The sequence below is a fragment of the Leptosomus discolor genome, chromosome 12, assembly GCF_034619465.1.
Source record: "Leptosomus discolor isolate bLepDis1 chromosome 12, bLepDis1.hap2, whole genome shotgun sequence".
Classification (NCBI taxonomy): Eukaryota; Metazoa; Chordata; class Aves; order Leptosomiformes; family Leptosomidae; genus Leptosomus; species Leptosomus discolor.
This window is the reverse complement of record NC_141402.1, coordinates 6,856,285-6,999,943: the sequence shown is the minus strand read 5'-3', so window position 1 is coordinate 6,999,943 and position 143,659 is coordinate 6,856,285. Positions and strand designations below refer to the sequence as shown.

The following is a 143,659-nucleotide window of genomic DNA, read 5'->3' as shown; positions in this document are numbered from 1 at the left end:
AGTGAGACTATACTTTTGTTTTTTTTGTATAGTGTTCAGTATGCTAAGTCCTTATCTGTGGTTAAGTTTCTGAGGTAGTGGGTGTAATAATAACGGGGTTAATAAAAATCAGGCCTGACAAGTATCACTGTTGAATTGAGTAGAATACTGCCTTTTTCTAGCTGTAGCTCTCTGAAAGATACACACATTTTGATTTTGAAGAACCATTAATTTATCTTTTGGTTAAAAGGAAAGGAGAATGAGTCAATGCATATCCACTTGCTCATTAGTTTCTCCCAATTCTGTCACAAACCTGTGGCTAAAAAAGCAGTGCTTAAAAAATCTCTCCATCCTGTGTCTCAATGGGAAATTTGTATTTCTGTTGTGTTTCTGTAGCCAGCACATTCCTGCAGGCAGGGAAGTGGAAAACCAGCTGCTTAGAATGGTGAAAAAGTGCTTCATCTCTTAGCTATCTGCATTCTAGTTTGGAATTTTTATTCTGCCTTGAAAATCTTCCCCCAGAAGGAGTTTGAAGCCCAGGCAGCATTCCCATGTAAGTGACTGAGTCATCTTCCTTGGGAATTGAGGGATCACTGTTGCCTGGAGATACGGTCTTAGGGACTAAGATGAATAGGTAGTTAGGAATTTGTTGTAAATTTATATTATACCATTCATTGTTTCTTTTGAATGTAGTCATACGGGGAGAAAACAGATGTCACTTTTCTGAGACAGGTTTTCTTTCTTATTGATGCGGCAGCAGCCACAATAAAAAATGGTGGGACTCACAAGGAGTAAGATGGAAAACTAATATTCAGGCTATCGTAATGCTAGACATCTTTGTCCCATATCCTACAGTAGCCAGAGAACAGCCTAAATGTGATGACCCAGTTTGGAGGCAAAATCATTCTTCAGATTCACAAGTGCCCTCTAAAGGCACACAGGATCAGTTTTCTGATGTGTTTGAGCGTTTGATTGCACAAAGAAATTTTAAAATTCTAAGAAGCAGTTTGAAATTCCATTGAAATAAAAATTAATTTGTTTTGAAGATGAATGTGGCAATTCCACTAAACAGTCAGATACCTGGAAATCTCCTCTAACTGTGCTTCTGAGGGGTTTGAGGGAAAATGTTCTCAAAAGCCCTGAGGTCCTACTGACTTCCGGAAATGTTGAAGTCCTGAGTGCTCTGAAAACAGAACTCTAAATCCTGTTAGCACCTTTGCAAGGTGTTCCTGTACGCACAGTCTGTGTTCCACGGTGGGCTAAAATACTGTATCTTCAAACTGTTCTAAAGTCGTTGGTCAAACAGAAATGATATTTACCTTTTCCAGACGGAAAGTTTATTTTCAGGTCAGCAGCTATGTCTCCATTTCACTGCACTGAGAAATGTAAACAGTTTGCATTTTGGATGGAAAGAGAAATCGAAACCAAGTTGTCCTGAGCTGTGCAGGAGCTGTCTCAGCAAAGGCAAAGTGGATCCATTTGGGAATTGTGGGGCTTTGGGCTACATACCTTCACGGTTGTGAAACTGAAAATCAGTGAGAAGGAAACAATAAGAGATGGCAGGGGGAAGAGTGAAGAAAACAAAAGGGTAAGGGGACAGCGTCTGCACCATGCAAACTGAGAGGGATGTTTGGTAGAATGACAGTTGAGAGAGATTTCCTTTCCCCATCATCAAAACCTCCCAATTATACACTTTTTGAAGCAGCTTGTGTTTTATAGTTAAAATTTAAGTTTCCCCTACTTAAACACTGCTAAGTGGATCATATATTTGCAGTTTCGTATCTGAGGCTATATTAATATTAATACTCCTAGATATTCAGGTAGAGGCAAATGTGACAGATATCTCTGTGAGAGAGTCAACTTACCCCTAGATTAGGGGCAATAGATCTGTGCTGTATGCAAAGCAGCGGATCAGGTCTCAGAAAACTTGTGTCTATGAGTGAGTGACTATACAGATTTTTCTTCTTCCTCTCTCCCTAGATAAAAAAGAGAATATCCAAAGGGGCTGTGCAGGATACTGTATTCAGTTCTGTTCTCAATCTGAAAGCTGTTAATGGGTGGGAAAGAAATCACCCACTCTTCCAGTTGTGGGAAAGATGTGAGGACAAATGCCTTGAAGGATAAGAGGTATGTAAGGCTGTGAAGAAATAAGGAAAGGCTTTGAAAATAATTGAATAATTACATCTCATTCAAGTGATGATTCATAGGACTTGGTCTTGGCTGTCTTTGGACAGAAATTTTGGAAGAAGCAGTAGCCAAGAGGTGAATGAAAATGCACCACAGTTCTTTTGGCATATTGCCTTCCAAAATAGATGGTGAAGCTTCTTCTGATGGAGCTATAGCTGCTATGCTGAAAATATTTCTTACCTTAGTAATAAACAAATCCACTCAGTTGAGTTTAAAAAAGGTATTCTACAGCAACCATAATCAAAACAGGGTGCATTTTTAAGCTGTCATCTGCCCTGTAAAACAAATGCCCAGTGTCAGTCAAAGAGACTTTGAAGACTTGAAGGGATCTAGACTGCTTCACTGTACATGTTATGAGGTGACCAAGTAGATAAAATGTAAGAATGCTATGCAAAGGAGACATGGTGGTAGTTTTACAGTGGGCAAAACACATGCCTTTAAGTTATCAAATGGAAAGCTTTTTAATGGCATGTTGAAGTTCGGTTAATAGTTAACAAATTAACAAATTTTACTGTAGAAGAATTCTGTACCTGATGGCTGTCATAATTTCCTTGGACATTATTTAAAGGTTTATGTTAATTTTCTGCTTCTCCATGTACTGTGGAAATCTGTTTTGTGGTGTGGTATGAGTATATCCTGATCAAGTTAGATTTCTAGTGCAATAAGCTTTGTGAGAAGAATGAATACCTAGAAATCACATATTAAATCACAGATTGGATTGCTGGATTTCATCCTTGGTCTGAAGGACCATGTTATCTATTTTAATGTGTTTGTGCCGTTGTTTTTATTTTATTTTATTTTCTTCCTTTTTCCTTCCCAGAGGTGGAAGTTGTACTAGCCCAGGAATTGATCAGGGTTTTGTTGCAGTTTTTGGATTGCTTTAGACTGTGGCAGCCTGGTATCAGATGCTTCTTTCATCTTGCTGTATGCAGAGAACTATTGATGAGAAATTTGTTGGTTCTGTTGCAATTTTTGGTGTGGTCTTTTTACTAGAGAAATGTTTTAAGACATTGTGGAAAACTGCAGACAAATGTTGCGAAAAGCAGTGAGCCTATAGATTGAAACCAGTCATACTGACCAGTGTTGTTGGATCCTAATTCCCTTTTAATTTGAACATCAGAGGGTAGTGACTCCCTAGAGCACCTAGTGAGGCTCCTGAGACAGCTCTGAAAATTTAGCTGGTGTAAATAACCCTGTACCTTTGTGGCACATCTCAGCTGCAGAATATGCAATGAATGGGAAGCACTGGTTATTTATTTGGGGGTTTGAAGTTGTCAGGGAGCATTACTGTGATATTACACAGGAGTAATAGGGCTAGCCTGCTGTATAGACAATCTAGTGGAGAGTTAGAGGCAGAGCTGAAGTAAGTACATTTGAGATCCCACTTATGCTGTTACTAACAAAACGACCTTTCTGATGCCTTTCCAGCTTAAACAGTTGAAGCTGTGTGTACACAGTAGGTTTCCTTTTCTTTTAGTCATGTGGTACATAACTGGACTTGCTTCTTTGTGTCTCCAGCCAGTGGGATTCTGCTGCATTTTCCCTTTATGGATGATCCTGGTTGAGAAGTCTGCTAATCTCCATTGGACTCGACAGGGAAAAATATTAGGGATACGGTTTTGAAACTGAAATGTGCAGCACTATAATAAATTGTGGCTCTCTGGTTGAACATGAGGATAAAATTCGTTCCAGACCCTGCGTTCAAATGGAACAGTTTATGAATGGAAGCACAGCCCCTGGATTGTATTTCAGCATTAGTCTCTGGTTTGGAATCGTGCTACTGCCAACATAGACAAGGATACACTTTTTATAAGCTTTCATTCTTCCACTGTTCATATTGTTCAAATATAAAATCTCTTGTCCTGGAGAAGGCTGTGGAGTATATGCCATAGGAAAAGCATTTTATTTTTAAAAAGAAACAGGTTAGTAACTGTTGTCTGCAGTTTACATATTGAAAATAGCTTTGTATTTGCCCGAAGGAGAACTGGCAAATGCTCAGAGGTATCACAATTATATTTCTGCTTTACCTCCATTTCTCACTGTCTGTGTCCTGTTTTATGGTCATCACCCCTGCCTCAGCTCTGTCATCTGTCAGACAGGGATGACTGCTAGACAGCATCACAGCCATGTGTGTTGCTTACTATCATCTGATACAATCAGATGTTTAGATGAAAGCCACTAGCAGTAGGAAATGTGAATTAGTATTGGTTATATTCAGATGGACAAGCTGGAAGACAATAATGTTGTAGTTGTCAAAGAAACAAACAAATTAAAAGAAAACATGCTTAAGCAGCATGTATTAGGAAATTAGGAGTCTTGGACTGAAGTCTATAAACTTTCCAGCCCCTGCTGCAGAGAAACAGCAGCTGAGAAATAGATGCTTAAAGATGAAGAAGGAGCCAAAACCTCCTGTCAGTTAACATACTGTGGTTTCACCCACTGCTTAAAACTGTTTAGTTTTAAGCCTCTCAGATGGATTATGTTATTATGTTGACAGAAACAAAAATGAGATGCAAAAAGAAAAACTTAGGCAAAAAGTTTGAGGTGTGATTTTTGCATCGGTTAACAGGAAACTTAAAATTTTTTACTTATTCTTTCTCACTATGCTATTTAAAGGTGCTGAGCTTCCATCGCTTTGGCTGAGAAAAGGTAATTTCTGTTTTAAGGATACATTTATGTCTTCATTCTTGCTGGTTTTGCTAGGTCATAGTTTTAAAGCATAGAAATGTCAGATTTCTTTCTTTGAGCTAATAAAAAACATTTTCTGAGTAACAGTGTGTGGAGCTTGGAATAAAAGCTGAGACATGGGCAAGATTTTTATAAGCAGATGCGTGGCATCTGAGAGAAACAGAACGATAGGGGCAATAGAAGAAGGTCATTTTGACCAGTTTGCTGTCAGTGTCTTTATGCATATTGGGCAAGCGGTGGTAAATGACTGCTTGTGTATTGGACTCCATTGAATTACGCTGGCCTGCATCTGCAGAGAACTTCCCGTTTCCCTGTTGTTCTGAAAGGGGTCTTGTTGCCCGTTCCAGCAAAAGTCTAGGAGTGAATTGTTTCATCCTGTCTCACCAACTGAATTCAGTCTACCTATACTGAAATCAGCTGAGCTAGTTGCATTTAGCCCAGACGGCTGGAAACAGAAATTGCCTCTTTGGTTTCCAGTTAATACTAAAATTATGAGCACAGATTATGATATTGTTGAGAAAGCATTTTCTGAAGAATCTAATTTATTGTGGTTTATGCATCATCTTTGCAGCAAAATAGGAGAAAAATACTGCTAATAATACATGTTTATTGATGTCTAGGAATTTCTTCATCACTTAACTAACAAGAGAGAGTTTTTGTTTTGCTTTGGTTTTACTAATAATGAGGTGTAGGAGCTTTGATCAAATAGAATGTCCAAGCAATCCTTTAAAACATCAATTACTCTTATTTTTAAAATAGATAGGGAAGAATTAAAAATGGCTCTGTAACAAGGTTTCTTAATTCAAAGAGCAAATTGTGATAGAGTTATAGCAACTAGTTAGTAGCGTGAGCTGGGCTGAATTGGACAGGTACATAAATATGGAGTAGGCCTAGAATTTCCTGAAGCTGGGGACTCTAGAGCCACCAAGAATCAGTACTGGTCTGATGAAGGGAGTTCCAGGCAATAGCCACAAAAATAAATATGAAAAGTCTGCAAAGAAAGGAGAGAAAAACTCATGGGCAAATAAAGGTGCATTTTTGAGGTCAAGAAGCATAAACAGAGAGTGAAGACTGCCAGAGGTGAAGTTGGATTAGACGCTGCTAAGGATACTAAACCAACACAAAGGTGTTTTTTGTTTTGTTTTGTTTCCTCTCAAAATTTATGAAAACAGAAGCAGGAAAGAGAGGGGATAGTTAGCTTGAGAAGAATGGTTTAGTGACTAGTGACTGTACAGAATATGCAGAAACTAAACTATGCTCTGCATTCATTCCCAAGGCAGTGAAAGGGGATGATGAATATTATTGTCCTGATGGATAAGATTGACCATGGAGGAAAAGAAGAAATACTAGGATAAAAGGCGCATGAAAACAGCTGGTCCAGCAGCAAACCTTTAAGGGCAGGACTTCTACCATGTGCTTGGCAATTGCAAATATAGTATCTGTGTTGCAGAAGAGGAAAAATGCAGGTGAGTGATTCTAATAATGATAAAACAACTTGGAAGGAAAGGATATGTGGAGTCTAGGAGTTTGAAAGTAAGATAGATTGGGCTGACTAATCCGATAGCTCTCTTCGATAGTTCTGTTGCAGAGGCAGAGAAGTGGCAGGTTTGTTCTCTTCAGGCTTCTGCTTGATAGCAGAACCACAGTGGAAACTACTAAGTCACAGAAATTTGGAATCAGTAGAACAACTAGGAAGTGACTTGGTAAGGATGATAAGACTAGTGTTGAGAGAACAATATCCTGTTGTAGGGAGGTTATTAATAAACTGCCACATAAGTGCCTTGAGACTGGTTTCGTCCACTATCTTCATGAAAATGTTCATTAAAAGGAACATAAGGAAGGCATAGAGGAGACTCCCTCTGGCGTGCTGTTGGTGGTTCTGGTCATCCACATTCAAATGGGTGATATCTAACCTGCAGCAAGCACAGAGACTAGTTGTCAGGATGCTCAACATCACAGAGGACCGAAGAATGGACAGAAGTTTGGAGCTTTGCAAAAACAAAGCAAAATGAAGGCTAGGAGGAGCTTTGATATCTCTATAAATGAACTGAGGAAATGAGGGGCAAGAATCGAAAGACAAGCAAACAGCAATTTAGACTGAAAACAATGTCATAAGAACTAGGGACTATCTGAAGTGTCAGAGAGAGCTAAGGTGACTGCACTGGCAGATCCTTTCAGTCCCTTATTTTCTATGTAGAAGGGTTACTTACAGCCTTCCCTTTTAACTGATGATTATGATTTTAAATTTAGCTTGTTTTCAGCTTTAGTTCAGCTTCTCTTAATAGCCTTCACTGGTAAGGAGGTGTGCAGGAAGCAAAGTGGGAGAAGATGTTGCAAGTCTTTTACTGAAGCTTTGAAAATTGTTACACATTTGAGATAAATTAGGAGAACAACAAGCTTGTGAATTGTTCTCAAGAATGTTCTCTTAAAACAGAGGGTAGGAATCTGGGTCAAACCCATTTGCTAGGTTGTGTTTCAAAATTCTTTTCTTGCCAAAGCATTAGTTAAAATAATTATTTGTCATACATTTCTATTTTTGGTTTCTTAATGGAAGTACCATAATTTTTTTTTTAATGCTTTTCTGTCCATAAATCATTAACTTGACTGTTTTCTCAACAGAATTTTTAATTATAGTTTCTTCTGAAACTAATTCTTGAGGGGTCCATTCACTGTCTGAGAGAGATGGTGTGGGGTTTTTTGCTGTTTATAGTGCACAAAGAGAACTTTAGTTTTCACACCCACCAAACCTTAGCAAACCCCAGACCCTGTGTTTTGCCTGTATTCTAAGGGATTACTGGGGACTTTGGTGAGAAAAACAATGAGGGAAGCAACTGAGACTAAAGGTGCTGATGAACTATCAAAGACATCTGTACAGTATGTAGAAGCTTGTTTTAGATTCAGTCAGTGTAAAATTGCCTCTGTCATATCCTTTGGACTATAAACCTGATGAACTGCCTGTCCGTCTGCTGTGTCCATCCAAAGCAGACACGCTGGTGTTTCTACAGCCATGCTATCTTCATTCAGAATGTATCCTTAGGAAGACCCTGCCTCACCTTCCCTGCCTCCTCATGTCTGTGTGGAAACTTTCATCTCCCCACAGCCCTGAACGAAGGCATATAATGAAATACAACTTGTCTACTAAGAAAAAGACTCAAATTACTTGGCCAGTCTGAACAGACCCTTTGGATCCCTTTGTTCAAAGTAAACATTTCTTTTCCCCTTCCCAGTTCCTGGGGTTGTTTATTTGAGCTTGCAAAACTCACTGGTGCTATTTAAAGGAGGCCTTCGAAAAAAGATTCAGACTAAAATACAGTGGCCCTCGGCCTTAAGTCCAGATGCCTGAACTCCCTTTGATGCCTAGTGGAAGCAACAGGGACCTTTAATCATTCAGGCAAAACTCTGTTGATTTCAGGAGTAAAAAGTACGTCAGGGTCCGTTGTGTTGGCACAAAGACTATATTTTGTGAGAACATTATTGTCAAATAGAGAGGTGTTGAAACAGTGCACCTTTCCTATTTGTGAACTACTATTGTTCACAGAAAAGACTAATAGAAATGCGGCTTCTAATTATGAGTTTACTAAGCAAGCAGACTAAAATGCTTGTTTTTTGAGTAAGCTGATTTCACTGAGCTTTTGGGTTGACAACTTTATCAGTAGCTACTAATCTGTGAATTAAAAATCAGGTAGTTCCCAACTCTCTGGACATGATGTTTCTCTATAATCCTGGTTATGTTGTTTCCCCATCTTCATGTCTCTGTGGCTGTTGATTTCTGAAATGTGAACCTGTAATCTTAAACTCAATAACTGATTAGAGAAACAAGGTGCTTTCTGTACAGCCTGTTTATAGACAAGAGTATTTCTTATTTAGTCTGTGTTTCTCCTTAAATATGGTTGAGTTTTAAGGTGACTGGACAAGTCAGACAGTAGTAATAACTGAAGATGGAGGTTTTGCAGTATGTAGTGCTAGATAAAATAAAGTAAAAATCAAAAGCTGATAAACTTGGGTTTATGTAAGACAGGTAAAGCTCTTGACTAAGTTAGAACTGGGTAAACACTTTTTACCTTGGTTTACCCTTGACCTTACCACTGAATTTTTCAGACAGATTACTGTGTTAAATCTTCTGTATGGTCCATTGACATCAAAGCAATCCTGTCTAACAGCACAATGAATAATGGGGCTTGGCTGAAGCAGGGTAGCTTTGAAAGAAAAGATTTAGCTGGCAAATAGCTTTTATTTCTTCCATAAGAAAAATGAAAGTTTTTATTGAAATAGGTGTGCTTCTCCTTAGCATGGGTAAAGTACCTTGCTGATAGTGTTTTGAAAAATTTCTGTAATACATTTAAAGAGATTACTGAGGTGTTTCCTCATGTGGAGTTTTGGCTCCATGCTTTCTGTCTGTTTCATTGGCCATTCACTTGTGTAGTTACGCTGAAAAGATGCTATATTGAAAAGGTGCTGTATTGAATGACTTACACTTGAGGTCTCCCTCTTGTTTTTTGTAAGAAGTGTGATTCCTTCTTGATACTTAAAAGCCTCATTCTGTGAGGCAGGAGTGAAAAATATCTTTTGTGAAATGTGAAGATCAACAGATGCTCCCTGGAAGGTGCCCATGCACCTACACCCTAGGCTGACTGCCTAGCTCAATACTTTTGTACTGAATGAACTGCCTGTTTAAAGCAGATAACATCCAGTTTATATCAGCTGTGTTGAGTGTGATTCACCTTTTCAAAAGCACCTAAATGATTCACACAGTTGTACGCTACTGACTGGCAATGATATGTCAGCTCCTGAGTGCACAAACCATTGCTGACCATGGGAATGAGACTTCTCTGAAGTGTTTCTGAGAATTGTATGAAGGTAGTGTTCAGTAGTTTCCTGGAGCAGGGGTGTCTGGTGGAAGTATGTTTACTTCCAGCAGGAGAACAGATGCTATGCACCAAATCAAACAAACAGGGAGGAGATAAAAGCAGGAGCAGTGAGGCTGGAACAAGTAGAAGCCTGCCTCTACTTCACCTATAGAGAGACACATGCCCATACGCGTTCCATTGATGCTGAGCTACTATACTTACCTCTGGGATGTTCAGCCGATGCTGTAGTTCCTGCACAGAAGGTCCATTGCTGTTTTGCAAAACTGCATTTGTATAATCCCATGTGGAGACTGTACTGTTTGTGTCAGCAAGTCAAAGCCTTCCAGGTAGTGTGTGCTTCCTTTCAGGGACCATCTCTTCCCTTTTGGGGAGCATCTCTACGTTAGCAGAGGTATACTGTACCTCTCACATAGCACTGAAAATGAATGCTTGTTCTAGCACTCGCGGAGCACCGTTAAGTACACAAAATGCAGAAGAAACTGTTTTCTTCCCTAAAAATTATGTGTAGGGAAAGGATGGACTGATTAATCTCAGCATAGTAAAATAGAACATGCTGGGTACATCATTGTGCATTAAATCTCTTTAGTTATAGATTTAAGTGTTGTACTGTCATGTAAGAGTGTAGCCATACTTAGCATCTGAAAGAACTCGCTGTCAACAGGCTGTTCGGTTTCAGCTACGTTATTCATAAGATTCATTTCTCCCTCCAGCTGTTTCCACAAATTGAAAGACTTCATTTCAGTTTATAAATGCTATTTCCCCATTGTTCATGCCCACAGTTATTTTCCATGCCCAAATATCCATCCCCGCAAGAAAAGAAATCCCAACCCTATAAAAGAAGCCATGTGGAGTGATCCTTTGAGGAGAAAGTCCAAAATGGCACAATATTGGAGTTGCCATCTGCAGAGCTTCAACAGCTGGTATTTCTCTGTTGTGTGTCTGTGGCTGGGTGGGGATATTGGGCACTGAGCAGAATGAGCGGGGTGTGGCTGCATTACCAAAGGCTTCTTATGTTTTATGTTGTGGCTTCAGTTTTCTCGTTAGAACTGGAAGGGCCAAAACTTGCTTCTGTGAGAACTGAATGGAGCAGTTGCTCGACAGTTTGGTGGTACAGCTACAGTTTGAGGCAAATTTGTCACTTACAGAAGCTCCAACTGTATTGGCTTTTTATTAGGAAGTCAAATGGTTAAGAAAATGCAGATGTCTGGAACAATGGAGATAATACCTTGAAACTGTGCCATAAAATTAAAACACAGTTTGAAAAAAAGCCCTCAAACTTCAAACTGTCTTCACACATGTATTTTCTTTAGAGCCTCACCTGGAGTATAGCTGCTGTGAAGATTCAGCTAAAATGAATTTAATGTTTTTCACACCCTTAGACTTCCCAGGATCACAAAAAGGATCCTTAGCATGACTCTTGCATCTAAAACGTAAGATAAAGAAAACCTGTTGTATACAATGTCCCATTGTGCCTTATTCCTTCAGGTTAAACAGCAGAAGATTTGTCTGGGGAAAATGAGGTAGGAGTTCATATTATCACAGATATTAGGCACACAGCAGAAGAGAGATGCAGTTATTCCATCAGGAAGCTGCAGGAATTTGTGCTCTGTAGGAACCTGTGAATCCTGGTGCATTTAAAACGCCTACAAATTTCAGGGCAGATTACCAGTTAAAATACCTCATCCCCAAATAGTCAGCTGAGCAGATAGTCACAAGAGATATTTGAAGTGTTTTCGTGATCTCATAAATCATTCCCTTTTGGAGTTACAAAAGGCATTTATTTTGTTCTAGCAGGATGAAATCTGCTGTTAGTCAGCTTTTGCCCACTGTGCGCTAGGCACGGGTATGATTCTGTCTGCCTCTGTAGTGCAAATCACTGTCCTGGCATCATAAAAAGTTTCACAGGTATTTACCTACCTTTTGGAGGACTAAGACTGAATTTTGAATGAACTGTGGCCAAATTTGTGGTATCAGCTGGAAACCATGTGGAGTTTGGTAATGCAGACTTCAGGCCAGACAACACGGATTCATTTCTGTCTTGAATGTTTCGATTTGTTCACTAATCAAATCCAGGAAAAAATATATTCACTTGAGCTGAAACTGAAGAGTTTCCGCCTAATAGATTTTGTAAGCCTCAAAGGCCGTATTTGTTTTATGATGATGGAATTTTTAGTAGGAAAACATTATTTATACTCTGTGTGTATACTTTATTCTAGCTAATTTACTTACTGGAAGACAAGTTTCGTTTGTCAGGTTTATTAACAAATTGTGTGTGCAATATTGTGCATAACTGCACCTATGTAATAATTTGTCTATTTGTAGATGCACATTTTCAGATCTCTGCTTACTGATATTGGAAAGATCAGTGTACATTCAAATGAACTGAAGGAGAAACAGTGGAGTAGTAGGAGACAGGAGAGAAGTCTGGGATATGATTTGATTTCTGGTATCATCCTCTATGAACACTAGCAAAGGAGTGACTGAAACTAGAGTTTAGCTGACAACTGCATAAACATAAACTCTATGAAAGCAGAGTAGAATTCAGGTTTGCCCTTTTGCTAGAAGAACTGTATGTTATTGTTGATCATAACAAAACCCATTTTGACATTTTTATTTATTGATGAGATGTGTTGGGAGCAATTCTGAAGGTCAGGTTGATGCAGAGTTACTTTTCTATAGTAAAGAGACAATAAAAATACTTTTGTATAAGGAGCAGATCCAAATTAGATCTATGTGGCATTCAGCTTAAATCCATAAGAAAGAAGAAAAGGAAGAAGAATGCCAGCTTCAGTGCTGGGGTGTATGATGCTACCATTCAAAGGTTTGCTTGAATATGGACCCTCGTGAGATGGGGAAAATTTGAGTCAAACTTTGCTGTAGGCTCATTCACTTTTGGAATGAAAGAGCACGTGTGTTCAGATAGTAGATTTTATACCTTGGCCTTGTCTTGAAGAAGATATTTTCTTATGGGTGCTATACTGAACTTACCCTACTGCGTGTGGAATGCTTTCTGCTTGGCAAGAGGCCAAAACATTCCCTGCAAGGGAGAAGGGGCTGAAATTGTATCTGATCTGAGTGTTAATCTGTGTCCCTCAGGTTTATCCTGTGGCTGTTTCTGTGTTGCAAGGGCAATGCTGGATATGCCTTTTCAATGAGATCATTGCAAAATCAAATTGCTATTAAATTATATTTTACTCACAGTTTTGAATTGAGTTAAAGTAGGAACACCAGTGCTAAAACTTTGGGTAGAAATGCTGGTGCCAGAGTGACACTTCAAATGCTGTCTGGATAAAATTAATCATTTCACACAAATATTCAAGTTCATGTTACATGTTTTAATATTGTTAAACATAAGCGATAGCACATTACGGCACTGCGGCCAATCTGAAAACAAGAAAGGGGACCCTATTGCTGAATGCACTGGCTACTTGTTCTCCCTGGACACATCCAGCTGAATGGAAAGGCATGGGATCACGCTTTCTTCTTGGCATGGTTTTGAGGCTGTGTACTCTCATGCCCTCCCCGGCGTTACAGCTGTTAAGACTTTCAATGTGAGCAGAGAAGTGGGATTTGGGAAGTCTGAATCGCCCATGGAGATGCAGTGTGGGAGCAGCGTGCACAAAGTTGTGTCACAGGGTCTCGGTTGCAGGGCTCATGGGTGGCAGTGCTTGCCCTACTGCTCCTGGGGGTCACAGTCCTCTCCAACAAAAGAATGAAATGGTTAAGTCTGTGACGCTGCTCTGCCTCAGGTTTACTCCTGCTCTGCAGACTGTGAAGAAAGGTTGTTCCCTCAGCAGAACTCACCAGTACAGTGGGCCTATTCAAGCCTGCATCTGGGAAGATAGTTAGTGCCTTCGTTTATGAAATTCCTATCATAGAAGTGTAACTTCTTTGGAACAGCAACTGGTCTCTTGAGAGGTCTCTAGCATGTCATGTACACAGCAGTATGTAGATCATTTTCATAAAAGGAAAGAGCAGAAGATCTTTCAAATCGTCAAATACCATCTCACAGCCTGAAAAGGTTTAAAAGGTATTTGATATCATTCACGTTTTTTTTTGTGGGTTTGTTGTTGTTTTGCCTCTGTCTAAAACACCATTGCTCCCTTCTGCCACTCTGACTGGAGCGTACACAGGAACAGCCTGTGTGTCTGTGCCTGCTGCCTGGCTTCCTTGCTCTGCTGGGAACAGCAGTTGCTCCAGGAAGCCTCAACAGAACCCCCCTGTTGGCAGGAGCTGCAGTCCGTAGCAGTTATGTGGCTGCAATCGGCTCTGGTGGGTGGGTGTTTCACTGCCTCCTAGTACAAGGAATGTTAAACCAGGTTTAAGTATTTCCAGTTGCTTCACTGTCTAGTGGTTGGAGGCCTGATGAAAAGAGATTTATAACACCCATGCTTGTGGTAGCTTGTCAAAACTTTCCTTTCATGCAGATGACAAAGGTCAGTGCTGTGGGAGCTGAACTCTTTTGAGAAAAGCATCCCTTCTTCTGATGGCTGCGTACACCTGTGACTGAGTGATAGCTGGGAAGATGCTCTACAGATTCACAAACCAACTTGCAATAGTGAAGGAAGAATGTTTATTTATACAGTAGTTATAAAGCCAGTGGATATAACTGAGGACCATGGTACTATTTCCTTTGCAATAGACACAGGTCTTCATCATTTTAGCTTACTAAAATATCCCTTCTAGGAAGGAACAGCTTCTTCTCTATTGGATCTTATTGGTGTTTTTTACATTTGTGAAGGGCAACTCTTGAAATTCATTATGTTCCTTCTAATGGCTTTTCAGTGTTGATTCACACTTTCCTTTTTTGTTTTAGTGTGGAAGAGTGAAATTCCAGCAAGGCTGACTTAGTGAAAACTGAATTAGTGTTGATGGCTGGAGAGAAATGTAACTTGATCTTCTGTTTCTAGCACTTGAATCAGGAACTGAAATAATTGTTCTAAGAGCCTGGTCGAGTTGCCAGAAAATAGAGTGGTGCTTCTGCCAGATAGTCACCGCAGAAGTGCCAGACATTCCTCCCCTCTTTGAGCTTGTGAGTGTGTGTATTTGAGAAGGAAAATACACACAGGCAGCAGGGGACCGAAATGCTTTTCTCTGTGAGAATGTCGAGTGTGCAGTGCAGGGCTGCTCCTCGGGCAGCGCCCGTAGGGATATCAGTGTGTGACAGCTGGCAAGGAGTATATGCACAAGGACTTGAGCACAGGAGTTTTTTCTCTGATTTTTCTCTGTTGAGCAGTGGCATTAGTCACTCTGTCACAGGGCTTGACAGAGGATATGAGGAAAAGCCACCAGAAATGGGACTGAAGGGCAAATCACGCAAGAGAAGCTAGTTTAGTCCCTGAAGTTGTGGCTCACTGGAAGAGATGATGTTGTCTGCCAACTACTAAGCCCAGCTGCACTGCTTAATGATTCGTGCTTTTAATTGAAACCATTGTGCACTGCTATAGCCCTGCCTTGTGGGAGCTGCTGGTGCAATAAATCTTGATTTTTCCATATTAGAAAGCTGTGTTCTTTGGGGATTTTAAAAAGTCTCCGGCTTTTTTGCCCCCCCTTTTCTGTTGCTATAGCTACTATAATTTTTGTTAACAAAGATAATAAGAAGTAGTTTGCTGCACTTAGTTTATGTTATTGTGATTCTGGTACAGCTGCCAATATTCTCTCCATCCTTTATCCTCTTTCCCCGCCCCCAAGAGTCAATTCTCTAAAGCAATGGCAGGAGTCTGTGAACTGCTAGTCTCCTGCAGTCATTACAGGGCCGTATGTGTGTGGGGGGATGAGGCTTCTACCCGTGAATTAGGGACTCAAAAAACTTGAGTTGGGATTTGAGTTTGGGCATATATATCGAATGAGCAGCTGCCCAGAGTTTGACACTTCCCACACTCCTTGAGTTGCATTCGCTTTGCAGGACAGCACAAGTTTCTGTCTCTTTCAGTGAAGTCTCATGTCAGGTTACCATAGTATCGCACATTGATTTTTCTTGAAGTATCTTTGGAAAATTCAAAGTTTATTCCATGAGGAAAATTTTAGCCATGGAATGAAAACATCCCTGAGTGTGAGGAAAGATGGGCTGCTATCTCTGGGGGACACAGAGTGCATTCCCAGCATGGAGGGGAAGAAGGGGAGCATATTTCTCTTCCCTCTTGGTGTTTCTTACTGCCTTTTTTTCCTTCTAAAAATCTCTTAACTTCCTTGTTTCCCACCTTGTGTTTCTCACCCTTGTTTTACCAGTCTTCAACTCTTCTGATGTTTGTCTGGTCCTCACCCCTCCTCCCTGTTTCTTCTTTAGCATGCTTTGTTTCAGCAGCATGGCTAGGAGGAAGGTTGAGGTTCGCTCATTTTGCTGGCACCACGCTTCTCTGCCATGTTTCCTTTCTGTCTGTTCAGTCGTCTGAGGTGGGAGATGGAGCTTAGGCAGGCCGGGCATGGACCCCAGTCAGCCTGTGCACACCCTGCTGTGGTTTATTGTTCTGGGAGCAGAGGGGGCTTGGTTTTATTTGTTTTGCCTTAGAATGTGTAAAGTTTGAAGGAGAGGGAGGCAGTAGCTAAGAGGTTCATAAACATGAAAAAAATCTGAATCGGAAACCCACTGTGCACAGAACAGGTGCTCGTGGCCCCGAGAGATGCCGGTTTGCAGAAAGACAGCCGTGGCAGAGAAAAGAGGGTGGGTTTGGTGACTGCAGAAGCTGGTGAAGAATGGCTTGTCTCTGTTACTGGTGCGTTTACCATTGGTGATAGCTGCATCACTGGGCCCCACCATGTTTTTGGAGAACTTGCACTTACAAAAGAGCATGTCCTCACTGCTTGTGCGTGAGCGAAGTCATAAAGTTATTCCTGGTTCATTGGTAGAGCAGTGATATTTGGAGAGAGCAAACCGTAGGTTTCTGAAGTAGAGTAGGAAAAATAGGAGAAGCTCTGGGAAAACGGGCCACTCAAACAGGTGCCAGAATGTGGGAGATAGGTTTTACTCTCTGGCACTGAATTTGAGGATCTCACCTCCAATCAGCTTTCCTAAGACTACAAAAGGAATCCATGTCAGAGATGAAACACAGCTCAGAGCTCCTGTGTCCTGCAGACATTGTTTAAGTGCAAGAACATAATTTCTAAATTTAAACAGGTACCTCTCCTGAACAGTTCTTTCACAAATCCCTAATACAAACAACGGACTTGTTTGCCATCCCATTTGCTGCTGCTAATGTCTGTGTCCAGCATCACTTCTGGATGTACTTTGGATACAGGGGAATTAAGACCTTCTCTGTGCCTTTCTACAGATTCCCTGGGTAACTGCCAAGAGCAAAAGAGACAGACTCAAGGTTGTTCTCATCTCTTTGTACAAGCCAAGACAGTTTTAGATAATATTTTCTACTTACATCTACGAAGTGTCAAGCCAGTTCCTCATCCTCCCAGGATGCTTTTATATCATCATATTGAGACGTATCATCCAAATTAATAGTTGCTTCACTAGAAGTGTTAGCCGTGGCAGATTAGGTTTCATGGACAGGACCTGGTTCTTGGAGATGCTGACTCAGAACAGTAACACAACTACTGGGACATAGTGATCTAAATAGAAGGAGATTCATAGTAACACCACATATCAGTTCTTGACCTTCCTGAGGCACCAGTGTCATAGATCTGCTGCTGCTGCTTGGAACGGTATCTGACAATGTTAGCTTGCCTTCTGCTTGTACCGATAAATTTAATTTTCTTTTACTACATGGGAGAAGTCAAAGGACTTTGCCCAGGACAGTATCAGTAGTTGCCATCCGTTACTTCTGCTGAAGACACCTATTTTTCAATCCTCCTCATGAGGTGTCCATTCCACATCCTTTTCCAGATGCTCCTTGCCATCTTCCTCTGAAGTTGGTTTTCCTGGTAATATCTGCATTGTCCAGGAGAGTTGGTTATCCTCAGACTGTCCTTTGCTAAATGCTACGTACAGCCTTCTCTGGGAGCACAACACTGGATCTCTGTACAAACTTGGTCCTTAAATGGTCTCAGATTTTCTTCTACTGCTCTTAGCCATCTTGTCTGTTCCCTTCTGCTTAGCACTGGGGAAAGGCAATTAAATACACTGGGTGCTGATCCAGGGCTTTTGCTTTATTGCTGTGAATCGAACAATGCAATACTTTGTTTCTCTCTCTATTTACAGCCGAACCAGCGTACTGAAGGTCACATCATCTTCTAGCAAAGCATGCCTGAACCTGAATACTCAGTGTGGCAAATGACCTAACCTGCCTCACTGGATTTGGGAGCAACATTTTCATCAATCCTTGTTTTACTTCTCATTTTGTTGCTTTCTTTGCTTTTCCACTACAACCACCTTTTTTTTTTTTTTTTTTTTTTTTTTTTTTTTTATTCTCCCCACCCCATCTTCCCTTTTTCCTTTCTTTTTTTCAGACAGTTTCCTTTTTATTGGTGCTTATGCTGTCAGGGGAGGAAAGCCAGGATGAAGTACAAACCTGTTTGTCCCTCTTATCTCCCTGCCATCACTGACCATTTGTCTGTGTGTGGGTTGGAAGCAAAGTGCCTCCCTGGCCATCCTGGCCTTCGCTCAGTGTCTTTCCTACTCCCTGCTCTCAGGAAGGGCTCTGCAGAAGGAGTCAGAGACAAACATGCTAAAAGAAGTCTTGTGGCAGCCTGAAAATAGGTGAAAATAGTGCCACCAGCTGCAGTGGCCAAGCTAGCCATTTAAACCCTTCGATCTCCGTGCTTTTCTCTTGGCACTGTTTCCCACATCCTCACAGTCAGCTCTAAAATGAAAGACCATTTCAAGGGTTTTCAAGCTTTATGAGTGTCAACTTCACTGCTATCTCTCAGGGTAAGGGAGAAACTCAAGGGTCTGTTTGTGCAGGCAGTGGGAAGCAAAGTTATTCACGTATAACTCACTGCCTCCTCAGAGGTAATTCACTGATTATATTCTTACTCCTAAGCATGCCTTTATACAAGGTAATTTGGAAAGTGTGTTACCCCCCCTAAACATGTAGGAAGAACATCTGCATGAGAGTTTGTGTGGGGTATACAGGACACTGTAAATTCTTCTCTGCATGCAGACAAGTTCTGACTTATTTCTGCTTTATGGAGTACGAATTGAGAAATTAAATTAAGGTAATTTGTCTGCTCTGGAAAGTTGATTCAGGTTTAAAGTACAATATAATAGACATCTTGTTAAACCACCCTCTATATGGCTGAGATGTTCCTGGGTAGCACAGCTTGCTTCTAGAAAAGATGTCCATACACAGAAGTAGTCAGGAAATAGCTCAGCTATCATAACTTAAGCCATTTATCCAGTGACTCGTGAGAAATGTGTGGCAAAATGAAGACTGAATCCCTCTCTCTCAGTCTTTGTGCAGCTGCATCAAGATTCTCCTTCTTCCCATCATGGATTATTAAAACCTTGTATGAGGCATATAACTGCTATTAATTTTGCACTTTACTGGTGTTCTGAGTGGGAGCCACATGTGTCTGGCAGGAAGGAAGGGAGGTGTGCTAACAACACTGGCACTGGGGAGAGCAGCTTGCTCTGTGTTATAGCTGTGACCCGTGTTTTGCCTCACGTGATGCTCCAATGAATCAAAACCTACAGTAGTTGCAAAGTCAGGGTGCTTCTCAGTTGTCTGGCAGACTGACAGCCAGCCTTGGGGTGAGGAAGGTTCAGTCATCAGTGTCAGCTCAACAGGGAAGGTCCTTTTAAAGACTTACTAAGACTTTCAGTTTGGTTTGTGTCTGCCCTGCAGCCTGTGCTCCCAGGCAGTCTGTACTAAGCCGTGAACTGTGCTTTGAACTGTGTTGTGATGTTTTAGGGACTAGTGACACCCTGTAGGAAATACCGAAGGACAGTCTATTTTCTCATTTCTCATATTCTTTGTGATGCAAAAAATATTAATGAAAGAGTTAGCTTTGTTCCTTAAAGCGAATCTACTCTCATTCCTTAGCAAAACATAATCTGGTTTTTGTGTCACAAGAAACAATTAATTATTGTGCAAATGATGTTGATGTTGCAATTAGAGGACTATGACTTCATTGAGGAAAAAGCACTAAGAAGGGGAGCTCCTGATACCTGAACTGATATTTTCATGCAAATATCCTGAGGATGAAGGGAAAGGACAAAGGAATAATAATACTGAGGTACTGTGATACGTGTTAGGCACAATTGTGAGCAGGCCATTTTTATAGCGATGTCTGGTCATGGTGGCAATGTTTGTGTTGCAGAGGCAAAAATATGTATGCCTCTGATTATTTTGTACTAAGCCTTTATTGCAAAATGCTATTACTGAGGGCTTTCAGCGAATCTGTGTTCATTAAGTTTGTTATAGGGCTTGTTGAGAAGACTTACCAGATTGTGACTGTCACTCAAGTACAGCAGATGGAAACCAGAAGTCAGTTTTCTGTAGTGAAGCCTGATCCAAATTTGAGCTGCACACATCTTTTGCTTGCCGAAGCCATGTGAGAGTAGTGTGGATGCTTTGCATGTAAACCCAAACTTTAGCATATGAAATCTAAGAGGTTTTTTTACATCAAATACGAGTTTCTGCTGCATTCATGTCAGAAAGATGTCTTGACGAATGTGTTTACCCTTTTTGTCTCTTTTTTTTTGTTCTCAAATAATTAAAAGCAAAAATAGCTTGCATGTTTGCAAGGCCAAAATTGTATTTTATACACTGTAGAGTGTTGTCCACCATCAAAAGATTTCTGTCTTAAAGAGAAAGCATGCAAATATAGTTTTAAGTAACACATATTTTGAAGGCATGTTTAAGGTATGTTTTCCTGAGAGTTCAGAAGAACCCCAATGAACAGCTGAAAATCAGCCTCACCAAAAGGAAAAAACCTCAAATGGTTGGTTTTCAGATGAATCAGTTCCCTGAACCACATAGCTGTATGAGTGATGGATGAGGATGTGTGGCTAGCATAGGCATGAGAAAATAAGACAACAGCATTTTAGATTGACATCAGTTTTAAGGGCCGTATAAGTGTGTGTTTCGTGACTGGCCAAAGCCACATGAGTTCACATTGCCACCAAAATGCATAGTTAAGTTTCCTCTGAGCTTATAATACTACCAGCTAATTGTACTGTTAAGTATTGTAACCTCTCTCTACCCTGGCATCTCAAATCAAGATAGTTAAGCTTGAACTAGTCAATGTATTTTTTAAAATACAAACCTTTTCTTCAACCTACACGAGGAAACACTAACTTCTGACTCAGTATCAGCCATATATTTTTTGTTAATGTCTCCTTCTCACTTCCCTGTGGAGCAGTCACTTTTAAAGGAGCCTTCAGTTTATTCCAGTTTGATTCATCAGTAAATGTGAACTTGTTATATTCAGTGAGAGCTCTTTAAGCACTCATTTAGCAGAAACAAGTTGGCAGAAGTCACAGTGAAGTTGCTTCTCTGCTGGTACAACAATAGCTGTAATTTATCTAAATTGTAAGGAATTGTATAGGCTCCTAGCTCGGTGAAAAGCAGCTATTGGTGACTGTACTAGATGTGGCACAAATCAACATGTCTTCCTCGTATGCAGAAAGGAAGAAAGATTCAGTCCAAAGGCTGGATTCAGTCCAGCGTCTTCAGTTGAAATACAATTCCAGTGATGTAAGAGAGCAAAGCACAAACAAAACTTTACTGGTCCGTTTTGATACTGAAGCAAGCAAGTTAAAGCAAACAGCTGAAGCACCAGACAGTTCCTGTAGTTGCTTGCATTCAGAAGCTTTTCAAATACAATGTGCCCTCCACAGTCCAAGAAGCACTGTCACCCGAGTAATAGTGAAAATTCCTTCATAAAACACAAGCGAATCTGCATGGTAGCACTGGTCTCTGATTTTCATGTTGTTTTCACTCCATTTTGAAGCTGTGATTGCCCTAGCAGTGCTGAAGGTAATGAAAGAGCTTGGTGCTGAATTCTTACGTTTGAACACAAGTTTGGACTGCAGTGTGTTTCAAGTGAGGTCTAGTCTCTCCCCACCAGGCATTGCCCATTTTCAATTCAAGTGAAAAAAGCAGCCTAAGGGAAGATAAATGAAGTAATAAGAAGGTAAAGAAGGATGAGGGAGACAGAATAAGGAAGGCATGTGCAAGAATATCAAACTGTTTGTGGAGGTTTTAGACAAAATGGATGTAATAACGAAGAAGGTCCAGATTCTACCATCTGGGCTCATTAAATTACCAATTTGAGAGTTGTCCTAGTGAAATTAGTGAGACCACGCCTGAAGTATAGCACAAATTGTGGCTTGGGAGTAAGTCTTTACATTTACAAATAAAACAGAACTCTGCATTTTTAGGCAAAAAAGAGGCAATACAGAATGTGTGTGACATGACCATTTTTGGACTTGTTTTTAACAGTATGTTGCAATACTTGAAAGATTTTGGTTTTCATTGCTTTGTGCAGAATAATTTGCAAATACTGTGATGGAGAATGCTCTCACAGAAGCCCAAGGGTTGTGATTCTTACCATACAATGATTCATATAAACTTACAGGGCTGTCAGGCTCTTTCAAAGGCTCTGAAATAACTTGCTACATGATCATAAAATTTAGTTTATTTTTTTTCTCTGTTTTTGTTTTGGGGTCTTTTATTTGGGTTTTCTCTGCGTATGCTTGGATGATACCAGTATTCTCTGCGGTAAAACATTCATGCAGAATCAGCATTAAAGAAAAATTGCGTAGGAAAGTCAGTTGATTTCACTATATATACCAGAGTCTTAACTGTGTGGGAAGAAACACACTTATGTCAGTAAATTAGTCATATCTTGTGAAATTGTCTTTTAAAACTCAGTTCCTTGTTTGCTGAAAATGAACCGGTTTGGCCTATTTGACATTTAAGGTAACTTTGAAATGTGAAGTTTAAATAATCACTTTTTTGAATATACACCACAATGGCTTCTATCAAGCTTTGATGTACAAGTATGAGTACTTTTTTTCCATCAGATTTTGGGTACGGGAAAAGTGGGCTTTTAGAATACAACAAGAGAAAAGCACACTACCTTTTTTTTTTTTTATGTGCCAGGTCAGTATCCCATCATTTTAAGGGTCTGCTGAGCTTATTTTGGTCTTCCACAGAAAAGCAAATATTGGAAAATGAATATAACGTATGCTAACAGTTGTTTTTCACCTTATGCCACATTTATATATCTTATTTTTCTCACCTTAATTGCTGATAAGTGATTTAGAGAGATTTAACATAGTAACAGTATTGAACTGGTGAGTGGAAAACATTAAAAAAGCTACTGTGGAATGTGTAGTCCTAGAAAGCTTGTCCTAAGCAAGTCTTTTTCCAATCGGAACAGGCAGTTCTTTAACTGTCCTGTTATCTTGATAATATAATGCTAACAATAACAACGAGACACCGGAGGAATCTGGGGAGATTCAGTGTAGAAAAAAACTACCATCTGGGAAAAAAATTTTCACCTAATCTGGGAAGATTGGTACACATGGACAAGTAGACCTGGAGTCTGTGGTCAGCATGATTGACTCTGCCGCTGGAGCTGCAATCTGCAGATTTTCTGACCCTATTTGTGGCAGAACTGTTTGTAATAAAGTGGTTTAGAGAATGTCCTCTTCACCACGATGGGTCTGTTAGTACAAGGATTTTGTGTGTTGTCAGTGCCCAGATTGATTTTCAGCATCATGTTCCAGTTGGCTTCTCAAGCAGTCTGGACTTACTGTGGGTTTGAGTAAACAAGAAGTTCTGTAATACTGCTCATTTTTGCATTAGCTATGTCATTAATGGTCATAAAAATTGGTAGTTCTGGTCAGACCCCAGGTGGCAATGCTGCAAGCCATGGTAGATATTTTAGCCTGTAAACTAAGGAACATCTCAGAAACCACCCAGAACACATGCCAGCAGAGCCATAGAATCCTTGATAAATAACTCCTGTAGCATCATGGGGAATAAGTACCGTTCCATTTCTTTCACAAGGGAAAGGGGTCTACAGGAAAGATGGGGAGGGACTCTTTATCAGGGATTGTAGTTATAGGGTGGGGGGGTAATGGTTTCAAACTGAAAGAGGGGATATTTAGATTAGTTATTAGGAAGAAATTCTTTACTGTGATGGCGGTGAGACACTGGCAGAGGTTTCCCAGAGAAGCTGTGGCTGCCCCCTCCCTGGCAGTGTTCAAGGCCAGGTTGGATGGGGCTGGGAGCAACCTGGTCTACTGGAAAGTGTCCCTGCCCATGGCAGGGGGTTGGAACTGGGTGGCCTTTAAGGTCCCTTCCAACCCAAACCATTCTATGATATGATTCTGTGACTCTGCTGGCATTTTAGAAATCTTATCATGACATGAAAATACACGTCTCCCTCATTTTGCAAACCCTTTTTCAAGTGATTACAATGACAGAGGAAATTGCCACTAAGAGCTGTGCTCTACACCAGAGAAACACGGGACATAGTCAACAGAGGGGCAAGATGTTAGAGGTTACCACTTTTGCATCCTTTGGATTGTGTCCAGGCCTACACCCATATCGTCTTATTCTCCCTTCAGTTGCAGCACGACATTCATACCAAGATAATAGGATGAAGGCAAAATAAATTGTGGTACTGGGCTGTTTCTTTGCTGGTATGCAGCATCATTACAGAAGTAAAGCCCATATTTTGGGTGCTTAACTGGATATACAGGGTTTTTGCCATGGCTGAAATTAAATTTACAGTTTTTGGGTTGTTACTGAATTACTAGGTAATAACTAGGAGTTAATAATGATTCTTTTGATAGAGCTAGGACAAAGGTTGGACTCGATGATCTTGAAGGTCTCCAGCTGAAACTCTTCTATGATTCTATGATTTTATATTACCTGAGGTCTTAAAAGGGTCCTAAGACAGCTTTACTTAAGAATCTTGGGGCCAATAGAGAAAACCATTTATAGATATTTTCATGTCACTAGCAGATTTGAAAATCATATTCAACACATTGTTATTAAATATATTTCACTATTAGAAAATAATTCTATAATAGAGCTGCACTTTAAAATTGTTTTTTTATTTCTTCATCTGTTGGAATAGCTTTTGTGTGGACAAAACGCCAGTCATAGCTGTGGTATTTGCAAGTATCACACAGTGCAGTTACTGAGTGCTCCATGTATACTGATGGATGGAAGAACCACACCAAACCTGTGATATTTTATGAATGCAATATCAAGCTCTGTTCATCAGACATGCCAGAACCTGAAGTATACACCTAATTCCCGTAAGATACCTCCCTTTATAGCACTGGGCTCTGATAAACTTGGCTGTGGATGTGAAAAAGCAGCAGTAGAGAGATAGGGTTTAGTTTTTCAGGATCATTTATACGTTATGATTACGTTTTATAGAATGAAAAGTAGCCCAGAGTTCTGCCTTTATACAGCATAGTACTTCTAGCAGTCCTGAAGGTTAATTATAATTTGGGCTTGTTGAAGCTTAGTTGACTTTTCTTCTTACAGATATCCGCATTTCTAGAAAGCAGAAATGACCATGACTGCCAACAAGAATGCCAGTGTCAACAGCAGATCTGGAGGGAGTAAAGTGCCTCAGGACACTCTGGATAGGTAAGTGGTGAACTGCAGGCTTTGTAGATTCTGAGAAAGGTTTGTCTGTGTTTGGAACAAAATCTCTGTTCAAAGGCCAGCGTCCTCTATTCTGACACAGAGAGAGCTTTGCTGGGCTGAGGCTTTTTGTAGGGATTGAAGGAACCGAGGTATGAGATAAGGTCTGCTTCTGGCATATTTCTGTCAAGCTATTGCTGCTTGCTGGTTGGTTATGATGAAAGTGATTGCAAGGAAGGACCTATGTGGAAGGCACTGTGTAGGCCTCAAAGAGGGTTGGGTGAAATTTCTTGGCCATATGACTGCATGTCAGCTTTTCACTATTGCCAATATCCAGTTTGTATTTTGTATTGATTTGTGTCACGTTTTCTCTGCTGTATCTGCCTTGACAGACAGTGGACATAGGCTGCCTCCTGTTGCAGGTCAGGCAGTGGATGTGAAAGGACTGAATGTGAAGTACAGGGCTCATCTCTGTTGCTTCGCTGCTTTGTCCTCCTTTCTGTAGCGTTAAGGTAATTTACAAAGCAGATCAACTTTATCATGCACAGCTAGGGGAAAACTGGAGCCAAGGACACCTTAAGTCCCCAAGCCTGGCAATCAATCTGTTTAGACTAGACTAGAAAACAAAGTGCGCCTGCAAATTTATGCATATTTACTTGTATCTAAGAAGCACTATCCTGATAAAGTTCCAGTCGGTTGAAGGCTGTGACATAGCTGCACGCAGTGGTGCAGACACCTGTAAATAATAGATACCTTTCACTCGTGAATTAGTACAATGAAATGCCAAGAAGGGTAGAGTCAGTTATTACTCCCTTGTCCTTCAGTTTACACTGATCAAAGGCAGCGTTTTGAGGATGAGAAGTTTTCTTTCGGCAACTCTGCTTTGGAATATTGCTTTGGTATGCAAGTAAACAACTCACCTGCAGCCAACAAGTTCACATATCCATGTCAGAAGGAGTCTTGTTCTCAGACACAGCCTTCACAAAGTAATGCTGACTGATTCAGCCTGTGGCCTTCACACGGGACAAGCCCACCAACTGCTCTCATTCTAGGACTGACAGTTGGAAACCCCTCACTTACATCTGCAGTCCCACTAGGACAGATTTGGTATGCTTTGACTGGGAAAGTTTAGACAACCATGGGATTAAAGAACCTTTGTGAATTAACTGTTTGAACACAGGAGCAAAACTCTAGGCTTTGAATGTCACTTAGTGAGGTGAGCAGAAAGCCACACAAACTGTGCAGGGTCTGTCTTCAAATGCATGAAATGTATGTTGACTTATCAATCTGTCCTTGCTGTAGCATTTTGTCCAGTTCTCCAGGGAAACCTTGCACAGATATATTGTCCTATTTTGTTTTGAGTGGCTGTTCTACACTACCTTACACAATAACATGCTAGTGTCTTAATTTTTATTGTGTTTTGGCTCAAAACAAGACTTTAACCCCATTGTAAGCAGCATAGAGGAGGAATGTGCAAGTAACTTGCACTGACCTTATATAGTCTCTGTACTGCAGTAATACCTTTATGCTAGGTATTGGACATAGAAACAAGGAAGACGCTCTTGGCCTTACAAAGTTCAACAAATATCTCTGCAAGGCATAAAGCAGGCCACGATAAAATGGGCCTGTGCCCAGAAATGAATGTTGTAGAGGAAAAAAATCAGTGGAGGTGCTATTTATTTGTTGGACACTTTGGGACAGGAGCACGGGTTGTACCAATGCCAATGAAATGCTGCGATCACTTTGGCCAGGCCAGGTGGCATTGTAGCCGTACCTGACAGAGGGTACCACACCTGGTAGGCTGTGTCAGGGTCACTCCTAGCTGATAGCAGGACAGTATGTGCAGAGGAGGGTTATGTTGGGAGAACTTTGCTGTTTCAAATACATTAGTAAAGACTGTGATTCAGGTGAGTAGATCATAGAATTACTGTTTGATTTGATCCACTTGAAAATGAAATGTCAGAGGAAAAGAGTCCTGTATTGACAGCTGCCAGGTAGAATAGCTGGCGTAGATGGAGATGTTCAGACAGAGAAGTTGAGGAGAGTTGGTTTTGATCCTAGCAGAGGGCTGTAGGTCAGCTTGAAAGTGTTGTTGAATACTGGCTTTGTTTGGCGTACCTGCCATTGTATTCTGAACTTTTCCAAGCACAAACAATGGAAAAGGGAAAATATAAATTAAATTCTAAGATATTCAGGATGGAAGCAATGGAAGATATATTTTTTAACAGCTTATTTCTTTTCTGTTTTTATTTAAATGAAAACCTCTTTTTAATGACACATCTCTGTTTTGTGTTTAAACACTGGGTTTGTTCTCAGTTTTGGTTGTCTTTCTATATTTTGTGCCCATATGGCTGCATCTGCATTCCCTTCTGTATCTAATAACTTGTTTCTCTCTTTCAGCTCTCTGCCACACCTTCCCACTTATCTACACATATTATTGAATCACAATAATCTCAGGCAATTTTCCTGAGTTGGATGAAACGGCTTTACCCTAATTACCAAGGGACAGGTTGGCCTACAAAGTAGTGGCGAATTAATAATCAACATCCTTAGGTAGAACCCTGACCCTAGTCCTGTCTCTGCTAGTCACCTGCTTTGTGGCATTGTCACACTCTTCCCATGTATAAATCTTTCATTAGGTTGATTTGCCTTTCTTCTTCCTGGTGCTGTCCTCCTTTTGCTTTTTAAATTATGCAGTTAACTAAAGATATAGATAACCAGCATCCATTCTAGTGTCTTTTATTAGGCCTATCATGCTGTGTTAAAACTCAGCAGAAAGGGACTTGATGTCCTTGTACGCTTCCCAGTTTGTTAGTTTGTGCATTTGGCATCTCTTAGTACAATACAGTAAAAACATAAAATAAAGGGGGAGGAGGGCAGCTAGAGGAATTTCTAGAGAGGTATTCATATGTGGATATTAAAAACAGATCCCTAATGATATCTGGCATTCTCAAGTTGTTTATCATCCTTCCATCAGTGCAGACAGATTGGTGCTGGGAACTTGGGTCTAGACTTTAGCAAAGCTTGGACCTACTCTTTTGTTTTAAAATCCTTTCCATTCTGAATAGCTTAGAAAGTACTGTGGGGTACTGAGTTATTGGATAATAACTGTCAAATAAACTGTCTTTCCTTATCATCACCATCTGTTTTGATTAGAATTTGTCAGGAAAAGTTTTTGTAAGTACAAGTATGGACCTGAAGCTCAGGAAAATCTTTGAGTTGCATTTACGTGACAAGTGAGGAGATGAATAAATTGTCATGCACCAGTTCTCCATCCATTATTTTGCCTTATGTAAACTTCTTCACCTGTCTTTGTGAAACCCTGTAAGAGGGTGTTATCTGAATCAACCATGAGGATTCTTCATTTTAGTCAGACTGTAAATCAGAGGAATAAGTGCTGGCGTAATGAAATTTTAAGGCTTGCAGGATTTATTGCAAACATGCTTGCAGATTCACTTAAACTGAACAGTCATAGTCTGTTTAGTATGGGATTTGACTGGGGACTTGGAAATCTGCAAATGTGCTTTCTTTATAATTTGATGGTGTAGAGTTTCAGTAAGTGCTGGCATAACATGGGTGTATTAGTCTCCTGGTGGCTAAGACATCTTTTTAGTGTTATTTTCTTGTCAGTCCTAGTTTTCTTGGGGTTTGTTGTTGCAAGACTGTTCAGTTGGACTTGGCGGTCTCGAAGGTCTTTTCCAGCCTAAATGATTCTGTGATTCTAAGACACGAGGTGTGTTTCAGTCCAATAGTGTCACCAACTGATTTCACTTTTTGTGATTTCCTTATGGGTCAGAAGCAAAGGTCAGGGAAGTCTATAGAAGTCTTACTTTGACTGCGAATCAGACCCTCATAGATCATGGATATAAATTTTAATAATAAAAATCTTCACTGGAAAAGAGGTGCCTGCAGGTAAACATCTATACAGCTGCATGCTTTGCAAACATCAAGATGCTTGTAGTAATTAAGATTCCTGTGGTCCTCACTGGTGTGAGGCACCACAGCCATTTTTCCCCCAGAGGTGTGCTAATGGCAGCTTAGGAAATGAGGGAGAGACAGAGAGCAGAGTGAGGACATTATTCTTACCTGAGAAACTGGTTGTGGGATTCACAGGTTTCTGCTCTGAGCACCGAAGGAGAAACTGTTTGGATCTGAAGAAAGTGAAGTGATTTAAATAAACTTCCACACTAATACCTTTTTTCTGAAGTTCATTCACCACTTGTTACAAATGGAGATTTTTGTGTGTCTTGGACGAGACAAACTTGTCTGTGCTCCGAATAGGAAAATTGTAGAAAGATGACAAGGGTAGTCGAAGGTATGAAACATTTTCACTACAAGGCAAGAACAGATTGACTGGGACTCTTTGTCCTGGAAAGGAAAGGATTGGAGGGGAAGAAGGGGTAATAGTGGTTTCTGAAATGATATATGGAACAGAGATGGTAAATAGGGGAAAAAACCCCTCTTTTCATTTAAGAACTAATATGAATCAAATGAAACTAGATGACAACAGGTTCCAAATCTGTTGAAAAGAAGGTACTTCTCTGCAGCATGTTTTTAAACTATGGAACTTACTGCTGCGGAATGTTGCAATCAGACAAATTTGTGGAAGAAAAATCTACCAAGGGCTTTTAGCCACAGAAGCAAAATCTATTATAGGAAGCGAATATTAGAGAGTTTGCAAAAGGATTGTCATCCTTATGAAACGAGACTTTCTGGCTTCTGGTGAACTTCAAGGACACAGCTTTAATCCTTTCTTGTGAGTCACTGAGGTAAACACTGAGGAACAGGAGGTTAGGAAAGCACCTTATGTGTAGCTGAAAGTGACTTCTTAGCAACTCTGGCAGGAAGCAGCTCTGTGAAATCTTATTAACTCTTCAACAGGAGACAAAGGAGCCCATAGCATGCTTGCAGCTCGTGCGTGACCCTTTTGCATCAAACGACTACTTGATTTGATTGCACAATACTTAAGAGGATCAGTATAACTCTGAGGAAACCTTAAGAGAACAGAAGTCAAAGAAAAGGCATAGGGCTGTTTGTAGCTCTCTCACCACACTGTGGCTTGCTTTCCCTTAGCAAGTGATTTCACATTTATCTTGAGTCTTTGTGTTTTATGCAGAAACTCTATTTGAATTAATGAATTAATTTATAAAGTATTTGTCCTAATCTTGTGTTTGCTTCAGTGCAAAGGTAAATGTAGAAATGGCACTACCAACTCTGACTTAAAAGTCACCTCAACACTATACTGTATTAAGACAGGCCTGTAGTTCTGTCTGTGAGGTCATGGTCTACTTAACAAAATACAGGCTTCAAACTTGTAGTCTGTTGAGTCTAACAGAGAAAAGGACAAAAAAAATCCAAACAAAATAATTATATATTAATATATCATTATATCTTCAAACGGCAATTTAGTTTGAGATGCTAGATGTGACAAGCATCAGTCCAGAGCTGAAAAATGTTTAAAGTGTGGCTCCATAACTTCTGTAAATCATTCCTAATGTCTTCACCTCTGGCTAATATGCCATCTCTTAACTTGGGATCTCAAGGCATTTTGTATGCTTAACTTGAGCTTTCTCACCTGCCTGCAGTACACTACTGGGAGTGTACAAGAAGTACAAACAGGAAGTGTTTGCTTTTAGAGGAGCCCATCGATTTATAGTTTTTTATCTCAGGGTATTGCATGATGCACAAGTCATTTCAGAATTTGGAGACGTAGACTTCTTCCAATGTAATTGTGAGTAAGTGATAGCATTTTCCTTTACCTCCAACATCTTCTGTGGTGCAGGCTGTGCCTGACGTACGAGTCCCACCTTGCAAGCTGGATGCAGAGCTGGAAATGGCAGAACTGTGCTCCTGCCAGGTGATGTTGCCCTCATACAGGCAGTGTTGGAATGAGAAACAGACTAAATAATATAAGACACATTTTTACTATGGGATGGGATTTTAAAGTAAATTATCTAATCAAAAATATTTAAAAATATGAGCAGTATCCTTCTGCTGTAAGCACAGAATATATCGCTGCAGGCAGGGTTAATTAGACATTGATTTGACATGTTTTCTCAACTAACAGCTTTTGGCTAAATTTCTGTTAATCTGGAAAAATATTATACATGTTAATATCTTTTTTTGTAAACTACATTAATACTTAATGTAGACAAAACTAGGATGGTATTTTGATTTATTAAGCAATATATGAACTTTACAAGGTATCTCAGAATAATGTCATTACAGTTATTCTCAATTTCTTGAAAAGCAAGTAAAGGCAATTGTCCTCTAATTTCTTACAGAACAGTACAAAGTCTATACCATGTAAAGCCCATTTAAAATGTGTGCACACGAGTTTGACAAATCAAGACTTAGGAGTGAGCTTTAGAAAGCTTCAGCACATTTGTATACCATTTATAGTGAACAAAAATCGAGTTCACTGAAAACATTTTGCTAGTGTGATGACTTTAGTGCTTTATATAGAGGGATTGCCATGATGAGCTAGAACAAACATCTTTTTAGTTTAATGTCTCTGGGCTTGATTTGGGAAGACAGCCAAAGCAGAAATCAATCCTGGTTCCAGTTGTGCAAAAGGACCAAGTATCTGAGGAAGACTACATCGCCGGAACTATGTGAGTTTCAGTGTGGATTGGATTTTGTGATGTGGGCTGTCTTTCCACCCAATCTGCACAGGAAAAGTGTCATTCTCACTGAGTTGGAGAATGTTCTTCAGCTGAGAAATCTTGGTTCAATGACATGATAAACTGAGCGCGCTGATGTCAATGGGTCATAGAGCAAGGCATCAAATTTGTGCTAGCAAAAGATTACATCTGCAAATTGCTGTGAGCAAAAAGTTGCAAGTTAAGTTCCTAGTCTAATAACGTTCATAAGAATTCTCCTTTCTAAATACTTCTAGTTGAATCGTTGAATCAAATATACTCTTGCTCAATTAAAACCTGAAATATGATCTCAGAGTTGCATCTTTCTCCTTGCCTGGGAAGAACTGAGCTGAGTACCCACAAATCTCTAAATATAGGCTTTGTTTTTTATCTCCCAGCAGTGTGTGGGGCCATTCCTCCTGTCACTGACAATTTGTCAGCCCCATTAGTCTAAGATGCACTGAGATATGTTTAGACTAGCTTTGTGGCTCAGACCTTCTTTGGAATTTAAGTTAACGGGACAGAATTCTGGTTGGCTGGAGCTAGTTTAGCTCCAGTGAAGGCAATACAGATACACCACATAAACCAAATGACTACCTGGACTAGTATAACTCTGGAGGTACCTGAGAAGTGTTTCAGATGAATTGTTTATAATTCTTTAAATATCGAGTGAAATAGTGACTTATATTTCCTAATCAAGCAAGCCCATTGGGTAGTGTTATGTCCAGCTTTATCACGAGTCCGGGATTATTTGCTGTTGTAATTCGTAGGTAAAATCACTGTGGGAAATTCAGAGGGAAGGCCCCTCAGGCTTGTGCATCCACTTGGTGCTAGCTAAACCAGAGGCCAGATCTGGACCTGCTTCTGCAGGCCTCAGCTTCTGCATGGCCAGCATCAGTCATGTAAAGGGGAGGCCAGATGCTCCCCTTTTGGAACAACGGGTCTTTGTATTTGCTTCTTGCTTTTTGGGGTTACAGATGACTGCATGAGGTGCAAGGCTGTGGAGGGCTGATTTGCAGTGTTAGCAGAGTCCTGGAGCAGTATTCTTGTATTCTGCTTCCAGTATCCACCCCAATTCTTTTGTTTGGGAACCTGGTAAATAATCACTGCATTTGCGTAAGCAAACAAAACCTCTCTTGTTTGTTTTAACAACAGCCTTGATGTTTGAGCATGACAGAACACAGCAAAGCTAGGCTGTGTAGGAGAAGTACGGCTTGAGTTGGTTACTGGGAGAAGCATTGTTTTGGCTTGGTTACCTGTCCGCATTGTGCACGTGTGTCCATGCTCAGCTACTTCATGTACACATCAGGGTCTTGTGTTTTATTATTGCATTTCTCTGGTAAAGGCAGAAACAGCAAGAGCCTTAAGAAAAATCTTAGTTAAAGGAAGACTTCATGTCTGTGTTTCAGCCTTAAAAAACTGAGAAGGACATTCACTTCCAAAATCAGTCCTAGTCAAGCCAAATTAATTCAGTTTTACAGCAAATTTATTTATTTGAGTGAAATTAATTCTTGGTCTACATTAATAAACCCAACTGAAATACTTTGTTTACTTTGAAGAAAGCATTATGTGGTTGTGGCCTGGGCAGAGGACTAGAAATATTTTGCCTTAGGAGTTGAGACCTCCAGAATTCTTAAATAAAAGAATGTACAGATCTGTCTGGCATTGGGGTTAAACAGTGCTCTGCTGCTCTCAGTGCTGGAGCGTGGGTGGCAGTGGCAGTTGTTTGCTCTGCTGGCTTGTCCTGGGAGTGCTCTATTCACTTCCCTTTCCGCAGTAAATTTTTCATTTCAAAGGTAATCTCATGTCAAGAGAAAAACCCGTCTCTATAGGGAGAAGTGATGTGTTCAGAGAGGCAATATCTGTCCAGTACTTTCCTCTCATTTAGAGAGATCAGTTCATGGATGCACCTGCAGTGGCTTTTGCTTGCTATTAACTGATGCGAATTTTAATTTAATTTGTATAATTTCAATCCTTCTGCTATTGTAACTCTCCACGTCTACTAAAAGAAAAAACCCAAACCACACCAGTGCCCTTCAGCTCTGAGTTAAACTGTAGACACTGTCCAAGTTTGGTGTCAGGTCATTCATCCGGATGCAGTCCAGTCTGCCTGCACTGACAGGTGAAGGTAACGTGACTATTGCAAAAGGCCTGTGTTCACGTTTGGGGCTGGATGCCTCGGGGGGCAGAGAAGGCAGCCCGACGTAGAACAGCTCCCTTGCCATTGCCACCACGGAGCGTGATGAGGGACATAACTCTGCATCCACCACAATGAAGTCCTGATCCTACTGTAAGAAAAGTACTAATAGTAAGATAAACAAAATGCAATTTTTTGTATTTATGTATTTCATGTTAATATGAATTTAAAGACTATAACATATATTACACATCATGGGTGTTTTGAATGGAGAGAATTGTGAAGAAAGCAATAATTCGGAAATCAAAGGATGCATCTTCAGCTCCCTGTGTTGCCTTAAACCAATAAGGTTTTGGTCTTATTTGAATCTCTAATGCATACAATTTTCCCACTAATTATGTGTGACTGCCATTGTCTTACCACAATTATGATAAAGTATTCTCTCATCTCTTACTCTTTCTTTGCTAAATATGTGGACAGTGTTGCTGTGAGTGACAGAAAAGCTGCTTCTCTTGCCCTTTTATGGATGGCTGCATTTCAGTTACAGGTGAAAGGGGCGCTCCGCCTGGGCTCTACAGTTAGTTGCATGGTTTAAAGGAGTCTCCATGAAACATTGGTTATAGATAGATATAGATAGCTATACTATTCTTCACACTTACTTAAAATTTTCAGTGTGGCTGATGTTCCCATCCATGCTTAATAGAAAGTTTAGTGGGTTATTTGGATGCCAGTTCAATTTGTGTTACAATGATATGCCATGGGGAAAAAATGCTGGTGTGCTCCCTGCTGCCTCAGATGTGTGCTGAAATGGTTACCAAAACACTCAGCCAAGAGCAGTGTGTCTCAGTGAAAACCTTTCTCTGGAGGAGACACGCAGGTGTAGATGCAGAAAACGGGGAAAGAGAAGGCATCAGGTCTAGAAGAGGTGATGGTTTTGCACAATTTTAGGGAGATCTGTGCATGGTTTTGTAGGTTAGCATTTGCCTTTTCGTGTGTATTCGGGTGTACAAGTTCTTGTTTTCAAGGGACTTTGGTGGGAAAGGAGTGAGACCAGCTTGGAAAGGAGAGTGAGCTACATATGCCTAAAGCAGGGAGCCAAGTCTTCATTTTGTACATTTTAAAATAAAAGCTGCTTTGTCTCCATCAGTTGTGGGGTAGCCTGGGCTAAACAGCTCCCAGTTTTCACCGTCAGAGCAGCCCTCGAGGACTTTGTTAGAGCACCAGGAGGCCAGTGGTGTGAGTTCAGCTGATGTGCTCTCGACGTGTCCCTGCCTCTCCCTGTGCTGTGCCAGGCAGCAGTGAGGCTGGGCTGGGACCACTCGCCGCGCTGCAGGAGAGCTCCTGTCAGCTGAGTGTGGCTTAAGGCAAGGAGGCACTCTGCACTGAGCTGCTGGGATGGGTTTTCCTGCCAAAAGTATTTGTCTGCTGCTCAGAAATACTGGTGAGAATCTTTTAAGCTCTTTATGAATTTGTGAAACAAACCCTGTAGAAAACGTTTGTTACTTTAAAAAAGAACTGAGTTTTAATATTTTGACAGTGAGCTTGAGAATAGGAAGAATAGGGGTTCAATAAAATTCTGATAAGAGTAATCAATATGCTAAGTTACTGGAGACATGATGAGACACAGCTTTCTTTTTTTTTAACCATTGAGGTTTAGAAAACAATACAAATAAACTTCAGCCAAACAACTGTGAAAACAGAATAACTGATGTGAAATCTATCAGCAAGTATTGTACTCGTTTAAAAGCAGAAACAGTTTGAACTGTGCAGCTGACAGATTTTCAGCAGGTCAGTTCCCAGCAGCGCAAAGTTACATTTGGTTCAGAAAGGAGTAAAAGCTGTTATTTACCCTGTCAAGTTGGAGGTGTGTTTGGGACACAGAGCTCTGGCAGCTCAACTCTGAACTGGGAGATGGGAGGGCGCCTACTGTCATGAGGAACAGAAACATTAGCAGTGGGAACAAGTCAACGCACTGATTCAAATGACCCTGAAACTGGGAAGAGCTTGAATACAGGCGTTGACTTTATTGTTGTCCTTTATCTGAGTGAGTGGCATCGGTGGGGTCCTGATTTCCTGTGGTCTGAGGCATAAAGTTCCCCTCCCTCACCCTGCTCAGCAGTGACCGCAGGGCAGAGGGCATACTGAAATCTCTTGAAATCTCTTCAGTAGGATTGCAGAAATATTCTTGTAAGCACAGTGGTCTAGAGACATAAGAGAAGAATGGTCTGTAAGGTGAGGTAACAGCTTCCGATTAGATCAAGAAATGAAATTGATGAAATGGACCTACTTTCAGGTACATCCTTTGGGCTTCCTCAAACAGCTGATGGTGAGAGGTGGGGAATTTGGCTATTCCATTTCTTTTGTTGGCTGTTTTGTTTCACTTTGATTTTAAATGTTGGTTCAGAAAGAAGAATTACTTACTTACACGCACTCGTTGGTCAAGCAATTAAATTTTTCTTAGATGGAAGTTGTGTTACTATATGCCCCCCATTTGCACAAGTTCTTAAGAAAAAACCCCTAAACCCTAAAATTTTGATTGCATTTTGCTTCACGTAGCTTCTGATCAAGTTCACTTTGTTATTACTTGGAGGCTGCAGGAATGTACCCAGGCAAATCGCTTACCGTTGTAATTTAATTCTCATGGCACTTTGAATGCTTTATGCTTTTTTATGCAGCAAGTCATAAATTGTCATTAAAATTAACTTTTCCCTTCTATTAAGGCTTATATTTGCTAAAACCACTGGAAACTAGCTAAAAAATGAAAAGTAACAAGTGTCTTAAAAAGCAGAATGTTGTAGTTGACAGGTTAGACTGAAAGTGGCATTTTTAATGCAACTGTGTTCTGTTCCAGTACAAAGATGACTTAGACTAATGCTGCAATCTTTATTTGTTTAATCACTGTATTTGCATTAGTGTACTCAGTAGTACTAAGACCTGAACTAAACTATTGTGTATTTTTGCAGAAAACTATTACAACAGCATGGTTTTGGAAATGTTTCTGATGTCTTTCTAGTGCTTTTACTGCACTGAAATGTAGTGAATAAAAGCAATGAGCAAGATACTTGTTAAAACACTTATGGGAGTCTCCATCAATGCAGTATCAGAAAATAAACGCAGGAGTCTTATGTGAACTTGTGATGGTAAGAAGTGAGACAGAATTCCACAGGGGATATAGCATAGTAGTCATGTGCAGAGCATTTTTACGTCATGGTGCCAATATTTCAATTTTTCTACAGGAAGTCGTTCTTAGGAATGAAATTTTATTGCCCTCTGGATCAGGAAGACACTGGCAATCTCACTGAAAAGACCAATAAAGATACAAGTCATGAACATTACTAATGATGTTTCATGTTCTGTGAGGATCTGTCCATTAGGAGCTGGTCTAAGACCCTCATCTCTTTACACTTGAGCTGTTGAAAAGCCATCAGCATGGGAGAACAATTTCCGTTCTATGCCCTAATCAGTCTGGATTTGAATCAGTGATCTAGAAATGAAAGAGTCTGTATTCTCTTACCAGTTTCCTGCATTGTTTAGTTATCTTAAAAAAATATTTTCCACTTGAGCAGAACAGAAAATTAAGAGAAGACATAGCAGAATTTGTAAAGAGTAAGATTGAAAGGAAGAACTGAACATAATAAAGTAAAGGTAAGTGAAAGCATTACTGTGAGATTCTTCCCTGATTGGAAAAAAACAGTTTGTTCAGAAAGCCAAGGCAAGAAGTGTATTGACATAGCATCCTCACAGTCTTTTCACAGACTTTATGCTCTAAATTGCATAACTATTCACCAGGTAATATTGTGTACAGAAACTGGGAATTAGCTAAGTGCTTGATTCAGTCTCCACACTAAGCATCACCCTTATATTCTCACTTGAGGATCATTAATAACAAATGGCCTTTAAAAGCAAATGAAACTGTAAGCATTTTCCTGCAAGCAGGAAAACAGGAGCTAATGGAATATACAGGTGCCATCCATATTATTACAATACATACATGCAAAAATGCCATAGTGCCTAGGAGACTTTGAGCAAGAGATGTGTCAGTGAGAGCCCTCTGTAGGAGAGCAGCAGGTCTTGATTATCCTAGTGTTGTTGCCAGCACAGGGCCAAGGACTTGCAAACATGTACCTGTAGACTTGACCTATGCGTAGGACTTTTGGGTCATCCATCTTTATCTTTTGCCTTACATGTAGCTTTTTCAAAACTTTTTTTTTCAGGATTCACATCATGTACTCTGAGATTATTTCCATTTTGACCAGTGCCTGTATTTAGAACTGGCCCTAAGGTGAGGTCTTAAAACAGGGGTGTGCCATAAGGGAATGTGATAAACATCCACCCACTGGAGCTACTGAACAGCAGGCAGCAAGGTGCAGGCATCTTGTAGGACGAATTTCAGCGTTGAAAGCACAACCAAATAAAGCAATTGTAAAAGATATGATGTTCCTAACAGTCAAATATAACTATATTTTTTTAAAATGCATTGTTTATTTATTTATTGAGCCATAAAATTCTATTGTGGTCAATGGGAATGTCAGTTCCTGTGACCACCTGGCTGCTTTTTTTGGGAGCCTAAATATCTTGCAAGTTTGTAATTATCCAGATATAGGAATTTTTATCTGGAGTGCCCAAACATTGCTCTTGAAGCACTTTGTTAAAGCGATGTAGAAAAGAGTTAAGGAGGGAGGGGAAAAAAGGAAATATTTTATGAACATCATATTAATGATGAGCCTTAATGTGTATATGTGCTAATATTTTACTATGAGGGAGCTGTAGAAAAACCCTGGAGTATATCAATCAAAATTAATTTGTTTTCCTCTCTCCTTAGCTATAGAAAGAAAGTGTTAGGATTGCGAAGCAAGGTAACTTCTTCAGCGTAGGCTCCACAATGCTGTGGCTGTATAGCGAGTACACCTTTTACAATTAACAGCAGCTAATAGATGGAAATGGTATTTTGCATTTTGGATTCATAGATTTAATCCTATTTTACATCAGGATTTCTCAAAGTAATCTTTTTTTCCAGGTAACAACATAACTATTTGAACTGTGAAAAAGGAATCCGTTGCACTGACAGTCTAGAAATGCTTTGTGTTTCAAACTCTGCTAGCAAAACCTCAGAAGGTGGTTTTCCAGCTAATGCTGGCAGGCAGGTGGACTGCTGGTACAGGGGAGATCTGTGGATTGTGATGGGGTAGTATTGACGATGTTCAGGTATGGGTAGTGTTGGTTAATCCTCCTGTCACCGCAGCATAGGCAACTCCAGCTGACTCGCCATTTTTTCTATGTGGTGGGACACTTTCCCAGGGAAGGGGCCGTGTGGCTGTGCAGCAGCTGAGGCCGTAAAAGGACTTGTCAGTACAGACAATGGAACAAATCAGACTGCTCTCACATGAAACCTTTACCCCCTTGATTTGCTGCTGATTTGGAAAACCACGTTATGTCAACATAGGCAAACAGGGGAGGTGGTAGACAGCCTGTGTCTCTTTGAAACTGTTGGCAGAGACCTGAAAGCATTTTAATGTGGATTTTAACCTCTCCCTTTCCTCTCAAACACTACTGTCACCCATGTGGGCTTCAAGATATGTGTTGAGTCTGGCAGGTGCATTTGCTGTGTCTGTGTGCGTGTGGTGTGGTACCTGATACAGCTTTATGATCTCTTTAGCAACATGCAGCTGGATTGCCTCAGTTCAGAGGTTCAGAATTGTAAACTCTTGATCCCTGCAACTTTAAAATAAAAACCCAAACAAAACAAGGGTTTTTTTTTCCCAAGCCACGGGCAACCAGGAGGAAACTTCTGGCTTGCCAGATTTCTCACACAGCTGTCCCTTCAAAGTCAGCATCTCAGATTGCAGAGAAAGTCTTTGCTACTGTTAGTTCTGTTAAACATTAATGCCAGTTTCCTCCCTTTAAGCATACAAAGGGACAGAGGTTTGACAAACGCAATCACACCGTGTGTCATTTGTTGCTTGACAAGTGAAGCAGGCAGTGTTCAGGAAGCACGGAGGCTACGGCAGGGCACAAGGGACTGAGAGCAGAATTCCTCTGTCTCCATTCTGCATCTTTCCAGGAGGGAAGAGCTTCTGAGTAAGTCTGGGATTGGTAGGCTGAAGTGATCGCAGCAATGGATAGTTGTGTGCTTGTCAGAAGCGTGAGAGGAAGAAACTAAATAAAGGCGAAGTGAAGAGCATGAAGTGCCATAGCACTGAACTCTTTAATGTGAGAAATTTCCTATAACCGGTTCTGCAGTAGATGGGCTTTCTACTCATAGGCAGGAGCTCAACACCATCCATCTGCTTACTGAAGACAGTGACACAAGTAGCTTTAATTTCCAGTTTGCAGCTCTGGTATAGAACATGGGACTTTGGGACTAAAAGTTGTTTTCACAGCCTCTCTCTTCCTCTCCTCCCCCTACCTCTATTGCTTTTGAACAGAACATACTTGGGGTGCATACTTTGGACATATTAAGCTAAATTTGGTTTTAATAAAACAGAAAGAAAGTGTTAGTCCATTAGAGAGAGGCCACGCTTATTTATACCTAGGCTGAATATGGTTTACAATGACTGTGCTTTTCTAAATGCTGGCCGACTGCTGAGATGTAAACCTGGTGTTAAATGCAGTGCTGCTGGCACGCTTTTATGTGTTGTGTTGGTTTTGATACTTGGTTTCAGTTGTTTTTTTTTTTTAATATGTTCTTTAAGAAACTTACTTTCTGTGGTATGAGGCAGCTTGAGGTTTTTTTCCACTGAATAAATAGTAGAACTCTTATGGGTTTGTGCTTTTCAAGAAAAAAATCACTATTGTGAGCCAAACTCTGAGGCTCTAAGGGATGTAACTTAGGGTCAGAATCTGGACTTCAATTTGTTGCTTCAAATATTCATTAGCTGAGAGCCCATGGGTTACTGCAAGGAGTTTGGAAGATTTTGTAGTCTTTAGAGAGCAAATATTTTCACAGCTGATGAGTTTATAAATGTTGCTAGTTAGTTTTTCTTGCAGCCTTATACACAGATGTTGGTATTGTCTCATTTACTTATAATATTTTCGTTTTCTTGATGCTTTGCCTGATGCTATCTATGTATCTTCCCTGTAAGCACATGAGGTTTATTTTTGCCTCTGTCCTGAAAGTAAAGGATGGGTGATACAAGAAATGTCTACTTGCTTTTAGTTGCTCTAAGTTAAAGTTTAGTTGCCCTAAATTAAGTAAAACTTGCAGTTCCTTATTATTGTGTAGCATTCCTGTTGCATGTTAGTGGTAGAAAAACATTTTCATCCTCAGGGTTATACTACATGCAAATTCTCTCGTAAGATACGAAAAGTAAAAATGTATTTGGCCAGCTCCTTATAAAACCTAATAGGCCAACAAAAGAGTGTAAAACTTAATTCACAGTTTTATAAGAAACCAAGGACTTGTGAGAGTGCAATGTTTATAAAGGATATATAAATCCCACAGCTATTATCCTGATTCCAAATTTAGGCTTGAGATCCCACAGCTCTTGGAGGTGTGGTGATGAAATGTGGTCTGGGAGGCTCATTTCAGCTGGGTGAGTAATGTACATGTTTATGTTACCCTTGATCATGGTGAAGAAAGTGATGGGGAGTATCTTTCCCTGACCTGACTCTGCTCCTGTTGACAGTTATGGTCAGTAGAAAGCAGAGAGAAACCAATGTCTGAATCTTTTGGAAAGTTTCCTTTAGATCATGTTTTTGAATACTGGTGTGCGCAGTGCTCAAGCACTGGCTGATCGCTCTGCTGTTAATATTCAGTGAAACTGAATCAGGGCCAAATGTAGCCTTTGGTCAAGTTTAATTTGGACTTATCTGGACTCTTAGGAAAGTAAGTATGATAGCAACAAGCATTGCAAGTCGTAGCTTGGCTTTTTTTCCTCTTTTTCATTTTGTGCATGTCTACCAACAGATTGAGGAATAAATAGATCAAAGATTTTTCCAAAGCTGTGTTCAAATAAAAAAAAACCCAACAACTCTTGGCTGGCAAAGTCTTTCATATAACACTCAGTCGTAGGTATGCCCAACACATTTCCTTATTTTCCTGGCTTGTTTAGCTAAACAAAGTAGGCTGAAGCATACAGTAACCAGTCAGATATAGTAACCTAATTTAATTTTCAGTGCAAATGTTTAGACTGAAACTGTTTTTCATAAGTTTTTCACTTGCATCAAGGTCAAGGTCAATGCCTTAAAACTTTGTATAACAAGTTTTGCATCATTTTGCATCTTTAGCAAATTCTCTTTAGTAACACTTGATTTGTGCTGATAGAAGCCAGAAGAAAATCAAACCCTGATTCATAGATATTTAAAGAAAGGAAGTGAAAAAGGACCATCAGTGAAACTGAAACTCCCTCTTAAATTCAAGAAAAGTATTCAATTTCTTCTTAACCTGTACAAACCTATGCACTCTGTAATGTGTACCAAGGGTCATGTTTGTCTGTCATAGCTGAAATTTGTGTTGTATTCCATAAGGTCAGAGCCACTGAAGAAAATTATAAGAGAGACCAGGGTTGTACACCTTCAAATATTTCCTCCTTCAGAGGCAGGATGCAGATAACAAAGTTGAGACACGTTGTATACTCAGTTAACATGTACAGACTCTTAATGTGTATTTTATGCTATTTCACCGATAGTTATGTTCCTTTGCTTCTCTCACCATAGTGTCTGTAAAACGTAGTGTGTGTCAGACAGTACAGCTGTGGTCTGTCGTACAGGTTTGGATGGGTATATGATGGGCTGTTTCGTCTGAACATATCACTTGAGCATGTATTTCTGGTATTTGAGAAAGCAGAAAGTGTCCATGTATTTCCTTCCCTCTCCTTTGCTTTGGCACTTCCGAGAGTCATATTTCACTTATCAACTGGTTCTTTTCTTTTTTGCGTTCTCAGGTGCTGAAAAATTATCCTGCATGTAATTTTGTTCTTGCAGTTGCTCACATAGAAGTCATGTGTTGTGAGAGATATTACTAGTGCTCCCCTGTAGAAAGACTGTTCTGAATGTTGGACTTGTCTTAAACAAAAAAGAAGTGTAACTTTTGTTAGGAAAACTGTTTTAGCCATCTTCGAGGGCTGCAATAAACAACAACATATGGATGAGACAGACAACTGTCGGGGTGCAATCATGTAACTGAGTGACTGGGAAGTTCACAATTATTATTATCACAATTATTTTGTTGGAAAAATAGTCCAAGTTTTAGGCACAGAGATCTTTGGAGATATAGGCAGGTTGAAATCCACTCTTAAGGGATGAGGGAGAGAGGCTAAACCTTATGACATGAAGTTAAGATGAACAAAGACATGTTTCTCTACTCTTATCACTGTAAGAGTAATACAGTAACAAACAAAAAGCTGTCAGACTGCTTCATCCACATTATAGAAACATGTATAGAAAGTGTCTTCAGAGGACAAATAAGCTTTCTTAGCATCATGTAACCTGGCGTGTGCTGATTGTATGCCGTTGCCTCAGCTTTTTCCTTACAGAGGAGAAGTTTGCAGAAAGTTGAACAGAGTTGCTGCAGTTGTCTTGACGACGGGATGACACCCAGATTTCGGTCAGAGTTGAGACCCCCTCAGAGGCCTGAATACTCTTTAGACAAATTTTAAAATTGGAATTACTCCTTTTCCCCTGCCTCAGTCCATATTACTTGTGAACTACAACCACAATACATGAGCTTCAAGTGCATGGCAGTCAGACAGTGCTGGGTTGAGTAGGCTCTATTCAGACAGGGCTGATATTGAGGTTGTTCTGTATTTACAGAGATAATGCAGAAACTTCTGGTCTGCTGGCATTTTAAAATTTATTTTATTTATTTTTATTTTATTGTGTTTAATTTTTATTTTATTTAAATTTTGTTTTAATTTTAATGTTTATTTGATTTTGTTTCCTATGCAGTGCAGTAACTCCAGAAGTAGCAAAGATATTTTCAGATCTTTTCAGTCACTCTGGTGTTACCTTGTTGTGACTTTTCACCGTGAGGGTGACAGAGCACTGGAACAGGCTGCCCAGAGAAGTTGTGGAGTCTCCTTCTCCAGAGACATTCAAAACCCGCCTGGACACGTTCCTGTGTGACCTGCTCTAGGTGGTCCTGCTCTGGCAGGGGGTTGGACTAGATGATCTTTCGAGGTCCCTTCCAACCCCTAACATTCTGTGATTCTTTGACATACTGTATTTTTTCCAGATGTCTCAGGCCTCAGACTTGCTGGATTGTGATACTAGTAGTTGAAATGATGACAGAAATTAAGAATGCCTGTTTCATAGCAGATAGATGGAATGACTGAGACGGCTTTCAGTTTTATAAGCTGCTCTTCTAGGATGCTTTCTCACTGTGTCAAATAAACTACTTTACAAAATGAGAAAATGGAAAAAAGTAAATCTGTACAGAAGGACCTCACTGGACATTGGCAGTGCCTTGGGGACCAGAGCTAAGCTGGTGGGTCTGGAAGGAAAATGTGCATACTGGTAGGAGAGGCAAAGAATAGATTTTCTATTTATTCTGAAAGCAGCTTCTCTGAGTGGATAAGATTGAGAACGGTTGTTAAAGATGTGATGGAGTCCTTTTTCTGTCCCTATTAGATATTTATTCTTAGATATATTTGATGAGGTTTTGTGTGACCTAAAAGTAGATTTATATGTAAAGCAGCGAAAGCAGGCTTGGCTGTATTCTGGATTAGTGTGCAGCCAGGACTCATGACTTTTTGGCTTCCAGTTCAGTTCTTTTCCCTTTGGGTATAGAGTATTTCAGCAAAGCATACAGTGACCTTGTAAAGTTTTCTGACTTGTCAGACCAGAAAAGGGATGAACCTATTTTACTACAGATATCCTAAACCAGAATTCCAGACTGGGGGGTCTCCAAACCCAGAGCAGCCTCAGATGTGTTGAAGACTAAGCATCACAATTTATAAAAATAATTTTTAACCCTTTTCAAATTGTGTGCATGTAAGTGTAGAAAACTTGCATGCAAAGCTCTGGCAAAATTACTTCTACAGAGTTTATTGCTTTGAGATTCCAAGGCAGATAAGCAAGAATGTTGAAAAATCTCCTGTGCTTTGTAAAAGCAAAGCTGAGAGCTTCCATGTGCACTGGGATTTTGAACAGTCATGTTTAGGCTTGCTGCTAAAGAACATGTTTCAAGGACTGGCAGGCCTCAGATAGACAAATAAGTGTTTGCGCATTCTGCCTGATTTAAGAAAATGCTATCATTTGCTATGTTGCCACTCTCCCTCCAACAGAAATCCCAAGATCTTAGGAAAGCAGGTGAGACTTAAACATGCTGAACCATTTCCAGAACATAATGAAAATAAGTAACAGTGGAGATATAACAGTGGAAATACCTATTGTATAAATTATTATTCAGAACATGTTATGGGAAAAGAATAACTGTGAGGGAGACTTCCATTTTTCAACATTTTTAGGAGAAAATGAGAGATGGTCCTATGAAATCAGTGCACTGTACTTCAGTGGAAAAGACAGAATGGCACTCTCTGATATTTCAGTTCTTGCTCTTGATTTTTTTTTTCCACGTGCAATCAGCTTCTGATCATTGTGACGGAAGGTACAATGTGGGCCAGTCAATCTTCTGTGCTTTGGGTAGTCATTTGTATCTGAATAGAGGGGGTGAAAAAGGCTTAAACATGGCATTGTTTAAAAACCATCCTGCACTTCCCTTGTAACAGAACAGAAGACTGTCATAAATCTAGAGCAGCAGGGAATCTAACCCTCTCAGTCTAGATAATTTCACAATTTCCTGTTATCTTCTTCACCCTTAGAAATTTCTTGGCAAAAGCACGTACCTAGTGCACGTTGATTGATCACATTTTATTTTAGCTATTTGTCATTGTCAGATTTTCTTGCTGTCTTTGCTTTACAGTTCCAGTCTAATTCAAGTATTTAGGATCTGACTCATCAGCTTTGATTTATTTGCCCTTTTTTTGTACAGTTGTAGAGCATAGTTGCCACTTCATGTAATTTACTTTGGCAGAACGACTCCCAAATTTCACTGATGTAAATCAGACGTTTTGCTTCTAAGCCTGTTTAAAAACACAGTTCAACTGCAGTCAGCTGCGTTTCTGTGTACTTCTCTTCATGAACTGAAGACAAAGATGCAGAGCTCTGGAGGCGTTTTATACGCAGGAATTCACCACAGCACTCGCGAATGCATCCCACAATTGGTACCATTAACTCAGTGCTTCTTGGGAGCACAGAAACTACAGCTTTTAAAACTGGCACACAGAGCTTGATCTATTTTTTATGTTTCACAGTCCTAGTGGCCTATCATTTTGAAACTAGTTCTGATATGGTCTCAATTTTTAGTTAAATGGAAAATATCAAAATTCCTTGGGAGGGGAAAAATTCAGAAGTACAAACAGAAAAATAATCAGTGTTTCTATTTTTCTTCTATCTTTAAACTTTTCTGGTATTCATCCACTTTGATTTTATTGTGTTCTCCTTAAACACTTTCCCATCACTAGCACATCTTCATGAGAGTGAGCCTATTTCAAACAGTCTTATAATGCAGATTCACTTTTTGGTTTGGAAAGTATTTTCTGTCTTGTTTTTCTCACAATCACAAAGTCAACAATAAAGTGAGGGGGTTATATGGAATGCAGATTTTCAGGAGTTTTGACCCATACTCCTGGTAAGAGCTCAAAAATCATAGAGGGTCTGATGGAAGAGGGGTTGTTCTGTTGCCACTTACATCACTTTCCTTTCCAAGCGAGAGGCAAGATATGACAAGTTGTACTACTTCCTTCATTACCAAGTTGAATCAGCTCAAAAACCACCTTGCTACTGTGCGCCCAGCACTGAGTGCGAAAAGTTCACCTCCTTTTCTCATCATGAGCTCTTATTTAGATTTAAGATAGTTAAATATTGTCTGTAGTTATCTGCTTGAATTACGTAGAAAATTACAATATTGTATGCTATGCCAGAGTGCAGAATGTGTTGTAATAGAAAGGTTTGCAGCCAAACAAAATTGGATATAAATTCAGTAGCGCTGGAGATCCCTTTTGTCTGGTCATAATGTTCCCATAATCCCTAGTCACAAGGAGTAACAATAACATTGATTTTTAAAGTCCTTTTCTACTCCTAGTACAATTAATAGGATGAAAGATTCAATTCGTCTTCTTTGATGTAGTATACACCGCAGTTGTCCAAGCCTGAATGCTCATTTGTATTTGAAAAGAAAATGTCAAAACTCAAAGTATCATCGATACATGGGATCCTCTTGGGTGATCTCAGCTAAACAACAAAGCCATTTCAGACCACGTATTTTGGTGATGGTTGGTTGTTTCACCCTCATGCTAACCACCTAGTTAACCCACTTAAACCAGTCTAACTACCTGCATTTGTCCCCTGAGCTTTTGTTGTTGCTGCCTTACAGTAATGCCTCGCTGATTGCTTTTCAGCAATCACTGTTACTGCCTTTCTGTCCCCACTGGTGAGGACGTAGCTAGGGGCGAGGAAATGAAAGGAAATAGCACAGCATCCCAAGCAACTGATACTGAATCTTTGCTTCTCTGACCAATCGTTTGTTTCATAACTCATTCCAAAATGCAACCAAACCACTAACTGGTAGTGTTTGATACTTTGTTTGATAGAAGTGGACTTCTCATAGCTCTTTGGAGGAAAACGTACAGGAAATTATTCCTAGATCTTGTCTAGAGAGAGAGGAAGAGGGAATTTTTTGGGAAGCGTCCCTCAACATTGCTTCAAAGTTGTTAAGGTTTTTTGGCCTTCTTTGAATGGCTCTGCTTTTTTGCACCTGAAGAGGCACAGCTGGAAGATTGCTGTACTGCAGTTGTGTATTCAGCTTTTGTTTGTGCAAAAGTATGGATTCATAGCAGGAGCTTTCACAAGTGTGCATCTGACACAGGCAGATGAGCGCTTTTCTGTTTGTTTGCTGGCTGATTTCCTGGCAGCAGTGTCCTTAGGGTAGTGTGAAACTGTACTAGTTATAAGGAGCAGTTGGTACTGAACCTTTTCAACAGTGCTTGTTTTGTCCAGGTCACAGAAGCAGTGGCACAGAAACATTGCTGCTAATCTGAGCTACTGTTGGTCTCTACATATTTTCCCTACTATGTCAGATCAAGTGGAAGTTCAATGGAAACAAATAGCATAGCAAGCCATTACGTCTGTTCTCAGTAGCAGTGCATGAAAACGTGCACAGTGCGTATGGTTCCAGTTAACAGGTGAGGAGGCTGTGCTTCCCTCTCACTTTGCCTTGCTCTGGGAAGGATGGATTCCAGTACTTGTACTCATGGTGGCTGGCATGAAGTCAGAGCTGCTCCTTACTCAAGGGACCTTTCTGCGCTGCTGAACCACTCTGTTACAGTCTGACCGTGCAAGGCTCTGCTTTTGGGTGGATGTTGTCCTGACTCCTGCTCGGTTCAAAAAATGTGCATCCTCAGTTTTGTTTCTGCATCCTGAATTATAGGTAGAAGTCAGGTCTGAACCCATAATATGGTCCATTTTTAGTCTGAATACAAAAATGCAAGTACAGCTTTTTATGTGGCGAGAAGTTACACTTGCATGGGTGAAAATACCCTTCTGAAAATCCAAGAATCCAATAAGTTATATCTTGTTGTCAGAGTTTCTTATTTCACTGGCCTTTCAACTATTTGGAGGCTTATACTGATTAGAAGATCTGGATAGATAAGATCATCTGGGCACATGATAAAATCCCCAGGATTTAGGGGGTTTTCAATATTCATTTGTAAAGATAATTTCAGTTTTTCATCCTGAAGTCTGAAGACATTCATTTTGTTGCTCGGTAGCCAAAAAGACTAGCAAGATGCTGGAAAGGTGTGGGCTTTACCATTCTTTCCAATGGAATGTTAGCACTGCATTAGTGCTTCAAATGTCATTTTTTTGTGCAATCTTTCGTTTGAGAGAGGTTCTCTATTTAAAGAAATTAAGATCAGCACTAATCATAAAATATTATTAATTTGTAGTGTTGTATGAAATAATTTGAAATCTGGTAGCTGAGCATTTCCTAGCATTCTCTCTTACGAATTTCCAGAGAATTTTGAATTACATCCTCAGTGATCTGAAATCAGGGCAGCTTTAGTGTCTATATCAAAAATTAGTTTTGCCAGTCTTGCAAGGAGAAATTTCTGTTGCTTTTGTTTCCGATCTCTTTAAATATTGGCTAGAGCAACAAATCTCTATTCTTGTGTGACAGGCCAAATCTGCTCAATGCACAAACTAACATGCTTACAGTCACAGCTGATTCTGACGTTATTACCATTACTGTGAAACAGGTTAGATTTTCCTGATGAAATGTCACAACACCCTGAGAAAAATCAGGGATAAACAGAAAACCCAAAGAAAGTGCAAAGAAAGCAATGTTTTCCTAGCAAAAGTGTGGACAACGTCCCAAGGACTAAAACCACACTGTGTGACTTTGCGTGAGCTCACTAAACACCAGTGTTACTGTGAAATGATGTGATCTCATCAACATGAACCTGGAAAGACCCAGTACAGTACCTCTTTGTCAACATATTTCTTGCTCTTTTTTTCAGTAAATGGCCTCCTGAGCATGAGCATGTTGAAGTGGGAAATTCCCTGGATCAGAGAGCCAAAAACTGTCTTATTATTCTGTAAGTGTTGGTTTAGGCAGGGCAGACAGGATTTGCGAAACTGAAAGATTGCTGAGCAGCTTCTGCCAACTTGTCTTTCCTCAGCATAGATGATCTGTGGAGTCACTCCTGATGCTTCAGGGGAGCTAAATCCGTGCTGTGGAGTCTGAGCTGCTTATCTCAGAGGTCAGAGCAGGGCAGCGGGAGTTAGGAGTCCTGTAACTCTTTCAAGGCAAGTCACTTAACCAACTTCCATTCTCCTTTAATCCCTGATCTGAAATGCAATTTAATATTGTTATTAATGTTTATAAAAAGTGTGTGAATCATGGATGCAAACTCCTCAATGAATGCATGTTCTTATTATCTATCATACTCTGATTTCTAAAAGACCTGTAAAGCCAACTCTTTGGCCACCATTCTGGCTGCCTCCTGTTGTTGAAAGCTACCTCATGAAGTTGTGGGGGTTGTCTGCAGTCATTTCTTCTCTTTTCTGGAGTTGATGATTGGCAATGAAAGCAGGCAGGAGCTGTGCTTCTGCTCAACTGGATCAAAAGGCCAGGGTCACTGCTTTTGGTACTGATTTTTGTATTTCCCACTTTCAGAGTGGTCTCCAGGAATTAGTCTCCCTCTTCTACACACAGCCAAGTGTTAGCACCCACACTTTACAGGCAGGAGAAGATTGGTGTCTTATCCAAAATCAGAGATTTTCTGACTTTTGTGTCAGATACAGGGTGAGGGCTCAGACATTTATGGCACCAACAACCACCCCTTCTCCATCACCATAGATTTTTAGTACAAGTCAGCCTTGCTAGAGGCCTCACAAAGAGGGCAGGAATTCAGGTTTTTCATCTTTTGCTTTGTGATGAGTAGGGTGCAAACTACCTCAAAGAAATGTGGCAAGTGATTCTGTTCTCTTCTTGGTAGAGATGAGATACAGCTCTGCTGTAATCCACAGGTGTTCATTGGAACGGGTGAAAGGAGATGCCTGTTGATAGTAGATTTTATTATAGAAAACAGTATGAATACATCCATTGGTCCATGGAAATCATATCTTTATTTGAGAGCAAGCCTGGAGAATTACGGATTTTGTAAATTAAAATTTTTTTCTGTGTTTTGGTGAGAAAAAGAGAAACCAGAGAGAAGAGACTGAATCAGAATTTAAAGATCAATTGTATCTAGAGTTCAAAATCCTACAGAACGTGACTGATAAGTTTTCTCCTACTGCGGGTAATTCTGCTGGTTTCTCAGGGAACAACTCACAGCAGCGAAGCTAAGCATGGTGTAGAGGGCTGGAAACCACCTCTCAGGTTCTGTCTGCTCCCCTCACTCTGCAGCAACTAGTCCCACCAGGAAGGTAGTCTCAGGGTCTGTGACCTGTTTACAGGACGTCATGGGCTGCCTTGGCAGGTGATTGCCTTTGAGACTGCAATCACTGCTGACTTGCCAGTGACTTGAGAGCTGCGCACCTAAGGGGATGTGTTGGAAGAGTACCCTTGTCAGATAGGGAATTGGAGCAACTTATTCCAATGTGTTTTGTGAAATGCTGATATTATCAAAGAGTTGTCATTGCCCAAAAAGAAGGTGCTGTTCAAGTGAACTTGTTAAGAAACCTAAACTTGATTCCATATTCTTTATTGATGCTGTTTAGACATATTTTGAAAGTATATGTAATGATATGCTTTGTAAGGTGCTGCATGTATCATTGTGTATGTAGAAAACTTAAATAAAAACATTTTGCTTTATAATCTTTGTATGGAAGATTGCAAGTTATTTAATTATTCGTCTCTGTCTAACAATAGTTTTAAAGTCTGTGGAACCCTTGTGCCTTCAAAAGAATATTCTTCTAATGGTAGGTTGGGTAGGTTTCTTGGGGAAGGACTATTTTATTATCCACTGATCAGCTTTTGGACTTTTTTTTCCCCCCATTCTGTTACTTGCCACTGTCCTTTAGAGAAGCCTGAAGCCATATGGACGAAGCTCTGTTTTGCTTCCTTTTGAATTAGTCCTATAGCTTCTATCTGGTTTACTTAAATTTACAGTATAATGCAACGTAAAACAGAATCTTTTTGTTATCTGTGGTGTCCCAAGTACTTAACAGCATACACCTCCACAGGGCCTGTTACTCTGCAGCCCTAATCTTGCGCAGTGGAAGTGAGTGGGAGTTTTGTAACTGAATTCCCCAGTGGTTTCGAGATCAGGCCTTAAGGGTAGTTACCTTACCGGGGACCTGGGATTTAAAAGGATGGCTCATATCTCTAAGAAGAAATGTTTTGCATCTTCTGCAGGTTGTGCAAATCATGCTTTCCCCCTTTTTCTCCTCTCTTTGGTGAGTCAATAAACCTTTTCCTGACAGCGGAAACAACTGAAAAGATGTTTCTTAGAGTGTAAGGAGATGAGGGACTATGCCTACAGTATTTTCTATGTAGTGAGTCAAAGGCAGCGAGAAGATTGTTGGCATGTCCTTCACCTCTGCTGTCCCATTACTGACTTTACCCCAGCCATTTTGTATTTTATTCTTGCTGTTCATTACCATTATAATTTAGAATCTAATGAGTAAGTTGTAACATGTTAAAACATTCCCCATGACCTCTTTGCAGGGTCTGTCTCTATTCCCTAGCTGCATCCTGACAGTGGATTGAGCCAACATATGGCTTTAAAGGCTGCAGTGGAGGCTGTAGTCTTAAGTAAACTACACTTCCACCAGTTGATACCTGTTTCATTGGGAGAAATGTCAGTGCAGCTCTGGAGCAGGCATACACAACATACAGGAATTAGGAGAATGTAATCTCAAGTCTAAGATAAAGGAGTGTAAGAATAATACACAATTTTGACTTTGTGGTATTCAACTGAAGAGATCAAGATGAGACAGACAGAAATAATGAAGAATCAGGGCACCCCACCAAGTCACAGGAGGCTGATTTAGGTTGCATCTTCAGGCACAGTAAAGGTACGTAGGTCAAGGTAATTCTAGGTAATTCACTACAAACTCTATGCTGTGACAACCAGCCAAAACCACTCATCATCTGTCACCTGCTTTTGATCTTCTGAGATCTCTTATGATACCTATCTGAAGCTGTATAGAAGAGCAGGAAACTTAACTTCTAGGATGAGAAGAGTGTATTCTGACAGCAGCCTTTCTGTCCTGAAATGAGGAAGTTTTAAGGAGTTGTTGTTGGAGTATTTGCCATTGGCTTTGGCAGATCTCTCTTTTTCTATGGGCACACTCATTTTTTCAAAACAATGAAGAAACAGAAGTCACCAAGCAGTGCAACTTGTGTGCCAAAAAGTCTTGATTTTCACTGGGCTGCAAAAGAGATAAATTGTGATAATTTGATCATTGTCCTTTTCTGACCAGAACTTTTCTCTTTTGTGATACTTCTGAGTTTCGCTTGCAAAGTATCCACTGTAGGAAACTTGGAATGAAATATAAGAATTTGGTTTGGAGATGTGTTTGAAGGAGAAGAAAATATCTCCTATGTCAAAATAAATTTTTCAGAAATTGCTCCAGTGCTCTGGATTTTTTTGATTAACGTGCAGAGCTTGGTACCTGTGCCTGTAGGTATTGGCTGGCTGTTGGGTAGAAAACCATATAGCAGCAGGGATCTTCTGAATCTTTTCTCACATTGCTATAGCAGAGACATTTGCTTGCATGATTTCTTTTGCTCAAACGGTTCTTTCATTGTGTTTTGTGTGTACAGGACAGCTTATAAAAAGCCAACTTGTTGCCCACAATCTTCACAGAATAGGAACCTAACTGCACATGCAAGGCATTACTTTTGGGTCTTTCCTGTTCTTTCCACACTGGTTGGAACAGAAAGATTGTTAGTGCAAAATGTTAAAGAGGCCATGATTATTTCTGCTACGGTTTGTATGTACGTATTGTGGCAGTGCAGCAAACCCCCCTTTTTTGACATGGTTTTGGCTTAATTTTCTTATTGCTGGCTCATCAGTGATGAGCCAGCTGATTAATGTGTTGTTTAATTTCCTTTTGTCTTTTTGCTCTTAAAAGTATTTGCAACAACGTACAAAAGCCCAGTAACAATAGCTGATTTTGCAAACCACGGCAGAAATTTGTTCTGAGGGTTTTTTCCAGGGTAATGCTGAGACCTTTCTGTGTAGTTTATATTCTTCAACATATGCTGTGAGCAGATTAATATGTTTTTTTCAGTCTGTAGCATTCTTTTGATAAGAAATTACTTCTGTTTGATAAGGAGAATTTAATCTGTTGGCCACAACATGAGACCAAAGACAAAACAGGTCTTCCTCTTGCTGTTTTATTTATTTTACTGCATACATAGGGGATTTGAAATGCTGTGGCTAAAATACTGCAACGGCTGACCACGGTGGTACTTTGCTTCAGATGTTATGAATTAAAAACTGACATCTTTTTAAATTGGTTTGCTCACTGCAAGCAGTGAGTAAACTGTGCCCTTGTTGGTCAGTCTTTCCCATTTTTGTTGCAGCAGGAATTTTCTCCCTGACAGTCCCCTTTTCCTGCACAGGGACTCCTTAATCTGGGAGGCCAGGGAGCTATTCTGCTGGAGGTGGTAGATGCATTCAAGGCAATGGTTTGTTACGAGAATCTTGGGTGTCTTTAAACTCAGGAAACTTGATAAACCTGGGGGTCAAACAGAGGTGAGAAAACTGGGTTTGGATGTGCTGAATGCCCTGCTCATCAGCTCATCACTGACATCAGTTAACTGCTGCCGCTGCACCCCCCCCCGTCACCCCTGACTCTGTGCTGAATGGTATTTGGTGTCTTACTGATGTTTTGGTGTAGTTTTGCAGTGTGCAGACATCCTCTGCTTTACCTGCAGCCAGAAGAAATTTGGCAAATAACTCTAGTTTCCCCAAGGACTTGATTTTTTATTTCTTTCTGCTTCTAGGTGTCAGTCAGCCTCTCCACCGCCTCTTTTGTCCCCGCGAAGAAGCCCAGCCTATCCCCTCAGTGACAGTGAGGACTCTTGCCGCTCTACTCGGCTCACTAAAGTCTCCAACTCCAGACTGCGCCTCAAGGACTGGAGCAGCCGTGCGTCCACGCTGCGAAGCACCTCCACGAGCCCATCGGACACTGACTCCCCGAGCCACCCTCTCAAAGCCATCAGTGTGGGTGCTTTGGATAAAAGGCTGTCCGTGTTCAAGGCTGAGGACCAAAAGGAGAGTCCAAAGGAGGCTCAAGATGGGGAAGCAGTAGGGAGCCATCCACTTGCCCGGAGCACTCTGTCCTTGGGGACTGCCACAAACTTGAGGAACCTCTCCCTTAGCCGGGCGAGCGTCCGCTCCCAGGCACTGGACATCAGGCAGAAGATCACAGAATGGGAGTGCCGCCGGGAGCCATCCCCCAGGATGAGCGTCTGTGTGGACAAGAGGGATGCTGGGGAGAGGTCGGGCAGTGAGAGCTGCCCCAGCGTGCTGACCTCTCCCTGCAGTGAGAAGACGTTTGATTTCAAAGGGCTCAGAAGAATGAGCCGAACATTTTCTGAGTGCTCTTACCCAGAAACAGAGGAGGAGGAACTGCTGGACAGGGATTCCTGCCATCGGTTTGACAAGAGACCAGGCAGGAGTGAGCCTCCTTCTGCCGCTTTCCTCAAGGGCCACGTGAGGAAAGAGTCCTCTGCCGTGCTCAACAGAATACAGAAGATCGAGCAGGCACTGAAAGAGCAGCCTGGCAGAGGCCTCCCCCAGTTACCCAGTAGCTGTTACAGTGTTGACAAAGGGAGGAAAAAGTCTGTGACCCTGAGTACTGTGGAGGGACTGAGTGAAACCCTAGGTGATAGCAAGGGAGGGAGTGTTATTTTGGGGAGTGAACCAGAAACACCTACTGAGGCTGAGAAAAGCAGTAAGACAAAACAGGGGGTTACTGTAAACTCGACTGGCCCTAAACTGCTCCTCGAAAGCCCAGGTAACAGCGCGGTGAATCCTGTCCCCAAGCCCAAACGCACCTTTGAATATGAAGCAGACAAAAACCACAAAAGTAAACCAAGCAATGGCCTACCTCCATCTCCTACGCCTGCTGCTCCTCCTCCCCTCCCATCCACACCTGCACCCCCTGTGACCAGAAGGCAGAAGAAAGAGTCGCGTTTTCACAGAAAATCCCAGAATAGGTAAAATTCAAGGAAATGTCTTATGCTCAGTCTTCAAATAAATAAATGTGCTGTATTTTTATAGTAACAGTATTTTAAATTCTACCTCTAATGCAATGCTTTTGACCTGAGAAATGCTAGGAATTGCGTGCAAGACAAGTATTTTTCTGCTGGACGGCACTGATGTGATGCACTAATACAACACCTTGACATGGCTACAGTTTTGGAGTTCTCCAAACTCCTCCTCAATCTCTGGAAAAGCTTCTAGATCATGTGCGCTAAAGGTTCTCTAGTTCATTTTGGCACGAATGCCCTAGAGGTGCTTAGAAATGTTGTCCTAAGTTACTGTCAATAGCTGTAGAGGATTAGTGCTGAGCAAATTGTTTTAGCACAGAAGGGCCTTCAGGTCTTTCCTGAGTTAATGATGAGCAGAGTATTTGGTTACGTTTCCCCAGCAGTGTCTGGAGCTTGGCTTGTTTTAATGACTTGATTCCTCTTGAGTTTTAGAAATGGTAAAACTCGTTCTGCTTACCGCTTAGAAAATTGTAGGCGTAGTTGTTGATAAGCATTCAAAGTATGGCATTTTAAACAAGTTCACCTATCTGTGCATGTGTACGATAAATATACTCTTGATATTTAGCGATGAACTTTGCAAGCAACTGCTAAACAGCATCTCAGATGCACACTATCAATTCAGTATCTGGTGCTTGATGTTGGCTCAATTAATTAAAAGTTTATGTCAGCACAACCTGACCTGAAGTATGCCGGGGCAGGAAGAGGAGAAGAGGAGCCTTCAGATTCTGTTCTTTCCTTTCAAGAGACACCTGCTTCTGAGATGGATCAAACAGCTCTGCTGATGTGCGTTGTTTCTCTGAGACAGACTGTGGCGGGGGCGTGGGGGGAATGTGGAAAGCCAAGCTCTGATTAGCAGTGCTTATCTTTGAGTTCTGGCAATAATCTCAGAGCAAGTAAATCTAGTTTTTTAACAAGAATTTGTGAAATAAATCTGACCTCATTTTATTTAGCACAGTGTTTCCAATGTACAGAAGACAAACAATAATTTTTAAATGTTCTGCTATAAAATGATAGCCTTTATTGGAAAATGAAGGGGCAAGTGGTAAAATGGTCTGTGTGGTGGGTGTCAGAGAGGAATGAACAACAGGAGATAATTCTTGCATAGAATCACTGTGTGACCTACGGCTAAGTGATCCAAGGCAGTCTCCAAGTACACGCTCACACTGAGCTTAAGACCATACAAGTCATCCGAGAACCGCAGTATTTTGTTACAATGAGTTTGTGAGATGAAGTTTTGAAACCTCTCTCAAGAAGAGGTGCAATTCATGCTTGCGCCTGCTGTTCTGCAGGTTCAGTCTCCTGTCATAGCTGAGTTAGACAATAGCACAGTTCAGCAATGGAGTCTCAGTCCTGGGTGGGGCTAGTAGGTACAAGCCCAATAGAAAAGTAATATTTGTTAATTTAACTTGTGATTAGTGGAGTATGAATTGTAGGATTCACCATCTTATGTGTACCCCACGATTCTTGCAAATCAGTTTGACATTGCACAGGGTAGGTTTCTGTTTGTCATATCTTTACCGTACTGTAATTTAGTGATTTCTCTGGACTTACCTTTGATTAATGATGATCTAAGTAAGTTTAAATCAGCCTCCCAAAATCACAGGTTTTCAGGCTGCCTTCAAGGCTGGGTGGAAATCCTTTATAAAACCTCAACTTTATTGTCTTTCCTACTGTCTTTCCTTTAGATACAACAAAGAGAATTCCAGCATTTACAAAGAAAACGATACCATACAAGTAACTAAGAATGATAGTATTTTGTTAATATTAGTTATTGAAATCTCAGTCTCGATAATGTTTTCTTTTTGAGAACAGACATAATTCATTATGTCTGCAGCTTGTGGCTGTGTGTTTCAGAATGAACATACGTGTCGTTTGCACTCACTGGAATGTCATGAGAACAGACTGTGGATATTTATTCTGCTAATATTTTGGTTGAAAACACTGGTTTTCTTTGTGGTGGCTAATTCAACATTTTAGTAAAATGGAGGAAGTCTCTCATATTTGCCTACTAGCATAGAGCCAGTCTGTATTCAGAGGACTCGGTGCTCACAGTAGCTTTTACATTTCAGACTGGTGTGAGCTGGATATTTCCTAGTGGTTGGAGATCCTCTGTCACAGACACAGCGCAGGAGAGGGATCTCACAGATGGGCTTAGGACACATGGACCACAGCTGAGTGCTGGTCCACAAAACTATTCCTGTGCTCCTATGTGGTGTCACTGCATCGTAGCATTGCCTTGAAATCTATGAGAGCTGGATATTTAACTACTTTAGAAAGTGTGATTTCATACACAGGTATGTCTTTAGTGCCTAAGCATCTTTTATAACTGTGAGTAGGTGTGGAGGAGTGGATGTCTGGATCTGAGATGCACAGCTTGTTTCTGCCATGATCGTGATGTGCATAACATGGACCTGGATATTCTTAAGATTAGGGAAAGGAGAGAGAGGGGGCTCCTAAGCCTGCCCCAGACCCGTAAGTCTGCTCCAGCAAACAAACAGGAAATGCTCTTGTCAAATGCAGCGCCTGTATGACAGTCACTGTACCGCCTGTAGGGATGCTCGAGCCAATTCACAGGCTGAAGTGTGTCTCATGGGAGTCTGCCACTGCCATGGGGATATGCTGTCAACATATGTTTCACTCTGGCTGGGGAGAAGAGGAAAGGGGATTGATGGCAGGATGATTTACTGTTAATCTAGTTTGGGTATCAATGAGTGAAGTATGGGCAACATAGTCTCTGCAAGCCTTAGAGCACCCTGGGATTTACACTCTGACCTAAGCCCATTTTTCATACCACTTCATCCTCAGCACTAAATCAAATGAATGCTAGCCCCTGCACGGTTGGCAGTGCAAACTGTGCACCTCCTAACTTCAGTGTAGCTATTTCCTTGGAGAACAAGCACTGGGCAAACTGGAGAATGGGGAAGGCTTGGGCTCCTCTTCCCCCACAGCAGCTCAGCAACACCAGGGCAGGTGTGGGGGGCAGGCAGTGAATCACCCCTCCTTTGATGCCTGGGTGGGAGACAAGTTGTATGGCTTCAGAAAGCCCAAGGCTTCAGGCCCTCAGCCATCAGCCCAGAGAGCCTTAACTTCCTTGATGCGTCGCTGCCAGTGCTTGACACAGGGTGTGCAAGGGAAATGGGTGACTTTCACATGAGTCTGCCCTTGGCATTTGTACCCTGACCTTTATGTGGGGACATGTCTGAAGATTCAAGACGTGAGTGTTTTCAAACTAAGGGCTACATCTCCCAGAGCAACCAGTGGAGGAACACTTCCCAGAGAAATGCCTTTCTTGAGAAGAGAGGGCCAAATGATTCTATGAAATGTTTCTGGGCCCCCTGGCAAAAGCAAAGCAATTTCTAATCTGAGTACTGTGCTGCTAATTTACTCTGTAACCTTTGAAAAATATCACATACTTTCTTGATATTTTCTTTCTGTCTGCATGATGAGGATAGCAATACTTCCAACCTCATAAAAGTGTCACAGACTGCTATACTAAAGACTGCTGTGTGCACAGGACTTAAGGTCCTGTGAAAGTTAGTCCTTAAAGCATGATGTGTGATTTTTTTTGTTGTTGGCGTTGCTTGTTTTATATATATTTCTTAGCAAACAAATGCTCAGCTAAATGTTTGAGTCGTTTTGCACTCCAGTTACTGATTGCTTATTGTTTATACTTTAGAAAATCCTTTGAGTTTGAGGATGCGTCAAGTCTACAATCCCTGTACCCTCCCTCCCCAACTGAAAATGGTACTGAGAGCCAGCATAAATTTGGATCCAAGAGCACTTTAGAAGAAAATGCGTATGAAGACATTGTAGGTAAGAACCTGTTGCAGTACATGGGCTCACAGTGGGATGTTGAGCAGTTGTGGTCAGATTGTGTATTGTTGAATACATGCCCTGTGCAAGAATGTTCAGTGCTGGCAGTAAAGAGTGATTAAATGGAGGGTAGATATGTTTGATGCAGCAGTGAAAACATAACTCTGTCTGCATGCAGGAGGTCTTGATTCCTTTGGGCTTCATCAGGTGGCATTGGAAACAGACTGTTTGGTGAGATTTTCACCATGGTTTTCAAGAACCAAATTGTTCTTTTTATCAAGGCCTTGGCTTGAAGCCTTGAGGGGTATAAAGATGTAAAGAACTGAACTTGAGATAGTGCTTACAGAACTTCCCAATAGCAAGATTAACCTCACAGGCCTTGTGTGGTCAGCATGAGCTTTTCAGGACTCCTGTGTGGACTGCCCCAAAGCAGTTGTTTGTAGCACTGTTCCTGGTCTCCCCTAAGTCCCAGTTGCTGGTTAAAGAAAAATTAATTTCCTTTAGCTATACAGCCATCAGGAATGTGCAACAACAACACTGTTTTGATTAAGCTTCACAAGAAAAACATGTTTCTTTTGGTCTTAGAAGGGAATGTATGGCCTATGTGTACATTCTTTTAACATCAAAACGGTTCTTATAATTACCAAAAATTGGGCAGCCCTTCAGAGCACAAATTTTTCTATACAAGTGGTGAATATCTGCATTGTTTTTAACTCTTTCAGTGTTGTATTATTACAACAGATACAAAGGGTACTTCATTTTACTTTGGACAATGAATCTTTATCTACTGAAAACTGGAGGGCTACCAAGATAGTCAGGGGCCCTAGACTACATGTCTTCTGAAGAGACACTGACAAGCTGGACTTGTTTAGTCTGGTAAAAAGGAGGACCAGAGGCATTCTAATACTGCTTACAAATGTTTGAAGGGCAAACAAAGATGATAGAACAGAACTATTCTAGGTCATATCAGTTGATATAGCAAGGAACAGCAGCCACAAATTGAAGCCTGGGGCTCTTTGTCCTTATACCCAAATTCTGTCTCTGGCTTGTTAGCCTCAGTGAAAACAGGAATTTACTCTTCCAATTTTCAGCTCTACTCTTCCTCTATTATACAAAAAAATTCTACTGTTCAGTGCCTGTTAATAAAAATGAGAGCTTATGTAGATATTAAAAGTTTTTTTTTCTGTAGAGAGCGTCCTTATATGATCATCAGCTTTCTCCATGTACTGTCAGACCACTGTGCAATTCACACTTGAAAATATATTGAGCATAAATTACAGTGCTCATCTTTACTCAGGACCTGTCAACGTGCTGACAGATGTTAGGTGGTAACACTTCTTTTCCTTGCTTTGGTTTGCTAAATATCAAAATAAAACATTCAGGACTCGTAACAAGCTTTCTCAAATGAGAAGAAATCTTGGGTTCAGTAAAACAAAATCATAACGAGCTCTTCTTTGCTCATGGGAACTATAAGCCAGCTCCCTGCAGATTATAATTTGGGCATTTTGGCAGGGCAATGGGAAGAGAATCAAAACTTCAGATCTGTGGACAAACACAAAACTTCATTGTTTTTTACTGTTTTTAACAACCCCTTTCCAAAGCACTTCATTCAATACAGGCAGTATGGGGGGAATACCAAATCAGTATAATTCTTATAAATTGTCAAGCATGATTAAAGACAAGCCAAAGTAGTTTGATCTCTGGCTTTAAAGAAACTACCATAGTTTTGTGTATCATATCTGCATAATTTATACTAGTAGTGCTAGACGGTAGTCTCTTAAGTAGCACTTTTGTACTCATGCAAACTAGGTGTCTGTAAGAGTGACTTTATTTTATAGATTTACAACTTCTTCAAAACTATAAAGGACTCTTGTCACTGCTGCTTTGGATTTTCTTTGCAAACAGTTTCCCTAGAGGTGGTGGTAGGGTTTTTTTTGTCTATATCTGGTTGAATCTCCTGCCTCCCTAAAAGCTTGTAAGTAGTTAAAACATTGTCACTGTAGTAATAAACTTAATAAAGTGTGTCATTGTTGTTGTCCCGCCGCCAACATAGAATTAAAACTTTTAATGCAAATAAGTGTTGAAAACAAAAAAAAATAGCTGTGAATCTTGAGCAATGCTCTAAGCACTCTACTGTGAGAAAAAATCATAAACCAGTTCAGGTTGGAAGGGACTTTGCCATCAGCTTGTCCAACCTCTGCTCAAGGCAGGGCTGGTTTCAGTTAGATCAGGTTGCTTGGGGCTACATCTTGTTGAGTTTTCAAAATATCTTAGGAGGTTGGTTCCACTGCTTAATGTCCACAGTGAAGAATTTTTTCTTGATATCACTGTGAAGCAATTTTTCAGTCAGAATTCTTCTTGTTGCTATTTGTGACTGTTGTGTTGCATCCTTTAACCTCCAAGAAGCATCTGGCTCCACCTCTTCTAGGTAGTGGAAGACAGCAGTGGGGTTCCCTCCCAGACTTCTCTAGGCTAAAGAGTCCCAGTTCTCTCAGCCTTTTCTCATTTATATCATGTGCTCCAGCCCCCAGCCATCTTAGTACCCTTGCTCTAGACTATCTCTAGTCTGTTGATGTCTCTCTGCTACTGTGAATACTCCAGATATAGCCTTGCAAAGGCAAAATAGAGGGAAATTACTGCTTCCCATTACTTGCTGACCACACTCTTGCTAATCCAGGCCAAGGTGTGGTTGGTCTTCCTTGCCCCAGCATGTACTGTCGCAGAGTTATTCTGACCCACATGTGGGACAGTATTTGTCTTTTCTAAACTTCCCAAAGTTCCTGTTGAGCCGTTCCTTCAGTTTGCTGAGGTTCCCGGGGACAGAAGCCCAGCTCTCCTGACAAAGCGTCCCCCAGCCTGGTGCCCCTCAGCAGGATGTCTCTTCCCTCATTGGAATGCATAGGAGAGCTGTGGATAAGTTGTGAATTATCTATCAGAAGGTACCTTCTAAAAAGCAAATTTAATACTAGATATCTACAAGATACTGTGTGGGGTACTGAATGCTCTCACTCAGACTAGTGCAATAATCAAAATACAGCTTCTGAGCACCTAAGTGCTAGTATTAGTCATTGTTTTTTTGGTTACTATATGACCTCTTCATGTGATGCATATGCACACTAAACTGTCTTTCTCCTGCTGCACTTACACTGTTTCCTTCTTTAACGACCAGGACAGTGATGAACTTGTATTGCTAGTTTATGTTATTCTGAGAGTTGAGTTAAAAAAAAAAAAGTTTTAAGGTACATTAAAACAAAAATGATTGTGCTTTGAAATCCAGTGACATCATGAACCAGACGCTTTGTTTAATTTTGTAACATTTTTTTACACTTTAATAGATAAAATATCTGCGTGTTAAGTTCAAGACAGGTATTTGATTGGAACATAACGATCCATTCTGCATTAATCAAGAAGCAGTTGTATAAAGGGATGCACGTTCCTAATATTAATCAGAGCTGTATTCCATGTGCAAGGAACCATGTGGACTTCATTCATCTTCTGTACAAGCACTCAGAGGAATGTGGCAGTCATAGTAAACTTAACATTGTTTTGCTTCTTGTGGTTTTGAATGAGTCTTTAATCAGACCAAAATTGATGTGGCTTTATGAATCCAGTTGGGGAAACCGTGCTTGGCTTTGTGCAAATTCAAGAAACTATCATAGTATTAAGAGATGTCTGAGATGGTTGCTTCTGCTGTGTTTGTGGACAACAGTATTTCCTGGCATATGTACCATATGGCTTCAGTTTTCCAGTCTGTTCCCCTAAATGCAGTTGAGATATTTGAATATCGTTATTTAAGGTCTGATGTCTCTGCATTTTTCACCTGACCTTTCACCTTTCACCTTCATCTAGAAGAAAGCACTTGTTATCATCACCAGTAAAAGTTGAATGAGTAAAGTGAAGGCAAGGTTAAGGGCATAATATTAAGTTTAATTTGAGAAAATCTAGTAAAACCGTGTAAATTATAGTTTGTATTTGTAAGAGAAGATGCACAATTCAGAAATTAAATATATAAATCTTTGACAAGGCCTTCTTGCTCTGTAACTTTTCTGAATGCTGGACACGGCAGAACAGGTGGAGACTTCCCCTAAGAGGACATTTAGATGTGTAGAAGACTCATTGCTCAGCTGGGCTGTGCATGTGGCATTATAGATTGAGAATGTTTACTTTTGCTTTTTAACTCCATTTGCCCTGTTCAAGCAAGAGCCATGTGCTCTTGTAGCTGCCTGGCCTTCATTTAAAACTTTTTTTTTTTTTTTCCCCCAAGAAGAATTAAAGTGATTAAAATGCATTTCCTCCTTAAAGACCTGTGACTAACAGGGTTTCTTGCTTCTCTGCTGTTTCTGAAGTCATGGATGGACTATTCAGCACACGGCCCAGGTGTACGAGTATTGGATTATTCATCTTCTAATGGTGTAGTCTCTTACTGGGGCAACAAGAAGAGCAGTTGGTACAAGAATGGGTTTATTTCAGCCACATATATTACTGCGGAGAGATCTTGCCCCCCAGTAAGGTTCCCATTCTGGCTGGCTGGCTCACATGCAAGACTGGTGCCTGCCCGCTAAATTGCAATGGTCCAAAGCACTCTTAGAACTCTGTTGCCTAACACAAAAGACAATGCTAACGAATTAACATCTTTTACATTACATTAATTAACATCATTACATTTTTATCCCCAGCTGGGATTAGGCTGTACTTTTCTTTGGGACAAGAGTGGCTTGACTTCGTGGCTGGAGCTCTTTTGAGTGCTCACCATGCTGGGTGGACAAACCCGTGCTCTGTCTGGCTTGGCCATGTGCATTGGTGTGTGCCCGGCAGTTTGGGGTGACATTAGCCCTTCTTCTGTGTTGGTTGACAGGCTGTCTGTTAGGCCTTTTCCCAGTGCGTAGATCTGCTGGAATCACTCTATGGCTGAAATAGGTGTTTTAGTTTATTCCTCTCCATAGAATTCCTGTGAGGAGGAACATAAAGTGTCTGCTGCTGCCCTGGGGAAGTTTTGGTGTTTCTCTGGCAGCAGAGACCCTAGCAACACAAAGTCTGGGGACACCAGCATATGCCAATTACGTATAGCCGTGCCTGGTCTATGCCAGAAGTTAGGTGACGTGCCAAAGGCATGATAAGTATGAGTTCCAAAACTTGTTAGTGCTGCTTGGTGGCAGGTCCCAGTGCTGTGTGTAGATCACTAGGCCATGTGTCTCTCCTTTAACCTTACTGTTGATATAGTCAGCAGCATGGGGACCCCTTGATCATTAAATGGATGTATTTTTTCAACTGGCCTTTTAGGATATACTGTGGAAGATGGAGTCTGTCAAATACCACCTGGCTGAGGAAATGCTCTTCTCAAGGAGACTCCAGCAGCTGGAATGTGAACCTAGGTAGATCTTTTATCCAAGCAATGCCACAGTTATTATACAAAGTTAGAAGTTGAAATGTTTTTATTTTAAAGCTGGGATTCAGCAGCTGAGTTCTGGTTCTAAAAAAGCACAGGCCTTTGGCTCTGGGGTTTTGATATTGTCTGTGGTGATAGAGGACAGCTTGAAAACTTGCCCTGGAACTCAATTTTGTATTCTCTTCATTTCTCCCTATCTCCACATCACAGTTTCTCTGTGGTCCATTGAGGAGACTAGAGTCAGTCACCCATTCTTTTCAGGGATACAGACTTTTTCAAGCATGGGTTCAGGCCCATCTGTGGTTGTATTTATGTTTGTTGAGAAAGAATTGATGAAGCCAGTCAGAATGCTCTTCTGGAGTCTGTGAAGACCTCAGTCAGCAGCGTCAGATTGTTTCAGATCACCTTTAAATAAAAGGTGATAGTTAAATGGTGTGGGAATTCTGTCTGGAGGGGGAAAGCAAGAAAAGGAGGCAAACAGCAGAACTGAAACAGTTGAAGAAGTAGCTTCTGACAGTGACTGTGTCTGTTTTGACAGCTAGAGCTGAAGCAGTCTAGAAAGTAAAGCAATGCCCCAGAAGCAATGCTGCGGGATATCTAAAACCAGATGAATTTCTGAATGGGATCTTACTGGTGGGCTCCCACTGGAAGCGTCCTGCAATCCATGGTCCCGGGGCAGCTGGCCCTCCTAGGGAGGGTTTCTTATGCGCCCTTCTGCTCTCTGGACCTGTTCAGTGTCATGTTTAGGAGATTTTGAGCCCTTTCAGTAGCTGGATACTTCTCTTGACAGATAATTTTCGCACCTTAAGAGGAGTTAGACTGATGATAGGAACTCACTGTACTTCTGGAGGGGTATGTAATTGAACTTCTTTACAGTTGACACTCAAGGTGACTGAAAAGTGAAACAGTGTAGTTATGCACAATTGTTTAGCTGTTTTCCCCTGTCAGTTTAAATATCTCACTTCAGTTTGGGGAGAATCAGTTTCTTGTTTACTTCTGCACTGTAACAGGACAACTAGTTCTGGGTTTGCATGGGCCTTCTTCACAGTCAGAGTTGAGTGAAAAATAAATCATTATAAAGCTCCAAACCTGTCAGGTTGGTACCAAGCCTAGAAAAGTTCTCTTTCTTTTGTTGGGTGTGGGGTTTTTGGTTTGGGTTTTTTTTTGTGTGTGTGTGGAGTAAAATCATAAATCTTGTATACAGGTTTCAGATAATCACTCAGGAAGCAAAATATCCTTCTTACTCTCAATAGGACGAGACAAAATGGCCTCAAGTTGCTCCAGAGGAGGTTTAGATTGGATGTTAGGAAAAATTTCTTTACTGAAAGGAGTGGTCAAACATTGGAACAGGATGCCCAGGGAAGTGGTGGAGTCACCGTCCCTGGAGGTGTTCAAAAAACCTGTAGGTGTGGCACTTCGGGACATGGTTTTGTGGGCATATGGTAGTATTAGGTCAGCGGCTGGACTTGATGATCTTAGAGGTCTTTTCCAGCCTTAATGATTCTATGATTCTTTTGGTGCAGCCATCTCTCCTTGAAATTAGTGAGAGCCAGGTTGTTGCTGTACTTGGGTAAGTACAGTCTTTTCCACAGAGATGAGAACACATGAATCTAGGCCTCCGAGCTATTTCATGATATGTCCAAACTTGAAGAGAGGAGATGAAGCAATATGTCTCAAATCAGCATTATCAAGTGGAGTGTCAGGGCAGCCTAACCCAGGTGGGTGCCTGAGCAGTTACAACAGACAGGTATGGACCTACAAGCAAGATCCTGAGCGTGGAGGGACTGTCAGTGGCTTAACCTTCCCTCTGGAGTCCAGGACAGCTTGTCACTCCCTTTATCCCTCCTGGTAAGGAACCTCGTCTCTCATAAACCACTTAGTTGTTTTGAATTCTGATGTAAATAGGACATAGTGCTTGTTCTGTAACAAATGGGATGATTTAGCTGTTTTACTGAATCCTCCACTGTGTGTGCCAAAAGCTGCAAAAATGACGACTGAGGTCCAGTTGGAAGATGTTCCAGCTTGACATTGCTTTCAAATTAGAACATTTGCAAAGTTCTTCCAGTAAATGTAGAAAAAGGTTAGAAAGACAGTGAGCTGATCTTTCCAGTAAAATCCCATCATCACATGCTACATTATTGCCTGTCATGCTTTCGTATTGCATTATCGTCCGTCACATTATCATCTCACTTCAAAACGGTTGCACAAATCTGGGAGAAACTGGAATTGCTGGGTTGCTGTGAGGCTGAAGCAAATGTGATGAAACTGTACCTCTGCCAGCAGTGCTGTGCTAGTTGCTTCTCTGAAAACAGTTTGGATTTTTAGTCAGACCCTTACCAGGAGGTCTGTGGATAGTTGTTTGTCAAAGACAGAGCTAGGATTGATACAAAACGATGGTGCAGGCAGTGATCAGGGAAACGTATGTTCCTGTCTTCTTCCACACCCCCAGTCTGCTTCTCACAGTCTAAAAAGCATGTGAGTTTTTGGAAAGTGTAATACTGGCAAATTTAATAATAGACACTGTAGGGTAATGGCAGCCAGAGCACATTAAATGAAACAGTATCCATATGGGCCTGTCAAAGAAAGGCCAAATACTCTAGCTGTCTGATCCTATTGACAATCAGCCTGCTGCTTTGTTGCTGCATTGGGATACATGGATTTCAGTTATTTTTAGTAATCATCTCATGCTTTATTTAAATCTCCATTTTCCTCTGTGGAGTCTGTCTCACCGCTATACCATCCACTACAGCTTCTTTTGACAGTCTGTCAGCTTTATTGCCCAGTTTTCTAGTCAATGCTGTAGGTTACTAGAATGGAGTGGAATGACCATGAGGCTGCTCTCTCAAATTCTAGTTTAAATTCAGCTGAAATCAAGCAGCGTTAAATCTCTGGGAACTGCTAGCAGTTTACACATGCTGATGCTCTACTCTGCTAACAGTTGCTCGTCATATGTTTTGATGCACGTGGTTTTGGACTGAGTGTTAAATGGATGATTTTGAGTGGTGAAATTTCTTATTCATTTATCAGCCATGCTAATTCTCCATCTAATGCTTTGTTATGATCACAACTCCAAGCTCTTGCAGTCCCTGCAGAGACAGCAGGGAGCTGAAAGTATCTTCAGTGTTTCTTCTGCTTATTGCAAGGCAGAGTGAAACTGGAAATGTTCAGAAAGGACAGGCTGTTGCCTGCAAACTCCATGGACCAGAGCTCAAAAAGCTGATTGCATTTTAGACTTGTCAATCTGCATGTTGCAGATGCTTTACTACTTTTCTGAGAACATAGTACTGAGCTGATAGGATTATAAGTAACAGTCTGTAATTTAGCACTCTTCAGCCATAGCTTTTCAAAGCAGCTATAATGTGTTTTAGCTGTAATTTGATATTGAAATAGTTCCTCCTTCTACAGATTCCTGGGGTAAATTCCTCAGCTGAGATGCACAGTTGCAGCTTTTCTGATGTTGAAAGTGCTCATCTATGCACTAAAGATCTAAGCTCAAATACTTTATGAGAGTGTAGAGACTTTGTGGGTTTCATCCATTTGATCTGAACATGCTCATAAACATCCCAGTGGCTGAGTTTTCTTCCAGCACTGGCGGTGTGAATCTGCGTTTGTGTAATTTTATGAATAAAATGAATGAGTAATGCATACGCATTGCAATGAATGCACCTGGATTCTCACCATTGAGCAGTTCTTTGGACTTAAGCGCCCAGAGATGCTGGGAAGCTGTAAGTCTGCACAGCACAAGAATCCCATGCTGTTCCCTCATGCAGTGCTTGCACTCAGAGGTTCAGTCCCATTGCTTCCTCTTCAATGGCAGCAAAAGCAGAATTCCCGTACTGCCATTCTCTGCTTGCTTCTTCCTTGCCCAGTGGTATTTTGTCTTAATCTTCTGCAAGGGCTTGTGTGCACCAAATGTGCGAGCTGGATGAATTGAGCTGGATCTACAACTGAACAGAGGTCATAGGAAGAGGGCAAAAAAGGTAGTTCAAGGATTTGTAGGTGCCATCAGAGGGATTATGTGTGGAAAGGAGCTGATGTTGTGCCTTGTGTCTGTTGTTACAGAAACACTGCAGAAGGTTGAGGCAGTAGGTGCCACAAGCATCAGAGGTTCTTACAGACTTCTGACTTGTGCCTTTCTACTTGTCTGTTATTCAGTCCCGATTCTGCCTATCTGGGCCCCCTTCCCTGCCCATTTGTTGCCACTATTTCCAGCTTCTTGCCTCTGGAGATGTGTGCTGCTGATGTTTTCATGAGTCTCTCCTGGGATGGCAGCTGAAGCTTTCATCTCCCAGTTCATTGTAATGTAAAATACATTAATTGCCCTATATTTTGTGCACATGCTCTAGTATGCAGGAAATACGCACTTTGTCATTTGTGGGGTGCTAACGCGGCCTAACTTGGCCACACAGCTCAGGGGCCTGGGCTTTCTATGTAGCCAGCAGGGAAGGTGGTAGGCTCCTAGCTTGGGCGCTCAGCATCATCCTCTAGAGACAGTATCTCCTCTGTGAGCATTGGCTCCTAATTTATGCGCCCATGTTAACACAAATCGATGAGCCCTTTCCCTCGCTCTATACCTGCTGTTCAATTCTTCTTGCTTCCTGGCAGTGCAAAAGGCAGGAGTTATAATCACACTCAGGGAATCGCTTCATTCTGCTGATGATTGTTTCTCCTATCTAGAAAGAAATGATGCATTTTCCTGCTCTCTGCCATTTATAGAGAAGTGTTTGTCTGCATATTTTTTTTCTTCCCCTCAGCCTTACTTTTCACTCCTTTCTCAGCGTGAGACAGCTTGCTGAGTCTGCCTCTGCTTTGCATTTGCCACGTGTGAGGGGCTGAGCAGAGGAACATTGTGTGCTGCCTCAGGACTCGGTGGGGCTGACTTGCAGAGCATCACGGAGTGAGGAATTACAACCGCTGGAGGAAATTCATCAATGCTTAAGCTCAAGGCACTGCATTCATCAGGACTTTTCTAAAGATCACTGGTTATTTTATCTTATCTTTTTTTTTTTCTTTCCCTTATGGACCAATCATTAAATTGCCTGTGAGATCTTCTGAAGATAAATGTTATGTAGATAAATGTCCTGTGTTAACTCAGCAGTTCGGTACGTAGAATTCAAAAGAACGGGAAACTTGAAAAAAATGCATATAAAGGGAACTGATCTGGTAGCAGGGACGGTGATTAGAGACAGTATTTGCCAAAGACTTGCTATTTCTTGCGACCGTATGCGTTCTGGGGGTCTGATCCAGCTTCCTTTGAAGTCAGTGATAGTCTGCTGTTGTCTTCTGTGGCAGTTGGATCAGCCTTATTAAGACAAGCCTGGCCTCTGTACTGCGTAATCTTTCTCCTTTTGGCTTCTAATAGAGACATACATATGGAAGGAACAAGGATGTTTCCTTCTCTTTCATTGTAAAAGTGTTTCTCTTTTGCAGCAAATCCAAATTAATGCAAATGCTTTCAGATTGCAGATTGTGAACATTCCTTGCCTGGGTCTTTGGCCTAGAGAATGATGGTGTTGAGGAGAAATGCAGAGATCAAAGCTGCAAACCTCTGAGCCAGTCCAGCTATATGGAAACTTTCCTCATTTTTGTGCTGCAGCAGTAGCAGCTGCCACTGTGGCTCTTCCCCAGAGGCTCCCTCTGGTGTGGGACCCACACCTGCTGGTGGCCACCAGTTCACAGGTCTTTCCGCCATGGAAGGGAGCGACTGTGCAGTCAGATGGGGTTAAATGCTGCTCTAAGGCAGTTCAGGGTATCTTCACATGTCTTTTTAGCTTACCTGACATCTTGGGATCTTTGTCACTTGTACAGAAACCAGTCTGTCTGGGCTGCCTAATGCTATTTTTGCATACCTGGTCTTTTGTGTCTCATCTACCAGGGAGAGCATACATACTAAAAAATGTGGTTGTCTGAGGTTTGAAAATTGCTGAAGGCCTAGAAAAATAAATTATCTCCTCTAGTTCCCTGGCTGAACCAAATACTTGATTCAAATTCCAAGTCAGCAAAACCAGGTTGTTTTGGATTTATTTATTTCAAAAAAGAGAATAGGTGAGGCACATTTGGTCTCAAGGCATCATTTCAAAATGGAAAAAATAAAGAACCCACCCTGAAATAATTTGATTTTTTAAGCAAATGAGAAAAAATAAAAGAAACAAGTGTTCTCGAACAGCAAACCAGTCGTCTGAAGAAGCTCTCACAGCTCTAGGGAAAGAGATACCCTGTGGTGTCTCCACTGACCTCCACATTACACTGAGGAGGAATTTGGCCCAAGCTTTCTTTTGGTAGAGAATCTGAGTCAGAAAAGCAGCCTCTGCGCATGATTCCTTGCTCCTCCCTCTTCTCTCATCCAAGACTTGTCTGGGTCTGTTTCTATACTTAATATTTTAGGTCAACATTAGTAATGTTGAGTTTAACTGGGTTCAAGCAATTCTGTTTTACATTGTGTCTTGGAAAGAGAATCACCCTGAAACTTTTAAATGTTTTACATTTTAAAAAAGGCTTCTTTTCATCTGATGGGCTTGTTTCTTCTCAGGAGTTTGGATACTATGCAGACTAATGTAATAACATTTGTTTTCAAAGTAAGCATATGTTTAAGCACTGTCTCATGTAGCTGGGTATTTTGAAATCTGTTGATCCATTCTAAAATGCTTGCTTGACCTACACTTGACTTGGGCTTACAAGAAATTTTATGATGCTAGTACAGTCCGACTATCTGTGAATAAGTAACAGCATTTTGCAAAGCTGACTATTCATTGTTGTTATGATTATCATAGCTAGAGCTCTAGAGTTTACAAGTAACAGAATTAGTGTGCAATATCTATTTATTTTTCTTCCTACAGACAGAATCAATCAATTCCATAGTGTTCCCAGGACATTCTAGCTTTCATTTTTTTTTTAGGAATATTTGTTGCTTAAGATTTATCCCATTCATTGCATTCATAAAAAGGTCTTTCTTCTAAGTACCCCATGCACCTGAAGGTGTTCCTTCCATGTGGTGTTGGGATTGACTATGATGACAGTGCAGCCTCTAGAATCAGATTCCCTCAGGATAAAATAATAAGCTGTGATTGCCAATTTAAACATTCTTCAAAAGCAGCAGTTATTCAGGCTTCTAGTTAAAAACCAAGCTCAAACATTCATTCTTGTCTTATATTTGACTAGAAACCTTAGTATGATGCACTACCAAAGCAAAAGTGTATTTTCACTTGTACTGTGAATATGTGAACTTGCTAAGCAAAAGCTCTATGGCTATAATTGATAATTCAAGGAGTCTCACGCTTCTGGGCTTAACAATAGAGTAAAAAGCACAAACTGCTTCACCTGTGCTTCAATTGTCATCTCTGTAAAAGCAGTGAATATTTTCTGTAACAGTGTGAATAATTAACCATGCTATAGCTTTCTGTCCTCAATACATTACCTAGTAAAATCTGAATTTCTTATATTTAATAGCGTGTATTGCGATATATATAGTACTAAAACCATGAGTTCTAGAGTAATCTTTAGATATAAAACCAAAAGCAAGTTGGTTCAAAAGCTCTGAACTTTCTGCATGTTTCAAGTTTCTGCAAATTCAAGTCTTGAATTCAAGTAGTTCACTTTCTGGGGGATGATTTTCTGTGTAAGATGGTTGGAAAACTGGAAGAACTCTGTATTTGGAAAACCTGAAGTTCTAAACCAGTTGCTGATTGTGCACTGTCTGAAGAAATGGATACAGAATGTTCATTTTATTGATGGCACTCATTCATCTTCATGCTTTTTAGTTCAGTCAAAGACTTAGTGAGTTCAGGAGTTTTGAGAAGATGGTGGGTCATTACACTGGTCCTTAGGCTGCCAAAGGGTATTGGCTCTCACTTAAATCTGGACTATAAATTTTGGTTCTGGTTTTCAAATACTAAAAATTCAAAGATTGGAGTCTGCTTTCTGATGTATTTTTCATTTATGTCATAATTAGTGATTAACTGTTCAAGCCTCTATGTATTACTGGCAAGTAATATCTCCTTCTGGGAGATATTAATTTTACATAAATTGAGATGAATAGCTGCTTAATTAGAAAGCATGATGTGTTTCAAAGAACACTTTGAGGATGCAGTATGGTCGGAGCAGAAATTCTTCCCTCATCTTTTACATTTTCAGTCTCCTCTGTTGGCATTGCTGAGCTGAAGTGTTTATTCTTTCTTTGCCTTCTCTCAGGGGAAGAGAATAATGAAGATAGCATCAAATAAAAGTTGCCTTATTGTGTGTAAGGGTGGTATGTTGAGAACAGTTATTTATTGCTATTCATTTCACCCTGTGAGTGGCTGCTATAGATTTATAAAATCTACTGATACACTTTAAAGTAGTTATGTGCCTTAGCTTTTATATATCAATAAATTTTCCACAGCTGTGGATGCTCAGAAGCACGTCTTGTGAAATCTTTGCATTTTATTTAAAAAAAATAAAAGCAGTAAAAAAACCCCAAAGAAACTTGTCGTCCTCATAGCCAAGTTCTCCTCCAAATACTTCCAGCTGCAGCTAGAGGGATGAGTCATGCTGAAAGCTGAGGAGCTTTTCTAAAAGCCTTTCACTTGGTTCACATGATTTTAATTTTTTTTTAACTTCACATTCCTGTCTGTTTTTTTCTTAAAAAAAAAAAAAATCAAACCAAAAAACGTGAAGGCGAATCACCCAAGGAAAACCCGTACGAGGATGTGGAGCTGAAAGGCCGTCACGCGGGCCGAAAATCCCACCAACTCTCCGAGAATTCCCTAGATTCTTTGCACAGGATGTGGACGCCGCAGGACAGGAAATACACATCACCTCCCCAGGTAACAGCATGACGGCGGCCGTCCTTCTGTGCATGAGGCTTGTTTAAAATCTTGCAAGAGAATCAGTCGTGGCATAGGAGGAAGAGCAGCTGTGCCGTTGCTGGGAATGCTCTTGGCAGCTGTAGCTCAGCTTCTCCGCGCTGCGCTGCAGAAGCTGATGGCTCTTTGTGCTGGCTACGGCCTGATGACTTTCAGCAGAATCCTTCCACCGGCTGTTTGTGAGCTGAATCTGGCCCTAAGTTTATTTGTATGGCTGCTCTTTGTGAATGGCCTCTGGGTTTGCTGCTGGGCTCTTCGTAGGGACAGGAGGGAAAAAGTCAGCTGCTTCACCATGTCCATGGATTGTTACGTGAGGCCTCTTGTGACTTTGCTGAAGCCAAGTATGTAGCCTGGCATGTTTTATTGTAAAATGGAGGAGGACAAGTGTGCCCCCCAATAAATAAATTAATGATAAGATAATCAGAAAAAACTGAGTGTCTGCATTTAACAAGGCTGTATATGTTGTGTTTACAGCATGAAGTAAAAGACGAGGAACTCTGCAGACTTTCCATTTTGTGGTGAATTTTCTAAAGCAGACTGTTTTTTGTGAATGGTATGAAGTGCCAGGTTGCTTTGCTGTTTATGGGATCGTTGTGCTCATAAGGAAAAATATAAATTTCATCACATACTTAATTTTGAGATTCAAAATGCTTTTTAAAGGAACCATGTGTTTTGCTCTGAATCAACAGAAAATTTGCAGTTGAGTGAGATATTTTGTCTTGTAAAGAGACCTAGAACAAAACCGAGTATGTTTTCTTTCACATATTTTGTGTGCATGTGAGCATCACAGTCCAAGAGACAAAAGAAGTATCACCAGGATTCTTAGTATGCACCTAGCACGTCATTTGTAAAACAGCACTGTTTTCAGCAAAGCTCCTGAAAAGGGAACAAGTGGAAAGCAGTAATCAGGCAGAGTAAGGAGAAAAAGAAACTGCAGCCACTAAGGTAACCTCAGTGAGAGACATACTACGCATAACAGTTATTTTTGACTGTGTGTGTAACAGGAATTGTGTAATATCTAGAGGATCCAACAGGGTGTACCATTAAGGTAGGAACCATATAGGTCCATAGTAAGATAGTGTCCCCTGTTCTCTTTGCACAGGGTGACCAACATTGTACAGATTAAAACAGCTTCTGTAAAGTTGCTCAGTAAAAAAGTACTCTCTGGTATCTTTGCAACAGGGATATCTTTATTTTGGTATCTTCTTTCTGAAATGCTGCCAGGAGTTTCCTGCCAGGAGTCAGTTCTGCCATAATTGTGCTGTCATTGTGCTGATATTTAAAGCGAAGAAACACTAAGAGCAGGTCAACTATGGGCCTGGGTAATTCTCCAATGACCAGAAATAGAAAAGTCTCAATTTCCTGAAGAATGGCAGCTTTGGCAATGATTTATCAACCCGATTTTTCCATCATAGCAACATAGCTGGGTTAGCAACATGACTTTTCAGTCATGGATGATGATAAACAAGATGGAAGAGATCAGAAGGTCAGCAGGCTTTCAACAATCATCTCCAAAAAAGAATGCCTTTCATTAAAGTATAGACTGCTGCAGATTTTCCTGGCATGCTAACCTGTGGTAAGCAGAGGCCTCAGAAACACTGGCTTGTGGTCATTTTGAATCCCATTGTGTCTTCTCCTTTCCCATTTGTTATTTTCAGTTTTTGAAGTCATCAGATATAAAAAAGAATGTTTTGTTGATGACATTGTGTATGTGATGCAAAACCCACACATACAGAAACACCTGTGCTTAATCCCAGGTAGTATGGTGCTGTAATAGGTAAGCCCTCCAAGTAGAACAAATGGGACATTTATTACTGCAGGTTTATAGCTTAATTTATATTAGTAAATGCCAATTGACAGCTGTTTGACATAATAGTACTTTTTTCTAGACATGGTGGTTAAGCTTCTTACAGCATTTGTGTTTGGGAGGAGAAGGCAGGGACTTGGCCTTGCCAACCTGGCACCTGATCTTCCTGAGAGCTGGGCAGAGCTGCTTGAAGGACTGCTCCAAACGAACCCCAGTTTTTTAAAGACAGCTGTTACTTGGTGTTTAATCTTTTCAACAAGATTGTCCCTTTCCCCTGCAATGGTAACAATTATGTGTTTTAAGGGGAATTTTTGGGGGGTGCAGGACAAAGCTGTAACTGCACCTCTGCACATTGGCAGATCTTAAAACACCTTAACAGCATGGAAACGCAGCAAGCTTGATTTTTTACTTTCTTTCTCTAGGATTAAATAGCAACTTCCATGTAATTGCTCTTGATTTTCAGTACTGCAAGGGAAAGAGATGGATCAGGACCATTGGGTCAATGTTCTGATGTCAGACAAGCCCTTAAGTTAGGTTTGAAAGCTCATAGAGTTGATGTGATGTGGACGCATGGACATGCACCAATGCCAAAAGTACTATTGCTTTCTTTGAACTTTAAAGTGTTAGGTATTGACCCCATCCCTTCGTTTTGACCTGAAACCCTCTCTTCACATGGAGCAGTGGCTCGCCTGGCGTGGTGGCCTCCTGTAGCCACCACTTGCCCACAAAGAGCTGTTTCTGCACTAAGTGTTGCTGAGGAGGGGAGGAGCTCAAGCTGTTTTTGTTCCTGCAGCTACCTTCGAAGCCCAGCAGCCAGTCTCTGCGCATCGGGAACTGGTCAGAAAGGAAGAGCCACCGCTTACCACGGCTGCCCAAGCGGCACAGCCATGATGACATGCTGCTGCTGGCTCAGCTTGGCATTCCCTCCTCCCCTTCCAGCCTCAATGAGGACAGCCTGAGTACCACAAGCGAGCTGCTGTCTACACGGCGGGCCAGGAGGATCCCAAAGGTACTGGCAGGGTGATCAGGCTTATGCTGAGGATAAGTCAGCTCTTTGCAAGAGCCTGCAAATTTCTGTCTAGCCTTTAGCCATCACTGAAAGCTCTTTTTGTATCCTAAAGGAAAATTGAGATAAAACCAGAAATGGTAACTCTCAGGAGCCAAGATATATGCCTTTTTTACACACAGCTGTACTGCGAAAATTCCTTCCCTAGAAGGGGTCCAAAAGCAGAAACATCTGATTGTCATCTTTGCACGGAGTTGATTTTAAGTGAATTCTGTTTTCCACACTTCTCTTTAAGCTCTGTAGGCCCGAGCATTGTCATGTTCCTAACTTTATGATTTTGAATGGGTGATGGCCAAGCAATTAATATTTATAACATGCAGCAGCATATGAAGTGAGATTTTTCCCTGTAATTTTTTTACCAGTCTCAGGAAAATAACTATTATTTGCCTAATACATTTCACTTCATTTACTCACAACCTACTCCGTCCTGATAACACTGTTGTCTTGATGGATTGGAAATAAAAACATTTTCCAGTTTTCAAGGAGTTTTCCAATTCAAAATGGGATGGGGAAAACCCCCAAGCCCCCAAACAAAAAAACCCAACAAACCTTTTCTAGTACAATAGCAACAGAGGGGGAGAATGCCAGCATATTTATTTTTGGCTCATGAACAAAGTTGATTTTGAGTGTATATTTAGCTCTTTCCTGTTCTTATTAGAGAGCATATTTTAAAGTACGTGGCTGTGAATACTGTGAGTAGAGGGAGATTTTTATATTCCTGCCAATTAGTCTGAAATTCTGTCTAAGCAGGAAACTAACAAAAAGGAGGAAATTAATCCTGTGTCCTTAATATTTACTATATTTTTACTCTCTTGGAATACACTATTTTACTGCACAAATAAGCATACACCTGTGAAGGAAGTTACAGTGTAACTTAGAGTAGCTTACCACTTGGTTTTGAGTAAAACTGGGAAAGTTTGGCTGTTAGTTTTGTACCAAACTTTTTTTTAAAATATTATTTTTTGATTTAAGGGACAGAAATTCTCCTTATATGAAATTATGTTTTCAGCATATGAATGTTCATAGTTTTATCATAAATCTCATGATAAATTCTCTTTCGATCACTGTAGCTCCTAGAATCACATATTACTGGAGAATCTCAGGATTTTATTGAGAAAATATTAGCTATTAGAGAGAAAAACTTGAAGCTCAAACTCCTGTTCTGTACCACCCCCAGTGGTGCTTCGTGAAGCAATATCCAAATGCCTTAAACGTTGGGGCTTTCCTCACCGCAGGGCAGGTATTTCACCCCTGGTGAAGTAGCTCAAGCAGACAAAGTGCCAAGCAGCAAGGTGAGGGGAGTGAAAAGTCCCAGCAAGGCCCCTCACTCCTGGGTCCTGATGCCTTGGTTAGTGCTTACGTGCAGGAACGTCTGGGCTGACGCACGCGCAGGATTCTATCCTGCTGGCTCTGCCGTGGTGCTGTGCAGGTTCCCAGCAGGCAGGGCCAGGCACACGGCTGCAAGCAGAGAAGTTCCAGCTGAGCCTTGCTGGTGGGTTGCACATAGCTCAGTCAGCAGGTAGGGGCAAAATTCCTAATACTGCTTCAACTGTGAGAGCAAGTGAGGTTTTAACTCTTCAAACTGTCTGTTCTGGGCCAGACCTTCCTCCTCTGTTGGAGAGGTGGCATGAGTTTTTGTTCCAGTCTGTGCTCTGTTATTGACTTTCTACTGTGTGAATTAGTTTCTCTCACTGAGTTTATTTATCTCTGCAAGCTGAGGTGAAACAGCTTTTGCAAAAAGTGTTATAGTTCTATGAATAAAGCTGCTATGGGATGAAATATACTATTCCTGACTCATAAAAACATTATGAAGATTAATTGCTCCATATTTATGACTCTCCAGAAGTTATAATGTTCTGTTTAAGTACAAATTCTTAGTAATCCCAACCTCTTGTTGAAGGCACTAAACACAAGTTATCTCGTTAATATATTCCATCATCTCAGATTTTTTTGGATAGACAGTTGTAATCTGCGTTAGCCCTACCGAAGGAAGCCAAAAAGATGATTACCAGGAGTTACAATTCTGGCTAGTGCTGGTTAAAGCCAGCTAAAGCTGGCACTAGTAACTAACTTCAGAATACTTTTGTAGATAAGGATAAGATTGGAGAAAGTAGACACAGCACCTCTGAAGTATGGTAAGTACAGCATGAGTTGGAAGGGAGAGGAAGGAGAAGTCCGTATGGGCCAGATCCTCAGGTGCTGTGATACACCCTCAAAGCAGCTGGTTCACTCTGTACTTGGAAAGGCTTTAAAAAGTTAGGGCTGTCTCCTTCTGTGCTTATTTGAACACACTAAAATCTCAGTTCAGAGAGGTGCTAACATACATGTGACTCATATTCAAAACAAGAATATGATCTTAAGGTCCATGAGAGTTTGATGAAGTTGGATATGGCTAACGGATCACTGTTACTTAGATAACACAAGTGTAGAGAGAAACAACAGCATAGAGAGAGAGGAAGGAGGTGGTAGCCTTCAGCTATCTTTGAATCCTCAGGCTCATTGTGCTTTTATTGCAAATATCTATGAGATTTTTGAAAATGGGATTTAGGTTTCTGAGTTATTTAATTGTTATTTCTTTGATTGGATAGATTAATTAAAAGTCTCCTGGCAGAAAAGTGTTCGGTCTTAATGATTCCTCATTTTCTTATTATGCAGCTTGTCCAAAGAATCAATTCCATTTACAGTGCAAAAAGAGGAAAAAAACGACTGAAGAAACTCTCTATGTCCAATATTGAGACAGCATCCCTACGAGGTATGACCCAAGCATTACGATTCAGTGAATCTGTTCGAGTGTTACAGGACTAACAGATTCCCTTCTTTCCTCCACATCTACCCTGAACTCTACTTTGTTTAGAACTTTCTTCTATGAACTATGATAACTTTCCGTCTGCAAGAGGGGAAAATTGGGATGAGCTAAAAATAAAGGAGATTCTTAGCATTATCTGTCCTATTAATCCCATGATCAGCTGCTTCTTTAGTTCACTTTCTGAGTAATTTGCATCTGTAAGTTTTGCCCAAAATTCACAGTTTTGACCTTGCAATTCATTCATGCTTTTTCCTGGCATGTGAATGTAACTCACACTGTGCTTCAGACTACTTCTGGAAAAGCAGGGGCCAAAAAGAAATTCAGGTCATGTTTGTAGTAGGATTATAATAGAGCTTTAATGTGAGTACACCTCAGAAATACATCTTGTCATAAGGTTACTTTTGCATGTCACTCTCAATCAGTTTGGTGAGATTTGGTGATTGAAAATGGTGCCCAGACAGACAAAGCTCATAAGGCTTATTTTGACTTCTCAAGTGCTGCATAACTTTTTTCAAAAAAATTAAAGTCTGAAAAAGAAGTGGAAGAGTTAAAATCCGTTTTCCAAATGGCACGTTCACCTCTAGCTTAGCATAGAGGGGGGTTCAATGCAACCAGTTGCTGTAATGGAGAATGAATTTTGCACTTTCATCAAAATGAAGCTCTTGTTCTCAAGCAAAATTGAAACTTCATCCAAGGAAAACACATTCTAAGGAGTCATTCAAACTTTATTTCAGATATTTTAAAACTGAGGAGAGAGCATGCGTGGATCACAAGGCTCAGTGTGAGATCTGATTTTTCCCACTTTCACCGCAGTAAACCAAGTTTATGTTTGCTTTGGTTTTGCATTAACTGATCCCTCTGTCTCCTCTGCAGATGAGAACAGTGAGAGTGAGAGTGACTCAGATGACAGGTTTAAAGGTAAGGGATCAGCCTTCAATAACTTCTAGTCAGCCACTGTCAGAGACCTTATCCATGTATGTTCTCCTGCTACTGTGCATTGCTGCTGTCCATTTTCTTGTATTTTCCTTCCTGAACTATGCTAACTCCATTATTGCAGGGCTCACAGGACCATGAATGTAGAAAGCAAGGACAAAATGAGCTGTGAGGATCTAAAAAGGGTTTGGCAACAGTGTCATATAATGAAGAACAGGACCTTTGATAGATTTGCTTTGTCAGCCACTTCACAGATGCTGATGTTTTCCAGACTAACTACTGGGTGCAAACTTAGAGGGATGAGATGGATAAATAGGCTTTCTTCTTATTCATACACTGCTTTCCATGTTTACTGCTAACTGCCATTGGAGGCGAGATTCTGGGTCTGATCCAGCATAGCGGTTTTTATATTCTTTTATAGGTCTGCAGTCTCCAAATTCCTCTATCAGTGCACAGCACCTGCACAAACTGTGCTTGAGCCAGGCCAGTAAATTAGTCCCTCATTTTCTAGAGTCCTGATACACAGAGAGAACTATAAAAAAAGTTGAAGTCAGCAACAATAGATTTTATTACTAAAAACCTATCATGTTGTTAGTAAGTAAGGGGGGAAAAAAAACCAGGGTGGGGAGCTGTGGTTATAAGGTAAGGGGCAAACATTTGTGTCTGTCTCCTGCGGATGTCACCTGCTTACTGTTCATGCAGGAGAACTTGCTGGAAAAAAAATGTCTTAGGGAAAAAGATTTGTTCCAGATAGGTAAGAGCGCCCAAAACAGGCTGTATGCAACTTTGTACAGCAATGTGTGGAAAAAGACTCGTTGCTCCTTTGTAGACAGATGCCAGCCCAAAAGCACTTTCAGTTCTATTTCTCTTTGTGTCAAAAAATACAGGGATTGCTTTTGCTCATAGACAATGAAAGAAGAGAGACAGGGCCTGGCTTCTCTCTTGTTATTGGGAGGATATTCTTATTTCACTGGAAAAAGTGACCGGCAGTGTGGAGCTATCTCAAGGTAGGACGAGGCAGGTTATTACTTGGGATTTAGCTTTCCTAGTTGTACAGTCACACCAAGACCCAAGTGCTTTATCAAAATAATTTTTAATTTTTGTGTAGTTGAACCAGTTGTATCATGGGTGGTCATCAAGGGATTTCCCTTTCTTTCTGTCAATTAATTACTGCTGTGATTAAGTGCTTGTGACCTCTAATTTCCCTACCACAAGGGACAGTCTGCCTTTTGCAAACTGTAGGCAGTGTCAGTGAACATACACTTAAGGGACTGACACGTTTGGCTAATAATTCATTTGCCTTTGCACAGAGATCCTGGTGTGAAGAGGTGGGGAAGAGCACGCAGGAAGCTGGTTTTACTTAGCTGTTTTCACTTACTGGTCTACCAGAACTGGTAGTGATGCTACTGACTAGTCCGCCATAGATGTCTAGTGACAAGTCACTGGATGAACGGATACCTTTGAATCAGGGCTGGATGTGACCATGAATCTAAGACTGCCCCTCAATCGAATTGGCACAAGCAAATCAATCCTACAGGAGACAATTCACACCTCTTTCCTTTCCTTCCCCCTTCCCTGGAGATCATTCCATGGCTTGTACGGACTATGCCTGTGCTGTAGAGAAGGAGCAAATACGCCTTCAGTGGTTCTTAGCATAAAGCTGTGCTTATGTAGGGACAGGTCACAGAACTGTTTTTCACCAATGTAAACCAGGTCCAAGTCAGGCCTGAGAGGCCCTGGTGCATCTGCACACCCACACAAGGGCTTGTAATCTAGTCTTATGCGTGAAGAAAAAGCAGACCTTTGGCAGGGTAACAGTTATGAACTGCAAATTATTTCTGTGACTTAGTATTGCATCATTTCAGTACTTGGAGAGAGTTTTGATTTATGGGTGCAATTAGTGAGGGAGACTACAGTATGAAGGTTTGCTTTTGAAAGGAGAACGTGCTTGGAATAATACGCTGGCCAATTGAAAGTCCTTTGTGAATGGCTGTGGCTTACACATACACATTACAGTCCCAGGTAATGATCTGTCTTTTTTCTTTTTTTTCTTCTCTTCTTTTTTTTTTATTTTTAAATGCCAGCTCATACCCAGCGTCTAGTACACATCCAGTCAATGCTGAAGAGGGCTCCAAGTTATCGAACCCTGGAACTAGAGCTGATTGAATGGCAGGAACGGGAGTTATTTGAGTATTTTGTGGTAGTGTCACTGAAAAAGAAGCCCTCTAAAAACACCTACCTCCCAGAAGTGACATATCAGTTTCCCAAGGTAAAAGAAAAATTCTTACATACAGTTTCATTCTGAGATCAATAAAGTAAGTGGGAAAATTAATAGAAATCTATTTTTTAAATGGAGTTAATCATTCAGCTTTTGTAATTGTTCCAAAGCAATCTGTTACAAAGCAAAGGGCATAGAGAAAGTGACTTAAAGCTTTCCCTGTCTACACATTTATCTTGTCCTGTGCTGGAGAGTTTGGCCTGATGGTAAGTCCTTTAAAGACAGTGTTTAAATTCTGTTTCTAAATATTTCACTTTGAAAGTGAGTTCATTTTGGCTATATTAGGATTTGTTCCAAAACTCACTGAAGTCAGTGGAAAGACTTCTGCTGATCTACGGCATTTCTCTTGCACTCTTGCAGCAGAAAGGAATTTGAGTTAGGACTGTGTTTTTAAGTGGCCATTGTGCAACAGGGAGTTTTGGGCAATTAAAAAAAAATTTTAAAACCCCAGCAGTGATTATTCCTATTGTACTAGCATCTATAAGGCTGTCCTGGGGTCATGCCTCACTCTGCCAAGCACAAACAAAGGACAAGCTGATGGGCCTTTGCTCTTCAGAGCTCCTTAGTAACCCCCGCCTCCCGAAAGGTGCTGTGGAGCTGGCACTAGCAGTAACTGACTGAACCTCCATTTTCTCCCCCGCAGCTAGAAAGACCAACCAAGCAAATGCGTGAAGCGGAGGAGCGTCTCAAGGCTATCCCTCAGTTCTGCTTTCCTGATGCCAAGGACTGGCTCCCTGTCTCTGAATACAACAGGTAAACCCTCCGGTGCTCCTCTGCTGCGCAGTGCTGGTGGAGTGCGTCTGGAGCAACCACAGGCTCGCAGATTCCCTATTAAGGAAGTAGCAATTTGAGTCTTGGCCACTTCAGGCTCAAGCAGCTGTATTTGATTTTTTTTTTTTTTTTTTTTAAGTTCTCTATTATTTTTCTTCCCTATTCTGCCTGCCTTGGGCCTGTGTGTCTGAAGGGAAGAGGTTTGAAGGTTCTTCTCGGTGCTAAACCCAAAAGTATATATGGAAGTATTTAAAATAAATCTTTAAGAGGACAGGGCCCTGCCCACCACCTGCACTAGTAATTTTCCCAGAATGCTTGTCTGACATTCCAGGACACCTCTTCATTTGGCTCAAAGCAATGCTGTTCTGAGAACGTCCTTGGGGCCAATCTCTATGCCAGGAGAGGAGCCCTATCTTCTTTCAGAGGTGAATGAAAACAGGAGAAGGGCAAGAGAAGGGAGATCCAGGCTTGTGTTTTCTTTTTCATTCAAAAGAAACTTCAAAAAATGTGTCTTTTTTTTTGTTTCTCTGCATGAAAGTGTCAGAACCTGTTGATATAAAGGTGTAGAAGTAGAAATAATATTATAGGCAGAAGTGATAGAATCACAGAATGATCTGGGTTGGAAGGCACTTCTAAAGTTCATCTAGTCCAACCCATCTGCCATGAGTGGGGACATCTTCAACTAGATCAGGTTGATCAGAGCCCTGTCCAACCTGACCTTGAATGTTTCCAGGGCTGGGACATCTACCACCCGTCTGGAGAACCTGTTCCAGGGTTTCACCACCCTCATTGTAAAACATTTCTTCCTTATATCTAGTCTGAATCTACTCTCTTCTGGTTGAAACCATTACGCCTTGTCCTGGTGCAACAGGCCTCACTAAAAAGACTGTCCCCATCTTTCTTAGAAGCCCCCTTTATGTATTGAAAAGCTGCAATAAGCCTTTTCTCATCCAGGCTGAACAACCCCAACTCTCTCAGCCTGTCCTCATAGATGTTCCATCCCTCTGATCATTTTTGTGGCCTCCTCTGGGCCCGCTCCAACAGGTCCATGTCGTTTTTGTACTGAGGACTCCAGAGCTGGATGCAGTACTCCAGGTGGGGATCTCCCCATATTCCCCTAGAATATGAGGTGGCTTTTTAAGATGTGTATTCTGACAGGTGTGTAAATGAAGTAAGAAAGACCTGTTCAGGGTGTGTCTAGAGGGACTTAACTATGACAAGGAACTAGCATTCACCTGCAGGAATTACTATAGCCAAGAATATGTATGGAACTTTTTACTGACTTTTGTATGGCACATGCAACTTAACCATGTTATATGCTGTGTTGCTTGGCTGTATTATTCCATGCATGGAGGAACCTGAATAGTGAGTTATTGAAAACACTGAAGGAGAAACGACAACTGAGTGGGCAACACTGGCATGAGAAGCACATAGTCCTGCCTACGCAGCATTTCACCTCTTCTGCTGCTGCTCTCCTAGACAGACCTTTCATGAGCCCATGTTTGTGAAACAAGATATCCCTCCCATATACAGCTATAATTATATAAGCCCTGGCATTCCAGCACAAAGAAAAAGTGTTTTATATATTGCCATTTAAAACTTCCAAAGCACTCAGGAATGTTTCTCAGTCCAAGCACAAGTTCACAGACCCATCCCTTTACCTGTCCTCTAATTATAGCCTTAAACTGTTGTTTTACTTCTCTGTCACAAATGGTACTTATCCTAGAGAGGGGTATAAAATGAACTGGGTTTTTGAAATTTGTGTTATTTCTAGATTAGAAAATGGTTTCTCTACTCTTAGAGAATATCTAAAGTTCTTCCTCTAAGAACAAAGCACAGTCCAAGGACAGGATCTAACTGAAAGGTAAGGGAGATACAGCATTTGAATACTGCCCTCAAAATGTGATTCTTGTGTTCCTTCTGCAGTACAAAGGGACTGACAAGTCACTGAAATTCAGCACCCATCTCTTCTTATAGTAAGACAGCTAGGTTGTCCACAACCATGCAGGTATTTTTGCTTTACAGCTGATGGAATTTGTCCACAGAGTATGTCCAGATGACAGGCAGAGGAAGAGAAGACCCTCCAATGGGTAGAATCTCTCACTGGATAAGGCAGTATCCCTTTCTAAATGAATTACCGCGTAGCTATGCTGTAGTTCTAATAGTAAGATCTGGACAATTTATTTTCTTCTAGTGAGACCTTCTCTTTCATGCTGACTGGGGAAGATGGAAGCCGGCGGTTTGGTTATTGCAGGAGGCTGTTGGTAAGTACATCACCTTCACCTCAAAATGCAGAATTCTGTTAAACAATATCTCAAAACTATAGTCTGAACTTTGAAGGTGTCTCTCATGGTTTTGAAAGAAAATGGAGTTACTTATTCTGAATTTGGAAATAGAAGGAGCTCAAGTAAAATAAGAATTTGTAATGGCTGTCTCAGTCAAATAGATCCCAAGTCTTATAGGAAATTCATAAGAATGTGGAAAGCTTCTTGTGTGAGCATTTACTTTTAAAATTCTTTATATCACATGCTTTCAAGCAGAATCAGAAATACTACAACACTGCAAACAAAGGCAAATGTGGTATTTCTAAACATTTGTGAGTAGTGTTTATCTCTTGGACAGCTGCTTACATCTCCAAAGTACTCTGCCAGCACTGCCTAATCAGTCTGCAGCAGGTTCGTGATGTAGGCAAATAAGCCACCCTGTCGAGTAGGAGGACGACAATGGTGGAGAGCATGCCACCATCGCCATTTGCTCAGGACCCTGCAGTAAGCTGATACCAGTGCCAGGAAGTCTAGGCTCTCGGGCTCCTTTTCAGTCCTTGTGAGCAGGGGTGGTCAGCTGGTGGTGCAGGGACTTGACTTAGCCTACCAAACGGTTTTATCTCATCATCTGATAAATCAGTGGTCACCTGATAAATGGAGATCATTGCAACGTGTGTGTGTGAGGGTGGGAGGGAGGAAACTGCACAAAAACTTGCAAAGTGTATTAAGGCAGGTGAAGCACAGGGCAAACAGGGGTTTTGCTCTCCATCCTGCAGACCTGACTGGATGGCAGCAAAGCATAAAGCAGTTGGTTGTTCCGGCACTGGCCTGTGCTCATCAACTCCCAGACAGGTTTGGAGCTGGTTGCGAGTGACTAGGTGGGGAGCTGTGGCTCCTGTACAGTTCACATGACAGTTAACTACACTTGGTTGGAGAGCTTATATGGATATTGAATACTGCGGAAGCCTTTTGTGTACTCTGTGGGAAATGAATGTCTGCAGGAGCTTTGCAAATTTGTAAGTAGGTACCTCCTATCTAAAAGAAAAGGACACTGGCACATTCCCCTTCCTTTCCTCTCTTGAGGATGATTTCTCATCTTTGCAAGCAGGGAGCACTTGCCTTCAGTAGCTTTCAGTGGCTTCCAGCAGGCAGAGCAACTCGCTGTCATTAGAACAGCACCCTCCATCCTGCCTGTACCTGACCCTGCTCTTACCCTGCTCTTTGACTGTGGCAAAGCTCCTTGTCGTGCAGACAGCAGATGCTCTGTCTGGGAGGTATTGCTGTGTGTGGTTCCTCTATTTGTACGAAGTTTCGTTTAAACTAACATAACGGAAAACTTGTTTATCAATTCTGTGGGCGGTGTTTGCCATAGGTAGTAGCAGGAACTCACTCGCTCTGTATAACACAGGGTGTAAGAGTGGGCCACAACAAGGTTTATATGTGGAAAGCAAATGTCAGTGAAGGCTTGTGTTGCAATAAATCTAGGGGTGGTCAGGGGGTGATTCAGAGATAAACAAGTGGAGCACCTAGGAGGTATCCTTACTGGTGTAAATAAGCATAACAACATGTAGGAAAGCAGTACAATTCAATTACTTTATGTGATGTCATTTAAAAGGATAATAAGGTATATTTTGAAAAAAATAACAAAACCTCAAAAAATGTTGAATTAAACATTTTCACTCTACCAGGTGAGGGTTGTTTAAGACACATATTTCTGGGAATGTTAGCAAGTTTGGAATCGTGCGCGGAGCTCACATTTGTGAAATGCAAAACAGTTGATCCTGGACTAGGCTGAGATTGAAATAATCAGCCACAATAAAAAAGATATAAAGGCAGGAGTGTTGAATTAGTTTGTCAATGAAGGATTGACATAGGATTAACATAGATTCACTCAAGGCTCAGTGAAATCCACCCTACCTTAAAGGCAACATAAAACCAGAACACTGACTTTCAGCTGGTGCAGAAGATAATTAGCATAGTAGGAAATACTGGGAACAGAATTAAATCAATACTCTGCACTTTTATATAAATGATGTTTTGAGACAGAATTGGAGATTATTTTTGTCCTCCATTGGCTGTGGCAAAAATCAATCAACCAGATAGCAAAAAATAATTTTAAAAATGAAAAAATAAATACTGTCTTGCTAAATCTATGTAATAATTATTAAGCCAGTAATAAAACTGCTCTGCTGCTGCCCTGGGAGATCACTTAATTCACAGAGTCACAGAATGGTAGGGGTTGGAAGCGACTTCTGGAGATCATCTGGTCCAATCCCCTTGTTAAAACAGGTTCACCTAGAACAGGTTGCCCAGGATCACGTCCAGGTGGGTTTTGAATATCTCCAGAGAAGGAGACTCCACAGCCTCCCTGAACAGCCTGTTCCAGTGCTCTGCCACCCTCAGAGTAAAGAAGCTTTTCCTCGTGTCGAGGCAGAACTTCACGTGCTCCAGTTTGTTCCTGTTGCCCCTTGTCCTGTCACTGGGCACCACTGAGAAGAGCCTGGCCCCATCCTCTTGACACCCACCCTTTAGATATTTATAAGTGTTGATAAGGTCCCCTCTCAGCCTTCTCTTCTCCAGGCTAAAGAGCCCCAGGTCTCTCAGCCTTTCCTCAGAAGGAGAGACGGTCCAGTCCCCTGACCATCTTTATAGCCCTCCACTTGGCTCTGTCCCGTAGTTCCCTGTCCCTCTTGGACTGGGGAGCCCAAGAACACAGTACCCCAGATGTGGCCTCACCAGGGCAGAGTAGAGGAGGAGAATAACCTCCCTTGACCTGCTGGCCACACTCTTCTTAATGCACCCCAGGACTCCATTGGCCTTCTTGGCCACAAGGGCACATTGCTGGCTCATGATCCACTTGTCCACCAGAACTCCCAGGCCCTCCTCTGCAGAGCTGCTCTCCAGCAGGTCGACCCCCAGCCTGTACTGGTGCATGACATTATTCCTCCTCAAATGCAGGACCTTACACTTGCCCTTGTTGAACTTCATCAGGCTCCTCTCTGCCCAGCTCTCCAGCCTGTCCAGACCTCACTGGATAGCAGCACAGCCTTCCAGTGTATGAGCCACTCCTCCCAGTTTTGTAATGTCAGCAAACTTGCTGAGGGTGCACTCTGTCCCTTCATCCAGGTCATTGATGAATATTTTGAATAAGACCAGACCCAGTACTGACCCCTGGGGAACACCGCTAGCTACAGGCCTCCAGCTGGACTCTGCGCCGCTGATCACAACCCTCTGAGCTCTATCCTTCAGCCAGTTCTCAGTCCACTTCACTGTCCACTCATCTAACGCACACTTTCTAAGCTTACCTGTGAAGATATGATGGGTATCAGTGTCAAAATCCTTGCTGAAGTTGAGGTAGACAACATCCACTGCACACACCTCCTCTACCCAGCCAGTCATGCCATCATAGAAGGCTATCAGATGTTTCAGGATGTTTCATCTGGTTCTGAAACCTGACATGCAGAAGCTGACATGTCTTCCTTTCACTGTCTACGCAGCAGAGGAAAGTGGAGGGATATCAATGTACTTTACCAGCTTGTCCCTTTCTGGGGCAAATCCTGCCATGCCTTCTTAGAGCAGAACTGGCACAGTCTGGGGTTTAGAAAGAAAGAGGATTTTGGAAGATGTAGAGAAACATCTTGGAATTTCTCTATCTGGGGAAACGGCAAAAATAGCAAAGTAGATCTTTATTCTACTGTTATTTGGATCCTGTAATCTCTTTATGTCCTGCTGGGAGAAATGGTGGAATTGGAGTTGTTACCTGAAGTGTCTTCTCCATATGGTTCAGCTGTGCTCACAAAGCGTAACAATTTCCTGTCCCCTGCAAATGTCAGTGCATGGCTGGAACAGCCTCACTGATGTGTACCTCGGCGTGATATTTCTATTGACAATCATGTGCATGCTTTCTTATTTTATGTATGCAAATACAGAGTTTGTACAGGCAATAAGGAGCAGGTAAATTCTGCAGGCACTGTTTATATGCCAGAGGCTTGGGCTCTAAAGCAGATTTTTGTATTTGGGTGTCCAATTTCCTGAGCAGTTTCTGAAAGTTTCAGTCAGGGTGGCTCTGATGTCCAGGAGTGCACAGCATCTCCTCCGATTAGTCCCATTCCCAACCGCAAATTCTGTCAGATGCAATAACTGTAATGCAGGAACTACACGCAGTTTTTGGCAAACATTACATAAGAGAAAGGTGGGGCCATACTGTGTAATATAGAACCATAAGAAAACCCTAAAATCATTATAAACTGCTCAGCTTCAAGACAAGCCAACTGCTGTGAGGTCAATTCCTTAGAAAATATTCCCCAGATGTCCTGGCAAGGGACGCTTTTGTAATACCCAGCGAGAAGTGTCTCTCACCTTCTAGAGCATTTGGCAGTCCTCAGCAGCAGGCTCCATGGCTGGATGGGCCAACCAGCGTGATCCTGTGAGGATGGCTATCTGTCTTCTGCAGAGGCTGGTGTTCAGATTTCTTTGTTTATGAAACAATTACTTTTTGTCAGCCTTGTTCTCCTTTGGCATGCTGTGATATGAATAAACTGCTCCATTTTTTCTTTTCTGCCTTCAGATTTCAGATTCTTCCAGACACTTTTTTGGGGTGTGTGTGCTAAAACCCTGCCAAAAGTACCTCAAGGGATACAGTGACAATTATGTTCTGTTTGTACTACAAATCCTGTACAGTATCTCCTTTAAATGTATTTCTATTGTTTGTTTCATTTTGGAACAGGATTAGAATGGAACGTAACCTATTGTACCGCAGCAAACAATCTGCGCTTCCATAGATAGCATGAAGTTTTCCAGTTACATCTTGATACCTCCAAGTCAATCGTGTAACTGCTTTCCTAGTGATTTGATGTGAGAAGTATGCATCTTCATATAAAAGGAAATGGGCCAATATATAGTAGAGATATTAACTCTCACTATTATGCCATTTTACTGCAAATAAGACATTTTTCCTTAATAACTCAATTAAGTTAACTTTCTTTTCCACGCCAATTCATCCATCAACTTGCTAGGTTCTTTTCTAGAGCTGTTCTCGGGCTGTGGCTCTGCAATACACACGTCAGCAGCAAAGATGATTTGAGCCGTCCCTGCTGAAGGCTTAGCCTCACCCAGCCGGGCACGGCCCTCTCCAGGGGACATTACGTTGTGCCCGGTGCTATGGGGCATCAACCTGGGTAGGGGCAGAAGGAACAAGAGCACAGGAACAGCAGGAGCACATGTTGGGGAGGGAATAGGGGTGAAGCTGCTATAACATGAATCTGAGTGTAGCTTGTAAAATACAGATTTTTAATTTGGTTTAGTGTGTAATTTTGTTTTACTAATTGCCTTGATTTAATATGTTAAAAATTGCTTTCTAAAGAGTGTGACTGAAGTCTTAGGTCTTCCACATCTGTGCAACCCCATAAGCTTGTGCTCAATAAGAGCACAATGGATATACAAGGATCACAGTGGTGAAAGCAGGGACCTTCTCAGCGAGCTTTTGCTGACAGAGCCTCAGCTGCAAGACCCACCAGTACTGGAAAATCTGCAAAACTTTCCTTACTGGGAGGCCATGAATGGTCTCTGCAGCCCAGAAAAAGGGTGTAGACAGCCAGAGAGACACCAGGCCTGCATCCTTTGGGAGATGCTTGGATCCATTGCAGCTCCTCAGAAGCCTGGGCTGTCAGTGAGTGGCCTTATGGCTGGGATCGACAGCTGTGCCAGCCCCTGTCCCCAGGGGCAGTCATGGCACGTAAGCTGCTGTTTTACAGGATCTTCGTGAGCATCTTGGGCTTTACTGCCATGGGAGTTGCTGCAGATGCTGAAGAGCCTTTGACAGCATTGTGCACATGGGTGCTCTGGCCCTAAAAGTTCATGTTTCACATGTAACAGGAAGACTTTAAGACAAGCTTTTGGATTGAAAACACCCACTGTTTTCTCATGGTCTGAATTTGGATGGGCCCTAACAAGAAATCAAAAGCTGCCACAGAAGCTAGCTTGTGACTGACATACTCATTTTGGACTCCCAACGTTTGAAATGTTCTGATTCCTTACACCATTAAGGAACATCTCTCTCTCTGGATATGTTGGCTTGCTAGTGAGGCTAGGGCTTGTGCAGCCATGAGGACATGATTGCATTAGGTTTTAACAGAGTGGTGATCTGATCCAACACAATACCCTGATTTCTGCAAACCTACTCTTCAGTCTCTGTTTTTGTAGATCTGCCACTGTTTAAATTAAGCCAGGAACAAACAGCAGACTTCCCAAGAAGGAGCCTTGCTGGGTTTTCACTATGTCGCTCTCACCCTGAAGCTGACAAACCTTCTCTACTATATACAGAAAAATGTTCATGGGAGGCATCTCCTCTATCATCTTGATGTCCTCCATTCAAGCTACACACCCCATCAGCTTGTGTGTGGCTCTAATATAAGCTGAAGAGGAGAAATGTGCTGGGAGGTTATTCAGGAATACAGTATTTTCCTGTTTAAGCTTTGGATTGAATCTGCGTCTCTCATTGGTCTGAGATCAAGACAGACTTAGAGACAGGCAGGATTAAAATAGAGTCCTTTTCACTCTCCTACAGATGGCAATATACATTACCCAATGTGTGTGTGAAAATGGCATTTGCACTGTCATTTGGAGTGAAATACTTCTATGTACTATCTCTACTGCATGATCATTGCTTTAATTACAGCTAGTTGCGATTGAAGCATCTACAGTTCTGGTCTCAAAGGGAGCCCAGGGTGTCAGAGGCTTACGCAGAGCTGGTGCATGTGCTTTGCAAAGGCCGCTTCCTTCAGACAACTCAGCTGCTGCTGTGCATTTGTGCTGGTGCTTTTTCACCTGGACTTGGTGTAGCCCTTCCTCCATTTTTCCTAATAATGCTCTCTGGGGAGTTATTTAGAAGATCTCAGGTGAGATGTCCTGTCCCATTTTGGGGAGGAGGGAGCACAGCCTTTTTGGAGTCTTCAGGTGTTTCTTGCTGCAGTCCTGCTTCTTTGAGATGGCGGGCAGGACTATAGTGCACACTTCTTTCTTGCTGTTTGGTAGGTCTGTTTTTGCTGCCTTTCCTCTCCACACAGCATCTTCAGGGAGGAGCTGGGAGGAGAATGTTGTGTATGGTCCCCACTGCTTTGATTCCTCTGACATCAACATGCTGGAACTAGCATTCTCCAGTTATTTCTGGGGCTGTGAAACCAGGAGCTTTCCTGACACCCCACAGCCTCCCCAGTAACTTAAAAAACCCCAAACCACTGAATTATGTGTCTGAATGCCTGACAAGTATGCACACTGCAGGGACAGCCTGCCTTGCTTTGAAAGCAGACGTATGCAGTGTGTGAGAGACTGTCAGCGCTATGCCAGACTGGGAGGAGATCTCTGAAGGCTCCCCTAGACTTCAAGCACATGGGCAGGGAGGTGTGATTTGAAAGAGAAAAATGGCAGGCTTATTTTTTGGAGCAAAAGCCTCCTGTTTCTCCTGCCAAGGCAGGTTTTGGAGTCAGCTTTAGTCAGTAAACTTCAGATTAAACTCACTATAAGAAAGGCAGTCCTGAGCCACTTGCGGACCAGCCCTGATGCAGATCTCAGCTTCTCCATCTCAGAGCCAAGTTCTTGTCAGTTTATGTTCATCCTCTTGGGAAACTGTCTCGTTATCAACAAAACTCATTAGCATTTTCATTCGTGATACTAGGCTAAGGCTGAAAATATCCTGGGCTCCATGAAAACAAATTGAAAACAAATCAAAAGCAAAACATCATCCCCTCTATCCCTCTTCTTCCAGGAGGAGTGCAGTGCATCACAGCAGAGTTGCTCAGACTCCTCTCAGCTGTGTGACTTTATGATACACCTTCCCTGAACTGGACTCATTCATCCTGTGGAAGAATGAGCCTTGGAGGACATGACTCCAAGGCTTTGTAACTATCCTGTGGACCACAGCCTGCAACTTGGAAGTGCTCTTTTCTGGAAAGAGAGGAGGTTAAACCAGTGCTGTTGGCCAGACCCAGTGCCCAAGTCTCCCCTAGTGAAGAGAGATGAGTCCAGGCAGAGAAGGGAGGAGTTTCATGTCCCATACGTTGTTTTACTGGGAAAGAAGCAAATGAAAGCACAACAAGCAGGTGTTCTAAATTCAGCTTTGAGGTGCAAACTAATAGCTGAGAGGGGAGGTTATGTGAGGAGTTGCCAGTGTTAGAAATTTGAGAAGTCCTGCTGCTCAGGATGGCTGTGCCTGAGGCTTTTGCTTGCTGCCCCTTACAGATGATTTGTATGCATCTGGAAGGCTGTGCTGTTTGTCTCTGAAATAACAGAAAAGGATGTCCTATATGATTAGTGCAAGAAGGGAAGAATCCCAGCTCTCGGAGACATGTAGCCTTTAAGACGTTTGAAAGCAATGATATTTCATAAAGGAGAATCTTTGAGTAAGCGCTAAGCAGTAATTGTTTCTGGTCTTATAGATGACCCAGGAATGTGATGTTTTTACTGGCACTCAGTGAGACAGCTCTTGGTTGGGAGCTATCCAAGGCTCCTGGCATGGCTTTGACATTCCTGCAGATTTGACACAATGATTTTAACCAAAATCCCACATGCTTGATATAATCACTCAGTGCCTTTAGAAAGGGTTTTATACCTAATATGGACAAAAAAGGGCTCTGCTTTCTCAGAGATGTGACGTGTAGTGAGCAGGTTTGGATCCAGAAATAGACTCATCTGTATTCACTTAGCTTTGGTATTTTTTTGTGGTCTTTATTATAACAGGCAGGCACCTGCTGACTGTCCAAGTCTAGATTGCAATATTTAGATTTAAAAAGCACAGCTACCCCACAGTTTCTCTTGATTGACATCCGTGTGGCATGTAAATGTCAAACACACCGTAGGGAAGTTAATCACTATATCAGCAGCTTCTAATGATGGGACAAAGATAAAAACATACTGGCCTTCTATGTGGATACAGAGAAGATGATCACTTTGGCTGAACGTACAAGTGGGCAGAAGCTGATGGAAACAGTGACTAAGCTCCTTTATCACAGAGTCATTATTAATGAAAATGAGTCTGTCACTGCTGCATGTCAATAATGTACAGCTGTGCAAAGAGGCTAAGTGATGCCAAATGGTTCTTTTACAGCCGCTTTTCACTCCATGTGGCACAAGCACGGCTGACTCCATGAGATGCAAGGAAGGAGGCAGCGTCGCCTCTTGTCTCAGACCTGCTTTCAGCATTTTTCTGCTGGGGTACTGGGGTTTGCTCATGTACCTGCAGCCCTCCTGTGCTGTGGTGGACATAGCTCCTGGATGAGGCAGCGCCAGGAGGGCGCCATTCCTTGCATTGTATCTTGGGAATACATGTAACTGCATCTGAAGTCAACAAGGTGCCTTGTTAAAATAACAGCCCCTAGGAAGTGTATGCATGCTGATCTGGCGAAAACCAGTTACAACTAGACAAAATTGGGATGCTGCATCGCAGCTTATTAAAAATACAGCGGGAAGCTGCTACGCAGGGATGTTGCTGCCATCCACGTGCATTGCACACATGCAGGACACAGGCAGACCAGCTCTCTGCTCTGAGGACCTTGCCAGTGAGAATGGTTTTTCTAAAGTGATCAGTATGGGCCTAATTCTACTTCTTTTCCAGTAAATGTGGTTGTACCCTTCTTTTACACACAGTGCTGACATGCCTTTCTCTGCAGTGGTATAGACAGGGTTGCAGAGGGAATACATGTCAGACATGCCAATTTAAACCATTTGTTCCTCTAGGAAATATCTTCAATAGGATGGTTATAGAGGATGGTCTTTATAGTTTGCCTTTTTTTAAGGGGTGTGGGGGTGTGGAGGGATGTGCTGTTTAAGTTGTTTAAGAGTTTCATGTTTATCATGCATTAATGTGTGTAAGTTAATGATTTAGCTCATGCAGCTTGCCTTTGTTTAGGTCTATGAACTTGCTTTCTGCAAGTTCAACTCTCCTTGAACATCATGGAGCAAGTGGGAAAGTAAAGCCATCATAGCCGCTCTTAACATTGTAGTTCTCATCTTCTAGAACATGGCCCCAGGGTGGCCCCATTCCTCGTGTTGCAGCAGGAGCAGAGGACAACGATAGCACAGGCATGAGCTACAGTTGTAGTTAAATGTGCTTTTATGGCTGCAAGCTGGAGCAATATTGGAATACAGCTCCAATGCGCTGTGATTTCCAAAGTGGATAAGCACTATTTACTCTTTGTAGTTTCCTGTCTTATAGAAGAAATATGATGCTTTTCCAAGAGTAGCTATTTTGATGGAGAAACGGATAGTGAAAGATGTCACATGATGGCCAACTGTGTGATCAGAGAGTGAAGTGTATTTCCTTATGACTCCAAATTAATATGTAATTTTATTCTCCTTTTTACTGGTATCAGCCAAGTGGAAAAGGTCCACGCCTACCTGAAGTTTATTGTGTCATCAGCCGGCTGGGGTGCTTTGACTTATTTTCCAAGGTAAGAAGACTTTTTTTTTCAATATTGCTTTTTAATTGGATTGTTTACTGAGACATATCCGCAGTGATGAAGCAGACTAAAAGAATTTCTTCCTCTGATGGGAGATAACTATTTTACAGTTGCTGTTTTGGATATTCTATCCCTATTATTGGGTTCATCAAAGAATGTCTTATTACTTCTGTGACTGAGGCAGAACTTGATTCAAAAAACATCTGGGTGTCTGTATGATCTGGCTGACTGAAGTTTTTTCCATTGTTTCCTAAAGCTGTTCTGTGCTGAGCTGTAATTCTTGGCATCCACACTTTGAATGATGCGCCAGTACCACTTTTACTCCAATACCCCTCCGAATGATGAGGTTAAGAAAAAAGATTTTTTGATAAGTAAATTCTATATTCTTAACTCTATTGATGTGGTTTTTTTGTCCTAGGAGGCTAGGAAAGCATGGATAATCTTTTCATTTGCCTTCACATTAAAGAATCCAAAGCTGCATTTTATGCTGGTGTGATTTACCTAGGAAATACATTTCTTGACACAAGAGTTTCGAGACAAAAAGCATGGCATTGCAGCTAAACTGAGGGATTGAATAGCCATAGAAAGAGTTAACTGCCAGTCAGCTCCAGAGCCACAAGCATTCTTCTTTTGTAAGACAAAAGGTTATTAAAATTAACTATTAATAACATTTACGATTGATTAATATTTGAAATATCTAGATGCCAGTTTAGGGACTCCTAGTCCTCTGAGAGCATGTCCTGCAAAATCCAGTGAGCGCCTCAGAGCGTTGTATACGATTTGCTGGTGATCTGTGGAGAATAATGATATGTCTAATGTCAAATGGCTGCCTTCCCCTTTTCCAATTTCGATACAGTGTTCATAGAAATGTTGTTTTAATTTGCCAGAGATTTTCGCTTCAGATATGGGAAATCTCACAGAACTTACGCATATTTTTCTTGTTCATTTGTATAGGAATAAAGTGGAACATGTACATCAGTGAAGTTAATAAAAATTATAGCATTTATATTGTTCATATGATTGAATAATCACATAGAATGTAATCTTCAAAGTAGGTTTCAAGCTTTTCTAGATAAAACTGTTTAGCACAAATCTTGTGTGAAGAAAAACAACTGAGTTGCAATAGTTAACTGCAATTCTGCTGCTGCTGTCTTTCATAAAGCTCTGAAATCAAGGGTTTATAACAGTGTCTCTTAGACATAATATGTATCTAAACACAGATATCTGAGCAAAACAGAATGCATTGTTCTGGGAGGATAACACAGCTCGCCAAACTCATGGTATGGAGAGATGTCCTGAGGCTCTTTGCTTTTATGTTTTTATCTAATTTTGATAGTGTGCTAACTTTCAAAGGAGTGAAAAAAATTTTCCCAAGTGAAAAAAAGCAACACCTCCCCCCCCCCCCCCCCCCCCCCAAAAAAAAAAACCAACCAAAACCGAGAAAATTTAAGTATCCTCCTTACAACAAAGTATCACTGCAGCTGAGGTATCAAGTCAGACAAGGAAGGTCATTGCACCAAAATTGCAAATAATCTGCTTTCCCAGTTCAATCTGTACCTTGGGAAAAAAAGCGTCTGATCGTCCAGCCGAAGTGAGCCCCAGGTTGACAGGTCAGTGTAATTTCACTGGCTTCAGCAGGGGCCGTTCCCAGGCATTGCGGCAGGCCGGCCCTGGCCTCAGGTTCTTGGTCTGTGCAGGAAGGACAGCTCGCCTCCAGTTGCATATTGGGCCCTGAACGGGGCTGTAACACCCCTGTGCTCTTTTAGAACCCCTGGGCCACAACAGGACCGCGTCCGCACTGGAGTCTGGCCCCCGCAGCAGCACTGTCCTACAGAGGGCTGGTCACCTCCTGACGGTACCGGTGCCAGGGTGGGAGCAGGGCATTTGGCAGCACACGGGGCTGACTCCAGCCCTGGGCTGGATTTAGCACAGCTCTTCAGCCCACACTCCAACCACTGCATTTGGAAAGGGTTTGGATGAAACAGCTGTTAAATGAAACAAGGAAGAGTTTGAGCCTTAGCACCCCTGTTGGTTTTGAAGACAGATATGTTGTGGATAGAGACAGAAGTTCTTGGAAAGTGAGACAGTCTCTTTTTCCAGCCTAGTAAAAGGAACCTGGGCTGTCCCAATTGATAAATCCAGTGAAAGAGAGGAAAACCATCATGATGGTGCGCATTGCCAAATTAGTCAAAACAAGGAACAGTTGTCTTTACAGAAAAATGTGGGTGATGAAAGACTGCAAGATATTAAACCTTGGATATTATTTACCAGAAAAGCAAAAGCAGTACTCTGTTTTAAAATGTTTGTCACCCTATTCCTGATAGCCTGCATTATTTTCATCTTCCTCAAAGCCTTTGATGCTCACTTTTGCAATACCTACTGCTAAGACAGAGTTGAGAACCACAGATACCTTTACTTCTAGGCAGTTCATGGTTTCAACAGATGATTTTGACCATTTTGTCTCCTGAGATCTCTGTTCAACATTTATTCAGTTTAAATGCTCCTTCTTATTTGTGTTGTGAAGGTTGTTGGGACAGGGATATGACACACCCATGTCCCCCACCTCCATCAGCGTAAAGCATCAAATAGTGACTGCAGAAAGGGAAATATATGTTGGGCACGTTACAACTGCGTGCTGGCAGAGTGTGGGAGCGTGAAGGTAGCCAGGGCATACATAGCCTTGGTTTGTTGCTACTTCCCATTTGGGCAGCTGGCTTTTTTTGGTGAGGATAGTTGTGCTGCAAATTACATCAAGAATGAAATTCATATCTTCATTTATGGTTACCTGCCACTTCCATGGACTGGAATGCAAGCTGTGTATATAGGCTCAGCCTTGCTTTAGCTAGGTCTTTACTATGGTGCAAGGAGGAAGGTGAAACTATACACCAGTGAATGCCTCTGTTAGCATTTGGTGTCACCAGCTATTGCTGTAAGTCACCAGCTTGTGCTTAAGCATCTTTTAATGTTCTCTTTCAGTGAAAACCGTTTCCAAGAGAAACAAGGGAAAATGCCTGGCTCAGACCCACTAACTCTTGTATGGCCTTTTGCTCTTGAGTGGTGGTTAAAAGATCACCATTTCAGGTCAAACCACTAACTGCTTTGAAGCTTGCTTTCTCGTCTTCTTTAAGTTTATCATCTATATGGTCTGTCTAATGTGGGAAAACTTAGCTGTGATCTAATTTATGTTGGGCCATGTGACCAAAAAGAGAAGAAAATAATAGTCTTCTCTATCTGTAAGAAGTTCCATCTGCTTATTTCAAAACTGGATTGCCTGCTCTGCGTCATGTCAAACAGAAAATGACCTTAATGCAGGCATCCAGTGTAAACAGCTGGGCATGCTTCATGAGGCTGCTCGTGGCTGGCTCCAGCTCAGCACAGACTGCGATGTGACTGCTGCCGCCACGGCCGGGACTCTTCCAGGAGCTCTTTCCTGGTGGACCTCTGCTGGTGTCATAGTGTTGCAGTGTTGCTTTTCTTGCTGGTCTGGCTTTTTCCTGCCCTATCGGTTGAAATGGAAGAGTTGTCTACAAATTTCACGATGTATCACTGAGACGTGATGCTGACGTGGTCTGTGATCATGGGATTTGTCTTGATATTTCTCTCCTTCAGCTTACCACGTTGTTCAGGCAAAATCCCAACAATACAGATCCCTTTTGCCATGCTGAGTCTTATTTCACCTTTCCAGATTTATTATTTCTTCCTTGTCTCTGTGTTAACTGAATTCACAAACAGAGTCCATTTAGTAACTGGAAAATGTGTCATTTTTAGAGTACGATTGCATCCCGTGGCTTTAATGGTAGTGAAGAAATGCATGGCAGAGGAGAATTAAACTTAGATCTGCCATGTGTTTAGGCACACGTGGGTCAAAAGATGCTTCAAAACTGTATGTGCTGCTGACATGTTCTGTCTCTCTCTTATGTCTTACTAATGGATCAGATCCTGGATGAGGTTGAAAGGAGAAGAGGAATATCTGCTGCCTTGGTTTATCCATTTATGAGGAGTCTGATGGAATCTCCTTTTCCTGCACCTGGAAAGACCATCAAAGTCAAAACCTTTCTGCCTGGAGCTGGAAACGAGGTAAAAAGTAACAGCAAATATTGAAAGTCAAAGCCTCCCCCTCACCATGCCAATATCAAACAGCAAAAGAAAAACAGGAGGAGACCTATGGATACTGCAAGGCATGAGAGGTGGCACACGCTCAAAGTGAGCAGTGCAGGAGCTGCACCAGTGTTGATGTGCTAATGCTAGTTCCCATTGATGATTATAAGCCAATTTATTGTTACGTATTTGCTATTTTACATTTATCAATAAGTTGTGTGTAAGAAAAAAACCCAACATAAATGTCCTAGTATGCCTGACCCAGTGTAGTTAACAGACTGTCATGTTGCTGGACTTTATCACAGTGATAACAAGCAAGTGTAAGTTTCCCATGCTGACTACTTGAACAGTTCAGCCACTGGTTGTTATTGCAAACCTCATTACTGCTGGTCCTGGCCTTGGTAGGAGGAGTGACCAGCAGCATTTAAATGGCTCTTTTTGGCAATGAATACCCTTTAACTCAAAGAAATAGTCTATATTTGGAAAAGCATGTCATATAAAAGCTTCTGTGCATGTGTGCGCACGCATATAGTAGATTTCATTTCCTTTTATTACTGACTCAAGTCGCTGGAAACCTAGCATCGTACAACATACGCCTTACTGGAAAATGGCAATATTGATGCCTTGCTTAAAAAGTTTTTTGTAACTTGAAGCTTTCTAGCCCTTTGCCATGTCAAATTCTGCTCTCTGCATGTCTTTATGTAAGTATACAGTAGCTCCACTCAGATGTCCAAGCATATAGAGGAAATACAGTACTGCAGAGAGGAATAGAATTTGGCCCAGTTAGTGAAAGCAGGAAAAAAGTTCCCTTCTAGGATTATTTTATACTCCTTAGGGTTAGTTTTACAGTGCTATTACTGCTTTTACATTGAATCATATTTTCTCCAAGTGTAATGCCACTGACTTCAACAGAGTGGGCCTGTAATGTCACTTGGTGTGAAATGTAAAGGGTTCATTGTATTAAGTGACTTGCAAAGTGTGTTTAAGTCACAAGCATTTTCTTCTGGAGAAGCAAAGGAAAACTGAAAGGCTGATTGGCGTAACAGTGGTAAGATCTGATAATGCTTTTTTGAGGTGAATATATCTGGGAACCATGGATCTGCAACTTCTCTGTCCTCTGCTCAAGCTTCTGAACTCTCCCAGAGAAAAACATTGAAATAATTCCAAACAAACAAACAACTCTCTTCTGGCTGAGCTTTGCTCTCTGTTATGCTAGTACAAACTCGTTATTTAAATGGAATGCACTGGCTTAATTAGGAACAGAGTCTTGTCCTTCCATTGTGGCTTCTCTGGCCTAAACAAAGATGATGATTAATTGGGAAGTAGACAGTGTATTTCTTTGTAATGAGCAGACTGAAGCACAAGGCTTTGCCAGGCAACAGAAAACATCCATGGCATTTGTAAAAGCTGCTGTAACTTGCATCGCATCCTACCCCGCAGCAAGATTTTAGCGTTGGAAGTTTTGCAGTAAAGCCAGTTCCTCATGATTTGGCACATAAATATGATTTGAGCTTGCAGTCCCAATGCTAAGAAATCGAGGTGGGCACCTTTACTGAACATGAGAAGGAGGTAGGCAGGCAGCGCTTCCCAAGGAGGTATTCATGGTATGCCATCGCTCCTCAATTTGATTCTTACTGCTGTTTGGGGCAACAGCTGAGTGATGGGTATCTAATAGTCAGGCACCATAATATTTCTGTGTTTCAGGCTTAAAAAAAATAAAATCTGTACACAAATACTGTTTTAACAGTAGCGTTCTTTTTACAGTCCTGTGCTACTGATCACAAACAATATTACAACTAAACTAGTATGAACTGATTTTCTTTCCAGTATCTTGTGGTCTTGATCATATCCTTAAAACAGTGTATTTGTGAGGAATTTTGTAAGGGCTGCTCCAGTTTAAACCAGTATGCTCGTGGAATGTGGTGTCATGTGCATGAAAACATAAAAGTGGTCTAAAGCAATAAAGTGGCAGTGATTTTTGGACATATGAAAGGAGATGTATATATGTTCCTGTTAATATGTCTGCAGAGATTTCAACACAGCTTCAAGTTGGCCAGCTTTTCTCCTTTCCCTTCTGTTTCTTCGAATTCCTCAGTAGTTCATCATTTGCTGTCTTGCACTTCATATTTTTCTCCCTCTGTTACTCTCTTCATGTCATTTTTCCCCTCTTCTTTTTTCTGTCCTCTGCCTTCAAGTTCCACATCTGAGCATGTCAATTGCAGAGTAAAAGGAAGATATAATAAAGGAATCAAGCAAAATGCATTTGAGAAAAGGAAGGAGAGGGCCTGAGGTCATGGATGAAGTATGAAAATTAGACTTTAAAGGGATGTCACAAGTCACCATCTAAGACCTTGTCCTGACTCCCCAGTTAAGTATATATATATACACACATATCTTTATGACAAAAAAAAAAAAAAAGGTTTTAGACATTATCTCGTGAATTATGCATCATAAAAGAGTGAAAATTAAGTAAATTTGGCTTAAATTTTGCCTGGCCTTTAAGTTCAGTTCTTGGTTCCTATCTAGATGTGAATTTGACTTGCTAGCCAAGTTTATAACCAAATTTACCTTGTCTTTATGGCTGTTTTAACCCTGCAAGCTTCCGGCTCCAGTGTTTCCGGTTTGTTACTTGCTTCATACTGTTGACTTAGCCAAGCTTTACATCTCTGACAAGGGTGTTTAGAAGGCAGAATTATGCTTCCCTCGGAAATGGCAGCAGATTTAATGTGCACAACTTGACAGTGAGTTGTGTAGCATGCCATTTCTCTGGAGTGCTGTGCCTCCAGCCCCGGTTTAAAGAAGAGGATGGGGGTTGTTCTCTGTGACCTCTCAACAGGAAAGTGTGGGGCGGTGCTGGAGGGCTGGGATGGGGTGCTGGGCACCCCTGGTGCTGTCAGCCCTGACCAGTGATGCTGACTGATGTTTGTTGGATGTGCTCAGGTCATTGAGCTGCGGCGGCCCATGGACTCGCGCCTGGAACATGTGGACTTTGAATGCCTTTTCAAGTGCCTCAGTGTTCGTCAGATCATCAGGATCTTTGCGTCTCTCCTGTTGGAGCGGCGTGTGATTTTTGTAGCAGATAAGCTCAGGTAAGTGGCAAAAGGACCTGAACCACATGTTCAGGACAGTACTATCTCTGGATACAAAAACCTTTATGAAATGTCCAGAATGGTTGTCAGATGTGAGGATACTCTCACTGTAGCACTCAAATAATTTTTACATCAGTGGAAGTTATTTGCATCAGGTGGGATACACCTTCACTAGTAGTCACTAGCTACAAGCCACTTGTTATGTCTTACTTTCCCGTCTGTAAAATAGCAGTACCAATACTTGCCTGCTTCATACTCAGGAAATGTTTGCACAACATTTTGAAGCAATATAGTCCTAGCAACATTTCATTTCAGGTTTTGGAACAGAGTACTGAAACAGTAGCAGAGGTCGTCACTGAGGTGCTTCATCTTGTGGCCATGCAGTGCAGCCAGGCAGGGAAGTGGGGTGCTGAGAGTTCACCTGGTTTGCTCCATGCAGTACAGAAAGTTTATGATGGGGCTAGGCTTCAAACACTGCACTACCTGACCCATCAAGTGGGAGTGTTGAGAATGCTATTACAGTCCAGCCCAACTAGTTAGGATATCTTTTCTGCTGCTCACATGACCTGAAAACGTTTCCTTTATTAAGTTTCCATCTTGGGCTCCTTGCTACATCCTTTCAGCATACCTCTTTCTTCCCTGCTCTTTGATTGCGGTCTCCCCTCCTTGGCTCCTCTGAGGCATGAACTCACCCCCAGTTGTATGGAGTGAAAGCGACAGGTCACAACACCACTGACTGGCCTTTACCACGGAAATGGGAGCTCTGTGTAGGCTGCACCCCTGCCCCGCAGCAAAGAATTATCCCTTTTTTTAGAGGCTTGGGTAATCCATATAGAAAAGTGTGGACATTGTAAAGAAGACCTTCTTTGCTGTGGTATGATAATAAAAGATGGCAAATGAAAATAAAGACCGTAATTTATTAGACTTGGGAACATTCAGCGTCTTTTAAAAGGACACAAAAGACTGTATGGGTGGTTAAAAACACAGATGGATCTACCCAAACAAACTCTGTTAAACACTTTATCAGCCCCGACCTTCTCTGAATGACCGCCAGAAATAATAGCTGCACTTAGTGGCCGCCAGTGTATATAATAGCAAAAATACTTTGCATAGTAAAAGCTTTACAACCTTTAAGGGAGAATTTCTTAAAGCTGCAGACCCTTCTCAGGTTATAAAGTTACTTCCTTAGCAGTCTTTTTTGTTGTCTAGAACAACAGGAACATTTTATTTCATCCCTTCCCTTGTCAGTAACCCTTAGTTTGAATGACCATTTGGGATGACTTAATTTCACATAAACTCCTGGTGAGAATTGTGTAGCTAGTCCAGGGTTTCTGCGGTACTTTAGTAGATATGTGAGTCACACCATGAATATTGGGGCAAGTGGCTTTTGAAAATACTGTTGGCGTGTTCCTTCTGACTCTTTTCCTACAGCATGCTTCGTTACATCGTTCTGTCTGTTTCTATTTTACCATTCATTTAACAGAACTAGTGGCACCCACAAGTCTGACTGTAACTCAGAATGACACAGGCCTGCGTTCCTTCAAATGGCACAATGATTTGAGTGGAAAATCATGGAAATGGTACAGAGAAAATGAGGGCTGTGCTGTGGCCAACCGTTGCTCTTCTTCACTGTTCCCAGTTACTCCTTTGTAAAGTTGTCCTAGTTTGGCAAAGCACCCCAAGCCTTGATCCTTGGACCTCGGGCACAGTACTGTGGAATGGCTTGCTGCAGGAGGCATCCTCAGCCATGAAGGCTGGGACAGAAAGCAGCCATTCCCAGGAGTGTTTCTCTGGGGCAGCTGGCCTAGCCAATGCCACGTAATGCTTCTGGGCATTGTTCAGAGAAAAGAAGTGACAATTAAACCTACATTGACAGGCTTAAGGCAGCCTGGCTTGGAAAACAGTCATGTTGCTGATGCTGAGGGCTCCTGGTAACCGAGGACTTCGTCAGGCAACCAGGGGTTTATACACGTTGCAAGCCTGACTGGAAGCTAACAGCTCAGGCTGGCCTGTGCAGTTACCTTTCTCCTGATAGTTGCCTGGTCCTACAGGCCTCACAGCAGAGGACAAGAGTCCTGCTTATGGGCAAAGCATTGCTGCTCTCCCTTTTGGCACACAGAAATAGGGCACCAGGACCAACAATAATCAGAAATGATAAAGATCCCTTTCAGTAAACACCTACCCAAACACCTCCTCTCCTGCAAAAAACTATTTTCCAGCGAACTGTTTCTGTTGTGAGAGCGAGTCATCAGCTGAGGGGCCATTAGCATGTTATTTTGAGAAAGTAGAGGCTTAGGAGGTTTTGTGGTTGCTCCTGTAAGAAGGGACAGAACTTTTCTTACAAAAAAGGTTTATATTCGTATACTTCATTATATCTGCACGTACCCTTTACTACACATATATACTTTGTTTTGTTTAAAAAGAGTTTGACAAAATCTGACGTGGTAGATGAGGCCCTGAATTAAGACCTGTGAATCCTGAGCTCTTGTTCTGAACTCTCTGACCTGCTGTGTGACACATGCTGGAAACATAGGCCCTCTTTCTTATATTTTGTCTGGTCTGTCTGGGATCCTAAATGCTCCAGGGTGGAGACTGCTTCTTGCTCTGTGTATGCACGCAGCTCTACTTTGTATAGCGTGGCCCCTTTCAGCATGGGGAGCTAGGAGGTACTGTAAAATAGAAACTAATAATGAGTCCTTTGACAAAGGGCTGGAGAAAGTGACAGTGGATTTAAATTCAATACTTACTGAGGTTTTCATGGTTTAAATGGGGATGAAGTCTAAAATGAAACACTCTGGCTTTGAGCTAATAACTGTCTGTCTTGGAACATTTGCCTTGTCTGACATGAATTTTGTTTATGGGCATCACAGCTGAAACTGAAGGAGTTTACCAGTAATGTGGAAAAAAAAAAGAAGTGAAATGTCTTACAGGGCCAGTCTGTGGGCCCAAAGAAAGAGAGCAGGAAATTAAAAAGATTTTACAAGGGTTTGATTTCTGCATGCGCCCAAAAACTAGCTTAGAAATAAATGATGTTGCGATTTAAACATCAAACAATGAGATGCAATGGGCTTTTTGTAGCTGCCTGTTTAACAGGTTTCCAAGCAATAAATGATTTCACACATTATACAAGTTTGGGAAAGTCATGCCTAGTAAAGTGAGATTCATTCAATGAATTTTTATTTATGGTCCTTATAGTGCCCAGAAGGTGAAAATTTATAGTCCTTGATCTTTGTGCAGAAGAGGTTGCCATTTTTCAACACAGAAAGTGATGCTACCAGCAGTGGGAAAACAATAGTAAAGTTTGAATGACAGGACTGTGAGGTTGCCTTGGTTAGATACGTGCAGTTATGTTTGGGTCTTTTTTTCCCCGATAAGTTGCTTATATATTTTTTTCTGCTTGAAATTGAATGAATAAATCCCTACAGCTATTTTCTCACCTTCAAAAATGAATTTGAATCTGCCAGTGACCTTTCAGTATTTCGCTTTCCATGAAGGCAAGAAGGCAACAGAGAAATAAAGATAACAATAGAGAAACTTGGAATAATAATAACAACTCATGAAGAGGTAACTTAAAGCTCCAATTCCTTAAACATCTGCTGAAAGCACAACCAAGATGGTATGTCCCATCCCAGTTTCAATCCCTGTCCCAGCTGGGAGCCCCTATTTATATTCCCAGCATTCTGCCTGTTCACCCCAGCTCTGAAGCTATCCCATGACTGCCAGCTGCAAAGGGAGAGCTGCTCTAGTGCAGTTCTCTGGGGTTTAGGTTAGGCAGCTGATGCAAAATCGGTGGGTTCTGGGGTTTGTGGACTATTGCCGTTGCTGCAGGCACAAAGGTAGCAACAGAAAATAAAGAGAAAGCAAACATTAGAAGAAAAATATTTCTCTGTTTGTTTTACTTTTATGCTGTGGAAACAAATTTGTGGACATGTTTGTTGAGGAGGTGATGTATCCATGCATGTGAGAACAGTCTCTTTGCCTTTTCCCCTGAATGTTTGGAGAGGGGGAAAGGAAGGCCTTGGGCATCTTGACGTCCCTTTGTTATAACCCCATGTTATACAAATAAAAAACACTCTTGCTGTAATCTACTATATTGTGAAGGCCTCTGAGCCTATTTTGCTTACATTTCACATGTGGGTCCAGTCCAACGCCAGCCGGAGTCAGTGAGAGTGTTTGGATGAGGCTTGTCTTTTGCTGTGGATCTAAATCCTGGAGTATTTCTTTCAGTGGCCTTTTTGAAGCTTTAGGGGCTGTGAAAGGCTTCTGTAGAGTCCCTGCTCTTGTAAAAGACAAAATAACTTTTAATTGTTATGAATTTTGGTTTTATATGAGATATTTCAGCTACTTCTCAGCAAAGCAGGAGTGTGGTCCTCAAGGAAAGACATCTCTGTAGACAGCAATGGGTTTTATGCTCCTAAACCATATAGGTGAACTTGGAAACGTACCCCAAGGTGAAGGTGGGCCAGGCGTTTCTCTAAGTGGCAGTGCCAGCTCAGGAAGTACCCCCTCCTGCTCCCCTTGTTTGCTCCTGCCCTGCACTGTGCTCTCCCTCACCCAGGAGGCTGTGCCAGCCCAGCCGCAGTAGGAATTACTAATTTTTCAGAGTTTCTCCAAACCAGATGGGGCCATTGGCCAGGTCACACCAGGAGCTCCTGTGCTGGGAGAGGGGCAGAGCAGCGTGCTGGGTGTGGGCAGGAGCATTGGGGTGGACACGCTTCAGGGTGGTGTTGCCACTGGAGAGTCTCTATCATGCACCATCCTTAGGCGTGAGCCAGCTGAATTTACAATATCTCACGACCTATTGTAAATTTGTGAATAAATCCACAAGTTTTTACCTGTGTGCAAGCGAGATCTGAGGGAAGGAGGCTGAGGCAATGCTGGATGACAGCAAACTTCAGCGAAGCTAGAGCTCCTGCACATCAGTGTCTTCCTCCCTTAGGGGTGGCCACAGATGACTTTGTCTTCCCAAGGAGAGTTTTTCCCCTCCATGTTTCTCTGCCCCTCTGCCAGCACATGCCCTGGCCCAACATGGACCAGCAGCCTGTCACCTGGTGTGCCGCAGCCCGCTGAAACCTCCTCTGCAGTGCTCACCCCATGAAGCCAAGAGGTGCTGTTGCAAGCAGAAGGTAGGCATCTGTGAGGTGGGAAGATTTAATCCTGTTAAGGGTAAAAAACTTTTATCTCATTAAGGGCAAAAGCCTCCGTAGCCCTTCCCAAAGCACTTTGAACAGCCAAGGGGAATCTGTCTTCCAGCACAACTGTAGAAAGTCCAGGCGGATCCCAGACCTGACCAAATGTTATGGGCTCCAGACAGAAACACTGACTAATACAGGGCAGAAGCATAAATATGTAAATACTGGGGGAAGTCATCCCGCAGGCATGTATCTGCTAACTTTGTGGAGCAAAAGGGGAGCGGAGTGTACTTGTATTCAAGGGCAAAGGCTTTCAGAACAAACAACAGCGTTTCCCTAATCTCACAGACAGAGACGTCCTAGGGCTGTCTGTGTTGCACCCAGGATGTTCGGGGAGGTCGATGCTTGTCCTCATATTTGAATCTGTTGTTTCAGGAGTCATGAAGCTGCACTAGAAAGCAGCACAGTTAGCAGTTGAGAGGCAGCCTGGTCCCTGGCTCTCAGTGCCTACCTAGAAAAACAGTATTAGGGATCCTTTAATCTAGCAGACAAAATCATAGTGTGATCTCATACCTGAAGTTAAAATATGCAAATTTAAACAGGAGATAAGTGGCAATGTTTTAGTAGTAAGAGTAAACTATTGTTCCTCAGCCCTGTAGCAAGGTCAAATGGAAATGCAAGAGTAGTTAAAATTTTGGAGATTACTTGCCCATCTCTAACTGGTCTGCACAATTTCTGAGCCCAGGCTACAGGAGACACAGCTATGTCTTCTCTTGGTCACATCTGGCACAGCCCTGTATTGAATTCCAGCTCTTTGTCTAGTTAACTTTGTCACAGTTATCATCTGTGCATTGAAGAAGGAGGTGTTTAGAGGTGCGAGCTACTGTGCCTGTGGAATGTGTAATAGCTCCCACACCTTATGGCTAAACCCAGGAGAAGTATGGATGGCTGACATTTTTTTCTGGTATTTTTTTATTGAAAGATCTGGAAGCACTTTCTTAAAAATACTGTCAGGATTATTGTGCTTGTCTGGTCTGACACGCTGAACATAAGCTGGAGAATTTCTTCCACTAATTTCTGCAGTGGAAGGAATGAGCCCTTGTATAATTACCCAATATGTAATCATGCCTAATAGACAGAATTTATTCTACAGCAAAAACATTCATTTCTCATGTAAGTAACCAGAGTTTCCATTTCCTCCAGTGACAGCCAATTCAGCCCCCACTGAGGAGTGATTTAAAACTTGCAGACCACCCCTGACTTACCTAAGGGACAACAGCTTGCAGCTCCCTTCATCTTTTATGAAAGAAGCATCCTCCAGAGTCAGTCTGAGTCTCTGCTGCCTACCCTACAATTGCTTTCCTTTCATGAGACTTTGGTTTTTCTCAGTCTGCTTGCACTATGAAGCATCACTAAGTAGAAATATATATACTTCAAAACCCCTTAAACCTTCTGTAACCTATGTCATTATTTGGCCTGATGTAGCTGCAATTTCTTGATATTCTGCTTCTTTCTTTCCCACCAAATACAGCTAGCAATCTTCTTTGAGTAGGATGTTTGTATGCAGCCCAGTCCTGCAAGATGCTGAGCACCTTGTCTTACAGTCTAAATGCTAGAATTGAAGGTGTCCAATGTGATGTGAAATTGGTGGTTTAAGGTAACTAGCAGAGCTGTCTCAAGATTTTTGAGAGAAATTTTGCACTTTATTCCCCAAGAGATACTTACGTTTTATACCACTTGGATATTTCTCTGGCACTCAGATTGCGTGATGTCTGATGTCAACAGAGGAGCTGTACGTAGACAGTAGGAAAATGTGTCAGGCAGAAGATGCAGCCCAAGAAAAAAAAATGAACTTTCTAAGTCTCTGGCTTGTTTAAGATTCTGCAGTCCCAGAGAAAAGCAGTCTAATAATGGCATTTTTAATATGCCATATCACAGGAAGGGTAGAGCTTGTGTGATTTACCTTTTCCTTCTTTCCTCCTGCCCTCCTTTCCAGTGGTATTTGTTCATATCACTTTAGGGTTTGGCCAACGCTCTGCTGTGGGAAAACACACATCTTTCCACTTATGATTTGTGCAACAAAATTCTCTCTCCTTTCCCCTTCCCCACGAAAGGGAAGGGGGATAAGAAGACGACCATGTTGTTTGGTAATTCGCTTCTGGATTGCTTATTGGCACAATAACCATATGGCAGTAAGTTGCAACTTTTCGCAACTCAGCCTCTAGCTCCCCACAAGGGGACTTAGACGGATTCCCTCTCTTCAGCTTTGCAATGAGAAGGATTAGGGGGTTGGGGTTGTTCTTCTCCTCCTTTGTTACTACTTAGAAAAATTTTTCCTCGGACTTTACAGCTGTCATGTTGTTAGTAGTGCAGGGATTGCCTGCAAATCCGAAACCACCAGTGTGAACATTAACAAGGACTGGTGGGAGCAAAGGTCCCAGTGTGGAAAGAACAAGTAATTAACACTCCTCTGGAGCACCTGGGCCAGAACCACTTTTGTTATGGATTTATGCTAAGGAACTGTCCTGCAGAAAAAGACTGGATAACTCTGTGGGCACTAAGGATAAGTTTCCACTTTGAAATGCTGGGATTTTTTTTTCTTGTAACCACCTGACAAAGCTTGGGCAGGTGGCTGATGTGTCAAAGCAATGACTTTTTGCCAAAAATCCTATTTGTTTGAGCTTTGTGGAAAGTACGGTTGAACGCCAGTTGCTTGAAAAGACAAATCCTCGTTCTGAAGGGCACTTTGCATGTCTCTGTCTCCAGGGGCTTTCATGTGCCTCTCTAATGCACAAGTATTATGGGAGCATAAAATAATGCCTTCGTTAAAACCACATTCCCCTTTAATCAACTTTTCTCTGCTTTCTTTTAAAATAAGTACTTCAAAGCTGTTTGAGAGAGAGAGATCTCCTGACAGTGGGTTCTCTGGTCTGCAGCTCTCAGCTCTGTGTGATGCAGCCTTGATCTGTGACATGAGCCAGGGTTGTGCTTTGCAGGTTATCTGTGGGACCTCAGACTGTCTGTCACTCAGGTGTCCCAGGAAGGTGGGAGCTGGATTCTGAAAACACAGCTCTTAGTGAAGTAAAATAATTTACTAATTTATGATAACTTTTGGAAATGTTGCATAAAAATCTGTCTTCCAATATCTGGATGAAAAACAAAAAGAAAACCTCCTGTATAGTCAAAATGAACCCTGCACTTACTGCTTCTTTCATAATGTCCCCTAATGAGTTGTGTAATTATAAAACAATGAAAATCTGAATTACTTTGACTGGCAAATCCATCAGCTTTAAAATAGGAATCCCTGAGAGCACATCACATTTCGGTCCATCTCTGTTTAGCTAGGAGACATCATCCCAGCAGGGCAGACTGCTACTGGGTGTTGGCTGTTCCTGAGGTCACCTCCTCGCTGCCCTACGGCGTTGTAACTTACCTGCTCATTCCTTAGCCACTGACCCTAAATCGCAGTTGGGTACAGATTGCTGCAGCAGCCCTTCTGCATGACAACATGGGCTGCCAGGAGCATCACAGGTCTAATCTTTGGTGTCTTTGTTGTCCTCTGAGAAAATACCAAATTTTATATCCCTTCTTCTTAGCATGTATCTTAGCACAGTGCCCAGTACATCAAAATATGACCTGAAGTTCTGTTCTCTGTTCTGGTACGATTGGATATTTACAGTGACAGAAAAGCTTTTCTGTCCATGTGCTTCTGAACAAACTTTCATGGGGGAGTGATGAAAGGACAGGCAAGAGCCATGACAGACCCTCAACCCTTCTGCTCCACATTGCCTGGTGTACTCGTAACGCGCTGGGGGACATACTGAGGTAACTGCAGTGAGGCTGCTGATGCAACCACAGTGGTAGGATAAGATAGCACAGGACAGGTGAGGATGTTGCAAGCTTAAGCTAAAGGGGATGTGGTCAGAGAAGAATTTATGAATGCAGATGTTGCCCACTCAATTTTCTGTAAAATATGATGAGGAGGGAGCAGAAAAGGGACACAGACGATGATGCAAACTGTTGGGCAAGTCTGCTCCATGAACTGTCCTTGTTGACACGGCAGTGTGGCAAACCACGGCTCCGTGAATTAAAGCCAGAGAAAACAAGTCCAGAAACTGGGTTGTACTGGGTTGTAACCAGTTTATGATAAGTGTGTTTATAAAAAATCTCCTACCTGGAATCATCAGTAGCACAGAGGAATTGGTGCCTGAGCACTCTGTAACTCACATTCAGTGGTCACTGGAGTGTGTCCCAAAATTAGCTGCATCACTGGCGCCCCACTGATAAGGAACTGCAGCACTGCTTCTGTCAGAAAGGTGAGGCCATATTGTGATTCCTTTATGAGAATTTTAGAAGCTTGGCTTTTCCCAGGCTGCACTGTAGAAAGCACCTGATAGGAAAGATAAAACCTGAAGTGTGACTCATTTCTTGCAAAACAAGGTTTGAGTTTGCCTTGTTTTCATGGGGGAAAAAAACACCATTTGAGGGGTGTGAGCGTTAAGTAGCTACACTCTTTGAGTTGTAAGCGTAGTTTAAAAGATTCTGCACAGGACGGTAACTGGTAATTGGGCTGATGTGGTGTGGAAAATATGCATTTCCTCCTCAGTCTGTGCCCCCCTCTCCCTGCCAGTGTTATCGCTGTGGCCTTGTTTGCACTCTGTGAGATACGACAAAGGTCGCTTGCAGCAAAGGTATCAAATTAGGGGAGCCACTGTGACGTTACTCTGCCTGTCGCCGCTGGCAAACGCACGGTTAGGTTCTCACTTTTGCATCAGGCTGCTGCTTGCCACATGGGAGAAGCCTGGCTCGGGAGGTGAGGAAGCAGTGGATGGACCCTGGAAGCTGATGGGCATGGTGCAACAGCAGTGCTCCTGGTTTGCTAAATCAGTCACCCACCCTGGGAAACGTTCATCTCTTAAATCATATTTTTCCTTTGTCAAGCTCCTGTGCAGAGTGAGGGATTTCCACCTGCTTCTGGACAAACAGTGAGTTGTTATCTCACTGCCAGGACTGGGTATTACATGTCACAGTCCATAACGGACAAGGGAGACCTCTCATTTGTGGTTTAGAGAGCTCTTTATGCAGTTGCAGAGATCAACTATAGCACTATTTGTTGTGGTGAGTGTAATTATTAAGTTATGAAATGTTCAGAACCGGCTGCTCCATTTGAGTTGGCCCGAGTGGACTTACCTCACCATGGTTCTCACGTGTTCCCCTCTGTCATGATCACATTTACACTGGGGAATTCCCTATTTTATTTAGACACTAGGAGCAGAGCTTTCTATTGGCAGGTCTCCCCTGACATCAAGAGAAAAAGTAAACTAGAATATGCACATACAGATTGGCCCATATTTCCTGAAAAGAAGGGTGTTGGGTATTGATCATAGATACAGTATTACCTGCATACTTTCAGCCAGCTACTAAAAACCTCATGTCATAACTCAGTCTACCTCTTACTTAAGTGTTTGCTTCAAAAAATAAATCACAATGTGAAATATTACCCTGGCTTTTACAGCCTAAACTCACTCAATTTTCCGTATAATATGAACCCACTACTTTGATTTTAAACATTGATTGTTTTAGACAAAGGTCAGATTCAGTAGCAGGAAATTCAGAAAGTTCAGAACACTTTCAAGTCACGTATGCAACGACTCCATCCTAAACTTCCTGCAGCTACCCAGATTTTCACAGATTTACCTGAAGGTCAGGTGAGGAGAGGTGCCTTGGCAGTAGCAGGGGAGTCCTACTCCCTGCGCACCCCTACACAGAGGTGGGCCCTTTACAGAAGGATTCTGCCATAGGGAATTCTCAATCAAGGAGGCTGAAATCCAATTATTTAATTAAAAATTAAATTACATAGTTGAAAGTTAATAACAATATTAATAATATATTAAAATTAAATTAAAATTATTTAATAGCTTCAAAAATTACTGTCTCTACTGCTAAATCACCTTATAAAGGCTTGAAGGGTTCTCTGTAGTTTGCTTTACCCCTGAAGGGCTTCTAGGTAAGTAAAAAATTATTCAAATTTCAGAAGCTGAAAGAGAGAGGCTGACTTCACAGCCACTCAGACAGCACTCTTTTCCACAGCAGTCGGGGTACTCACGGTTCAGAAGGGGCTATCATGTCTTGCGGGCTGATCTCATTAAAATAGAAGCAGAAAAAGAAAAAGTCTTTGAGGCTTCATTTCAATGAAGTATTTCAGCACAACGAAAGTAAGGCTGAAACTTGTGCTGAAATACTTTGTGGAATCAAAGCCTAAAGCAGTATTTTGCCTGTCCCCTCACGCTTTGTTTTAAGTGTTGAAGCCAGGCATGAACTGACTACTATTCCTGCTGCTCTGTAATAATTAGAAATAGTTTTTCAATCACTGTCCAGGTAAATTACTGGTTTAGAATTAATTTGGGTCAAATGGCAATAAGCTGAGCACAAATTCTGGTGTTTGTTTTGATCATAACTTTTTGTCTCTCGCGTACAGATAAATATAACCGTTGTGGAGGAACCTTGTCTTTTCAGTTTGAAAATTATTCCTGATAGAAACTGTGGTTTTGTGTCTTTCTGCTTAGCAGCAGGCTCTGCACAGCAGAGCAAGGGGGAAGCAGTACAGAAGCAGCTGAAGTGTAAGAGCACTGGTTATATTGGACTTGCATCTGTACCACGAGCGGGCTTCGAGCCCCTGTCACACACCTTCAGCCGTGCTGGTATCTGACCTTCCCTCCTGCAGCTGCAGCCCCTGTCCGCATCTCTGGTACCGAATGAGGATGGGTAATTGGCATCAGCCAGCCTCGCAGTCCTTACGTCTGCCTGTAGCAGCAGGGAGGAACAAGTTTCACAGGGACCTAATAATTTGGCTGCATGTGTGTGACAGCTTTATCCATGTTCATATTAAATTGTTTCCTCGGTCCTCGTGTCGCTCAGCCCAGCCAGTCACTGTCTTGTCCCTTAGGTTTGCGTTCCAGCCTCTTTACCCTCAGTTCATGTTTCCTTTTCACCTGCTCACCAGGCTCATTTTGCCTTTCTCCCCTCCCAGTTCTGCCTCCCAGGTCTTATTTTACCCCTTTGCATTCTGCCCCTATAATTTAATTTGCCTCCTCCCTTTCCTTCCTTCATTTCCTTCTCTTCCCTTCCCTGGGGGTCCCTGCAGGATGAAGATGATCTTCCTCTCCCTGATGAGGCTCCCATTAGTCTGTGTAGCCCAGGGCTACAATGTCAAGGAAGGTGCTGCTCAGTGTGTACAATTTCTTTTGAAGAAATTAGCAGCTAAATAAGTGTCCCTCTAGTATGCACAAAAATATTTTAAGATGGCTTCTAGCAAACCGAATCAGAGTGAGTTTAGACATCACCAGTAGAAGTCCTTGGCATTCAGGGCACTCCCTCCTGCCAGCTTTCAAGTCCTTGCCACCAAAACATTCCACCCTTTCACAAAAAAGGGCAGCAAAGATGTTTTATATAACAAAATAACGTATTTTTTAATCTGACTTTGGAAGCGAACTGATCTGATGGCAAGCAAAGGGGTTGGATCAGCTGACCTCCTGAGGTCTCTTCCCACCTGAAATACCTCATGATTCTATATAATTTTGCCTGAAATTGGAAAACACACAAGCTTAAAAACTTCAGTGAAAACTAGTCAAATTTTGAATCCTGATCATGTGAAAACAGTGCCTTACAAATGCAAGCAATCCTACAAATAGGCAGGTCTCCCAGACCCATCAGTGACTGCAGGCCTTATGCATGAACACACAGAGGTATCCTTTAATCCCTCATCAGCAGTGATGTTACACGTGACAGCGTCGCTTCTCAAAAAATCTCCATTTCAGCTTCGCTTCCGTATTAGTTTACAAGCACGAAGGTATTTATTGCTTCATGTTGTTCCTGGTGAGAAGGTTATCCCATATGCTTCCCACAGTTGTCTTCTGCCAAGGTCCCCTCCCCAAACCTCTGCATCCGATGCTGCACCTCTGAATGTGCTTGCATGTTCCCCAATTTGGAGCTGCAGCCGTGCAGTCAGGTGGCTCCATCGCCATGCTCTCTTTTCCTCTAGCGACAATGACTCACATGATTTTATTTTGAAATGTTCATGGGGTAGGTCTTCTTGCTAAAAAGCTGCAAAAACATCATTTCCCTGGTTTGAGTCAAAAGGGAGGAACGTCCTAGAGTGGTAACAGAGCAACAATCAGCAATAATTTTGCATAGGAAGAAACACTGTCACGTCTGACACTTTGACACTGGCTAGAAAGCTGGAGATGTCCCGCACCATTGTATCAAAGACTTTCTTGAATTCTCATTTTATTCCTCCCTGCCCTATTTAGTGAGTAGTCGATGGTATCTAGGCTAATGAGACACATGTCCTCACAGCACAGCAGCCCTGGGAGTGAAGCACAAGCCATTGATGTGGGGGGATCTGAGGCCACAAAGGCTCAGAAGAAGAGTGCCTGGGGGTTAAGGGGGGTACTGGAGCTGAGCATCGACACTGTGGAGCAGGGAGAAAGCGGTAACATCTCCCCATTGTTAGCCAGCTCTTCTGACAGGCCAGGGATCCTCAAGGGCTTGCTTTAACAGCTGACCTCCTGCAGGAATGCTGCAGGAGCTGATTACAGCGAGACAGCTGGATTATGGAGACTGTCACTTACAATACTGATATGTTTGAATTTATATCTTGTCCCTGATTCTATTATTTAGTCTTATCCACCTGAATAAAAGTGCTGCTATTATTTATTCTTATGCACCCAGAGAAACCTTTATTTTTTGAGAGCTTAGGTGTATATTGTATCCGGTACAGCACAGTCCTCTGAATTACTGCCTGCACAGTAACAGCAATGCTATATGCACTCCATCTCCCACCCACACCGTAGCAGTCTGTCACAATTGTTACTTCCATTTTCTCTTTACTTGATGCTTTTCAAGCTTTCTGCTTTGTCCCTCCCCTCTGCCTCTGCAGTCTGTGTGTGCTGGAGGGGAGATGGGCTGAATCCCCGGCCCTGTAGCCTTTTCCTGGAGTCTTACACAGCATCCTCTGCAAACCTCTCAGACCGTTTTATCTTGCAGAGTTGTCACAGAGCTCGCTCTCTCTCTGTCAGACACTGGAGTTAATCCAGCATTGAAGGGTGCAGGAGGGAAGTGTCAGGCATCTGGTTTTGCTGAGCAGTTTCTCAGTGGCACAAGGGTAGGAGCTGTCCCAGAAAAGCACGGCTGTGGCCTGTGACGAGGCACGTGGGTGTGTAACACCCACCTGAGTCAAGGTATTACACCTGGGAGGGATGGAGCCTCCAGACTCCAACCTCAAGTTGTAGGAAGCTCTCCAAGCAGATGAGAGGATGTGGGTCAGGGAGGTAACTCAGTCACAGAGCAGTTGTGAGCTGGAGCATGTATGTGTTAACACAGCAGATGAAAGAGCTCAGCAAACGTGGACAGACTAACGTAATTAAATCAGCAGGGAGAAATGAGAAACATGAAAAGGTTGTGGAAAAGTAAACACGGGCAGCGGAAACACTTCTTTGTGAATTTACATTTTTATCTACTTTTCTCCATCTGGGGAAGCAGAGGGACGAGATTCTGATCATTGATCCCAGTCCTGTGCATGGTCTAGAGCGTCGGCATAGCACAGAGCTGGCAGCAGCCCGAGGGTGATGGAGCTGCACGTGAGGGGTGGTCCCCGCTCTTCTCCTGGCTCAGTGAGCTTGTCTGTCCCTTGGGAGAGGAGGAGGAAGGAGAAGGGATATTCTCACTTTACCCTCCTTCAATGCAAATGCCAAAATGGCTGTGGAGGTGCACAAGAGTAGTAAGGTAGGATCAGGGAGTCCTGCAAGTGGTTGTCTGTGCTGGAGGTTTAGTCCTGGACTTAAGAGATGCTTGGTGTGTGAGGCTCCCTTGGCTCTGTGGGAAATCATAGGTGGTAGAGGGGAAGTGAGAAAGAATATAACTTTTGGCTATTGTTATAGAGAAAAGAGAGTTATCAAGGGTATCTGTGGAATGTTTCCAATACGAGTAGTACGTGTAACTGAGTATGACTTTAACATTTCATGAGAGATGGTGACTTGCAGTATGCAGTGAGCCACGGTCCTCTGAAACAGACACATCGAGCACTAGCACCTGCATCGGCAGTGCTCCCGCAGCCAGGGCAGTGACCATTCACTGTTCGACAGTGGACAGCGTGTGTTTCTCAGAACATGGTGATGGTGCTGTGGTTAGATATTAATATAGCCTAGACTTGGGGTTATTTGTTGGTTGACCAACCCAGAAATTGATAGCAGACATTCTCCTACCTAAAGGACAGTAAATATTCTTGTTAAGTCACGCTAATTTGCTTTTGATATGGGCCTAAACCATATTCACAAGCAGTCTCCACAGTTCAGCTGAGTCATGGTAATGTCTGAAATTCCTGTGCCTCTGCTCTTAGTCTGAGCCTTGTGTCTCCACAGCTAAGTACACAACAAGGAAAGGTTTCTATGTGCTATCATAGAAAGTGATTTGGAAAACAAAGTAGCCCAGAGGAAGATAAATCAGCTTTGAGTGGGAAGGGAGAATTCTCATCTGTTGTCTGTAACATGAGGAAAGATCTCTTCTTGGATGGGGCTTTGAATAACCTGGTCTAGTGGAAGGTGTCCCTGCCCACCGCAGAGGATTGGAACTAGATGGTCTTTAAGGTCCCTTCCAGCCCAAACCATTCTGTGGTTCTTCAAGAGAAATTTGTGATTAAGAATGTCTCAATAAGACTACGTAATCTCATATGAACACTTTCACGTGGAGAAGATGAAACACGGAAGGATTTTTTAATCTAATGAATAAAAGGCATAGGAAGTACAAAAACTTCCAATTGGGCAAACCGCAAATAATTTTTAATGAGATGATAACCATGAAAAAAAAAATGGAAAGAGAAGTGGTGAATTTCCTGTGTTTTGAAATCAAATGAAACTGGATGTTTTTCTAGAAACCCTTCACTAATTTTGCTGTAGCAGAGTACAAATTATTGGAATGAGTACAGGCTAATGGGATGAGTTCAGTGGTGTAGACTGTGTAGCATGGCCAGGTAATAGCCTTACCTATCTGTATGTAAGAAAATGCTCTTATCCCACAAAACTTGCAAACGCAGTCACCTTGTCACAGTCAGTTACTGTTAGCAGACTGTTATTCTGCGTGTGCGGGTCCATGTGCGTGCGGGACAGCCTGCAGCTGGCAGGGCAGAGGTGAGCTGGGTTGAAGCAGAAGGCTGCCTCTTGCCCTCAGCAGCTCCGCAGAGACAGAGCATCACAGGCCAGCAGAGTCTCTGGGGCAGGACGAGAGTTCGGCGCCAGCGCTGCCGGCATGGGGCAGCGGCACTACCCGTGTGTTGGAGGGAAGGACACGCCGGCGCGGTGCGGAGCCTCCGGGCACAGCTGGCCCCGTGCCGTACAGGGGTGGCTGGAGCCCTGGGATCATCATACCATGTCTCCCGCTTGCGCACGACTCTGGCAGTGCTTCCTCTCTGAAGTGTGTGATGGTTTATGCTCCTCATTAGTGTGTGACTCATGCAATGGTTTGGTTTCTTGTGCCTATGTCTAAAATTACCTGCATATGGGTAATATAAGAAGTTTTTTCCAGCAGAACGACAGCTATAACATTATGCAGTGTTTGTGTAAAACTGCATAGACCAAATGAAAGAACCCACTCTCAAAACCAGCTCTCTGGATTTCCAAAACTGTCCTAGACTATTAAAAGTGAAAATATTTTGAAAATCTTATTTCTTAGACTATTCTGTCGCTTACTTTGTGTGCTTCACACACCTTAAAGAAATCATCTGACCTTACTTCTTATTTCTCATAAACAAGAACAGTGGGACAATGTGTGGGTTGCACATCTTGAAAGGAAAAACTGGAGCGGCCCTGGTTTCCCAGAGTAGGGCTTTCTTTTTTAATTTACCAAACATGCTTCTCATGAATAATACCCTTTTAAAAGGATCTGAACTATATTTTAGAGATTTAAACTGAGAGTTCCCTTACATCCATCATCTCTGAATTTTACCTTATGGAATGTAAAAACCTCACACTGAAGTGAAAGACATGTATCCTTTCTAAATATGAATCTTTCCAGCTATGGAAGAGACACAGGGAATTTGTACAACAGGAGTTTGGGATTCCCGCTGCCCTCTGCATGAGCGGTGTCCAGGAGGGAGGGCAGCGGGAGATTCTGAGGACTGAAAGTTTGGAGCGAGTGTTTCATGGGGGTCAGCATGAGACATCTCACAGGGAAAGATTTTCTGAGGCTGATTTTTGAAAAACTGTGTGCTGAGCCTTAAAACGCACAGGCCGAGGTGCTGACAAGGGTGACGGTGTGACCCGCGGGGTGCTGGCAGAGCAGAGCAGGGTGCTGCCGCAGGACACCCCCCCCCCCTCAACGGCCGTTGGCTGCGTTCAGCTGCTGTCTTGCCCCAGCCAGCTCCCAGGAAAGCTCTGGAGTAGAAACCAGGGTCCTGGGCCAGAGCCCGAAGCCTCCCCTAGCGTGGGAATAGCACGCAGGAGAGGATGCAGGGGCTGATTTACGTCACAGTGCTGCGTGTAAAACAACATGTTACAAAAGGGCATTCTATAGAAAGGAAAAAAAAATACTAACTGACATCAGAAGAATGTTTGTCTTCCCGCTTTTAGCTTAACGTGGCTCTTTTTTTAGTTGCTCAGCTAAGATGACTGAATTTGTAGTAGTTGAAAATGCCACAGAGTCATTAAAGTGAGCTTGAGAAAGTGCTGGGAGCCTGTACCATGCTCCAAGCTCTTCCGAAACACACCACTACGCTTGCTGTGGTAGGCACTCAAGACCAAAACATGAGGCAGGGGCAGCACCGTTGCCTGCTATAAAAAAAAATAAATTAGAGAAACACATCATTTTACAAGAAACCTGTGTTAGGCAACATATGTTATAAAAACATGCTGTGATCGATCAATCTGAAAGGAAATGTCAAGTAAAACCAACGCAGCAGATTATTTGCAGTAAAAGACAAGCACTTGCTCTTCCCCAACTTTTTCTTGCTTTGTCCTCTAATTCTCACTTTTCCCTCTAATTCTCACTTTTCCCACACAGCAAACCTCAAAGGTTAATCACTGACAGGAACAAACAGGTGAAACCTTTCTCCTGGCCTTGGAATAATCCCGACTAAAAATGCTCGTGAGGGTGATTCTGGTGGAGGTCTGATGCCACCTAAAGTCTCCAACAAGTCTTGCAGTAGAAGAAATCAGCATTTTGCCCCAGCATTCTGAAGCAGTAACAGCTCTGAAGTTATCAGTTATTTATAGTTCTTTGTGGCTACATGAAGCACAGTAGAAGTTTACACTGTGAGAAAATTAGCTCAGTCATGCTAGGCTGGGTAAAAATCCAAATTTCTGTCATCCCTGCCTGCAAGAAGCAGACGTTGTAACTCAGCCCAAAATCAAAGGTCTGAAATGGAGAGCCTGCCTTTGTTCCCCTGATGCTAAAACTAGCTTGGTAATGGTGTTTATTTTCAACATTTGGAAACCATGTGACTGTAAAAGGGAATCAGATTCAGTAGATGGAAGGACAATGGATGCAAGACATTTTCCACTGATGTCAAACCTTAATGTTTAGGTGATACCAATGTGTCTTTTAGAGTACCCTACTGAGCAGGGTTAATACCTTTATTGCTAGAGTTGGTTAATAAGCCTGTTAAAATGTATTATAATAAAAATAGGCTGTTGTCACAAAAATATACAAACTTTGAAAAATGTGTTGCTTTTACTAGATTTCCTTTGGAGTAAGTATTGATTGTTGGGGTTTTAAGGATTTTTTTTTTCAATTTTATTTTATTTTTCATTTTTTTTCCTTTGTTTGTGCATTAGTGCCTAACATAAGAACATCAGTATTACATGTTTTTACTACTGACGTGGTTGTGACAGCTAAGAACTGAAGTTGCTTTTGGATTTTAAAAATAACTCAAAGCAGCTGCTATAGAGTGCTGTTGGGAATGTTAAACCTCGTCTTCTAGATCAAAGTGTCTCCTGACCGCAATAACGAAACAAACTGATTCTAGTTTTTACCTGTAGTTTCAAGTCACCTACAGGCAAGCACGGGAGGAACTACCACACTGCACAGTCCAGAAGTGGTCAGGACTGGAAGGGGTCCTAGGCCGTCTGAAGTCAGCAGTGACAGAAGGGCAGCCCCTTGGGCACCGGCATTTTAACGCGCCAAGTTTATCAGCAGGTGGTGGGTGTTCTGGACAAAGAAGAACCTCCACTAACGTGGTTATGTCTCTCTCTCTCCAGCACCCTCTCGAGCTGCTCGCACGCTGTGGTGGCCCTGCTGTACCCCTTCTCCTGGCAGCACACCTTCATTCCTGTTCTGCCTTCATCCATGATTGACATCGTGTGCTGCCCTACCCCCTTCCTGGTGGGACTGCTCTCCAGCTCTCTGCCCAAACTGAAGGAGCTGCCCGTAGAGGAGGTAGGAGCTGGCACCAGAATTGTTTGCCTGGAGTAAAGCTGGCCTCACCCTGGAGAGGACCTGCCATTTGCACGTAAATCATAGAATAGAATTTAATAGAATCGAATCGAATCGAACTGAATCATTTTGGTTGGAAAAGACCTTTAAGATCATCAGGTCCAACCATTATCCTAACACCACCAAGCCCAACACTAAACCATGTCCCTAAATACTCACATGTTTAATTTTTAATATGCCTCTTTGTTTGTTCTCTGCCTAATTCTCACGGGCAACTGCCTCTTGGTAAAACTGCAGTAGTAGGTTTAGTCTTCTCTTTATTCTGCCACTCTTCCCGTACCTGGCACCTTGACAGAGAGAAGTGACAATCTGGCCTGGTCAACAAGTAAGCACAGTGTAAATATATTGATTTGTTCTGATTGTCTTGTACCTGGAACAAGAACAGAAGACATTAGGTGCCATCTGCTATGACACCTATTAGTGCTGATGGAAGTTGTCCATGAAGCCATACCCAGCACAGAAAATAAAACCTTTAAGGCTTTTTTTTTTTTTACTTTTTACTTCTAAGACTTCATTAATACTATATGGGAAATCAAATTAGAGTTGCACTTCATCAGCTCTTCATGTAAAATACTGCAAAAATACTCAAGGACACGCTCTTCTCTCTTACTCCTATTAGTTTCCTGTCATTTTTCTATGACATTTTCTTTTCTTGTGCTCACTTTCAAGGCTTCCTGTGCCTCTGGCCCATGTAAATCTCTGCTCTGTTTTCCTCCCACTTTCCTAACATTGCTCTCCTATCTTCCCAGCTCCGTCTCTCAGCTTTGCTGCTTCATTATTAATATTTCACACCCTTGCCCTTCAGAAGCCCTGCTGCCTCAAATGCGTTTTCTTTAAAACCCTCTGAAATACTTTTCTTCTGCACGTTAACAAAAATTATTGGGAACAACTTCCTTAGGTTTAAGAAAAAAGACCTGTCTAACCTTTTTTTTACATATTAACCTATTACATATAGCTTTTTCTTACATATTAACCTAGTATGTGATCTGTTGTACCTAACTATGTTAAATTAGACTTTAAGCTCTAAAGAAAAACTTTATCGTCTTGTTTTATAAAGCACACAACCTGTTGTTTCACAGCAGGAATTTAATTCATGTTGAGGCTTGGGACCGTCAGGTGATCTTTCACTACTAAAAGGCAAACACAAATGAATGTTTTGTGTCTCTTCAGTAGTGTTTTCTTTTCTTCAGGCTTTGATGGTTAACCTGGGATCTGATCGATTCATCAGACAGGTAAAGTACAGCTCGAAATGTTGCCATGCAGTCTAACAAGCTGTTTACTCCTACAGTATGATTAGGTTTCTTTGACCAGAGATATATGGCAGGAATTGTGCAGTGGGAAAGAGATTAGAAAAGAAAAGGGCTCATTTTCTGTTTCTCCTGCAAGTAAGTACTACTCCTCAGGTATGTAAAAGCGATTGAGGCTATGACTGTCAGAAGAAATCAAGAACTGTATTCACAGTGCCAAGAAAACAACCAAAGATAGTAACAAGATGTGAGCAAGAAAACTCACACTGTTGGAGGTGGAAAGAATAAAAGTTGCAAAGAAAAGTTTCTGAGTGAGAGAGGAAAGGTGAGGAATAGTTAAATGCGGTAGGAAAAGCAGGAGCCTTGGAAAAAGGGAAATGAAGGATCACCATCTCCTGATAGTAATGTGGCACTAAATAATTGCAAAAATAACAATCTGCAGGTGAGATGAGTAAACTTTTTTGTTCGATGCCCTGGAAGATATGGCTGGTGAGTAGTGGTTGCAGAGCTAGGATTCTTGTGTCCACTCGCTTTTGCTGAACAAGCATTAAATAAGATGAAGACAGCAACAGGGGGAAAACCCAGAATATAAGTAAAAACAAGTGTCAAGAACCAAAGAAGCTGCCTAAACCCAACGAGAGCAGCTGTGCATACACATAGCTAGGCTTTGCATGATGTCTATTTAGTTAAAAACAAGTATTTGGACTCTTTTCTTATGTAAAGAGCTGATTCCAAGTTTCTGTATGTTTAACTTGCTCTTTGGATTATCATTCCTGACTTTAATCTCACCAAGAGTGACCAGAAATTTCATTTAGAAATATATGATAGTTACACACAGATTTTCATTATTTTATGTAGGCATGACAGTAGCAGATACAAAATGTTTTTCTTCTGAATTTTAAACCTTGCAAAAGTATTTGCTGTAGTTGCTGCATAGATTAATGTGATCTCAAGATTTTTTTTTCTCTTGTCAGATGGATGATGAAGACACACTATTGCCTAGAAAATTGCAAGCTGCTCTGGAGCAGGCTCTAGAGAGAAAGAATGAACTGATAAATCAGGATTCGGATAGCGATTCAGATGATGGTAAGTTCATTTGGAATCAAGGACTTGTATAAACAAGCATGTAGGTAGTATCATGACTTTCCATCCAGGAGAAAGAAAAATGGGACTTTTGTACTCAAATACCTTTTGCGACATCAAAGATAGTCTCTGAACAGCCACGGAATGGGACTGACAGCATCAACTCACAGTAACACATTGTCAGTGATCTGTTTTGTTTTCTTTGTGAGGGACACGCACTCCCATGAGCACCTCTAAGCCTTCACTCAAACAGAGGTTTGCAGTTAACTTGGCCCTAATTCAACCCAGGTAACTATACATGCTTAGGGGTGTGTCTGAGTTTGGAGTTGCTCTTGGCACTCGGTATGTTCAGGGGAGAGAAGCAGGTACCTCTAGAAAATAGTTTCAGTGCAAGAGGGGCTGAGTTGCCTTTGAAGGTTCACATTTCTCTCCAGCAATTATAAAAACAGAGCAGGGTGAATTTAAATGCCTGTGGTTAAAAGGTATGAAACAGGCCCCTGTTCAGTTTTTGAAATTTATTTCTACTCTTCTGTGTTACATGTGTAAAACTATTTTAACATCTGAGAAATGATGAAAACCCAAATTCTACAACATATCCTTTTTGAGCAGTTCTTGGTAAAGGCTTAATTATCTCCAGAACAAACATTTTAATTCCAAGTCATTCAGAAGCTTCTCAGGAAAACTTACTCAAGAGTTAAAATATGAGGTATAATTTTGATGAAGCACCCACAAAAATTGTAATTTTCTGAGCTCTTTCCTGGGGGGATTTCTTACTGACTCTTGGTTATGAAACACCAATTATGTGGACTGGCACTCTTGGTTATAAAGCTGTTGCCCTATCTGATGTATACCCGGGTTTGGAAGGAGCCGGTAGGACTCCTTGTTATTAGCACGGCATCACGAAACCCCAGGTTGACAGTACCTGGCCCCCCCGTGTGGATGACAATGCTGACAGCTCTGGTAGCAGCTGATTTTGGTGTCTTATTGCCGCCTTATTTTGCAGAATGTAACACCCTGAATGGATTAGTGTCTGAGGTTTTTATCCGATTCTTTGTGGAGACAGTTGGCCATTATTCCCTGTTCCTAACCCAGAATGAAAAAGGAGAGCGTGCCTTCCAAAGGGAGGCTTTCCGTAAATCTGTGGCCTCCAAGAGCATCCGCCGCTTCTTGGAAGTTTTCATGGAATCCCAAATGTTCGCTGGCTTCATCCAAGACCGAGAGCTGAGAAAGTGCAGAGCAAAAGGTAAGGGGTCGGTGGGTGTGTCTTTCCCGCAGTGCGGGCTACCCGGGTTTCGCACAGGTCCCGCGGGAGCGGCTCTACCTGCGGCCCGGGCTGAGCCCACCCCGTCCGGCTGACCGCCCTGCCGGAGCGCGCCGCCTGCTGCTGCGGGCTGACAACACCCGGCCTTCAGCCGGCACAACAGTCACACCCGCGCGTCCCGCGTCACTCCGAGGGCGCCGCGGCGGGTCCTGCGGAGGGCGCAGCCCACCCCTGCCGGCGCCACCGCAGTGCCACGGCGCAGCCCGGCTGCCCGCAGGGTCACTGTGAGGGACGGTTGCCGGCGGCCGACGCTGCCGCCCGGGCCCGCGGCCGCCGGCGCGCTCCCGCCGCGCGTGGCACGGCGGGAGTCCCGGCCCGGCTCGGCCGCCGCCCGCCCCGGTGCGCCGGGGGTGCCGCAGGGCGGCGAGGGGGTTTGCGGCCGTGGCCGCGCCTGGCCGGGGCAGGGAGCGGGCGGCGCGGCGCTCCGGGCTGCTGAGCGGAGCCGCGAACGTGGAGCCGGTGGTCCCGCCCGGCGGCCCAGTGCCGGCGTGTCCCGGAGCGGAGGCGAGGCGGCGGAGCGGGGCCGCCAGCACCCCCGAAGCCGTTACCCTTCGGGGAGCGCCGGGGCCCCGCCGTCCCTGTCCCGATGCCGTAGAACCGAGCAGGCCCTTGGCGGCTGCGGCGTCGTGCGGCGGCAGCGGGCTGGGAAAGCGGGAGCTGGGGGCGCGCAAAGGGGCCGGCGGCGTGGGCGCGGCCTGACCCGGCTACCTTCCCTCCTCCCTTCCACAGGCCTCTTCGAGCAGAGGGTTGAGCAGTATTTGGAAGAGCTTCCAGACACGGAGCAAAGTGGAGTAAACAAGTTTCTGCGAGGCCTTGGTGAGGAAAAGCTTTAGAAGTATTTATTAAATGAATTTTCGTGGGTTTTTTAAATTTAAAAAAGCCTTACCTGAGGTGAAATAAGATAGCCAAGCAGTTTCAGTGTGATAGGAAATATAAAAATATGAAAGCGTACTTAAAGCTGACAAGGCCAGATTTAGTTATGATCCTTGTTAACACTTTCATTTTCACTTGGAGGGGGGGGGCGGGAACCGAGGAGTAATCGAGGAGACAAGGGAGGCGGGTGACCCCCGGGTTCTGTTAGCTGGCTGTCCCACCTGGTGTGAAGGGGAAGAGTTTCTCTACAGCAGTTACTTTACAAATTAGACCCATTTGCTAAGGAACTTTTGATCGCCCTTGGCCTTTCGGTATGCGTTAGAGACTGACGGTGTGCTTTCTCTAGGAAACAAAATGAAGTTCCTTCACAAGAAGAACTAACTCCTTTCTGCTGAAGTACCAGCCCAAAGACTATTTATGACCCTGCGTGTGAGAGACCTGCAGCGTTTCAGAGTCTGGGGCGGGAGGGGAGCGGAGCAAGCGGGCCGCAGCTCTGCGTGACGACGATGCTGTTGGCGTGCCGGATGGCGGCTCCTTCGTGTGTTTGGATACACTCTGTACATAATGTGCTGTAAGCTTTTGTAACTGGTTTTGTAATGAGCAAGGAGAACTGTGGTAAATATTTGTATATTCCTGAGAATAACAGGTGCTTTTTTTCTTTAGTATGAACTGAGTTATGCTTGGTGCAAAAATGAATAGCTGGTTATGTGCAGCTGACTGTCTCAGCAGAACCACTGACTTCACGGGATGTTTGCGAGCTACACTGACGCCTGGATACTGCGGGGATGAATGAACTCGGGGACGTGGGAGAGGTTGTACGCACGGGGGCTGCTTTCATGTGGCAGAGTCGTTTTTTTTTTTTTTCTCCTAATTAATTTTAAAAGAAAGCAATAAGAAAGTAACTTGATAATAAGGTACTTGGTTCACAATACAGAACTTCCACTTGGTTTGAACTCTGGTCAGTAAACTACTTGTAATCCATTCTGCACTCAGACTGCTAAACCTGAGGAGATTTCAGTTCTTTGACGTGCGAGCTGCAACAAGTAGGTACAGTACATCCTTTCCTAACGTATGTATGTATGGTTTCTAATAAACTCTGTAAATACACCTGTTTGTTTATAGTCATTGCAAACCTCTGCAGTTTCTGATGCTGAGTAAATGCAAAACCAGTAACTTTCCTGTGAATTTTAATGAATTTGTAATTAAAATACAAAATGGTTGTTACGAACCTGTCGTTTAGTAGGTTTGCTATTTTACGACACGTAGTTTGATTTTCCTTCAACGGTTTTCACTAGTGCTGAGACAAGGCATTTCATATCCCTGTTCTGATAATTTTATCCTAACAGAAGCATCTCTTCAAACTTTTTTTTTCTTTGCATGGGTTATAGCAGGAAACTACCTTTTGTCATTGTGACTATCATATACTGCTCCTGCACCGTGGTGTTTTCAGGTTGGCTTGCGCTACCTTGGTTGGATGACCAGAGTAGAATACGAGCAGCTCGTACCAGGCAGAGCCTTTGCCTAAATTTCTGATGAGCTCTTTCACGAGAGTCTGGTTTCCTTTTGCGGTAAATGCAGTCTGTTGGGGTGGTGTTTCCATTTCAGTGAAGGCCCTTCAGCAGGACAGGAATGGTTAGCTTGCCACGGCCTTCTGCACAGCGGTGGATGTTGCCCAAGTACCACATTCATCTTTGATCTGGTAACATAACTCCTGTTGAGGTTCTGCAAGTTGTTCCCATAGTCTGAAGAAGAAAATATAAAATACCTAAATATGTTTGCAAGTCTGACAGCTAATGAAAAGTCACTAAAGCTTCTTAGCTTTAAAAAAACCCAATCCAAACACCGTGTTTCATTTGCAGCGTGGTTTATTTAGTTGGACTGGCCTTGAGGCTTGCGCAATTCCTAACCTGACAGTGGTTCTGGTTTGCTATCAGCCTCATAGAACAAAATCGAGGGATTGTTCGCTAAAAAGGTGAAGTCGTTTCCTTTTTTTTCTCGACTCCCTCACACTTTTGTATATACAAAAGCTTCTTAAGTGTACATGAACTGTCTGTAAAATAGCAAGAGCTTTTGATTCAGTGGAAATGTAACCACAATCATTAATTTCCATTAGTTTTACTCTATATAAGCTGTAAGTTCTAGAATGACTTCTAGGTGTAGTTCTTCCACGTGGAAGGTGCAACTTTACTTGTACAGGTGGATTCAGGCTATTTTATAAACAGCTGCTAGTAAATATATGGGAAAATGTATCTCTTAAGAAATACACCTTTTAAGAAAATGATGGGTAAAACACCAGCAGCAGCTGAAGGAAGTGCTGTAGAGAAGAGCTGCTACAAAGGCAAGAAAAGGCCACGGGATGGTGATGTACAAGGATGTGGCGCTGTAAAACCGATCTCCCACGCCAAGGCTGTTTTCCTCCATCTGCACTTTAAAAATCCACATAGAAAGCCTTTAAAATTTGTATTACCTGTCAACATGTTCTGATTTGTCTAACATGAATCAGAGGGGAATACTGGACAAGGTGAGATACGTTTGTTTCAAAAAATTAGTTGGTACCTTCTTGACCCTCAAACTATGGTTATATAAAAGAATCCTAGTGTTATCCAGGGATCTGTGTTTGAAAGGATCAGGTGAATGAAAAATAGGTAGTATATTATTTTGCCTTCTGTATTAAAACTAATGGCGTTCCTGAGCATGGAACATTACTTGTGCACTATTTAACTGAGAAGGAAATCCTGAAGAAAACCAATTCCAGTACCGAGACCCATGTTTTAAATTGGTAAAGGTTTGTTTAAAGTCTTATAGTATGAAGTACATTAAAAAAAAAAAAAAACCCTTGAGAAACAGTAACACTCTCCAGGAATTGTGACTCTACATCTGTGGCAGATGTGTTAAGTACATAGTATTTATTTTCCCGTTGCTACTTATGTTTAATAAAGCGAACAAGCTTGCAAATTTTCCTAAATTCTGTTCAAAATCCTACTTCTGCTGCAGATCGCTGAGGGAACAGCCAGCGAGCGGCGTCTAATGCCAAGGGAGCAGCACTGCCCGCTGCCTGCCAGCCCCACCCCCGCTAAGGGCGGCTCTCCACGGCCGCTCCCGCCCCCCGCCGGCACAGCGCGCCCCAGCCGCAGGGTGGGCCCGGCGGGGAGCTGTAGCGGGTGGCCGGTCTGGAGGCAGCGGCAGCGGCCCCGGGACCGGTGTGTCCCCTCTGGAAGCCGCAGGTGCCCGGCCAGCTGTGCCTGCGCTGCGGCGTGAGGGGCCCCAGCGCACGGCGGAGCCCCGCCCCGCCAACCTGCTCACGCTTCGCAAACCGCCCGGCACTGCCGGCTCGTCCTGACCGGCTGCCGGCCCCTGGCTCGCCCGGGGTCTTGAAACCCGCTTTGGTTTTGCACCGTGGCCAGCGCCTTCCCGCCGAGCGCGGCGCCGCTGCCCGCCCGTGGCGGCCGGTCCCTCAGCCCCGACGGGAAACGGGCAGCCCCGCCGCGCTGCCAGTCTCGCGAGACTCACCCCCGCTCCGGGCGCCTCAGCGAAGCCTCGCGAGAGCTCGGCCCGCCCTCCCCCGCGGTGCCTCTCCCCGCTCTCGCGAGCGCGGCGCTCTTTCTCTTCCCTCGCGCACGCCGACAAGATGGTGGGTGCAGCCGCCGGGGCGCGCCGGGCCGGGCTGGGGGGCGCCGCGTCCGCCGCCGCTCGCTCCCGCGGCGGGATGTGGCTGGGGAGGAGCGGGGAGCGGGGGGGGGGGGGGGGGGGGGAAGCGCTCCTCCGAGCCCGCGGCCCGCTCAGGGGAGAGCGGTGCGGTGGTGAGGCCGCTTGGGCCTTCCCGTGCGGGCCCGGGCTGCCATGGCGCCTGGCTGCGTGGCCGCCGAGGGGACTGCGGCCTCGGAGCAGCGCCGGCTCGGGGGAGGGCGGGTGGTAGTCCTGCCTCTTGATGCCCGTTTTGCTGACAGCTGCTGTCCCGCTTTCCCGCAGCCTTCCAGACTAAGGAAGACCCGGAAGCTGAGAGGACACGTTAGCCACGGCCACGGCCGCGTTGGTGAGTGGGGAGGCGGCCGCTGGTGAGCTTGAGGCCCCTCTTGAGTGCGTGCCCGTCGGTACCTCCCCGGTACTGAGGGGATGCTGCTGTTCCTCACGGGTCGCAGAAAGATGGGACGCTGGGCGCAGGGCCGGGCACAGGGTCCGGCTGGGTGGTAGCGAGCAGTACTGACGGGTGCAGCGTGTGCGGGTGATCCTCGCGCTGTGGGGGCAGATGCCACAGGGATGGGCTGATCCAAAGTCTTGCACGTTCTCTTAGATTCACCGGATTTGTAACTTCAGTAGCGCTCAGGTGATAGGTACTGCCTGAGAATGTGGTTGTGTGATGGCTTAAGCTTACCGGGCAGTGCTTTGTCCGTTCTAACTCTGGCCATTCCTACCTGTTCTTGTCTTGTGCTAGCACTGGTGTCTTGTACTCCAGTAAGCTAAGAGGAAGCATGCTATGGTTATGGTTTTTTCTCCTAGAGGATTAGTTTTTAATTGCATCATTTCACTGAATTGAGATGAATTCAAAAGAGGGGACAGAATCAGAGTAATTAGCTTAAATTGACCTTGACCATACCTCTAAGCTCAAGTATTATGTGTAATAGTGTAACAAACTTAAATTTTTGTTTTTAGGCAAACACAGGAAACATCCTGGAGGGCGTGGTAATGCTGGTGGTTTGCACCATCACAGGATTAACTTTGATAAATAGTAAGCTAACATTTTAAATATATACTAGCAAAATGTATGTTCCTGAAGTAGAAGCAACTAACTTTCATATGCGAATAAACAAAATTTCCTGCAGTGCTACATGTTTTTTCCTCGTAACGTCAGGTGTGGTATTACAGCTATAGTCAACTGATGTCTTCATTTACTCTAAAGGCCTTTTCACTTAAACCAGGTGTCTTCAAGAGTTCAGTGCAGCATTTGGTAAACCTGACCAAACTTGCCTGTTGCAACGTGGTCCCTGCTTAGTGGTGCACACACAAAATGTTGTGTAAATTCAAAATGTTAGGTTAAATCCAAACTGCATCCTATTTAGCTGTAAAGGTAGGGGATGTTGTCTTATTGCCGAGACTAGAGTCACATCTGGACACTGCCTGTTGTCCTGGTGTGCTAGAGTACTCGGACAGTGACCACTAATCTATATTCACTGGCTGTGACCGTTCTTGACTCAGTCAGTCACCAGGTTAGTGACAGGAGTGCTGAAGCTCCTCAGGCAGTGCAGCCCTCCCTGGATTCATGGAGTTGGGGTTACCCTGGAAATACAGGGCTGGACTAGACTCACCAGTGAGGGGGTTGAGTTGTGAGTTCAAGGGAGAACAACACAGGAGAAAATAGTTTTTCCTTTGTTTGGATACTAATGATTATTACACTTAAATACTACATGTGTTACTATGAATACAAGTATAATGTGACATGTTGATTACTTTGCTCAAGCTTGTTTCAGTGTTAATTTGTAGTCCTACCTGTTCATATGAATTAAATATTTGATCTAATGAGGAATGTGTTTCTTTCACAGTCACCCCGGTTACTTTGGAAAAGTAGGCATGAGACACTATCACTTGAAGAGGAATCAAAAGTTCTGTCCTACTGTCAATTTGGATAAACTGTGGACGCTTGTCAGTGAACAGACAAGGCTCAATTACGCAAAAAAAGAGGCTGGACTGGCCCCAGTCATTGATGTTGTGCGCTCAGTAAGTTTCTGCTCATGTTCAAACCTGCAGTTCCTGGTCACTTCATGTGTAACTTAGCTTTCTGCATTCAAGTAGGAAAATGGCGAACTGCAAATAAGCTACAGGGCTTGAATATGTGTGAACTTCTCAGGACAAGTGATTTGGCCTGTAGGTAGTTACACAGGCACTTAGGCTGCTATGTTTTTTCCTGTAAGAACTTTTTCTCATGCTGGGGTGTGATTGTGGACAGGGACTTTATTTTGGAAGGTGGTTGAAAGTTTACATGTTTAAAATGTTACTGAAAGCATGTATAAATCCATGACAGAACTGTCTCATTATATGTAGTCGCTTCTCTAATGTCGAGACTAGAGTCACATCTTCACATGTTTGATTGTCTTGGTGTGCTGTAGTTCTCGGACAGAAACATCTGGTCCTTATTCACTGGCTGTGATGTTTTGTATCTCAGCCAGCCACCGAATCAGTGACATGAACTGGTCTGCCAAGGGGGTGCGTTCTGTGTCCCCAGTTAAGGTACCTGTGTTGGCCAGTTATGCCCCTTCTAAAAAGCGATGGCTTCAATGGCTGCAATATTCATGGGCTTTGTGCCGAGATTGTCCTGTAGTGTAAAGGACAGGAATAAAATGAGGATTCCAGTGGTAGGAACAGCTGTTGCTGCGAAAGCTTCGGTTGTGCATTTCAGACATGCAGAAGAGTCCTCTGCTCTGTTCAGAAGTACCAGGATGTCCTAGAGGTAAAAAACACTGACCAGAAGTCACCGGGTAGTAGGTGGGCTTGGAAGTGCAGCCAGCTGCTCTCCCCTTCAGAAAAATGGGGAGAGGTTGGTGACTCCTTTACCAGATTTGTGTTCTCTGTATATGGAGTATGGGGGGAAAAATCCAGCTTCTAAATTACAGGAAAAGATCATTTTACTGTTTTCACTTTTTCTCTGAACAGATGCAACTCCTTTAGCTTGTGCAGGGTGTTTTTCTTTCATTTGTACCAGTTTTGTATTGGAGACAGACAGTGAATGAGGTCGTGGTGATCAGTTTTGGTTTTAACTGGTGTGTGCTAAAAGGTCTGAATGTAGGAGCCTGCAGGCTGATTACAAACACTTCATGGGTTTTTTTTAATCTTTCTAGGGCTACTACAAAGTCCTGGGAAAGGGGAAGCTGCCCAAGCAGCCTGTAATCGTGAAAGCAAAGTTCTTCAGTAGAAGAGCAGAGGAGAAGATCAAAGAAGTTGGTGGTGCCTGCGTGCTTGTGGCATGAAAGCCTTTGTTTTATTCAAATTTTTTGAATAAAGGCAATGTGTAAAATGTGCCGATTTACAGAAGTTGACGAGTTTTTTTCCCTGCTTATCCAGGCACTGTTTGCCGCTGAGGGCCAGCTCGGGCGGTTTGTCAGGGTTTGGGCGTTTTGCACAGCTGAGCCTCGGCTGGGCCGTACCCGCGCTGCGGCTGGACAGGAAACTTCCCCGGCGGCTGCCTGTGCCTTGGGCCGGCTCCCGAGGGAACCGCCTGGAGGAATCAGTCGCGCTTTGGTTTTGAGACCGAGCTCTTCCCGCGGTACGTTTCCACCCAGCCGTGTCCCGGCTGGCCCCGAGCGGCGGGGCCGGGGCGCTCCTGCCACGCCACCCAGCGGCAGGGCGCCGCTGGCGCGGCCCGGCCAGGCACCTGCCGGGCTCCCCAGCAAGCGCGGGCGGCGGCCGGGCCCCGCCGAGCCGAGGAAGGAGACGCCGGGAGCGTCCGAGCGCTCCGGTGAGCGGCGCTGGGCCGCCCGCCTCTCGCCATGGCGACGGCGTCCGGCGCCGCCTTCGGGAGGCCGCTTCCGCTGACGTCGCATGGCCCCGCTCCGAGCCCCTCCGGTGGGTCCCGCCTTAGTCCCGCCCCCGCAGCTGTCAGTCGCGGCCGTCGGGCGCGCGGGGGCGCCCGCTGCCGAGGCGGCGGCCGTGGCGGCCGTTGGGCGCGCGCCCTGCCCTCAGGAGCGGCAGCGCCCCGGCGCCGCGCGGCCCCGCCGTGGCGGGCGGGCTCCGGGCCGGCGTCTGGGCTCTTGGCGCCGCGGGGTCTCTGAGGGGCTCGGGCGGGCTCCGCTGCCCGCCGGCCGTCCCGTTTCTTGGGGTGAAATTCCGAGGCGTCAGAGGGCTGAGGAATCACAAACACTCTGCGTTTACCGGTTTAACGAGAAGCTCCTGTGAGGGCTGGTAGGAAACCCCAGGATGGCTGTCCACGACGTCCAAATAAAGGATTTTCCTACATAAAAGCAGGAGAAATGAAGCTAGGTGAAGACCAGCTAGCTTCCTTAAATGTAAAACTTCCTCATCTGTTTTGATGAAACAGAAAACGTTTGGTTGGTTGTTTTGTGGTTTGTTTTTTTTTTTACTGGTAAATATTATGGCTTGGTAGATGGGGATATTTCTATTTTTATTCAATGTTTTCTGAATTCTTGGCAACTTACGATACTGCTAATGAAGCGATTATAGACACCCCTGGTAAAGTTGCTGTTATAACATTTTAATGAGCCTCATGTAGCAACATCCACATTTAATAGAGGGAAGGAAATACCAAAAAAAATCATCTGATTAAATCTGAGAAAAAGGAACACAGGAATTTTAAAGACTTTCATAGAGAATTCATCCCTAAAACACAGAAATGATAAAGTTTATGAATATATCATTACAAACTTTTCTTATTTGAAATGTATTGATGCTTTACTGGAAGTTCCAGTCCTGTAGTATCTGGATGCTTCCCTTCAATTTGTGTTGGGGTGGCCATTGCTCTCCTGAGGCCACGACTGATCTTTTGGTCCTGAGGCAGCCCCCCAGCTCGATGCCTTTCCTTTCCCAGTGTCTGGGCTGACACACCACCCCCCCAGCACTTTTCTTCCCGTTTCAGGTGTAACTCAGCCTGTCAGCTGCCTCCCCAGCTCTCGTCTTCATCCATTTCTGTCCTGCATCCTGCCTCATTACCCTCACCGCACATCTCCAAATGCAATTAAGTTTGTTCTCTCTCTAATCACTGCTGCTGGGCTTGGTGTTTCCCGTCAGCATAGCCGTGTCACTGGTAATGTAGCTGCCTGGCTGCTGATTTGCATACCTGTCTTAGCAGGAAATTTTAAACGCTTTTTAACACCCTCATCCTTCCCCCTCCTACCAAAAAATTCATATGTCGTTTCATATGTTATGCAAAAAACATAAATTAAAATGTATGGTAACCCACTTCTGCTCATTCAGCCGCAGGTTTGGCCTTCAGGGTGATACAGCATTTCCCAGCGTTAGGCTTTGTTTGCGCTGATTCTCTGTGCGTGGATGCTTTGGTCCTGGGCTGTGGTTTCTCTGTCTAAACAAAGTGGTGGTCTAAGGCCTCAGCTTCCTACTGCAGAAATGACATGTTTTTGTAGGTGCTGGTTTGTCTTAGCAACAGTAGTTGCAAGAAACAGTAGAGATGGAGCGAGGTGAGAAGCTGTGCTGCTCTAACGACATTTGCCTCTGAAAGATTGTTGATGAAAGATGCGCTGTAAAGAGTGAGCTCATACAATATGCACTGATGCTTGTTAAACCATAGGTACAATTACCACAGCTCATTTCTAAAGGGACCTCTAGTTTTGAAGTTCAATCATAAGTTCTAGTGGTAGGTTTGGATTTGTCTACGTGAATTCAGTAAAGTTGCTGGATATCTACCAATTTTCATGTGTTCCTAGAATGGATCTTGGGTGTGAAATATGATGCAGAATTTAACACATGGCCCATTTTTTCTAAAATATTTTAAATAGCAATGTCTTCAGGATGCAACACTCAAAAAAATCCTGGTCGTGAATTTATGAGACATTCATAATTTTTATTCATTGTAGAAAAACCCAAAAGACCCGCTCACTAACTATTTCCACTGGAATCTGCCCTGAGAAAGAATTCCTCAAGAGAATACATATCCCTAAGATGAGAGCTGCTGCTCTTCTGTGCTGGGGAAATCTGAAGATTGTAGCTGCAAGTTATGTACTGCTGGTAGCAAGGTCACTATGCCCAGGCAACGGACGCTACATGGGGCTCTGGCCCCAGGAGGTTCGGTCAGCTGAGAGGGTGATTCCAGTGGAGAAAAACTGTATTTGCTTTTTTTCCTCTGATGCAAAATTTTCCCTTTGCAGGCTGTATCAGATCAATATAGAATCATAGATTCATTAAGGTTGGAAGAGACCTCTAAGATCATCAAGTCCAACTGTCAACCCAACACCACCATACCCACAAAACCATGTCCTGAAGTGCCGCATCTACACGTTTTTTTAACACCTCCCAGAAAGGTGGCTCCACCACTTCCCTGGGCAGCCCCTTCCAATGTTTGGCCACTCTTTTGGTAAAGACATTTTTCCTAATGTCCAATCTAAACCTCCCCTGATGCAACTTGAGGCCATTTCCTCTTGTCCTATCGCTTGTTACTTGGGAGAAGGGAGTGACCCCCACCTCACTGCAGCCTCCTTTCAGGCAGTTGTAGAGAGCGATACGGTCTCCCCTCAGCCTCCTTTTCTCCAGACTCAACAACCCCAGTTCCCTTGGCTGCTCCTCATAAGACCTGTTCTCCAGACCCTTCACCAGCTTTGTTGCCCTTCTCTGGACACGCTCCAGCAACTCAATGTCCTTCTTGTAGTGAGGGGCCCAAAACTGCACGCAGCATTCAAGGTGCGGCCTCACCAGTGCTGAGTACAGGGGCACAATCATTTCCCTACTCCTGCTGGCCACAGTATTTCTGATACAAGCCAGGATGCTGTTGGCCTTCTTGCCCACCTGGGCACGCTGCCGGCTCACGTTCAGCCGCCTGTCGACCAGCACCCCCAGGTCCTTTCCCCCTGGGCAGCTTTCCAGCCACTCATCCCCAGCCTGTAGCGCTGTGTGGGGTTGTTGTGACCCAAGTGCAGGACCCGGCACTTGGCCTTGTTGAACTTCATATAACTGACCTCAGCCCATCAACCCAGCCTGTCCAGGTCCCTCTGCAGAGCCTCCCTACCCTCCAGCAGATCAACACTTCTACCCAACTTGGTGTCATCTGCAAACTTACTGAGGGAGCACTCCATCCCCTCATCCAGGTCATCGATAAAGATGTTAAATAAGACCCGCACCAAAACTGAGTCCTGAGGGACACCGTTTGTGACCAGCCGCCAGCTGGACGGAACTCCATTCACCACCACTCTGGGCCCAGCCATCCAGCCATTTTTTATCTTGGCTTTGTGTGCCCCTGTCTAGGCCATGAGGTGACAGCTTTTTTAGGAGGAACGCTATGGGAGATGGCGTCAAAGGCTTTACTAAAGTCCAGGTGGGTAACACTCACAGCCTTCCCCTCATTGACTTGACTAAGTGGGTCACGTGGTCATAGAAGGAGATTGGGTTGGTTAAGCAGGACCTGCCCTTCATGAACCCATGCTGGCTGGGCCCGATCCCCTCGTTGTCCTACACATGCTATGTGAGTGCACTCCAGATGATCTGCTCCGTAACCTTCCCTGGCACCGAGGTCAGGCTGACAGGCCTGTAGTTCCCCGGATCCTCCTTCCGGCCCTTCTTATAGGTGGGTGTCACATTGGGAAGCCTCCAGTCATCTGGGACCTCCCCTGTTGACCAGGACTTCTAATAAATGACAGAGAGTGGTTTGGCCAGCTGCTCTGCCAGCTCCCTCAGTACTCTCGAAATCACAGAACTGAGGATGGAACATGAACTGCAAAACTGTCAATTTACCTTGAGGAGCTTAGGTTGGCAGGAGGACCACTGTCCTGCTTGTGGGGAGCTCGGGTTTGGTCTATAATTTGACCTGTGGTCATCTTGACAGTAGAAATTTGATTACTGCAAAGTGCATTTTATCAAATTTCTATAAAGAAGATTGGCAGAAGATGCTGTACATTTATCAAGACAGCTTTCTAATATGTGTTGCTGAAATAGTGGACGTATGATCAGTTATGCTTATTATTTGCTTTACCTGAAAACTGTAAAATATTGAGGTGACATTGTAAAGGCTGTCAGAAAATATTGTCATTTTTATTGTACAGTTTCAGTGCTTCTAGCAGGAAATGTACAGTGTGTGACAATTCAGCCTGGTAACAGCTTCGTAAGTAGATCAATAGAACAGATTACTTCAGTTTTTACTGAAGTTGCAAGTACTATAGAGAGATAGCGGGATCATGGTTTAAACCACACTTTCCTGCACAACAATCTGCAAAGATATTCTTGTTTGTAAAGCAGATACGTGATTTTCAGCTGCAAGGAACTTCCTCTTTCTTCACAAGGACTGAATAAATGTTGTTGCTGAGAACGTGCATCCTGCTGTTGCTTTCTAGTTTGCGCTTGAGTGATCAAGTGTTTTGCTAAGAGAAGGGGTTGTCATGAACCATTTTGTGACTCTTTGTGTTTTTGATGTCAAACTTCAGCCGACAGAAATGGAGACCCTGGATCTGTCGAGGAGTTGTTTGGTGTGCAAATGGGACCTGCGGAGGAGAGACCCCAGAATGCTGCCTTGCCTTCATTCCTTCTGTAAAGACTGTCTTCCAGATTTGATTCAAGGTTATAGCTGTATTCCCACTGAGTATGAAGTTCTATACGAAGGTAATATTTAAGAATCTCTGGCTTGTGCTCTTTGTATTGCAGTATTACAAAAATAGGTGGATTGAGAAGTACTTTTTGTAGCCTGTTCCTTTACAGTACTGCTTTAAAAGAATAAATTAGGAGACTCAAGATTAGTATGAGCAGAGGGTGGATTGGGAACAAGCCTCCTTCATTTTGTTTTTCATCCAACAGCAATGTTTTGAAGAGAAATTACAGAGTTAGGCAACATTTAACATTTTCCAGAATGGACTAAGTTTCAGTTACCGAGTTTGACATTATGAGTGTTTGATTTGCTTAGCTCAATAAATGAATAAATGCTGCAGGGTAGTTTCTAGGCTACATCTTTATCTAACCTTTTGAACATGTTGGACCTTTCTATGATACCGGTTGTGCTGATAGTTTTATTCTTCCTTTACTTCCCCTTGTGTCCCCACCCCCAAACACACAAAAACGTCTGGTTCTTTGTTCCTAACAGAGGTCATAATAATTGTTATTAGAATATATGCATTGTGGTGCACTGAAACTCTTCCTTTTATCTCATTGTAAATGTAGTTTCTCTCTATCTGAACCCTCCTGACTGCAGGATATACTGTAACTCACCCTAACCAGCTGAGTAAACTAGTGAAGACAAGAAGCTTTTTGTGACTGTGGCTTTTGAAATCCTGAAGTTATTTGTACAGTTTTTGGTAGTGATGTTAATATTAAATACGTAACTTTTTTGGAATAAGGCAGGACTTAGTTCACAGAATACAGTAATTTTAACTGAATGAGTCTTAATTGCCATGAGGAAGCATTCCAGACTCATTACTGATTTGTAAGAAGAGCAAGGGCACGTAGATTACTTGTATTTTTACAGACTTTGAACTTTAGATGAATAAGTGGCATCATTTATTATCTCTTCCACAGCAGATTTTAGAAATGTGCAGGAAGAGAAGATACCTTCCCCGAGGTGATGGTAATCTGAATTGATAAGATAACATAAACTAAACAAGTTCAGGTTTGAGAACAAATGGAAAGAGTGTTAGGAGATGCTGTTGGAAGGCTAGCAAAACGCAAAAGATAAAGGAAAAGGGGATAACTTAGTGGCAAAGGAGAGAGGCTATTCATGTATAGGGTACAGACAGAAAAAGATATCAAGTTAGGAGAAGACAAAGAGAGCAAAGCAGTCATTCAAGTAAATGTCTCCTTAAAATTTTTGAGGTCCAGTCATAGTAGGCTTGAAGTCTGAGCTCTATAATAAAATGCTGTTGAAAACAACTACACCATTACTTTTTCATGTGACATGTAAGCCACTCCTCTCCTCCTTGTTTCTGTTTGCCAGATGGAAAAGGGAATTTATACCACTTGGTGATCTTGGATGACTGCAGCTAGAGGTTCTCGTGCGTTGTTAAAATACTGAGTATTTGTTCAAGCTCCTGAGTTAATTGGGAATTATTTGTCTATAGAAAATTGGAACAAATACTAGTTTATTTCTGTATTCTTGAAGTTTCTCTGTTAACCTCCTCATTGTCTTGTAGATAGGGAACTTCTATGGGAAACAGCAAGATTAGAGAAAAGAAATAATGAACGGTGATGACCCAGTAAATGAAGTGAGACACCAGGTGCAGAGACTCAGTTAATGTGTGAGCAAGGAGAGCAGCAAACCCAAAACATCTGTGTCTCTTATTTAAGTCAATGACTGAAACTGCAACCACCATAGGTCAGCCAGGATAAATTTGTGAAATCTGATGGCATGATGCTAAACATTGCTTGTCTTATCTGCACTGATTGCTGAGTTATGGGCTGTACAACACCAACTCAATTTTCAGTGTTACCTTTAAGTATGAGCATACATAAATGCTAATGATAAACTGTAAATATGAGTGCTAAACCATTTTAGGTGACTAAACATGAAATATGGCCTGTAATAAAAATGTGCTCCTTACTCACTATGAATTCTTTAAGAAAAATATAAGAATGGAAAAAGTGAATATATTTCCAAGTGAAGTTAATCTGACATTTGCTACAAGGGCATACTTGAATTTGAGGGGCTTGGTATGCTTTATTATAAATAGTACTATACTAACATAAAGCTTTCTTCTAGTTTGTTGTTGTTGTATTGAGATTGCTGAGAAGATGGAGGTCAGTGATCCTGATATTTGATGGGTGTTGACGTTGGAAACTTACTTTTACACCTGTATGTGTCTAAGATGACTCATGAATGCAAACTCTGAGATAGCCAGTGCTGTTGTGGAAAAACTGTATACACATCAGAATTTATTCAGACCTGTGACAACTGAGAGTTTGGAAGTAATTTGAGTAGAAAAAGAAAATTTTCTTTGTGAGTTTGGCTCCTACATATCCTTCTTATATGAAAGGGACTTTCAGATTCTCAGTCTTTCTTTTCTTTTCCCACAGGCCACTGTCCCTTTCCCCTTTTTATTCCCTCTCTTCATGTAACAGACAATCCACATTCTTCTCTGCAGATCTGTTGTGTGCTTCAAGTCTGTCTAGTGCATGGGAGGGAATAATTTTAAAAAAAGGGATTGGGTAAGAAAAAGAGAAAAGGAATTCCCCTGTCTCCCGAGATGGAAATTTCTCAGATGAGGACTTTCCCAGGCTCCTACCTGTGTGAATTGCTACTCACAGTACAGTGTGAAAACATACAGAATTGGTTCTTGCATGCTGCCTTGGCTTCTTGGGTCTGTCTCTTTCTCACTGAGTTCTAAATACATTCAGAACCAGATTTGTCCAGGCTCCTGTGCTTATCCCTCCTTTCTGAATTGGAGGTGGGTGCCAAAATAAATTACCCTTAGCTGCAAATCTTCCTCTCCATAAGATGTTCAATGATTTAAATAGTTTTAGTGCTCTAAATATTGCCAACTTATTAGTTTCAAAAGCAGCTAAATGAGCACCAGTGGAGGTCATTATTGTGAGAAGTTTATGTTTTTGCAAGAAAGGCTGTTTGTTCGGGTTTTTTCTTCTTTAAAAAAAAAATAAATCACAGATAGTCACTTCTTAATCACAGTTTAGACCTCTAAGAACAAGACAGATCAGGAAAGATGTACTGGAGCACCTCGCAGATTTCTGCTAACTGATATCAAGCCCTGGTAATATTTACATTTTGTGACTGAATTGGGTAATTTGTCTAAACTGTAGGTTACACTCTATGTTTGGAAAATGCGATAGGTGTTGCCTAGCTCTGGAAATTGTTTCGCGAAGTGGTAGATTCCATTGTATCCTGTTTTTGTATTGAACTTTTGTGTTGAGCTATTTTTTCAGAAATTGTATTTTAAAAATGTGCTTTGCCCTTTTGTGCTTCTCTAGGTTGGATAGCAAAAATCGTGGAAATGACTGCATGATTTCTATCTGCATTCTGTGCATAAGTCAAAAACTGTCCCCACTTGCATTATGTTAGCTTCCCACATGCAAGGCAGGGTCTGAGATCCACACTTAAATGCCAAGGAATGTAACAGGGTTATATATTAGGGAAATGCAAACTGATCAGATAAAACTAAGAGAAAACAGACTATTAAGGAGAACGAATGTGACTTCAACTGAGCTGTTGACAGATGTCCACTTGCTGCATTTTATTATTTCCAGCTGGAAATAACCAGTTTTCTTCAGCTTGTAAGGTACGTGCTATATATAACCATGGATCCCTCATTGTGAACGCTTGTTAGCGAGGCATACCCAAAACCCAGCCAAGTGTTGGTCACACTTGGGTTTGATGTGCTTGGAGATATCTTCAAGGGCACCTATTTCAAGAAAAAAGATTGAGCTCTAGGACTCCTTTGGCTCTAGGCTCATTTTCAGTGTGACGTTTTGGCATAGGAAGTAGGGTGCACTGGCTTAAGGATGCTCCAGGTGTCAACGCACAGTGCCTTATCTTGTACCAAGTCTGTATGTTAAAAAAAAAAAAGGCACATCTACAGAGTTCTTCA

At 42.4% G+C, this 143,659-nt stretch overlaps 2 protein-coding genes and 2 non-coding genes across 8 annotated transcripts; all 4 read left to right on the top strand.

The window, feature by feature from the left end:
• Positions 1 to 25,151: 25,151 nt before the first annotated feature.
• DENND2B (DENN domain containing 2B) lies at positions 25,152 to 128,579 on the top strand. Of its 5 annotated transcripts, XM_086472417.1 has the most exons (19): positions 25,152 to 25,231; positions 54,462 to 55,679; positions 59,410 to 59,546; positions 73,585 to 73,733; positions 76,373 to 76,588; positions 79,301 to 79,397; positions 80,325 to 80,369; positions 82,469 to 82,653; positions 83,306 to 83,415; positions 85,628 to 85,697; positions 96,062 to 96,139; positions 100,085 to 100,225; positions 103,187 to 103,335; positions 122,714 to 122,891; positions 124,139 to 124,180; positions 125,170 to 125,281; positions 126,282 to 126,521; positions 127,329 to 127,415; positions 127,819 to 128,579. In XM_086472417.1, exons 1-19 carry the CDS (start codon positions 25,152 to 25,154, stop codon positions 127,851 to 127,853), a joined length of 3,369 nt encoding a protein of 1,122 aa, XP_086328543.1. In that variant the 3' UTR covers positions 127,854 to 128,579. The 5 variants fall into 5 exon arrangements, with proteins under 5 accessions (XP_086328543.1, XP_086328544.1, XP_086328545.1 ...); XM_086472418.1 differs by lacking the exons at positions 25,152 to 25,231; positions 59,410 to 59,546 and adding an exon at positions 71,201 to 71,235 and having other exon boundaries at positions 55,024 to 55,679; XM_086472421.1 differs by lacking the exons at positions 25,152 to 25,231; positions 54,462 to 55,679; positions 59,410 to 59,546; positions 76,373 to 76,588 and having other exon boundaries at positions 73,677 to 73,733.
• A 2,463-nt stretch (positions 128,580 to 131,042) lies between these two features.
• RPL27A (ribosomal protein L27a) lies at positions 131,043 to 134,495 on the top strand. Its single transcript, XM_086472155.1, has 5 exons — positions 131,043 to 131,103; positions 131,442 to 131,505; positions 132,123 to 132,198; positions 133,010 to 133,184; positions 134,303 to 134,495. Exons 1-5 carry the CDS (start codon positions 131,101 to 131,103, stop codon positions 134,429 to 134,431), a joined length of 447 nt encoding a protein of 148 aa, XP_086328281.1. The 5' UTR covers positions 131,043 to 131,100; the 3' UTR covers positions 134,432 to 134,495.
• Positions 132,558 to 132,689, top strand: LOC147414605 (small nucleolar RNA SNORA3/SNORA45 family). Its single transcript, XR_015183854.1, has one exon. It is a non-coding gene; the product is annotated as a small nucleolar RNA SNORA3/SNORA45 family (small nucleolar RNA).
• On the top strand, positions 133,522 to 133,653 carry LOC147414604 (small nucleolar RNA SNORA3/SNORA45 family). Its single transcript, XR_015183855.1, has one exon. It is a non-coding gene; the product is annotated as a small nucleolar RNA SNORA3/SNORA45 family (small nucleolar RNA).
• Positions 134,496 to 143,659: the final 9,164 nt, after the last annotated feature.

What these genes read in the sequence shown, in the direction of transcription:
- DENND2B (XM_086472417.1), top strand. Translation starts at nt 25,152, where the DNA reads ATGACCATGACTGCCAACAAGAATGCCAGTGTCAACAGCAGATCTGGA. An exon ending in GCTTTGACTTATTTTCCAAG is followed by an intron (nt 96,140 to 100,084) that starts GTAAGAAGACTT and finishes CTAATGGATCAG; the next exon opens with ATCCTGGATGAGGTTGAAAG. An exon ending in CTGATCGATTCATCAGACAG is followed by an intron (nt 124,181 to 125,169) that starts GTAAAGTACAGC and finishes TTCTCTTGTCAG; the next exon opens with ATGGATGATGAAGACACACT.
- RPL27A (XM_086472155.1), top strand. An exon ending in AGGATTAACTTTGATAAATA is followed by an intron (nt 132,199 to 133,009) that starts GTAAGCTAACAT and finishes TTTCTTTCACAG; the next exon opens with TCACCCCGGTTACTTTGGAA. An exon ending in TCATTGATGTTGTGCGCTCA is followed by an intron (nt 133,185 to 134,302) that starts GTAAGTTTCTGC and finishes TAATCTTTCTAG; the next exon opens with GGCTACTACAAAGTCCTGGG.